Source organism: Amphiura filiformis, chromosome 13 (assembly GCF_039555335.1).
Source record: "Amphiura filiformis chromosome 13, Afil_fr2py, whole genome shotgun sequence".
NCBI lineage: Eukaryota > Metazoa > Echinodermata > Ophiuroidea > Amphilepidida > Amphiuridae > Amphiura > Amphiura filiformis.
In genome coordinates, this window is record NC_092640.1 from 60784566 (window position 1) to 60928744 (window position 144179).

Sequence of the window (144179 nt, forward strand, 5' to 3'; positions counted from 1 at the left end):
CCATGGTTAAAGTCTTCGGCCCCAGAGTCTGTGTTATGACGTCTGGCCTCATTGCTAGTATTGGTCTCGTTGCGTGTTCTTTAGCTACAAGTATTCCTACTCTTCTGCTAGGCCTATTCTTCACAGGTATGAATTTTAAATTGTATTTATGGCTATCTATTTAAAAAGGAAGTTGCCCAACTTGATGTAAATCTTAGGTTTGCAGGAAATCGCAGAAGCATAGAAAATCACACTAATTCAGCTACACATAAGTATGATAATACAATAAGATAGTGCTTAATTGTGGTAAATAGCAGATATTTCACTACTTCTGATCAATCGCAATAAAATTAATTACGATAAATTTTAGTACTACACAGACAATTTGAATGAATTCAGCTTATTAAATCAGGGAAATTTGTTTAGCAACTGTTGTAAGTGTAATAAAGGGGTGCAGCAATTACCAGGTATTTTTTTGTTAGAAGCTGCACCTCCCCCATCCATGCCATCTATTTCTACTGTGTTTATAATGTCATACTGACTCGATTGATATAAACGAATTGAAGCAAATAAAATAAACGTTTCCATAGAGTTATGATACCTTATTTATGTGCTTATGTCGACTTGTCTAGTCGGACTCCGCTGATGGCTCTCCACACAACTCTGTTCTGCATGCAGTTCCTAATGTCTTGTCTCTCTAGTCCTGTATCCTCTGTTAGTTGCTTGATGTAGTCCTTCCGTGGTTGCCCTCTTGATCTTTTACCATGCGTAGGCTGCCACAGCAAAACTCTGGAAGCTGCCTCTGTTTCACTTCTGGCACAGTGTCCAGCAAATCTCAGCCTTTTATTTTCAGCCTTTCGGAGATTGGGGAAAGATTGCCGTACAGCTCCTTATTGGTGGTGTGCGACTGCCAGGTAACATTAAGTGCTTTTCTCAGAAGTCTTGTGTAACAGCCATCAAGCGCCTTCCTAAACTTTGATGTAATTGTCCAGGTTTCTGCGCCATCAGCACCGATTCGACTGTGGTGGTGAAAAGCTTGGTTTTAAGATTTCTAGGCAGGCTGCCTAGGCTGCCGATCGTGGTGTAGAATTCAAAAGCGTGATCCAGTTGAGTTGACATGGTGATAATCGGATTACACGTAACACTTCGCTGGCGAATAATAAAGTTATTTCTGTTGAGGGGTTAGCCTACGATCAGGCGGTGTGTGCCACGAACAACAACGAACATCCTGGCCATTCCCCTAATTTTTTGCTTGGGAACAAGTAACTTTGGTATACATTCTGTATAAACAGTTTCAGGACACAAGGTGAAGTTCAAGGTTTTTACTGCAACACGACAACTCTTCTCCTGTGGCTGGGATTCCTTTATTTTAAAGACTGCGGAGATAGAATTTGATTCACGAGCCACAAAGCAATTATATATGTGTAATCTGAAGCTTAAAGGAGTATTTCGTGAGCCTAGCATCCTCTTTTTATGACATTTTTCAGTACATATCCACGAAAAAGCATATTCCCAAAATTTCAGTTGATTCCGATTTTGCGTTTGCGAGTTATGCATGATTATGTGTATTACACTGCTCCATAGACAATACGTTGTAATTTCGCGATATCTTTGCTAAACGAATTAATCTGCAAGAAATATTTTGTACATAAACATTATGTAGCCAGAGGTTTCCAGTGATATAAAAATCTCAACTTTTTTTGAGAAAAGTGGGGGATGAGGCTGTGGATAACGAAATGCCCTTTTAAAAATTCAAATGCAGTCTTTTTCATTTGATCAACTTTTCAGAACTACATGTATATAAAAAGAGGGCGCAATGAGGGTTCTGTTATCATGGACACCCTACACTAGACATGATCAACATTTGCAAGGAAATGCTGTGTATATTGTGTACGCTACATTTTACAATGGCACTTTAATCAGGGCCGTGACACTCGTATTCAATCCCTGTATAAAAAGTGAAGTCCCTTTACGGCAGTTTGATTGACACATTACATCGGTAGTTTGTGTGACGGTTGGTAGGGAGTTTGGTACCAAACTCGGTACCAAAGTAATTGATTGACAGTTTTGGTAGTTTGGTACCCTAAATTTTTCCAAGATGGCGCACATCGACTGCCAATTATTGGGACCCTTTCCAGCAAAAATGCAGCTTATTTAGCCAGTCTCGTCATGGGGTCATCGAAGAAAATATTTTCCTAGCTATTCCTCAGCTATTTGGTTTTTCACGATATGATAGTAATGGAAAGATTCGACCAAATGTTTGCCGTTTTTCGCCATTTAATTTTTTTTGAAACGATGACGTAAACATGCATCATCTCTTCCACAGGCGATATACTCGTACACAGCTATGCCATCACATGCATGAAGGTGCATAGGCTGAATGACTGACTTCATTTGCGCAAACGAGTAGCTTATCCTATAGTATATTAGTACTCGAGAATCCTTGCTTTAATGTTCTGCCTGCTAGCCATGCGCTTCAACGGAAAAAGTTTTAAATTTTGTCTCAAAATATCAAGAGCTATCTTAAGAACTACTCAACCAATACTAGGCTTGTTTGTACTCATTTTAATGCAATTTTCATGCTGATTCCAAATATGGTCACAAAAATTTACATTTCTGAAATTTTTGAATTAAAAAAAATGTCGTCTGCCGTGAAACATGCAGTCGACACCCGCGTGAAAAGAGTTACTTATCAATTTGTTATTCAGTATTTGACCTGAATGTGCATTTGTTTAAATTCGTTTTTACAGGTATGATTTATGACGTAACATACTAGCCGCAGTATCATTGATGACAGTAGTGTCGCTTGGATGTGGAGATATTTTTGGTGTCAAAAAGATCTGATTTGGAAACATGCTGTAACCAGGGGGTTGACAGTGAAACGCGGATTCCCCAAATTTACAAAAACTGCCGCGAACCACAAAATTTGACACACGTATGGGGGCCGCCATGGGGTGCTAACAAGCGCGCCGGGGTGCTAACGAGCGCGTTCGTTAATAATGTTATCATTAACAATATTTTTAATAATTAATTTATGAAACAATTATGTTTTTTAACAATGCCGATTTCAGTTCGGCCGCTGTGAATTCACAGACTCCTCTGAATTCACAGACCCATCTGTGAAATTACATACCTGGGTCTATGGGCATTCTACCGTATTTTTACTAAGGCAATATACCGTATATCGTCAGCCTGCTACGCTAATTGTCATTTTTTTGTGATTTTGAGAACAAAGAACAAAATGTGGTTAAAGCATGCATCAGTTACGTAATCACCCTAATTATTTCGAATTATTCCCTTTCATTTGTATCATTATCATTTGTTCTTGTGCAAAGATTTGTGAATAAATATGTTTAAATGCATGCTTCAACCATATTTTGTACTTTGTTCTCAAAATGTGACATGATCAAGGGGAATGAGTCGCATGTTGACCCTGGTCGAAAATGAGTTTTACTTTCTAAAGAGGACATTTAGAGCTTTCAGAAACTGAAAATCCCAACGACTTTTTCTTTGCAAAGTTACGTCACTTTATCAATTACTGAAAACAATAGAAAACACTCAAAAGAATTTTGACACTTTCTTTGCCAGTATCTCAAAATCAATATTAGCGGTATCCGACTCATTCCCCTTGATCATGTCACAAATTACAAGAAAATGACTTAGGCAATTAGCGTAGCAGGCTGACGATATAGGTATTCTATGGGGGGGAAGGTCAATGTCAAAATTTGGATTCTACAGGGGACAAAAATTTAAAAATGCTCTGGTTTTGATTTTAAAAAAATGGTTTCATATTGCTCCGCTTGAAACATTTAAAAAAAGAATAGTTTGCCATATCTCAGGTGGTTTGTTACCTTGGTAACATGGCAAAGAAGATCGAATTCAATTGAGCCCTGTTAACCTTGACCTATTTTGTGTTGCTACCAATGTAACAAAACATCCAAAACAATGTAGCATATTTCCAATGTAAACGACTGTGGACCCCAAAATTTGACCTTTGACCTTTTTGCCTATAATCGAGAACTGTATTTCAGAGACTGGTCAGACTATACTTTTTCTGAATCCTTATGATGCGAGCAAGACATTGGTATGGTTTTAAACATGATTTGGCCAACTTTCACCCCTGTATAAGCGGCCATTTTGAATTTATGCACAATAGGCACTGTTCCACTACTTGGACTTTTGAGGACTTTTGATATTTTCTTTAATATATATACTCTTCTAAAACCAATGGTGATTAAATGGTTTCTGTTGCAATTTGTGGTGGGTTAAGCCCTGATTTTCCTTAATTTGAATGGCCTATAAAAACATCTAAGAGACAACCATCTAATTATTTTAAAATAAGACACGTTGTTTGGGTGGGTGGGTGGGTGTGTGGGTGGGCGTTGGTGTTATTGACGGTGTAAGTGTACATGTATTTTTTGCTGACCCATGAAATAGTATCTGCCTCACTAGCTTTGGACATATCTCCAAATGCAAATAAGGTATATCCACCTGGGTGGTGTCAAATGAAAGAGAAAAAAGTAAAAAAATAAAATAAAAGATATTTCCACACCCGGGTTAACACTCATCATAATACCAAGGTTAATATTCATATGGGTCCTATCACTATGTCTTTAATACTTGAGATGCAAATGAAAACAACAATAACACGGGATCACATGTCTGTACTAATGTATCACAGGCGAGGCAAACTGCTCACAAGCTTTTGAAGCTGTTCAAAGTCTGCATCAGATGTACATGCACCATTTTCATCAGTATGTGCAATTTGCACTTCCGATAAGGCAGCGGTGATTAAATAATATCGTCGTGAGTCGAGAACCTAGTAAAATGAAACAGAGTGAGATATCATAAAAACAAATTAGGTACAATTCTGGTTTACCCTGTGCATCATGTGTAAAAATGGTGAATTCTACGTTTTGACAACGCAATCTATTTTGAAAATCTGTAACATTACTAACCGTTCAGCAAGTTATTTGGAAAAAGTTATGCAGGTATTTTAGTTGTGCCCTGTTCATATTTCCACTAAATAGCCGATCTCTATCTATTATTTATGACGTTACGAAGCAATCATTATATGGAATTAAGGATTTGTGGCCTAATCCCATTCTCTCTTTGGCGGTAGTTTTAAATATAGTTATTGTGGTGTGAGGTCCATGTCATTTGAAATGCTTGCAGAGATCGAACTGGTTGTGGTACAGAAAAGACGGCTCCTCAATTTACTGTACAGCAGCGTGGATTTCTTTCACAAGCTTACTGGCAAACCGGCAGCTATGTTGAGACGCAAAGAAGATTTATTAGACGATAGTGTATAACGTAAAGAAGTTTGACAAGCACGGAACTATCAGGAATCGGCAGAGTAAGGCTTCAGGTGCTCGTAAGACTGTAAGAACTAGAGCGAACATCGCAGTTGTCCGGCAAGCTTTAAGGCGCAACCCCGACAGTAGTTGTCGTCGAAATGCTGTGCCAAACATCCCACGTTCTTCATTTAATCGTATCGTGCCATTTTCAAAGGTATGCGAGTCGTTTTTCATCGATTTTACATTATTGCATGCCACGCCAAAACAAATAAAGGTAGCGTGCTGAAATTAACAGAATAAGTAGGAGACATGTCCAACATTATAATGCTGGTATCAAAAATAGATACACTGCCCGTCTTCTATTTTTAGTTATTTTTGCAAACACGGTACAAATCATTCTGGGACACTCTGTATGTACGTAATTTGCGGAAACTGCAGTATTTTTAGGTATTTGGTTACATGCAGGAAATGACCCCTAAATGACCTTTGAACCCAATTCTTTATACGACTGTTAGATACTGGCTATAAGCGATGCAATGTAATTTTGAAGGTATTGGTTATATACCGGAAATAACTTTAAATGACCTTTGATCTTAATTCTTTGTACACCGTTTAGACCCTAGCTTCAGACGATGCATGTTGTGGCAAGTGCTGAGTAGGATTTAAGTGTTAAATGACCTTTGGATAACCTTTATGCCGCCTGATCATACTGACCAACCTAGTGAAACCTTAATAAAGCATATTATATGGCTCTGGTGGCTCTGGTAGAACTGAACAGAAACAGACCATCAACAAATTCTGTGCATGACTAAGGGACGAATGGTTTATGGCCTACCCACCTTCTCAACAAGAATGTTGTCTTCATTCACTGCTCCATGCATGATATCCTGCTTGTGCAAACATATAATCGCTGCTGTTATGTCTTGCTTAATAGCATCAACATCTCTCTTCGTAAATCCTTGCCAATCTTCCGTTTTCTCCATAAATCTGCTTAACAGATAACCTTTATATCGTTCTTTGTTCGTAGTATACAGTAGACGACTCTCAGTATGATCTCTCATTACTATCTTCAGAAGACCCGAAGCTTTGAAATGTAAAGAAAATAGTACAAGTCTTATCTAGTACAAGTCGTAAATAGCTTCTCTGCACACAATATTGCGTAACGGCTCTATTTCTAATTTCATCAGCAAGCTTGATTAGCTTTTATTACACACAAGACAAGTATACACATACAATAACACAATAGTTTAAAACATTAAAAATAAGCACTTGCAGTATATAACCTAGACACAAGGATACTCAACCAGCGAGTCCTTGGCAAGGGGAAATAATAAGTACATGGAGCACAAAGACAGCAGGACTCAGAGGATAGAGCACGGAAGACTTGAAAGCAGAAAAGATGATCAAACGCACTCAACCCCTCCTTGTCGCAACCACAAACGCACCTGGTGTCCATGGGCTCCAGGCACTCGGTTAAATAAAAATGTGAAGCTGTGGAAAAGCATCTAAAAGGCAAAAACATGATTACAATTTAAAAACATATGGTTCCTGCTAGGTGGGTTCGAATTTAGAACAGAAAATGCTAAAAGAAGTACAAAGACCAATTTTGCTGAGTTGGTCACGGATGTTTTTAAAGCAGACCTTTACATGAGACATTTTAGTCAGCTGCTTCAACGCCTTCAAATTCTCAAGTGAAACATATCCTCTACTTCCTACTTCCAGAGCAAAGAGAAGTCAACAGTGAGCTCTTTCAAATCGGACACAAGCCGACATACTTGTTTACCTTCCTCATGTGGGCGCTAACAATGTTGGGCTCTAAAGGAACTGTAAGCTCAAAAAGAAAGATTTTCTTAAGATTTGGCCAAACATCACCAGGTCTGGTGACAAGCATACAAGTTACATGTTAATTTTTATAATAATACAAGCAATTCGTGCTTTATTCATCACATATTCTAGAAGGAAATAGTAATGGTATTTTGGCTCGCCTGCAACACCCAAACCCGAATGGAGGATCAAATAGCACTCAGTGAAATTAGTGGTCGCTATACAAAAAAGAGTAGTATAGATACCTTGTCTTGTTTGAATTCTTTTTTTTTTCCCTGATCTTTTCCAAATTTCCCTTGGCACCATTTTTAACACCCACATGACGATGACGTTCATTCTGAACACACTTACTTGTCTCTCCCACTGCTCTAATAGAGCCCATGCTTGTCAGTTCTTGGGTAACCATAGTTTTCGCCTTTTTTCTTGCCATTTCTCGTGTGAGTATCGTATAAAGGTATGGGTTAAGCGATGAATTAAGTGGTAATATGAACACTGCTGCCCACACGTAGATATCTTGCGGGATAGCCCACCGTCCTGTCACCGCCAAAAGACCGCAGATAATAATAGGCATCCAACATGCAAAATCAGTTCCCATTAAGAAAGCCATTCTTGTCGCTATTTGAATCTGATCCGTCTGCGATTTGCCAGAAGCCTGTACACTCTGAGAAGATGTTTTGACTACTATGAAAATTCCACAGTAGCAGATGAGCATAACAAAGAATGCGCTGAAGTTGAAAGCGAGGAATACAGCAATTGAGTAGTGCCAACCTGGTGGACGTTGTTTGGACAATGGTAACGCTAAGCAAACACTGGATCGTCCATAGTAACTATCGCCAAAGTAAGATGGCACCACTGCTGGCATGAGGCTTATCAGAAACCCTAAGCTCCATACTAGAAGAACAGCAACTCTTGCGGTTTTTTTAGTAAACTTTCTTGCGCTGAACGGAAAAGTGATACAAACAAAGCGATCAAGACTGATAACGGTTAGAAACAGTACTGATGTCTCACTGGATAATACGGACAAGAACCCAGCAATTTTGCACGTAATACTTGACTTCCACTGTTCTGCATATGCTATGTATCTATCACGATAGAACATATCTGCTGATGCAATGGTTAGCATATAAACACCCATGATTAAGTCTGCAATTGCAAGATTCGATACTAGCATTGACTGCACCGTTGCTCGTGACGTGCGTCCTGTTACTCTTTTGGCGCATGTTCTCCAAAATATGACAAACACGTTCCCGATAATAGCGCTGAAGCCAAGTATCCACATGAAGACACGTAATACAACGTTTCGCATCAAGTCTTTACAAGAAGAGAATTCATCCGGTTTTGGTAAGCACTCTTTCAGCGTTGGTATATTACGTACGAAGCAGCAGTACAGAAAATCGTCAGACCACCTGAAGATTGTTGGCAAGCAAAAGAAACATTGAGTGTTAGAGTTAGTCTGAGTTAGTCTGAACCGCACCCTAGAAAGTACTTGACGTTAACTTCATCTTAGATATGAATTGATTTGTGGGGTATTTTTTTTGGGGGGGTATTAGGGGTGGATCCCCAGAAATGGGCAAGGAGTAAAATGTCCTTCAAATGACTAAAAATGGGACAAGACAAATGGGGACGGAAATTGGACTTTCCCCTTCACAATACATTCCTGGCTACGCTATGTCGACGAACCAGGAAGGTATATTCCACATTCGATAGATCGCATGTACTTGATAAATGTGCATACCTTGGCTGATCTTGTGGATTCCCTGGTCCACAAAATTGAACGTCAGATGTACATAGTGAACGTCAAAGACCTCGTAGGACTAGTTCCGATCGGGGAGGGGGGGCTTTATTATACTTACAGTTTTTCCAGGCTTGTAAGCATCCAAAAGACATCTTCTGTTGGCTCCATAACATCACTCCGTCTTATATCTCTGTGTAAAAGAAGGAATATAAGTTATGAGAGAGAAATCGTAAACACGCGGCCGCCACCTCTACCACTAGGTGTACTTTACTGAAACAATAGTGTACTATAAATCACATAAAGTTAGCAAAATATCCACCATGATTGATTATTCACTTACAAGAAGAGTAACTGTCTAGTATGGAGGAATACAAGGCTGTCAAGTTTGTGCAGAGGATTCCCAGAAACATCTCTGTATATAATGAACAAAGTATCATGCAAATAAGTAACGTTATATTAATATTAATGTTCATACTCTGTAATTTCGTGAATATCGCCACGCGATATTGGTAGTATCACCGTCTATTATGGAGTACTGGATCCCATTTTAACTATGTTGCTTATTCTATAGATAATACGGGAGGAATTTCTATATTGTAAGATAATACAATACCGCTCTTTTCAAAGATACTAATCTTACAGGTGCGAGTGATCAACATGATATGGTTCATTGCAGAGGTACCGCGTGAACGTACTAGTGAAGTGCGATATATTCAAAAATTGTTTTACCAATCGCTATGGTAGTTAATCCGATTATTACATCACTTCTACCGCGAGTAGGAGGATATTATTAGGCAATACGCATGTTCCATATTTGTCGCTCTCCTGTACTGATAATACAGATATTGACTGCTAAAGTATTACCGCTAGCTTATCTTCTTCCTTCTCTCTCTTCATTCGTTCATTATTCTTACTTTGTTCTCTACTCTGCCGTCTTTTTCCAACATCTTCTTCTTCTTGCACTTCTTTTAGCATTCAGCAATTAGTAGGTTTAATTGTTGCCAGAGATTTGAATTTTAAGAAATTAATAGACCGATTAAGAAAATGAGTACAATGCATGATATATTCTCCTTAGAGTAGAGACAGCCCGGGGGAGCACATCCTCAAATTTTGGCAAGTATGCTCACCCGGTGATCATTTGTTTAATGTTTGTAACAAAACATTACATCATTTTTAATTTTAGACCTTCAAAAATACCAACAGCTATCACACTAATATACACATATATTTTTCTAGCTATTTTAACTTAGATTTTCTTTTTTTTATCAAATTGTTCATCTTTTTCTGCCTTTTTTGGTCATTTTATTCTATAAACTGTATATTTGTGTGCAAATTGAGGCGCTACTTATATAAATATATATATATTTATTTTAATTTAGCTCAATAATTATGAGTTATTCCTTTCATTTTTATGATGAAAAGTAGTTTGAAAATTCCCTTGCTATATGTTACTAACTTAAATGATGTTTTAATGTCATTATACAAGTGTCTTGTAAAGATGCAAACAAGATCTAGGAAACTAGCGCCATCAGTGTTCAACTTTGTTTAAAAATGAATACAGTTCTACATGCCATCACACAACCGTGAATCAGAGATGAGGGAAACTTAAAGTTTAATTTACATATTGGCTATTTATTCCGAGTAACCATTTATGGCAACTGTAAGTAGATCAGAAGAAGACAATTACAATATTGATTGAATACTTACAGATGAATGAGCGAGTTCAATCCACGAAATATTTCATTTTGAAGATTGCTAATCGTGTTATCTCGCAATATCCTACAAAATAGAGAACACGCGCTATTACTACCTGAAAATAATGGTTGGGGCATATTAACGTTGCATTGAAACTATTTCTTTTTGCTTAAGCAATTCGGTCGATTCACAATATGATGAACCTCCAGCGGTAGCTGAGGAAAGGCCAAAATGTGCAGTGTATCCTGGGAAAATGTCGACATCCAAAGCCCGCGTAATACGAATACAACACAAGAACATGTTATAGTGTTTTTAAATGTCAATATTATATTGTTACACGCGAATGTTCGCTAAATAGCACTTTACAATAATGTAGTAGATCCATTTTTGATCTATTGATCACACGGAATCCTTCGTGGAGCTGTTTTCAGCATTATTATTATCACACTCGCATACAAATCCCATTGTGCCTAGGAAGGCAATGTCGACTCTGGAGGTCAACAATTGGACTAGCAAGAGCAACCGTTGGCGGCGCATTGTATTGTGAATCGCGAGAATTGAATATATGAATACAAAACCCACCCAAGTCCATACTTTGGCCAAATTGAGTTAAGCATGGGAAATAGTTGCTATACATAGGCCTGTCATATGTATGAAAGAACAACTCAAATTCATCCTCTGTGTCTATTGAGCATGTGAAAAATAGCATGTATGAAAGAACCACCCAATTCCATGATTTGAGTCTTGTAACACATTGATTGAAATCCAGTATGTATAAAAGTCCACTTGTAACACATTCATTGCTGGAGAGTGACTTAAAGAGTGATTCAAAAACCACCCAAGTCCAGCATTTAAAATGAACCCCACGAAGTCTCTGAAATGCTAATCGTCATACCTAATACAGTTTAACCCACTCATTTGCATGTAAAACTTACCATATTGACCAGGTAAATCTAACTGAAGGAATTAAAATGATACACAGGTTTTTCTCTCAAAATCACTTCCCATGGACTTGGGTGGGTTTTGTATTCATGTATTCAATTGTTGGTTGCATTGCATATCTAATAATGTAATTTGTGTTACCTGGTCAAAGTATTCTATCGTCGATATTAACGTTCTGTTTATGTTGGCGATTCCAAGAAATATTTTAATGTTGAACGCATGGTTCATGAAACATCTTAATCAGCGTCTGACCAGTTTGTTTTAACACCTCGTTGTGTTCAGTATCCGCTGAAGAAGTCCAGAAATACAAAGAATCAAATGGCTTAGACAAATCATTTTAATAATTGTGATCGTTCTTTATCGAAGTTCAACTTACAGTGTTCTAAGGTTCGAGTTCTTTTCGAATTGTCTTGGTCTTAGTTCAGATAATGCATTCCGGCTGATGTCGCTATGTAAGAGAACGTTACAAAAATTGGAAACAGTGATGGTAGTCAATGTGTCTGGTTATCCTTATATTTTGCATTTACCCTCGCATCTCTCTTCCCTTTTTACTATGTCTTTCTACATCTATAACCGTATCTCTCCTCTCTTTCTGACTTTCCCTACTTTTTGTATACTTTCGTTGTTCGTCTCTCCTTGACCCTGTTACCAAATATTAATTTACCATCAGACAATAGGTTTTTAACAGACAATGAACTTACAGAACAAAAAGTAATTTGAAATCCTTTAAATCCATCAGAATGACATTATCTATCGTCCTCGCCTGCCGAGTTAAGATGGTCACATTGATAGCACTTAAGTACCTGTAAATAATAAGTAAGACTTGTTGACTTAGCAGTTAGGAGAACCGACGTTATAATGTATTATTGTAAATTTATGGGACTTTCTTGTTAAACGTGAATATGTCCCTCTTTTACTCTCTGTGTCTTGCTTTGTTGTCCATAAGAACAAAAGTATACTCTGTCTTTTAGTTTACGTGAATATGTCCCTCTTTTACTCTCTGTGTCTTGCTTTGTTGTCCATAAGAACAAAAGTATACTCTGTCTTTTAGTTTACGTGAATATGTCCCTCTTTACTCTCTGTGTCTTGCTTTGTTGTCCATAAGAACAAAAGTATACTCTGTCTTTTAGTTTACGTGAATATGTCCCTCTTTTACTCTCTATGTCTTGCTTTGTTGTCCATAAGAACAAAAGTATACTCTGTCTTTTAGTTTCTCCGTATATCTCTATTTTGTGTCGCTTTTGCATTCTTTAACCCACAACTTCTCTCATCCACTCAACGACCATGCCGACTCTCTTTCCCCTCTCACTCTTCCTCTCCCCTCTCTTGCACTCTCTAGCTCTCTCAATCTCTGTCACTTACAATTGTCGCAGTGATCTGGGCACTCGTTCAGCTTTCATGGAATCCCATGTGATACTCCGACAAGAGTAGAAGAGTCCAATGCAGGTACAGCCATCCGGGCAGAACATTCCTATAATCAAGCATAATGGTGATGTTATGTATGTATAATTATTTTGGCATATGGAAATAAAATATGTAAATATTAACTCTCTATGGTGGAATATAATCACGAAGCGAAAGATGGATTCTTCCATGGGACAATCCATCTTATTTCTATCAATATTATTACATCAATATATTTACTGTTTTGTTTTATTTCACACACATACATAAATTTTATTACATTTCCAGAATATCTGAAACTTTTCTACATTTAAGTTTTACCATGACATTATTCATATTTCTATTATAAAATAATAATAATAACAAATTTTGGATTTATAAAGCGCCTTTCTCAAGATCTTAGAGGACTCAAAGCGCTGTAATTTCGCTGCAATGGTGAATCATCACAATCAGATCGCATCAACTAGGTTGCTGCCGAACGGCGCACACCTATCCGCATTTAGATTGTAACATCCACCAATTATCTGTGCAGCTCCCCAAATTCCATTGGGTGAAGGAAGTTTTGATAACCAAACAACTAATCACCGATTTTTGCGATACAGGAGGAAACCGGAGATCCCGGAGAAAACCTGCGAGAGAGAGCATGGAATCGGGATAAACCAAGTGCACATGAGTCCTTGGGCCGCGCCGGGGCTTGAACCCGGGACCTCAGTGGTGCAAAGCGAGGGAATTACCGCTGCGCTAACTCGCCCTCCCATTACCAATAAACCAATCGGCGAGTCTGTCAAGCAGACCTTGCCTATCTGCAAATGTAAACGTTTTGGTGGCTCTCAAAAGAGCCGTTCACCGAAAAGGCCCTTTGGCAACCAAGTTTGTTTTTCCAGATTCTTACCACAAAACCATTCATCGTCCCCTTCAGGACACTGTGCCATTCCATCGCAGATATGATCGTCCGTTAAACATTGCCGATTGCCTTGACAACGATACAAACCTGGGCATGTGTAATTATCTGCATTGAAAGGCAAACAAAGTAATGAGCGTCTATAGCTTTAAGGCGTAATATTCATTTGGGTTACATAATATGGTAAAAAATCATGGACAACTGGTTATTCTGTTCTTCAGAAATTAGAGTGCAGCATTTCAACATTTCACCACACGTTCTACTTTTATGGATTCGTTGAAAAAGGACAATAATTCAAAAATCAAGCTGAAACAAAGCAGTTATTGAAACAAAGCAGTTAACATGATTGTCGCGGGGAAACGACACAATATTAACCTCAGATTGCCATAATTTGAATTGAAACAAACCATACATTTTTTATGTAATGTTGCAAAAATTACAAAACTGGTATAGTTAATAAAATAAAACAAAAGCAATACAAATTTGCACGTGACGCACATTGTAAACCAACTGTTTAGTAGACTTGTTAAGGGGTGAAATGGGGCGAACGCTGCATTTTTTAGTACAAAGGTCCCACTTGGCATGAATGTTCCTTGGGGCAAAAGGAAAAGATTCATCCAAAGAGACACTCTGTATCTATGCATAAAACCCCCTAATTTGCATAAATTATGCTAATTAGCACCCAAAATATGGTATTTTCTAACTTTTAGCCCATTTCACTTTAAAACATATGTAAACAGTTGAATTTGGATTAATTTAGGATAAAGAATTAATTTTAGGGATAATTTTGGGAATATGTGTCCATTCTGACCCCCAAATCCAAGATGGCCGCTGGCCGCCATCTTTAAAATATGCGTTTTTACAACTTTTGAACCAATCGAGCTACAGACTTGTGTGGCATATCAATTAATACTAACATGGGGGTGGGAAACTCATTTCTGGCACTGTTTATAAGATACGAAGTCATTTGAAAAGGGCACAGTGGTTTTTTAAATGTAAATTCCAATGTACCAGTCTTTGACAATATTGTAGATGGTTGAACATCAAACTTATATTTCAATATATAGTTTGGTTCAGTGCGTCACCAACATTTTGGTCGTTGGCAATTGTGGGGATTTTCTATATTTTGCTTTTTTGAAGTCTAGGATTCACTTGTAATGAAAATCAATGTTTACCATTTTTTAAATACCAATATGGCGGCCATTTTGACAATCCAAAATGGCCGGTTAATCTGCACACACGCAGTCATGTTCAGTTCCTAAAAGTGGACCTTTGAACCTGAAATAGTTACTTTTTATTGGACTGTGCAGTCATACTTCTTCTTAGCGTGTCCAAGCGCAGGGTCAAATGCGCCCAAGCCAATAGCTGACGCAGTGACGAGCAGAATCGTTGAATTCAGCTAGGTCCTCATGTGTGCAATGTTTCCCCATCTGTGGACAGACCAACAGGTGTTCCATAGTCTGTGGAACCGTTCCACACTCACAGGTAGTGTTTTGTCCTTCTGGTAGGTATCCCCATTTCTGCAAAGTGACCTTGCACCTTCCGACCCCTGATCTTAGTCTGTTGAGACACCGCCACTCAGGCCATGTGGAATCAGCTCCAGGTGGTAGCTGCTCACTGGGTTGTAGTCCCATAGCTGGTGAATTGGGAGATCTCTCTTTCCATAGGGTGAGTCTTTCCGCTTCCTTGGAGACTGTCCCAAGAGGATGAACTTTGCTTAGGAAGCTTCCTCTGGATCTAAGGCGTTTGGGTGCAGCAGTCTGGTTGAACATGGGGTGTTCATATCAGTGGTCTGACGCTCACGCTCTTGCATGCTGGTCACTTGTCTGCGTACATCTGGAGGGGCTATAGCAGCTAAGGTGTAGAGACTCTCCGTTGGTGTTGATCGGAGGTATCCAGTGATAAGTCGACAGCATGGGTTGAGTGCTGGGTCCACCTTCTTGACATGAGTTGATCTTCCCCGCACTGGGCAGGCATATTCAGCACTAGAGTAGCATAAAGCCAAGGCTGCTGATCTGAGAGTGTCTGACCGGGCTCCTCATCTGGATCCAGTGAGCTTGTTCAAAATTTTGTTTCGTGAACAAACTTTGCTCCTTGTCTTCTCAATGTGGCTCTTGTATGAGAGTGTACGGTCGAGAGTGACTCCCAGATATACGGGTGTTTCACAGTGCTCTACAGTGTGGGCCAAAAACAACTTTACCCAATTTAAAAGTTTCATATCTCAAAATTGAAAAGTCTGCTGCAAATTGTTTTTACATATTCGTAAAGAACATCTTCTTTAGAGTATTTGGTGAAAAAACTATCCAAAAATGTATCAAATTAAAAACGTGACGCTAGTTTTAAATCAAAAAGTCAAAATTAACTTTGTCCACGCGAAGACCTACTAGCTTTCGCGTCGCAGCACTTGCAATGGCGAGTTCGATCAAGAATGAGATTGAGAACCACTCAGTATACGCACAAATTGTTCAGCAATTTTATATAACACAATCAAATAAATCAAACATTTAATTTAAATGTCAAGCTGTGATATTTCGTCATGATATGCAGCTTTGATGTTGCAAAGATAAACACAATTCTCTTCAAATAATTATGCGCAAAGCAATACCTCAGACCTGATTTTTTTGTCATTATGAAATGTTATCTACAAGAAAGTTTGAAGTTTGAAGTTATTGAACTTATTGCGTCCGTGGTATGTTCGGCAAATTGTTGCGTCGACAACTGACTCTGGGGTTGGCTGCAAGTTCCCTTTGAACCGCTGCAATATTTGCAGCTGAACGACCAGTTCTTGGGCGTCCGCTCCGTGCTTTGCATATCTATTCATCACACTTCCAAGGTTGTAAAAGTTGTTCGTATGTAGAGTTATGGTATGTTTCGGTGGGATCTTACGTTCGGGAAAGAATCCGAAATTGACGCTGCACTACCAAAAAGCTTTCTGTTCTTAATTAAGTATACCTCTGCCATAAAAGTCATCTCTTGAGGTGTGAATTGTCTTATCTTGACACCTTGCAAACCTTTTTAGAAATAAGCCACGCTGTCACAGAATGCACGAAGGCATATTTAAATTCAAAAATTGCGCCAGATAAAACCTTTGTAATTGTGTAGTTTTTATGCTAATTGTTGGTCAATGACAGGAGTGAAGTTCGAGTACATGACAAGTAAATGGGGGTTAAAATCGATTGTATTTCTTTCATGCATGTAAAACAATCATCACTTTTCAAATACAAGCCAAACGTGTTTACCAATTACATGTATGCCTAACGCATATATATGTATGCCGTACTCTTAGCAATTGGACACATACCATTGAATTACGTGTGGACAAAGTGATTTTTGACCCTCGGACGTAAAACTAGCACCATTTTGTTAATTTAGCTTATTTTGCTTTCATTTCTTCATCACATACTTTTAGAAATATATACATTTAGAATATATAACAATATTATGAATAGCTCTTCTACAATTCGAGCAACCACCCTCTGAAATTGGGTAAAGTTGTTTTTGGCCCACACTGTAGTGTGGTTCCAGACCAGGTCACCTTCAGTTGACGTTTAGCTTCACGGTTGCGGAGGTGGAAAGCACACACCTGTGTCTTGGATGGGTTGGCACGGAAGTAGTTTTCCTCATAGTGTGGCGTGAGCTCATCCAGGGCTTTGGAGAGTCGCTGTTCCACAACAGTGAAGTCGGTGTGTTGTGCACTGATGCCAAGATCGTCTGCATATATGAAGCGTTTGGTGTCTTCACTTCTCGGTTGATCATTGGTGTATATATAGAACAGGAGAGGTGCGAGAACACTGCCTTGGGGTAGTCCGTTCCTGGGTCTTCGCCACCGGCTCTTCTTGTCTCCAAGCTGAACAAAGAACATCCTGTCAAGCATGCATTCGATGAGCTCCGTCAGATGGATATCTTTGGTTAGATCCAGGATTTTGCTGAGGAGACATTTATGATTGACGGTATCGTAAGCTGCTGAGAGGTCGACGAAAACAACTCCGGTTACCAATCCATCCTCAAATCCATCCTCAATGTGCTGGGTAAGGTTGAGAACTTGGCTTGTTGTTGATTTGTTCTGGGATGAGTTGCTCGTCTACCACGGGTGCCAGTCTGTTGAGCAGGAGGCGTTCGAATAGCTTGTAGGTATGGCTGAGAAGCGATATTGGTCGATAACTCTTTGGGATGGATGGATCTTTCCCTGGCTTCAGCAGACCGATGATGTGAGACTTCTTCCAGATCTTAGGGAGCCTGTGGCTGCGACGACAGGTGTTGTAGAGCTGTAAGAGCCATTTCTTTGCCTCTGGACCAAAGTTCTTCAGCTGCTCAGTTGCGATGTTGTCAAGGCCAATTGCTTTCCCTGGTTGGAGTTTGGCGATTCCTGCTTCCAGCTCCTGCATAGTAAAGGGCTTGGTGAAGCCGGGGTCTCCGCTGTATTTCTTGCGGTCTAATTTGGTCTTATGTTTCTTGCCACTTCTTCCATTCAGGAGCAGTTGGTGGGCAACCTGGTTGGGTGTGACTTTGGGCTGCAGTGGGGCTGTTGTAGGGTCACCTTGAATTTTTCGGATGGTGGACCATGCCTTCTTGCTGTTGAGGTTCATGTCTGCTGACTCTATGAGGGTATGCCAGGTCTTATTACGCTCTTTGGAGGTGGATTCCATAACTGTCGCACCCTTTGCTGTTGTTTCCTCGGCGAAAGGGTCAGCTTCAAACATGGTTACATACTCTTGGTATTCTTCTGCACATTCCTTGGAAAGGCCTGGTATGTATTCCACCCTGCAGCCTCTTGGTATATGTCTACGAGCAGTCTTGGAAACTAGTTGGGCAAAGGTGTCATAGTTGTCTGGAGATGGAGTAATTCTCTTCACCTTCTGGTCTAGCTCTTTTGTGAATCCGTTCCAGTCTGCTTTCTTGTAATTGAAGCGTCGCTGAAAAGGCACTATGTTTGGTGAGATTATCAATTGGCCGGTGGCCGGTGTTGTGTTTGGGGAACTGGATCCAATACAATCTTCTTACACATGTCAGAGATGTTGTTAGTGACAATAGCTAGATCAGGGTTGTATCTTCTCTTCCAACGGGTACTATGGAACGAAGGAGGAAGTTTGGAATCATGAATAAGGCTCAGCTGGTGTTTGTCTATCCATTCCTCAACTGCAGCTCCATCGTTGTTGGTTTCTTTGTAACCCCATTGAGTGCTGTGGCTGTTGAAATCGCCGATGAAGATACATGGCTTGGTGTCAGTGTTAGAAGTGAAGAGAGGGAGCTTGAAGTCTTCTGCTGGTGGCTTGTAGACTGATGTTATTGTTACATTACTGAGCTCAACAGTGAGGACTTCAATGTTGTTGTCATCAGACATCATAGTGGCTTCAATCACAATAACTTCATTCACAAATATCGCACTCCCGTATTGACGATGTGGTCTCTCAACGGCAAGGACCATACCTGGTATGGTTGTGCGGTGGTTAGTCGCTCCTCTATGGGTTTTCTGTAGGCACAGGACATCACAGTGGAGATTGTTGCACAATCCGCTGATGATATTTTGCTTGGAGGTAGAGAATCCTTCGACATTCAGTGATGTAACTGTCAAAGCAGGCCTTAGAAAATGTCTGCTTGGACTTCCTTTGGCGATTCTGGGCATGATGGAAAGCTTCTAGATGATAAGTTGCCCTTGGTGGTGGCAGGATTGGTTGGTTATCCAGGGCCGCGTAAACTATTGGTTCGGATGCTCCTACCATGACCCCAAAGTCATACTGATATGGTACTAGTTCAATCTGTTTAATGTAATACCATAAACCAGTGTGTCATTTACCACGCATGTTTTGAAGGTACAAAAGCAGGAATGATTGAGAGCAGATTTTTTTTCTGACTCACCCTGTATAGCAAATAAATACACCTTTAAATTAACTCCTTTAATCAAATTAATGCCGGAAATGAGCTCTACAGCCCCAAATTAGTATAAATTGATATATCACACAAGTTGGTAGCCAGTATGATTCAAAAGTTGTAAAAACGTTGTAAAATTCTGACCCCCAAATCCAAGATGGCGGCCAGCGGCCATCTTGGATTCCCAAAATTATCCCTAAAATTAATTCCTTATCCTAAATTAATCCAAATTCAACTGTTTTCACCTGCTTTTAAGTGAAATGGGCTAAAAATTAGAAAATACCATATTTTGGGTGCTAATTAGCATAATTTATGCTAATTAGGGGTTTTATGCATAGAGACAGAGTGTCTCTTTGGATGAATCTTTTTTTTTTTTTTCAAGGAACATCCATGCCAAGTGGGACCTTTGTACTAAAAATGCAGCGTTCAACCTCTTAACAAGTCTACTAGTTTGTTAGCTACAGTTGAACTGTACGTGTTTCTTTGTTGTTCTTGGTTCTATGACCCTTACCTAGCTTCAACACATTTGAAGTAACACGTGCTCGACAATCTTAGAAGACGTCAAAAAGTTAGATAGGTAACATCCCTTGGTTGAAACCCTAACCTGAGGCTTAAAAAGCCTTTGATACAACTCACGACAATTGTGCTCATCTTCACCATTTGGACAATCCCACACGCCATTACATCGCCGTTCGATGCCAATGCAGTATGAATTGGGACACTTCAGGCTAACCAAGTCAGTACACTCAACATCTTCTGTACAGGGCATAGATGAAGATAAGAACACAAACATTCTTGAAACTGTCATCGTTTATGTAATTTTACAATAAAGCATAATGTTTCAAATTATTAAACATTCCACAAGTATAAGCATTTAGGAGTAAACATTAAGCAAGTGCAAGATATAAACAGATTGATGTATTCTGAACCAAACCTTTACATTAACATATGCTTGACCTGGCCTTACAATCGTTAATCAGGCTGTTTCTTATACGAACACAATTGTAAAGCCTTGGCCAAATTGCATTTTGTGTCATGCGTTGCGTACCAGTTTATTACATTAATCTGATGATCGATCTAATGCTTTACTAATTAATTGATCGACTAATCGATCGACTGATTACATTACTAACCACAATCAAGCAAATGTGTCATGTCCCGGCACCCAATAGGAAATCCACGGCTCTCAATGGCATAATGACAAACATGTCTCCGATCCGTCACAGCGCCATTTTTACATTTCAGGACATCACGCATAGCTTCGTCGTCTAATGTGTTATTTTCTAAATATTTAAAAATCATAATTCTGTTAGAAGCGGCAAGACGCATACATTTCTATGAACAGAGAGAAATTGGTCAGAGAGGGTACAAGTCAAGAGACAGACGCAGATGATAATATTAAGACACTTTCGCTGTGTTTTTAAAAGCTTCTTTGTAATCACATAATTGAGTGATATTTTCGGCCTTCTACTCCTGTTATCAACATGCAAAATATACTACATGATTGAAATAATATGTTACCTAGTTTGGACCGTAGAGGGATTGACTTCCTCGGTATAAAGTCTGGAAATTTGATCCCTCCCCTAACACAACAATTACGGCATAACGTCTGATATGACGCTGTGTTCATCATACATAATCTTAAGGAGTGATTTGTGATTTGTGATTTTTTTCTTGCACAAATTTACAAACCCGTGTTTATTTAAAAGGCAACAGAGATACAAGCTTGACGTTTGAACAGGCTTAACACTTAATATGACTCTTAGGCATTGCGGCATAGTGTGCCGTGGTGGCAGCATACAGGGTTACGATCACACATACGTACCACACTCTATTGGTTCATCCTCCCAGTTCTTTCCCGAGCAGTCTCTTTCACCATCGCATGTGGCCGATGCTGGCAACCATGTTCCATCATAACACTGAAATCCCACCGAAGATTCAACTTGGTAAATGGAAAAAGGAAAAGCGTAAGAAAAAAAGTCTCACTGAGTTCAAGGCATATTTTACCACTAACATGTTGTAATATATAACAATGCAATTAAGAAAATCAGGTGAAAACAACACATTTCGTTTAACTTTTAATCTGGTATTTTGGCAGATGTCAACAAGACATGGGTGAACATATGGTTTCTGCAACAAAATTCAATGGATTTCCATTATCAAACATGCACAATGCAATTAGCTTTTTAAAATAAGGACCTCAAATGTCATGCAAGGCTCTTCCCAAGTCTGAATTGGATTCCACGCCCTAAAATAGCACTTTATATGGCATGTTTTGGAAATTAGAAAGAGTAATGGCAAAGAACAGGTATTGTGTCTGTTCAAAACTGCATGCTCAGTATTTTTTATGCATATTAAACACAGCTTTGGTCTCCTTCTCTTTTCATGGGTTTGGTTACAAATTAATTCCAAGATGAGGTCATACAACTCTCATGTGCGTGTTGAACATGCTACTTCAAACATTTCCTACCTCAACAACTCGTTTTCACTCAAAGAAAATGCATGTAATCAGCTTTTTGCACAAGAGCAACTTGGTTATCCAGTCTATTTGTAACTGTGTTGCTTAAAAAGGAGACTCACGCTAACATCACTTCTACATTGTACACATTTTCAGGTTCAAATAAGTATATATATTTTATTAACTTGTCATATATGATATCAGAGCTTAATTTCAACTTGCATATAAATATTCATTACAAGATATGGTTAACTATTTGCTTCTAATACCATGGTTAGAGATAAAATAGAATTTATATTATTTTCATAATATTATGAAGGTATTGTGCATCTCATTCATACTCATTTATAAAAAGAAAATACATATGGACATAAATTTCTGCCCCTATCATCCAAACATTAACTGGGTGTTTATCAAACTCATTTATAAAAAATTACACAAGGGCATAAATTTCTGCCTCAATGATCCAAACATTAACTGGGTGTTTATCAAACTCATTTGTAAAAAAAACTACATATGGACATAAATTTTTGCCCGTATCATCCAAACATTAACTGGGTGTGTATTCAAACTCATTTATAAAAAACTACATATGGACATAAATTTTTGCCCGTATCATCCAAACATTAACCTGATTGTGTATTCAAACTCATTTATAAAAAACTACATGTGGACATAAATTTTTGCCCGTATCATCCAAACATTAACCTGATTGTGTATTCAAACTCATTTATAAAAAACTACATATGGACATAAATTTCTGCCCCTATCATCCAAACATTAACTGGATATGTATTCAAACTCATTTATTAAAAAAAAATACATATGGACATAAATTTTTGCCCGTATGATCCAAACATTAACCTGGTGTGTATTCAAACTCATTTATAAAAAAATACATATGGACATCAATTTCTGCCCCTATCATCCAAACATTAACTGGGTGTTTATCAAACTCATTTATAAAAAAAATCACACATGGGCATAAATTTCTGCCCCAATGATCCAAACATTAACTGGGTGTTTATCAAACTCATTTGTAAAAAAACTACATATGGACATAAATTTTTGCCCGTATCATCCAAACATTAACCTGATTGTGTATTCAAACTCATTTATAAAAAACTACATATGGACATAAATTTCTGCCCCTATCATCCAAACATTAACTGGGTGTTTATCAAACTCATTTATAAAAAAAACTACATATGGACATCAATTTCTGCCCATATCATCCAAACATTAACTGGGTGTTTATCCAACTCATTTATAAAAAACTACATATGGACATACATTTTTGCCCCTATCATCCAAACATTAACTGGATATGTATTCAAACTCATTTATTAAAAAAACTACATATGGACATAAATTTCTGCCCCTATCATCCAAACATTAACTGGGTGTGTATTCAAACTCATTTATAAAAAACTACATATGGACATCAATTTCTGCCCATATCATCCAAACATTAACTGGATATGTATTCAAACTCATTTATAAAAAACTACATATTATGGACATCAATTTCTGCCCCAATGATCCAAACATTAGCTGGGTGTGTATGAAATATTTGATTTGTAAACATAACTTTTGAGCATACACTTCCAGTTAATATTTCATTGAGGCACAAATTTATGTAGCCTCTGCTAGTGCAGTGCTGCAACGCACCTCATCGCAAAGTAATTGCGGCATAGTATGAACGGACCTTTAGAATACGAGTATGACCGTTGCTAGGTCAACTGGTTCACACTTTCTTTGTTATGAACCATTAATCAAAATGATCACAACACAAAGCCTATGATACATCATAATTCGGAGTGTCAAGTTACACTATTGCTCTATTTAAGGTTGCACCACAGAATAAGAGAAGGATAACCGGGACTCCCTATACCACCACGTAAATTGCGCCATCAGCTATGGGGAGAAAATTAGGGGTATTCGGGTCCTCACCGATGGTGCGCGGAGATGAACGAAAACAATTCTGCTTTTGATATTTAGCGTGTCTTTGGTACTGCATGCAGTTCGCATCAAGTTAGTCTCTCAAATGACGACAACTGCCTCAAGTGCATTCCGATGGAAACCGAATACCCCAATTGTTGCTCCATGCCTGTACCAAGATGACAGTCTAGTCCTGGGTTTCCTTCTCTAATTCTGTGGGATGCACATTATATATTAAAATCAGCGTTATACCTGCATGAAGCCCCAAAATACAAGATAATCAATATATATAGTTATATACTACTGTCTGTTCAATTAGCTTAGATTCTTGAATTTTTAAGATATTTGAAAAAATAGAAAATTGTGGTCAAAGTCATTAAAGAAAAGTGTTAGCACAGCCTTAGACCTAACATGATTTATACTTTTCAAATTCTAAAGTTCAGTTTAGAACCTCATTTCTTTTCAATTTTGGTCTTTTCCGCGATATTTTTATAAAAAAGCCGTAGAACGTCGGGTACCATAAACTTTTTGAATCAATCCATTTGGAGCAATGGGGACGAATGTCATAATGCGCTGAGATAGTATTTATTCGACCATCCGTATCAGGAAGTATTGTCCATCAAAATAGCTATATTAGCCAGTATGCCTACTATAAAATTACACATTTATTTTCAATTTGTTATTCCGGGTTGTTTTTTTTGTATGAGAAGGACATTTGGAAACAAAAGAATTTTGCATCAGAAAATATTATTTAAAACAATCAGGTTACAGAAAACACTTCTTGTAAAGTCACTGTATCTGAAAATGTCAAGTTTAAAGCTGATATTCTTGGGAAGGAATGATGGTATTAAACAAAACTCAAGTTACATTGTAAACCAGTTGAAATAAGAACGAAATCCATAATTTTAATGTCATAATAAAAAAAAAAATAATGCTCAGAATAATGTTATGCATAAAACGTAATCGGCGCCATAATTATAGTTTCGTGTAACAAAAACCGTGGACCATCATCACCTATAGAACCTATCCAATAACCGAACGATATAACAATTGGAATGGCGGGACAGATTGTTTTGCCAAATTGGATAGGGTCTATGCCCTAAGTTGAGAATGGACCGTCCCACTCGATTTGTAAAAAGGTCGCGAACCCTTATGGTGGACCCAAGTAACTGCCTAAAATGAGGCAAAATTTAAAAGAAATGGGGTTTTAAATTGAACTTTGGAATTTGAAAAGTATAAACCACATTAGGTCTAAGGCTGTGCTAACACTTTTCTTTGATGACTTTGGCCACAATCATTTATTTTTTCAAATATCTTAAAAATTCAAGAATCTAAGCTAATTGAACAGACAGTAGTAGTGTATGCAATAAACTGGAACGGTGTTACCAACAATTGGGATAGCAGCCAGTCTAAGGTGACAGAGAGACAGGTCTCTAGTTCGATTCCACCAATCATTCATACATATCATCTGTTTTATTGTATTATCATGTCAATTTGCCATGTGGTACCATACAGAGGCCAGAATTATATTTAAATGATGACAACTCTCTCATGAGTGATATAGTATTGCATAGTCCATATTTATAGCATAATTAACCTTGTAACTTATAAAATTGTGCTTCTGGTCTTCTGGTTGCCCAAGAGATTATTTAATTGCCCCGGGCTATAGAACAGGCGTTTTGTCGAAGCCTGTTACAATACCTCTGTATGCAGACTTCAGTTTTTGTACGGTTGCTGATGACAATGCTTCTTTCTTACTGGTCAATTTGAATTGCCACAAAAGACAGCAGCGGATGTCTAATTTCTCCGTTTTGGGTCTTCTATGCCCTCCGCCACCATCATACAGAGGGGAGCACTTTCCTGACCAAGATGCCGAGTACCAATGGATTACAAAGCTCTCTTCCTCCAAGATGACATCATGGACCAATCCTATCAGTGGACTAGATCTCCAGTGATGCGCCACATACACTGCCACTAGATCACCCTTTTGTATAGCAGAATATTGCTGCATGTCTCCCGTCACATCGGTATCTGTCAATGAAGTATTTTATTCAAGATTATTTTCATGAATATGTGGATATATATATTATGACAGAAACATATCTTGCATGTGTTTTATGTTCAAAAAACAGGAGACAAATTTAACCATAGAATCCATGCAGTAAAGTAGTACAGAGGCTCAGAGTACCGACCCATGACCTTCTACATTTCAGTTGAGTTTCAAACTGTTTTATCAACTTTAAATATTGAGTACCGTATCAGAACATTATTATAAAAACACCCTTGTACACATCAGATACATCTGTAACAAGTCCACGTATGTGCAGGAATTAATGGCCTTATTGGCTTTCTCTTAAAACTTCCCTCCCCCATTTCAATCATTTGAATGTGAAGTTGACTTGTCACATCACAAAATTATATTTTGGGCTGATGTAGTACTGGTCTTATGGCTTTCACATCAATTATGTTTTCATGTTGTGGTTTGGCAAAATGTTAAGATTTAATTTAGTTTGCCAAATTGTGTAACCAATTTGACCACATCTCAAATAAATCTTTAGCCCTATCGATCAAAGTGGCTTTGCCCATCAGTAAGGAAAGGAACTGGCCAACGGAACTGTCATTATCACGATTTGGGGTGATAGTGTCATAGAATCATGTTGATTGCATGCGTAGTAGTTTTGCTTTGTAAGATTTTATTGGGATTAAAGAGAGTAAAATTGTGTACCTTGATCAGCAATACTGCTTTTCTCCTGTATGTCGTCATCATTTTCTGTAAGAATTGCAATTGAACCAGAAAGGATATACATTGGTAAAATTAATAATGCTTGAAACCTGTAGCATACTAATCAGGAGTATAATATATTCATCATCCAACTGAAAAATACTGGTAGCTTTACTTTGTTCAAACTGTTAATGGCAAGACTCATAACATGGTGAATAGATACAATGTAGAATGAACAGCATGCAGTTGGGCACAGCACTTATGCTAAGTGTGCTTTCTATAATATGTGTGTCCTCATTTGCACTTGTTTATAAACCCACACCGGTAACCAGTTATGGTGATCCAACTGTTTTAATAATCCATAGTGGCATAGAGTTATTACAGTCTGTCCACTTTGAAGTACAGTAAGGCACGCACATTTTGCGTAAAGCGTATCGCGTCGGCGTATTAAGACGCTCATGCATTTGTGTGCGCCTAGAAGTGCATTAATTCCTTTTTGACATTACGGCGCGCAGAAACTGTGTACTTTGGACAACCTGTAGTTTCATTTTTGTCCTATTTAAAAAAAACATGTACCTTCTTCACTGTCACTGCGCTCTCCTGCCCTCTCAGCAACATCCTCTCCATCTGCCTCTGAGATTTCTTGTTCATTGATATCTGTATATAAATGAACAAGTATTGGTTATTGGAAGATAAGTGTTACTAACAGAGATCAATCTGTATACATATTCTCCTTTTCATTATCCTAAGAGTCAAAATAAACACCTTGAGGCATATACGGATGTGCATGTGATTATCATGACCAGTTGTAATATTCACCTGGTGTTAGTATGTGGATCTGTTGCTACTTGCTACCATTGCCACTCATACATCCATATCCCCTAAAAGAGATTTTCTTTACTAAGTGTAAAAGTTCAAATGTTGAGTTTTGAACATTTCAATTGTTTATCATTTAAAGATCAACTGTATTACCTTGGATACGTCTAGGCTTGGGCCGGATGGTTTTCCCCTGTTGTCCAATGGTCACCTATAATATTAAATAGTGCCAGAAATTGGTATTAATAGACATTAGGCTAAACAAAAAATTGTTTCCTGTAGGTCGAGTGCATCTTTTTATTTAAGTAGGTTGAGTGCATTTTTTAAGAAATGCAGAAAAAAATTGTATTTTCAAGCAAATTTATTTTTGAAAAAACAATTGTATAATTTCAATATCTATGGCCTACAAAACAAAAGTTTAATAATAATAATAATAATAATAATAGAATTCTAAAAAGGTTTTGCATGTTATTGTTTGTAATTCCTACTACCATGACTACACAACTGATATATTAGAACTAGAGCAGTTACCGCACCACAGCTGAACAATGGGGCTTCAGCAGTATTGTGGTATTCCACTAGTATTGTGGTATACTTGGGGGTCATACCTTCTTGGGATTTCGAGATATGAAAAGGACCCAAAATATGAATATTGACCCAGGTATTACCAGATTATTATTTTTATATTCTTTACTTTGTTCTCTTTCATTTGACACCAAATGGAGGGGGGAGGAATACCTACTTGGCATTGAGATGTGAAGAGGACCCAAAATAAGAAAATTGACCCAGGTCTTATGAGGAGTGTCACCCCCTTTGGCAGGGGTGTGATTTAAAGCCTGTGAAATATCCTGAAAGTAGTAGGAAAAGCTTGAAAACAGTGTAAAATTGGGCTAAAATACCACAAAATGGACTGAAAATCAAAATTAAAAATCTAGCCATTTAACAAACTAAACTTACCGGCTGCATCGGCCTATTCAGTTTTTCCCAGATTGGTCCTAAATTGACAGGCAAGGCATCAACATCATCTAAATTCTCTATAGCACGTGTTCCTGCTACTGCAGCTATGGTCATCATTGGCCAGTGTGTTCTTGAGGCTGGGGCTGATAAAATAGATAAGCATCAGAGTCACTTAATTGTTTAAAATGCTATTTCAAGGCTAAAAAATACCACTACATGTTGCGCACAAAGAGAACATGGTGTGTAATACGAAATACAGTGAGAGCTTTCATGAATGATGTCACCACCAATAATCTATTGTGAAAATCTTATTCAGAGATTATAAGCTTCAGTCTGTCCCCAATTAAGTCTTTACCTGCCTTATACTCTGTTCAGCTCATAATAGGGATTGTTATAGAATGTCATACACACAGATGGTCTATGTGAATTGCGCTTTACATGACTTGATGCACGCTTTTGTGAATTTCCGCAGGTGTAAGTTTGGACTTTATTGACCCTCGCAGCAACAAAAACCGAATAATTCTCGCCTAACATCTAGTATATAGTCTAACTCTGCATGTCTTACATGAAAGAAACACCTGTCATTGGCATCTCATCATGACAAATGGTGTCTTTATTATTAAAGCACCTACCTCTTTTAAAGTCATGAAATTGTCCAAATATCTATTCCACCATGTCTGATCCTCACTTTCCATTCTGTGAAAATACTTTGGAATGTCCCTTTTCAAGGTGTTGAGACATACTCTGTCCAGGTTGGGAGTTATCCAAAGAGGCACCTCTGTTAGGTCTGGTAAAGTCTGTAAAAAAGAAATTCTCACCAATTTTTTTAATTGCTTCATCTTTTTTCTACATTTTGCATCCTAAAACATGTTAATCTGTCAAGTACAAATTCAAAGTGAAAGGTGACTCTATGTTAATTTGTCTTACGTTAAAAATGTGACCCTATTGGTTTAGATTTTTTAAAGTTACGTAGTATACGGTGAGGTCAAATATTGTCCCTTTTATGCATCCATGTAAAAAAAACATTTTCAACGTAAGCGTGATTAATGACCACAATTGCAAAGCTAATGTGTGGGTATATGTGATTTGCATTGTTGTCCCATTCATTGCAAGCAGTGAAACAAGCAAAGACATGCCATGCTAAACCTTATTTTACTGTTTCTTTTGACATCATGCAAGTAGCAGGAATGGTGCCAAATTTCACCATAAGGCAGTATCAGTAAATTTTTACTAATAAGTAACATGCCCCAATTTCATTGTCCAAAGTAAAATTCACTGGACCAGGGGGTAGCGCTAGAATAAAACATTCTAGAGTCCGCAGGGACCCCGGAACTTGCAGAAAATTTTAAAATAGGGGTCCAAACTGTATTTTGGCGAGTCCGGGGTCCCAAAATGCAGCCTAGCGCTACCCACAATATAAAATCAATCTTACCTTCAAACAGACAAGACCCTCGCTTGGTTCCCACTTATCACCAGTGTACATCCTATAATGAAGAACAGTCTTTCCGTTGATCTTTTTTTATACGGAATTGTGGGGACGGCTGTGGTTTTTAAACTTCCCTGCAAAGTGTGGGGTTAACCATTCCCTAAAATCATACAGATGGTTTAGAATGGTAACTTCGGGAACTGGCTTCTCATACGACCTCTTGATGACATCGGTCAGTTCTGAAAGATGTAAAACAAGTACTAATACTTATTATTACTGTTCTACATCAAAGGTCTGTGTACTGTTTTTATTAATAGATGTGCTCAGTAAGAGTTTGTGGGAATACAATCAGCTAATCTATATGTATTTCTTGAGTAACTGCTCCAATAGACCTTTTCATACTGAGTAATTCCGATAAATCCTGAAGCATGAAATAATTTCCCGTCTCGCGCGTCTAAAAGTACCTCTTCATCATCATGTACAGTGCGAAGTTCCAATGTGTAACAGGCCTCATAACTACGATGAACTCTCGATGGTCAATTTAGGGACGAGATAGGTACTTTTGCCAAGGATACTCAACGTGCAATTAAGCGTGTGGCAGTAGCGTTGTGTAAGAGACCAAGTAGCTGAGGTGTTAGCTCAATATGCTAGGAAAATATTTCTCGCGATGACCACATGTTCACAGTGGCTTAATAAGCTGTATTTTCCCGCAAAAGGGTGTCGTAATTCATGACATTTCTTGTCTGCCAGTTTGGGTACAATTTGGCCCCCTAGCTTACTAAATAAATATCGCGGTTTCCGAACTTTTCCTATCTTGATATGAAAAGGTCTATAGGATACACACGGGTCAACTTCACATTAACACAGATCATGTTTATGATTTCTCATCAGATCCAAGATACTCCTCGTCTTGAAAAACAATATGCTCTAATTGCTTATCTTATGTTAAATGGCAGATTTTATCACTCACACAATTGCCATTTGCACAGACTTTTAGCATATATATGCATTCATTCATAATAAATAATTTTAGTCTACAGTTCTGTTTGAATGGAATTTATGTGTTTTGATGTATGAGTTGCATTTCAGAAGCAATTTACAATCACCCCTGCATTTGTTTAATGTGTTCAATGATTGTATTTAACTTGTTGATAAATGTAAAATAAAGTAAAACTTTTCCCAACACCAGTCTTAATAACATGCTTACCACACTACAATGCAGAACACCCAAAAAATCTAAGGTAACATTGGATACTGTGCGTCCAATAGTATGTACAACATACAAACATTGCTTCTTAAATTCCACTTACTGTCCAATGTGAGGGCAACCCATTTCCTAAGTGCCTCTGCTATTCTGCTGAAGGCCTGGTCCACATCGTTGTGGGTGTGTCCTACAATAAGGAAATTGATCCGGACCTGTGGTTCAAATTAGAACAAAATTTGCAATATCAACAACAATATCAATATGTTTGTTCACAGGCTGCATTTACCTTATTCCAAATGTATCCTAGGGTCACCAAATAATGTACACCATACACCTAATTTTCCAAAAAACAATTTACATAGCATCAAATAGTACAGGGAAGCTATTTTTGATGTCCAAATAAATACAAAACCATTCCCTAAAATTTTGTGAGTCAGTGACATCAAAACATTGAGGCAGAGGTTTTGCACCCACATATATGCACCATCTATGAACATGTGTGGGGGTGTGTGTGCCAGCTGTGCCCAAATGAAATACACACAGATGATACCGACTTGCTAAGAGTAAACGCACTATAGATGACCTTGCATAACCTCTGCTTGATTTATAACATGTTGCCCTCCTGTTTATGGCCACAAACTAAATAGATACCAACCAATCACCAACAGGCAAAATCCAAGCATCACCTGTTCATGAGGGCCAATTGTTCTATTAAGTGCAAAAGACAAAACTGCTCCTCACATACTGCATATTTTTATGGTCTTTCAGATAATATGCCAAGACGCACAATGTGCTATCGCATAACAAACGCATGGGGGCATTGCTTGTTGGTGAATGATTTGTATATTTCTAACACCAACTTGAGCAATCGGATTCAGAAAAAGTTTAAAATTTGACCCCCTGTGGATTTACAGTGAGCCTGCATTTTGAAAGAGAAATTTCCACTTCACTTGAAACTCAACAATGACCTCATTTTACCCAAAGAATATTATCACCAGGTTTGGTTGGCCAAGTATGTCCATTGACACTTAGGGTTATAAACACATACATACACATCCCACACAATTGCTATGTGGTCCTGTCAGCCAGCTATGCTAATAAACAGACAGACTACATGCACAGGGTAGGAAAAATGAAAATTTCCTGAAGATGATCAAAATTTCCTTCAAAAGACAAATTTCCTCCAAATTCTTTTTTGTATTTCTTTGTTTAAGGACCTTAATTTCCCTCCAAACTTCCAAATTTCCCGGGAAGGAGCTTCCCACTTTCCACATTTTTTCCAGGCCTGTACATGCACACTTACCTTTTGTACTATTCCCAGCGCCACTAGCAGATAACAAAAACCAAGAACGTATATGTTCTTGTTTTCTCGCCAACAGTTGTCAAACTGCAGATATAGCACTTCTGGCAGCTTGTTATGTTTCTTAACATAACCTTCTAATGCTAGCATTAGAATATTTAATGTGAGATTGCTGTCAGAAGGTATATCTGCAGTGTTGACAAATATCCTAACATCTTTGCCATAATCCATGGTTCCGTGGATAATGGCACCCGTCAAGTGTGTCTGGAGACGCCATGAATGCTGGCTCCCTTTGTCCAGTCTTGTGAGATGTGGGATGGTAGTCTTGCTTTGATCCATTCCATCAATAGACACACAAAGGTATTTATTGTCTCCTCTTGATTTTTCCTTGTGTCTTTCATAAGCTCTCCTTTCATTCCTAAAATTGAAACAAGCAAAATACAAATATGTATTAAAAGGACTATTTACTAGTACACAGCCTTCCTTAGCCAAGATGCCGCCACAATGTTTAATCTGGCAATTATATAAAGGGCCCTTATGGGTTTGTGCGCTATCTGTTCCTCTTTAACCCTAACCCAACTAGGTCTCACTGAAGCTCACTATTAAAACCACTCATGCATTCCACATGACTTGATGACGCAATCAGCCCAAGTCATTTATAGTATATACCCAGGGAATCGTTGGCAATCCGATAGCAAAAAAACCACGGGTAGGGTTAGGGATAAGAGGCATGTTTTTCTTAGACTTAGGCCTCCTTTAACCCTAACCCAACTAGGTCTCACTAAAGCTCACTATTAAAACCATTCTGCATGCATGCATTTCACGTGACTTGATGACGCAATCAGCCCAAGTCATATATACCCAGGGAATCGTTGGCTGGGCCAACGTCACCTGTGTGGCTACATGCTGTGGAACTTCTGTGTGAATTTTGCTGGGCGCAGTATCGATTTGTGAATATTAAGTTAATCATTCTGAGCGCACACATACAAGAGCAGTTGTGTCATGCTTGTGGGGCAACCACAAGAACAATTTACATCACAACATAACTTTAGTTTTAAAATGTCCTATAAACGAGAGTTCCTTTGTTAGGAGAATGACCCTGACCCCTCCCCTGAAATGTAACTGAGAAATGTTGAAAATTCCCACCTGAAAGATCAACTCAGACCAATATTTCAACTAGTTTGTTTACAAATGCCCACAGACTTTTTCATCCCTCTCCTGGCCTTATAAAAGGAATTTTGTTTATAGGACATCATCAAACTTTTTGTCTGTTCCCTAAGGTAAAGTAAGATAAAATAACAGGTATACTTACCCTGCCACATTGAGATGCTTAGTTAAGACACCTTCTATTGCCTTCCTCTTTTCTTTATTCAGTGTTTTACTCCTCTCCTCTCCTGTAACAGTACACACAGTGCACTTGGTGAAATTGGATTCCTGTTAAAGACGAAAAAAACTGAATCATCCTCTGGGTATGGTCCAATAAATACCCCAGCCCCCACCCCAAAAAGCTGCTTTGACACTTAATTTACCGAATAACACATACTGCACGACGTGCAGGGGTAGCGTTAACCCCCGATCGGGGGTGAATGACCCCTAACTTTAAAAAATATTAATTTTTCACCCTCCATATATTGGGAATGTGCAAGCTCGGGGTGAACTCTGACCCTCTACTTTTGGACCTTACTCCTACCCCTGACTACACTGCAAAATATTTTTCCCCCAATTTAATTTTCTCCCCATGTATTTGGAATTTCTGCAAGCTCGGGAGTGAAAAAAGACGATGTGTAGTGCACATATTTATGCCCCATAGGTTTGTGTTGCAAATTATTTCTGCCTGTAGTCCTGTCAACAGCCAGATTATACTAATTGGACGACAGATGTCAAACAACCAAATCTGCAAGATATACAGCACAGGGCAAAAAAGTGTTTCCTCCACTTTTTATGAAATTAGTTTTAATTGTTGTCTTGCTATATCAGCAATCCATAAAAAGAATAGTTTGCACTACATGTATGTGGGATATTTAAGGAAATGCAGCATACTGGGTCACAATCAATAGAACTGAATAGGTATTAACAGTTTGCTGTGTTATCCAGATAAAATAATACTAATATAAATTGTTAGTTTACATGTTTACATTTTTTAGGGCAAGTTGGTAATTGCCTTGGATTTTCACTGAAAAGGCAAGGCAGCACGACATTTTATATGGCTCAAAATATGCTAAGGTGTCATATTATAGCCATATATTTTGACATCTTTTTTTAAAAATAATAATTATAGAAATGGAATATTTGCTAGTTTAGTGGCAAGTTTAGGTAGTAAAGACATAGCATACACAATATAAGTAAAATCCTTTCACTCTAAATAATAAAAAATATAAAAAATAGCTGTAAAAATGCCCTTTTTACACTTTTATTTGTAACATGCCAAGAGACGCCTTTTTTCAACAGCTTTTAATTTTTTTATGGATCCTTATAGAAATTCATGTGACCTGTTTCCCAAAATGGTGCAGTAAACCAATAAAAAACCAGAAAGAGGCATTATGAATTATAAGTTAACAGATCAAAAAAGGATTTAAAAGTTTGCCTTATGTATGTTACTATTGTCTGTCAAACTTTTGATTGATTTTGAAGTCCCTCAGTTTTTTATAAACAAAGACTTGAAGCATAAACTAAAGGGTAAATCTATTGTAAATAACTTAATTTCTCCATATTATAATCAATTTGTAAGTGGCTGCCATCTTTTTTGAACATATAACAATTTAAAATTTTTTCTTGAAATGTCTGTCAAAATATAACATACGCAAGACGGTGCTGTAATTCCTGCTAAACTAGGGTGATACAGCTAATTATGCTACATGACATAGCATTTAGCTCCACCTAGCTTTGTGGCACTATCACTTTGTGAGGAGAAGCTGTTTTGATGACACAATCCATTGTTAAGTGTTGTCTGTCAAACATTTGTACGCAAGTAACATACGCAAGATTTGTATGAAACAGTAAAAAATAACATACGCAATTTGTTTTAAAAATTAAAAATCACTTGATGTTCACATTATGATGATAGTTTAGAGTTTATAAAAGTGTTTTAAAACATGTGATTTATAAACTGCATGTGATCTTTATTCAATTTCCCATCTTGAACTACTGTTTTTGCCAAATTATTATTCTGTATGTTACATTTGACAGACATCTTATGTATGTTATGGCTTGACGGACACACATATTTTATTTATAACAATTTATCCTCCTTATTGTAATATTTGGACACATTTTTTCCACAATCAGTTGCTGTAGGTCCTACACCTAAATAACCACAAAATACCTTATGTAATACTTTATAAATTTTTATTTGATTGCAGAAAATCATCAAAATTGTGTCTGTCAAATATAACGCATTTAAGGGCTAGAAAATTAAATTTGTGAAGTAAATGGTCTATAACTTATCTTTCTTTTAGTGTATTATGAGCGATATATGTGCATACTATAATTTAAACCTGGTTGGAGACCAAAAGAAAAGAGCTGGAAAAATAATTGTGTGTTACACTTTTATGACACCTTAGCTTATTTTGAGCCATATGGCAACTGTTGACAATTTGAGAAGGGCACCAAGGCAATTTCTCAAAAGTGAAGAAAACACACACAAACATAGATACATGATTTTATGATGAAGGGGCACGGGCAGGGCTGGGGCACCGACGGCAACTTCATTAGAGGGCACGGCAAGTAACTGCCTTGGGTAAAGGACATATTTTGAGGGCATTACGGCAGTGGAGATGGGCACCCACGGCAAACTGCCATGGGTGCCGTGGGTTAATTCGAGGGCTGGCCATGGTGTTGTTTCATATTTTAGTAAAAAATTACTTATTTGTATTAAGCAAGCACCTTTAATCATTTCAAATGCCATCAAATTTGCATTCATTTTAAAGCCTATAGTGTACTCCTTAAGGGATCTAGAATGAGCGTTTATTGCGTTTCGACAGTATTTTTTGAGGGACATGAGAGCACCTCAGACCTATCGAATTGCATTCTGAATACGAAGCATGTCTTTCTGATATCAAATAATTTTCATTTTTTGAAAATGACAATATAATACAAATTTTATGACAAATTATAAAAATTTAATATTTTTCAAATTTTTGATATAACAGTCCTCGAAGTAAATTATAAATCTAATGATATATTCTTAAAGTGTATGTAGCTGGGAGGAAAAGCCAACGGTCAATTGAAAATTTTGACCTTTCATATTGAAGATATGGATTTTTTTCCCAAAAAGACCTATTTTTTTTGGTGTTTTGGGAAAAAAATCCATATCTCCAATCTAAAGGTCAAAATGTTCAATTGATCGTCGGCTTTTCATCCCACCTACATACTGTACACTTTAAGTATAAATCATCAGATTTGTAAAGTTTACTTCGAGTACTGTTAAATATCAAAAATATCAATTTTTAATGATTTGCCATAAAATGTGTATTAAATTGCGAATTTCAAAAAATCAAAATTATTTCATATCAGAAGAGAAGGACATTCTTCGTATTCAGAATGCAATTCGATATGTCTGATGTGCTCTAATGTCCCAAAATAAATACTGTGCAAACGTTCATACCCCAGCCCTTAATTTGATACCAAACTTAATATTCTGAGGTTTTAAATTAAAAAGTTGTGAGTAAGTAATTAAGTAAACGAAGACGCAGGGTGGTGCAATTGCCCAATTGGGATACGGAATTGGGATACGGCACCATGTAAAGTCTATGGGAGAAATGAGCACTCCGCTCATCAAGGTTTTTCTAATTACAACAATGAATAAAGTATAAGATACTGCCTAAAGGCCTAGAATGATTGAAATTAAATCACGGAATTTAGTATTTAAAACCACACACGGAAAATCACAGAATTTGGTGTTTTAAATCACGGAAGACTTGCCACTCTACCCTAGACTCCAATTTGTAGCCCTGTAGCTTACACCTTGGGAAAGATATGGATGTCTAAACTCAGAAGAAAATGAATGTCGCGCCGCGTCGCGCGCGTGAGCACAAAGGGGGGTCTGACCCAATTTTTAATAGGCTGGTTCTCGGAACGACAAGGAGTAGAGACCTGCCATTTGAAATTTGTTCATTTGGCACATAGGGCTATGATAATTGATATACGTGATTTTAAACCAAATCTGAGAGTCCTGTGATGTAGGACTAGAAAAATATCAACATCTTAAGTGCGATTTTTTTTCTTGCATGTCACAAAACCACCATATTTAGGGTCCCAACATAAAAACCGTGACCCTATCGCCATGAGACTAAGATCTAGAAACACCCCTAAATGCCGTTTTGGGGAATTTTGCTAGCAGAATCTTTTGATGAAAGTCAATCTTTAAGTAACAAGATGTAACTTTGTTACGGAAAGTGCTATGACAAAAATGTTTTCAGTTTTGGCTTTCTACTAAGGGCTTTAGGCCGTGTAAAATTAATATTTTGGTTCTCGTCCCCTCCCTCCTCAATTTCTGGGATTTGTCAGATTTTTTATTTTTTATAGATTTTTCAATTTTTTAGACTTTGGAATGATTTATGAAATCTTCATACATATAAATAAGTTTATTAGAGAACAAGCATCACTTCCAAGTCTTTTTGTGGTACTCTAGGGGTTTATCCTCAGAATCTCACATTTGAAAAAAAAAAAAGGGCCTCATTGTTTCCTCGAGCACTGTTGGAGAAGACCGAAAACTACTGACAATGCTAATTTTACATTGAAAAAAAAAAAAAAAAAAAACACCTCCCTCCCTCATCAATTCATGAAAATCTCTGGACGAGAACCAAAACATTAATTTTATACTGGCCTTATGTAAAATGATGCAGTTTGATGGCAAATTTGAATTCATCTAGCATACCTACATGTAGACCATGTCACTTGCTTGAGAAGTCTAGCCAAGAATTTGCTCACCGATAGCTTCACATTCCAGGCTAGAGACCATTGCATTCAAAATCTAGTCGGATTCACTGAAGCATGACACCATGTAAAGCAATGGAAGTTCAGAAGTAAACACAGCCGATCACGACTAGCGATTGCATCCAAAATTTTAGACTGTCCAAAATAGGCAAATCTTGCTGAAAAGGTAGGCCTACAGTTGACTCATCAAAATAACTTTCATCCAAATTTCAACATTAAGAGAATAAAAATAACCTCCGGTGTAAAAAATTGCACCCCTGTCCGACCGAATATTGATAGCAATGCACTCTAGCATCGAATGCGTAAGTATCGTGTGCAATTCGAAGCTAGAGTTCTCGAGTAACATGTCAAAAGAATGTCAAACTAGACACCAATTTGGTGTACTTCCGCACCTCGGAAAATGATGTTAGGACTAAAGTAATATTCAGATTTCCTTTGACAGCATAACCATCGCGTATACGTGCGCAACATCAAGCGCGTGCATTGGACCTTTTCTTTGTGCAAAATAATACGCGCTGGATAGCTAGCAGTACGCTTAAAACCATAAGCCCATATTATAATATAACATTTCTTTAAAAATAGATTAGTATTAATTTTCAATAAAATATTAGCATTTACTGTCAGATATCCCCTTTTAATTTTGAGCCGAACAAGTGAGAAAGCAAAGAAAATCGGAATTTACAACTAGCGCCAATGCATGTCACGCCGGCAGTTGTAATGGTACGACCCTCTGGCGTGTGTGTGTGTCCCGCACGCCGTGTGCGTACTTACTGTGTTGACATCGCTTATATACGCGCTTCGACTAATATTTCTATCGTAATAATAAAACACTGATTCAGGCGGTTTATAAATCATGAAATTCAAAATCTCGGATTTTGACAAAACTACAGCACCTATTAGTCTTGATTTTTGCAGAGAATCTTTGTTTACTAAAGTACATTACAATCGTGTAAAAACCTGAATTTATAATTTTTTTGAGGGCGTTCTCCTCAACAAATGTTAATATGGCTTTAATTTGTAATTTAGGAAATCTGAATATTTACCGGTACTCATAACTGCTAAATTGTTGGTCTAAAGTATACGGTACGGTACATGTATATAAAAGCATACGGTACATAAATTTAGAATGGCGAAGACCTGATAAGTTCATCTGTGAGGTCAAATTTGGGCCAAATCGGGTTTAGTCAGTGTGAGTTAGTTTCATGATCACAGATCACGTTGACTTGTGTTGACATGACCGGCGATAACCGTGCATGACAAAACAGGAAAAAAAATCAGTAAACATGACAAAATGGTATTATATGGACATGATGGAGTGCTGTATTATTTATATTTACCTCCGCCGTCACGTCCGTGTTTTCCACCTCATCCATGTCATCATGTAGTAATGCAAAGCTGGCTTGCCGCCGATCATCGAAATCAAAATGGTCATGATCACCATTGTCACGCGACTGTTTAACGGGGCTCGATGTTACTTTGGGTTTAAAAACGAGTTCAGACGTACTTGATATCCTGTGATCTACTATTTCTCGTGAAATATTTGAATCTTTGTCGTAAAGAGCAGACATTTTTAACTCATTCTGGTCACTCGACCATCGCTACCTCGACCATCGCTACCAACTGCCAGTTGGGTTCGCGCGGTTGCAGCTGAGCATCCGCATTTGAAATAAGCCCAATCGCCATTCTAACTTCCGGTTTTTGAGAGCAGTTTTGGGACACTTTGACCTCTAACATATCGGGAAAATTGACGTAATTATTATTAATTTTCTTATTATTGTCATAGTGTTGATCATTAAAAATACTCAATAACTCATTTATAGAATACAAATATTTTTTATATTTGTTTTAATTATTGTAAAATATTTTAAATTATATTTTGTACGTACAAAAACCCAATATTTCTGAATTTTCTGAAAGGTCAAAGGACAAAGTGTCCCAAAACTGCAAAAACTGTCCTACAATGCATTGCAAACTTCAATGCCGATTTGTTGGGCGATTACCGATATTAGCCTCTTTCTCCAGCCGTTTAAAATACTTCACGGTCTTTCCGTGAATACAAGTGAGTTGATGCAAATTTTTTTACAAGTCATCCAAATTCGATTTTTTTTTTTAAAATTGAAGACAAATAATGAAAAACGGGGTCATTCATGAGAGATAGTCAGAAATTTGTTCAAAATTCTAGAAAAAGGGCGTTAAAAGGGTCGAACCTGGAAACTTAAACAAAACAAGATGATTTTACCCCAATGGTCATAATATTTTGTCTCCTGGTTCACACCAAAATCCTGTGAGCAGATCCTGATGATTTTGAAAGGGTAAACTTTTTACCAGGGGGATTGTGAAAAGTGGACTTTTTTCCAAAATGTTTGACCTTTTTTTTTGACCAAAAAAATCATAAAAACTTGGATTTTTTTGCTTGCTACGCTCGCAATTTGTGATATTTTGGGATTTTCTTGTTATACTTTTACAAATTTGCCCCCCTCCCCCTGCGTACGGGCCTGCCTGTAAACCAGGCTCTACATGTGATAACCTCGTTGTTAAGGGGTGTGGTTTTGATCGTTTTTGGAAATTCGTAATATAGGCCCCTAATACACATTTTATGGCAAATGATTAAAAATTGATATGTTTGATATTAGGCCTAACAGTCCTCGAAGTAAACTTTCTAAATATAATAAAAGAAAAGTGTTAGGTAATTTCAAAAAATATTCAAAATATTCAAACATATTATTGTAAAAACTATATAGATATCTAGCGTATTAAAGCATTGTATGAAGGGGTCCGGTGATCATTTTGTAATTGTGTTTGCTTTTCTCCTCCCACCGGACCAGTCGGCGTACCCGTGTGGCGTAGCGTCATAGGCACGGGGGCACGTGCCCCCCCCCATCGATTTGAAAATGTTTTTAATCCCATAGGAAAAGTGCCGAAAAACGGCTTGTCCCTCCGCAATCAGACCCGTTGTCCCCCCAATCATGGTTTTTATATTTAACAGTCCTCGAAGTAAACTTTCTAAATCTAATGAAAAGAAAAGCGTTAATTATTCAAAAAAATATTATTGTAAAAACTAGATTATAGGGGAGAGCGGGGAGTGTTCACAAAAAAGGTTTAAACATTGCATAACAATAACATATTAAATGCAAACATTTAGAATACAGGGCATTCATTCTCTTCTGGGGAGTCACTAAATTTGTTGCATGGGTCGGGTCAGGGTTATGTAGTGATCCCAAGTGAGCTTTAATAAACGTATCATGTTTACAACTTCGGGGAGATTACCGTATGTATTAGGACATAAAGGGTGGTATGAGTTATACCACATAACTTGAAAAACATGCTTTTTAGTAGTTTTACCTTGTTTAATGGTAGGCCTATAATTATAGATATTTTGTATAACAGGCTGATGGGGCAGGTCCGCCCTCCAGTTTGGGGTGGCCGCCTGGGGAAGATTTTGGACGAACATGCCCCATCCTCAAAAGGGCGAACGTGCCCCTTGTGCACATTTTGTGTATTTTCTTCAGGGTATGCAAAATACAAATCGAATAAGGAGTTTATAGCATTAAATCATTGACAAATCCCATATATTCCCAATATAGATTTCCATTAAAACCATCTGTTTTTATGTATCAATGATAATACAACCCCGGGGGCACTTCAACTTTGAAGGTGACGCGTATGTAGGGCTGTTAAGACCCCCTTTTTCAGCATCGCTGTCACCCAAAGACCCCATATTTTTTTACGAACACATGCTGTGTCCCGGATCTGTCACCCGAAGACCCCCGTATTTTTCCATTTGATCTGTCACCCAAAGACCCTTACAAGTTCAATTTGAGTAGCAACATTCATTTATCACTGATTTTGTTACTTATTTTGAAAAAACAATGAAATTTGAAGCCATTTAGAACTAAAAATTCAATTTTTGAGGTTTCTCTCAGTGGTGCTTTTTCGGTTCACACCCAAAGATTTCGTTTCAAAAAAAGGTCATGTTCTCACCCAATGACCCCATATTTTTTACATTTTGCTCTCACCGAATGCCCCTTAGTGCGAAAGTGCCAGCCCTACACCTATATCCATTTCAAATTGAAGTGCCCCCCGGAATACAACATTATTAATGCAAGAACAAATTACATTTTGGTGTAATATAATTTTGTGTTTTGGCTGCGGTTCGATGAACACGTCCCTATATCGCGTATATATATGAGAAGTTTATAATGACCTATACCCCTACTTTTGCCATCACAAAATTACCCGATAGCCGTAGTGCTGAGAAACAAGGGGTTGGCGAACCTGCCCCTAGGGCGAGCACTCCCCGCTCTCCCCTAATAGCATAAACATATTGTACGAAGATGGGGTTCAGTGGTCGGTTTTTCTCCTCCATCCGACTCAAGTAGCCTACAGGAAGTTGTTCTTTTTGACTAGAATAGAAATGGATGTGACTCATGCAGCTGGTCGGGCAGCTGGTCCAGACCCCGGATCCAGACCTGCTTATATCTAGGGGGAGAGGGGGGTTGAAAAATGGGGATCAATGTTCTTTGCCGCACATCCCTGTACTCACATTCTGTGAGTGCAGTTTACCCCCACCCACTCCTCCTAGCTCTTCTTCATTCTTTCAATAATGCTGTTTTATGATGAACCGGGCACCACGGGGGGGCACTCCCTATCTGAAATGGCAGGGATGTGCCTCAGCCATGTTAAAAGTAGGGGGCATTCAGGTAAAATGTACAATTACAAAAATATGGGGTCATTCAGTACACAACCTGAATAAAAATGGGGTCATTCGGTATGAAACTTTGAAAAAAGGATGGTCATTGGGGTAACAAAAAGTAAAATGGGAGTCATTGAGTACAGGATTGCCAAAAGAGTATCATTTAAGTACACATAAATAAGTGCCAAACTGCGTAAAAACAACTTGACCACCTTGGAAATGTGAAAAATCTCATTATTTCTGGAGGAGAAAACAAATACCACCTGACCCATTCCATGTCAACTCCAGGGATGTGCACCGCAGCACCTCTTCAATTTTTTCTTTTTCTGTGTGGTGGTAGATATTGATGAGAAAGTAAAATTCCGAAAATTTGACTTCATACTCCATTTCGTTTTCCCGTGGCATCAATTTGAAATTTAGGGGGTCAGCGTAAAAATGTGTTGCATTCTCAGAGACAACGTTTGGAGGTCCATAAATGTATAATGACCATTTACAACTTATGAGAATGCAAACCTTCTGATGTGTTACTTATTTGAGTCCCAAAGCCAATATCTCTCAGAAATGTTGTCCAAGGACATGTTTTCAACATACCTAAAAGTTGATGGTGGATCAAAATGCCTTGACATTGGTTTTCAGGGGGGGTCAAAATGTACAAAATGTACAATTGGGGTTTTGTCCATTTTTGCCAGTCATATCTCAGCTAAAAACATTACTCTAATAGGTTCAATATTGGCCTTAAGAGTAATGTCCTACCAAAGGGCTCTGACTGGCAAAAAATGGACAATATAATTATTTTTTACTTTTGGAGTTTTGACCCCCAAAGTTGGTCCTGGATGGACGAAGTTGCATTTTGAGGGCCCTATATCTTTTAAAGTAAAGGAGTTACAAGATTTTTGATGCCAGATTTGAAGTCTACACAAATAAGTACCCCAGGATACATACTTTTCAAAGTTGTAAATGGTTCCCTTTATACATTTATGGATCTCCAAACATCGTCTTTCGCGTTGCGACACATTTTTTATGCTTACCCCTCTAAATTTCAAATTGATGCCACGGGAAAACGAAATGGAGTATGAAGCTCAAATTTTCGGGATTTTACTTTCTCGTCAATATCTACCACCACACAGAAAAAGAAAAAAAAAATTGAAGAGGTGCTGCGGTGCACATCCCTGGAGTTGACATGGAATGGGCCACCTAAATTTGGGAATTAAAAGGGGGGTCATTGGGTATAGCAGGAAATAGAAAAAGGGGGTCATTGAGTACATGGATTTTTTAAAAGGGGGTCATTGGGTAATAGGTAGGACCATAACACAAAAAGGGGGTCATTGGGTACAAGCCGGTTTGAAAAAGGGGTCATTCCCGAGGCACATGATGCGTATCCACTATGGAAGTGCCCCACCCCCCCGGGCCGGGCACAGAATTTACGTGTAGAATTTCTTTTCACCCCCACACTGCTTAGCACGTGCAGATATTATTAATAGGTAGTGTATGTGCGACGTCCGTGATTCGTAAGTCACGCGTCACGTAAAGCCGTTGTCCCGTGATTCGACCTTGAGAAGGGGCCATCCCGGTTCTGACATCTGCAAGCACGTGCACCGTCTCTAGGTTCCAGGGTGTGGTTCCAGAGTCCTTCTCGCTTGGCCCTAATAAGGTGTTGCGAAGTATTTTTAAAAAAAAAAAGGGGGGGTACGGTGAAGTGTGCGTCAGTGTACGTATGCGACTATCTATGCGGTGCTCCTTTGTTAAAAGGGAAATCCCTCTAGCATCGTGGTTACATTCCGAGTTATAATTTTAGGAAAAACAGGGACAATGTGGCTTCAAGTAGTATTTAAAGGAAATACTTGCTTAGGGTGTTCAAAATAAATGTGTTACTTGCTTTATAGGGGTAAAACAATCGCCATACTTGTTTAGGGTAGTAAATTACACTTGTTTTACTTGTTTAGGGGTGTATTTTCAGTCCAGTGGTCCCCGGGAGTATACAGGACATTAATTCTCTTCTGGGGAGTCACTAAATTTATTGCAGGGGTCGGGGCAGGGTTAAATGTAGGCTAGAGGTTCAAAGTGAGCTTAAACATAATTATTTGTTTACAACTTCGAGAGGGGGGGGGGGTTATGGATTAGGACATAAACGGTGGTATGAGTAATACTGATACCACATAACTCTAAAACTCTGATCGTCGTAAATATCGTATCTGTCTCAATGTTTTTAAATGTCTTGGGGGTAGGCCTACCAGCCCTGTGCAATATTTTCACCAAGTGTATTGATGCTTATAGCAATTATACTCTCAGATCCGCCGACCTCTGGGAATCTGGTTATAAATAAGATGCGCACTGAGACTGGCAAGAGAACTTTCCTGTTCAGGGGGGCTAAGGCCTGGAATGATCTTCCCCGAAACATTAAAAATCCCCTTCCTGTCAATGCAAATGTCTTCAAGAACATATTATACTAACTTGCAATAATATCTCTTTTATGCAGGACATTGTAAATGTAAAAATCACATGTTATTTAAATTTCTTGTATAGTATGTGTATAATTTATATGATATTATTTTTATGACTTTTATGTATATTTTTAAATACATGTTTGTTTGATTGTATGGACCAAACCCCTGGCAAAATAGGGGAGATTTACCCCCCACCCATGCCGGGATATATATGCCAATGCCAATAGATCTACTTTTGATGAGAAAATTTATAGGTGTGCGCTTTGGAGGTGGGGTGGACATGTACTTATATGTGGTGAGGAGTGAGAGGTTTGTGTGTGTAGCATGTGGCAGTGGCGTTGATTTCTTTTTTTTTTGACATTGGGGGGGGGGGGTAGGAAAAAGAACAACACAACTGGTACCTTAATTCTTTTGCTTACTGTATTTACTGCAAATCAAAATATTATACTAGACTAGCTGTGCATTAGCCTTTGAAAGGTTTAACAATTGCTCAGGGGACAAGTGCTGTTGTAATTAGTCAGTTCTGTATAAGGCCAAGTAAAAATAAAACATATTTCACGTCCGGGTTTTCAAAAAAAAAAAAAAGGAGGAAGATTGATGTAAATACCCATACTTATAGAGCTGTTTCAGCGTACATACAATAATGCCTGGAAAAAGAAGTCCCTTTTTTTATTTGTTGTTCTGAGAGTTACGCCCCTCTAATGATCACAAACCTTCCTAAAATGTTTCTTGTATCTTAACAAGGCTAGAAAGCATCCCAACTTCCTAGACATATTTTTTGAAAAGTTATAACTGAATTTCAAAAAATAAAAATATATTTCAGGAAACCTCAAAAAAGGTAGCGGGAGGGGACGTGAAAGTGAAACATTATTTTTTTTATTTGGCCTATATAGCCAAGATACCAAGTAATAAATAGCCTAATTGTCCAAAACAACTTTCTATTTGCAGGCCCTGCAATACACTGAGCCTCACACGAACTTCTCTGTAATATTGGTTTGTCAAGTTAATATTGTATGGTATGCGCATAGTGTACAATCACCAGATTCAACTTCATAGGACCAATCAATAATCCTTGTATGAATTGTGAAATGTGAATTGGGTTCAATAACAATAGACTCTCAAGTGCATGTCCTGTCTCCTTCTCCAATTTGGCCCGAAACAGACATGCTGCATGGTTATACCAGAGAGTACGGTATAATGAGAAAATTATCTTCTCTGGTCTCTGGGTCTCTGGTCTGGGTCTCTGTATTCACCAAGCCGGCCATGCCGGGTGGTCATGCAGAAAGTAGAGAATTGCAAAATATTTAATTAATTTATTAATATTTTGGATTTTCTCTTTTAAAATAACTTTTAATGACTTACATTTGCTACTTTCTGACTTTGATCATATCAACTATAATGATGAATGAACAACGAACATGCAGTACCATTTATACTTATGAATAAAATCAAACATAGTTGTAAAATAATTAAATGCATGTTCCTTTTCAAAACAGGTTGATGTAGGTTAATTGCGACCACTTGTTTTAGAATTAAGAAAATAATAGATAATTAATAATATATCTATTTTGCCAGGGGGGATGGTCCATACAATCATCCCCCAATGTTGACGCCTGATAGTGGTTTTCTGACCAAATTAACGTCATATTTGCCCATTTTATTCCCCAAAGTGCAAATTTTCGTTAATCTACTTTTACACCATATTTCATCAGTTTAGCTTCAAAATAGCAAAAATTTTCGCACGCTTCGAAGAGCGCATTTATATCATAAACTAATTCTGTCGCCAAAGGGTGCTGGATTGACTATACTTCAAGATTTTTTTCCAACTTCATCCCCCCAATTTCAAAAAGAAATCTACGCCACTGATCATTTATTTTTTGTAATTTTACCATTTCTTTTGAATAAATAAATTAATGCTTTATGAAAGCGTGTGTTCAAATAAATAAATCTAAAATCTACTGTATTAAAAGTTATCATCCTGCATCCATGTTTGCAATAAACTTTACGTGTATTTAGTCACCATAATTGAGTATATGGGTATTGACGCTCTGAAATATTGATTTATGACCATGACAATAGGATGCTAGTACCGAAGAACAACAGCTCTTGTTTATTTATTCTCTCAAGTGTGTGGTTTCCAATACCGCGATTTGGTAGCCCAATTGGGATGACATTTGATAATTTATCTCGTGAATTTACCTCATGTTCCCTCATTCTAAAGCCAAGTTGGATGATCGGATGATCTGATGATTTGATTTTGGTCCAGCAACTTTTGCTATTAATTTCCTAGTCCAATAAACAATTATTGCATTGGTTGAAGTGAAAAAGTGTGCGACTTTCGACATGTGATTTGAGCCGTGATATCCAAGCTTGAAAAGGATTGGCAACACTGTATTATAATGCGTCGGGATTTGTTAGGCCTAATAAGCTGCATGAATCATAGAATAGCTCACTTGAAACTTGGTTCGCATTAACGGTTATACGGACTTGGAAGACTTCTTAGACTTCACATTTTGACTTGACTTCTACATTCGCCTGCACCATGACGAAGAAAGCCAAATGGTGGTTTGAAATTGGGGAAGAGCAACCTCCGAAGGCCTATTTATTTAACCCTGAGGGACGGATGAGAGTAGTCGGGGACAAGAGTAAAAGCATCTATCCGGCTGTTGCAGCGATTAAACTACCAGATGTAAACGAATTGGAAGAGTTGAAGAAAGGCAAGAGAGACTACCCGAATCCTTTAAAGGTAAAGAAGCTTAAAGATACTATTTGGGGTTTGAATACTTTTAAAAAGCAACATAGACATACTGAGTGTTAGAGCTAATTTAGTACAGGGTGATTTAAAATGAACTGTACCCAAATTCAAAAATTAAAATAAAATACTTACCGACATTTAAATAATTTGAGTTATTATTTCCTATTATTGGTGAAAAAAAGCATGTCTTTACCTCAAATGGTTTTGAAGAAAAGTACATTTTTATAAAACACATCAATGTTGTTACTGCGGTAGAGAACACAGGTAAACTTAGTTCCATGTGTTGGTCTAAAAATGGATGATAAGTTGAAAATGCGATATCTTCTGACTATAACCACTTATTATCAAAATTCAAAATTTATACTACACTGCTTTCTATGATAGTTGTACAATCTCCGCGAATATATATTTAAAAAAATGGGTTAAGTTGGGTACAGTTCATTTTAAATCATCCTGTACATATATACATCATGGATTGATTTTTTTTATATGGGTGGATCAACTAAAGGATAAAATTGAGAAAAACAATCTAGGTTTGACTTAGTTAGAGCTCTGCTAGGCCATACTGAATTTTTGTTTTTGTTTTTCCATTTTTATTCACCTGTACTGAATTTTACTTGATATGTACACTGTTGAATTATGCGTGTTCAATTACAATAAAGTCTGCACAAAAAGTAACGCAGCTGTTAAGGTGGTTATGGAGTCATTTTCTAGAAATTAGGAAATGCTTTGAGTATGTTTTAAGCAGATTAATTGAGTAGGGTGAAATACACTGATCAATATGCCTTTTGTTTTATGCAAATCGGACATACGGTTTCCATTATACATCACATTATATTTTCTTTGTATCTTATTGTTTTTATCAATAATCAATGCAGTTAATGAGCTCAAAGGACTGTAAAGGCTCATTAATATGTAATTTTTGCCAATATTTTGCTAAAAACCAATGCATAAAGCCATAAATGTTCATGGTACTTTTGCCCTGAAAATTGGTCAAAGTGTTTCTAAAATGTTCTAATGTATTATATAGTGAACACGCCCACTAATTTGCATATTTGCATAAATAATGAGCTAATTTGCATAAATATTAATTAATTATGCAAATTAGGGCGGCTTGCTCATTAATTGGGAACACTTTGACCAAGTTTGAAACCAATATTCTATTAAATAAAAATGTTATGAACATTTATGCAAAATATTGGCAAAAATTACATATTAATGAGCACTTTCAAGTCATATTAGCTCATTAACTGTATTGATTATTGATAAAAACAATACAATAGAGTGTATGCAATAAACCAACCGGAACGGTATAACAATTGAGATGGCAGCCATGTTGGAGGACAGTTCTAAAATAGCTTAAGATGACAGAGGGACAGGTCTCTAGATCGATTCCACATCCATTCATACCTATCACCTGTTTTAATGTATTATCATGCGATTTGCCCCGTGGCACCTTATGGAGGACAGAATTTTATTTAAATGAGGATGGCTCTGTCATGAGTGACGTCGTATTGCATACCCTCTATACAAAGAAATTTAAAATGTATATATTATAAAAAAAACTAATAATAGGTATGTCCACTGTCAATGCTACTAGAACGGTTTTCCATTTTACTGTTGTGTGAATTCACCCATGTATTGTCAATGCAGACAAAAATCGATGCAGGAAGTCCCATGGTATGCACTATGCATTACTTGCATTGGCCCGATTTATATCTAAAACAGATTGTTTCAAGAAATTCCTGATTCCACCAGAAAACATTAACCAAACTCTTTCCTGATTGGTCAGTAAATTAAGACATTCCTTTATCAAGAGATCAACTTGTTGGGCCGTGCCGCACCTAGACTGAATCCTCCAGTCCTATCAACATCTACGCACGGTCATCGGGTTAGCAACGTGAAGGATTGTGGGTAATATAAAGACGCCGCAATTCTGGGCCTGGAAGGATTCAGGCTATGCCGCACCCGCCCTGTATTCTCTGACTATTGACCTACTTTTAGTACTTTCTCACATGCCGCAGTGTTGAGAAAATATTCGTGCCGGTTATATCCCAAACACCCACAGAGGTGATAGTTTACGACGAGTTTTGTAATTATTACTTGATTTTGATATGTAAGTAATACGATAAAGTCGTCATAGGCAGTAATGTGTTTGTATTAAAAGAAATAACAAAAATAATTATTTAAGTAATAGAAATACTATTTGGAAATTGCAGCAAGATTTGCAGATGTTTTTATTTGAACAGTACCAGTTCACCAGTTTTGCTAGTTTCCCTAATCTTTGGGCTAAATTAATAGCATCGTGAAGGTCATATATATCATTTTATACTAATAGCTATTGAGGAAATTGATATGACAGATTTTTAAACTTTGATATGGAAAGATACCCCAGCCCTGTTGTCTCACCAGAGAAGATGAGCAGAAGTCTTTCTATCTGATGATAAAAAAAATGATTACGAAAATATTTTAAATAACTATTATCTACAAAAGTTTTATAACAATGTTTTATATAAAATGTTAACATAAAACGTCTTTTGTTATGATGTGAAGGGTTAATATAAAAACAGGGAAAATCTGTTCCAACTGACCAGCAGAGATCAAAGGATAAGCAATAGATAAGATTAAAATCAAGGAAAATATGACACAACCTCCAATGAATGAATAACAAACGTATAAAGTTAAAAACTCTTTTAACTTTGTTTATACGTTTTGTGTTATTCCCCCATTGGAATTCGATGTTGTGTCATATTTTCCCTGTTTTTAATTGTGAACTTGACTTACTCATTCTTTCATTTCTCTTGGCAATTTTTCATTTGCCCGCCCTATTCCTTTTAAAGGAATTTTTATTTATAGAACGATTTAATGAGATGAGAACTGCAACAGGTTTAATTATTAAGCAGGGATGTGAGAGTAGAAGCACACCATTAAATATGTGCATTGTGATTGTCTTGAAACCCAATTTGTCCAACCCAATCCCCGCAAATTTTAACGTATTGTAAATTGACCGATCGTATGCGATCAAGAGCGAACACAAACGCACTCTATATGAGACTATCCATTCATGAACTCGATTTTGTTTATTTTGCTGTCAAACCGGGAGAATTTGATTTTCTACGGATGCGGAAAGACGAAAGAGATGTTTAATTTCATGATTCTAGGCTTGAAAATCAACGTTGTGGTGTACTAAATGCATGTTTCAGCTGGTAAGAAATGAACAAATTTATGTGGTTTGGTGAAATATCCGTACGGTGCTAAATCACTATACGTAAAAGATGCAGAATTCGGCAATCTCACATCATGCTCGAACATCAAAAATTATCAAATTTTCTGACCAAACCAGAGGATTTATACCTGCCAAATGTCACTTTTCGAACTAATTTAAGACGGCAAGGTGTGAATAATGTTAGCACAGACACGGTAGGGTTTTTGATAAGCTTATGAAATATTCAAATAGTCCACCCACACATACACAACTGCACTAGCCCGGGGGCCGGGTGCAGATAAACTAGCCAATGCTAGCATGTAGTACTAGTAGTCTAAGTAGACTGCGGAACTCAGTCTTCAATGATAGTCGGTAATTTATCTTTTGGTCGTTACATGACTATCATTTGAAGACTTGAGTTCTTATGATACATCTTCCGAGGAGCAGTTTCCATGGTTTCAGACAATAGCTCGGGATTTATTAGGGCAGAGGTTATCTTTTGAATTCTTTCATGACCAATGTCAGAAGCATAGTCACGCCTGCCTGTCAAGGACACTCGGCGTGAATTGAAAGACCATGCCATGTCACTCGCCACAAAAGAATGTCAAAGGTCATACGACACCAATTTGGTGTCCATGTCTTTCCACACCTCGAAATATGTAGACTGTCCCACAGTCTGGGTTCCATCTGTGGGTAAATAATTAGAGCTAAAATCACCTTCTCCTTCACTCCAAAGATTAAAACAACACACCACTAAGCCCTAATTATAAATGACAACAAAGTTGTAGTGCTCCTGGAGCACTGTGTATCGATTTAAAACTCCATTAAAGGAGTATTTCGTGATCCTAGCATCCTCTTTTTATGACATTTTTCAGTAGATATCCACGAAAAAAGCTTATTTCCAAAATTTCAGTTGATTCCGATTTTGCGTTTTGAAGTTACCCGGCACGCATGATTATGTGTATTACATTGCTCCATAGACAATGTGTTGTAATTTCGTTCTGGTGCACCAGAACGAAATTCAAATTTAGCGTTATTTTTGCTAAACGAATTAATCTGCAAGAAATATTTGGTACATAAACAATTAAACATTTATGTAGCCAGAGGTATCCAGTGGTGTAAAAATCTCAACTTTTTTTGGGAAAAGTGGGGGGATGAGGCTGTGGATCACGAAATGCCCCTTTAATCTACAGACCAACTTGTTTATTTTTTTATATTTAGCTCTCCTAAACCCAGACTGTTCCCCTTTGATACGGTAGTAAACTGCCTTCCAAATAATTATCAAGCTATGTAACGTGACTGTGGCGTCAATTATGATAGCCCCGCCTCATTGTCACTTCAAATATGGTAGGCACATACCATGCATGACCCAGTTCTATTGTCATTTTGCGCGCGCGTTGGTTATGATCAATAGACTATCAATGAAAACCTATTTCAAATATCGCCTTGCTTGCTGAGATCTACATTGATTGGTCAGGCTAAGTAGCCGCTTACACAAACGCCGCACAAACGGGAAGACAGTGAGACCACGGACGTGATATAGAAAACTCGGGCCTCAGGATCGGTAAATTTGAACTCCCACGAAATGCTGGGAGCTGGAAGGCAAATTACCTACACATTGGAAGGGTCCATGTATCGGGTTTATTTAATGTTGTATAATCTACATTACCAGTCGTTCTCCATGGACCCGAGGGAGGGTCTACAAAATATGAATCATGATGCTTAAAGGTCCGTAACCCGATCGACAGCATCATCCCCCCGATTTTTTTCATTGTTGATGAGGTTTTGGTATCACATAATAGATACTATTTTTCTCATTACTATCCTGAAATTTAACGCTCCAAGTCGATAAGGCTAATGAAATGAAATTATTAGTTTGATTGATTATACATGTGTACAAACAGGTGATAATTGTGGTGGGGTGGGGGGGGGGGGGGCTATGTGACACGATCTGGATATTGTATACATCCAGTCTGCTCTTTGGAGGGGCTCCTATTTGAAAGGAGCTCAATTTCGCGAAAGAAACAATGTCTAGAGTACACAGCCGCGTTAATGAGGTTATGAATGATATTTAGGACATCTTTTGCTGAAATTATGCTGAGACGGCAGAGCTATGCCCAAATTTTCAGGACTTTCTCAATGCTCACCTTGACACAATCAAGAAATGGTACCCGGTAGATTTAGAACTTGCCTTCTATATTAAAATTACTTGATACATTGTATGTGGTGGCCAAGAATGGAAGTCAAAGATAAACTGGTACGTTTAGGTCAGAACTTCATATTTGAAATTTATTTTACACATATCATATGTACAGTATTATTGCATTTTATTTTTAAAGGTAGTATGCGAAGGGGGACAGCGAAAGATGTATTTGGACAGGCTACAGTTTGACTTCACCAAGTCCCCATTTTCAAAAAAGTTCGCAAGACTTAGTACTAGCGAGGAGTTTGTTAGGAAGGCGACAGAGGAACTGAAAAAGTTAACATGTCAGACAGCATCCAGCTCTTCACCCAACTCATCACCCAACTCATCATCCAGCTCATCACCCAGCTCATCACCCAGCTCATCACCAACCAGCTCGTCAACATCAGGTGAAGGCTCAACTGGATCAGATAATTTTGGTTTTTCTGATGCAAGTTCAAATAATCCTGAGCAACAGGCAAAGGACACACAGAACAAGGCAACAAACGTGACAAATGACACACAGGACAACAGGTAATATTGTAGGCATATATTCTCTAATGCCATGGGGGTAGTAATATTTTCAATGAGGGGTGCTTATTAAAAGTGAATTTTCAATATAATATGATACACATTTTTTGAATAGCCAGTGGGAGAAATGTTATTGTTCTTGTTTTGCTGCTTATTTTCACTAGTTTCTTGAAAAGTGTTCTGCCACAAAGCTCCCCTTTTCGACATGCAACATCACATCAATAACATGAACAATAAACAAAGAATCAACAATGAATAATTGAAAAGTAATGATGCATATACTTGCAGAATTAAGCGCAATTTAAGATTGTAAACGTAAAATTAAGTATTGCTTCTCTGAAATGGTGGCCATTTTGAATTTAGCTGCAATTTTGGATTCTTTTTGAGTTGAATAATTAATAACCATCCAGACATGGGCTATTTACCCGTTTTCAGCTACAGACATGCAGAAAAATACCACTACAGGTTGTTAACATGAACTTATTTCTACGGTTGTAGCGGCCATTTTGAATTTTGGCGGCCATCTTGGATTCTAAGCCGAAATAATTTTGGCCCTCTATCAAGATATGTTTAGTATATGATCACTGACATCTATGTCAATTTTTACACTTTTCACACTTTTCACAAACATTTAACAATTTTTTTGTATTGGGCACCATTCTGCAGCACTAGTGAGGTTTCCGAATTTTGCATCCAAGGCCCAAAAATTATCCAAGTCCAAAAAAGTTCAAAATTCAGAAACCTTGCATTAAAATTCGTCACTACAGATTAACTTCATTACATGTTTTTTACTTTTAAAAATAACAAGTTGTCAAAATTTGGTGATAGGCCTACCTTTTTTACACATGAGACTCATCCATGCGCTCAGTTTCTCATGGAGTGTTAGACATATGAACTATGTGACTGTTAATGACCGCGTGAAATCTACAGTATATCTGCATCAAAATTTTTGATTTTCTGTTGGTCCGACAATATGATCATTGAATAATTGAACAATATTGCCAATATTTATGTTTTCATTCAATTGATACATTTCAGCTCAAATGGGAAATCTGGGACGTCTACTCGACCACCACGTTCACTACGCAGCAAGAAAACACCACCCAGCCCTGACATGACTGAAGAGAATAAAATAAGAGAAGTTATTACAGGATCAGAAATAGGTATGGTGCATCATTAAATTTTTAGTGTGCTATGAGGTGGGGTTATATTTATCAGATCTGGTGAGTGGTGACGACAGGGGTATAAACTAAAGCACTTTGAATATATGTGTAAGGCGCTGTAAATAACAATATTTATTTGTTTATTTTCCCAATAATTTTTGAAATACCAACATATATTTTTTTATTTTACCACTTTTTATGTTGTATTACTAGATGGCAGAATTACACAAGGCAACTGACATGACATTTTTTCTGCTCATCAGGTTTCACTTTGTGATATGTGAAAGTTAAAGAATCAAGAATGGTCCAATGGTTTCAATGTGGTTAGCCCACTGATAAGTCACACCGTATTGCACTTTATATGATGGTATGAAACTTCATATTTCAGGTGTGGTGCTGACTGCTGAGGTCACAAAAATATTCAATCATGTGGCAAATAGCATACAATGTACTCCTTTTTAAAGATAATTGGCCTATTTGGCAACAAAAATATGTTTACTGACAGGAATCGGCTAAAATAACTTTAGACAGATGCACCAAATAAAGTCTGCAGTTCCAAGACTGAAACAGGACAACCCTGATTGATCAGTAATGTGGAAAATAGCCAAGAAAACATGCTTAAGGTTATTGATTATTTTAAACTGTTGTGATTTGGTAGTTCACACCATCTTACGAATGGTAGTGAGGTTTGGCAAAAACTGCATTGCTCAATTCATAGCAAGTGTGTAGAAGAAAATAAAATATCACAGATATACTTTTATAGGTGCTACGGTTCTTGAGCATGTTGAGTTACATTGTAAAGTGGGCTGAAAAAACAACACTTTTGTAAAACGTACATAACTCATTAACAACAATAAATTGAAGCAAGTTTGCAAAGTATACGATTTGTAGAATGAACTTTTGCAAAACATCAAAGTGTTATTTTTCAATAATATATTGATCTAGATAATGAAAATCGATTTTTAGGTTGCTTCAACCAACAATACCTTGTCTACCCTTAACCTTGATAAACGGGGAACCGTCATCAATCATCAATGGCGCTTCTGCTTCAGGCTTTGTATTTTGTTGTGAACCAGACTGATAAACGTATACAAACTGACTTGATGTTACATGCATGTAATGCCATTCCAAACCCAATTTTAATTTATTGCTTTCACTACCTACAGATGGCATATTTACAGTGAACATATGTCAACTGCGTGCTGGGGAGGATTACTTACGTGAAACATCCGATCATTGGAAGGAAGTGATCATGGCATCCATTAAGGCAAATCCCTTCATGAAAGGAGCACCACTTGTGGCAATAGTTAATGTTGAAAAAGAGGAATTTGACGCAAGCAGGGTAAGGAGATTGAATGAAGCATTGTACAATCTTTAAAAACAATCAGCTGCTGTTCTTAGACCAATTGATAGACTATGCCATATTCGATTTTCGATAAATAAAAATATGTTGTTTGATCATTATGAACGCCTTCAGTTGAACTCGAAATGATACTGATATTTTTTTATTACATCAAAATGCTAGTAAATACTTATGAAAAAGTTTAAAATTCTATTTGCAATTTTTTGAGCAGAGCAAAATCAGGCAATAAAATAAAGCAGGAACATCTGAAAAACTTGCATGACTTTGTTCAGTTTTTTTTAAAAACATCTTGAAACAAAACTAGCTAAAAATGCAGTACGAGTTAGCCAGAGTATTTGAATTCACAGACGGTCTGTAAATTCAGAGGAGTCTTTGAATTCATAGTTGCCCTGAACTGAGTTATGACCACTGTGATAATATCAATTTTCTAGATAATCTTACAGCAGTTGTTGTTAAATATGAACATATTGAATTTTGTTTAACGAAACTATGCCCCATGTACCGGATACAAGATTCATAAAACAGTATTTGTAATTGAAACTTTGTTATTATCTTAATATTTGAATGCTATATTTCTACAGCCAAATGCACATACATACACAGTTGTTGGTGGGTGCCACCAGTTAGCAGCGGTTAAAGGGCTTAACCAGGAATCGCCAGACAATCCACGATTCAAGACCCGGGATCTTCACGTGTATGGTAGTGAGCTACTGACAAATCCCACAGCAGTAAGCTGGCTTGCCAATGAGCATAACAACATTCAAGGGATCCACTCAAAAATGACCACTGCAGACAAGGTAATTGATATAAAGATGTACAAATCCAGTAATTTTGTTTTTGTTTATATTTAATATGTTTATATTTGTATTATATTATATTTGTATTATATTATATTATATTATATTATATTATATTATATTATATTATATTATATTATATTATATTATATTATATTATATTTTTATTGTAAACCTTTGGACAGGGGTTATGGTGAAAATGGCAGGCACTTGTCATCAGATCATTCATAGCTAAGACTGATCCCTTCCAATAAATACATATTCCTTAAAAATATCCAGAAATGTAACAGCACCCAGTCTGTACTTATCATGCTGCTGATAGCAATTAGTCATCTTCTTTGACCTGTTGATACGGAAAACAAGTACAGTAGTTAAAATGTATTACTTACAAAGTGTTTTTATACTAAGAAACTTTGATTTTCAACTGATCTATGTTTAGCATGGGTACCATTTTGATACAGCCTCTTTGTCAGGTTTAATTCAACCATAAAAATCTTTTGAATTTGTAGGTCCAAACTCATTTATTGTCTTTTTATTCAATAGGTAAAATACTGCAGGAAGCAGTTTCTTAAAGACAGTTCTGATGAAGCGTGGAAGGAGACTTGTAAAGTGGTTTTGAGACTGAAGGTAAGCCTTTCAATGAAAAAATTAACCAACAGGCAAAGTCCATCATCATTTGTTACTGTGGGCCAATTGTTCCATGAAGCACATGAATAAAATCATGACACCCATTCTGTGCTTGTTACAGCGTATTTCAAAGCAGTCATGACATACTTTGTGTAAATAGTGTGTGTGTGATTTGTTCAATGATTGACCATCATGAATATTTGATAACTCTCAGTTTTGGAAAGGAAATTAGTCAAGGAATCCCATGGTGACGTCAGATTTTTTCAAAAATCTTGAGTTTTGAATACGCCTTTTTTTTTGTGACAACATAAAAAAATCAATAAAAAAAAAAAAAAAATCATTTACCTTTTCATGAAGAAGAGACATGGAATTAGGAAGTTTTTTTTTATTTTGATGAAATATACCTCTTTATTTGAAGATATTGAAAAAAAACATGTGAAAAAAGCAATTTTTTTTGTCACTCTATTAAGCTAAAAATTGCACATAATGAGGTTTATTTTTGTTAAAAACAAATATTTTAAAAAAAATGAGAAAACCTTCCCTAGACTTTGATGTGCTCTAAACGATAGTGCAAAAACTTTACCTTTTGTTTGCATACAGGATGTGCAATAGAGAAAAGAATCCATTTTTATTTAAGAACTGGGTTGAACTTTTTAGGTTTTAAAACATTTTGAAAATAACATATCCATTAGTAATCTTGTGTGAAAAAATCAAGGAATTAGCATTTAGTGTTTTGTTTTTATGACACATTTTATAGTGATACCCAATTTTAATGTTTGTCCAAGAGACAACTAAAATTTGAATGTCAGCCCACTCTGTATACAGTAGATTTAACTGCCATTTGCTTAACCTCATTGTCATTGAAATAAAATGGAGCACCCAAATTGTTATTGCCTTAGTCTTGTTTAAAAAGAAACATTATTTGTTAAGTCAGTTTCAGAGCTGGTGCCTTAATCGTGCATTGTGTGCTCTCATTCAAAATACATGGTACCTCGTGGACAAATAATGAAATTGGGTATCGCAGCAAAAGGACTCATAAAAATGAAACGGTAGCAGTAAGTCACTTCATTTTTTCACAGAATGTCACTATTGAATGTGGCATTTATAGAAACTTTCAATAATGGGAAAGTTTAACTCGGTTCTTACATAAATATTGATTCTTTGCTCTATTTGACTCGCCCTGTATATAATGGTGTCCTAATGGCATAATTTTCTCAATTTACTTTTATAGACTGATGCACCTAGCAAGACCATTTTGAGTCTTGCTAGTCTGGAAGAGGAAGCATATACAGCATTAGAAAATGTATATGATGCTTATGACGATGGGGAAATTAAAGGCTCCAAACTTTCTATAGAAGAGTTGCAGTGTGGAGGGGATTTGAAGGCCTACCACTTTAATGAATTCACCTTGATTCGAGACCCCGACTGCCAGGTTCAGTTATTAAATGAACTGGTAGATGGGGAGCTGGGTTTGAAGGCGTTTACACAGGAGTGTAAAGTGATCAATAAACGTCGGCTTGCCCAGCAGTGCTTCTTAAAGGCAGTTGGGGAAACGGATTGGGAGAAAGCTCTATCTACATATCCCCTCCACACCACAGCAGAGGCTCTGGATAGATTCATCTCACTAAACTTCAAAAGGCAGTTGCCTGCAGTGTGGGATGCATTTACCTCTTCGGCGAAGAGGTACAAAGAAGGAACTGGTATGTGGTTAAACATAAAATATGACGTGTTCAGGTGATACTTTGCTAACAATTGCGCACCCATATTTTTATTATTTTGTTTCTACACAAAGACACATGATTTGTGATAAAATGAAAAATGTGGCTAGTTGATAATTTTGAGGAACAGTTGGTTAAAATTCAGCAATTCTAGGATATAATGCAATGGTAATGGAAATGGACAGAATCCAAAAGGCATGAGATATACTGTAATGTAATTCTTATCATTTTCTGTTCCTGAGATACCCTGTAACAGTCAAGAGAAATGATTCAAATAATATCATGGATTTAAAGAAAATTTGTGTGCAACATGTTTGATGTATAATTATGTACTTGGATTCTTAATTTGCAGAGACAGAATTATCACCACAGTGCTATGTGGAAGGAGATGTCTGTGCTTACATAGGTACAATCGATGTGGCCCTCATGACGAAGGAGAGGGTGAAGGACCAGTTTCAAAAATTTCATGGTGCAGATGTTATCCTTATGGAGGCAAAACAGGAGGTAAGACCGCAAGAGGAGGTTCTATGGAATAGTATATTTTTTTATGCTTTGTCAATTGTCAACACAAACTACCTCTTTGGATAATGTTAAATGATGCATTTGCCCAATTTATCAGATTGTGGTCAGCCTACCAATAGCCCACCCCCATAAAAATGTTGAGTTTTGTATAAAGATGAAGAATTACAAGTCTGGTTACATACAGTACAAGTCATGTTATAATTTTGCGAAATACTTCGATATTGCGGAGGAATTAATATTTACATCAAATTACTTGATTAAAGCCTTGTTGTAACAGTTCCATAAAAAATAGATTATTTTGTTTACATACAATGTTAGCTTTACTGTCGCATATATCCCCTTTTAATTTTGAGCTGAATAACTGAGGTTTAAGCAAAGAAAATTGGAATTTACTACCAGCGCAGATGTCGCTAATATTATAATGTCACTCCGTCGGTTGTTCTACAGTATTATTCTTTGATGTGTGTATGACCATCCCGCACGCCATGTACGTACTGTGTTATGAACATCGTGTACGTGTTCAAGTAATATTTCCATCATGTATAAAAATTATAATGAAACAACGGTTCCTGCGTTTTATTCAAAATCCTGGATTTTGACAAAACTACAGCACCTAAATAAAGTCTTGATTTTTGCAGGGTATGTTTGTTTGATAAAGTACATTACAATCATGTAAAAAACAGAATTTTGAAAAATACTGAGGGCATCCTCCTTAGCAAATGTTACAATATAGCTTTAAGAATACGTTTAAGTGACCACTTATGGGTTCGAATTTCAACCAGCCTAATCGTGAAGCTCCCGTGGCCGAGTGGTTAAGGCGTAGGTCTCGTAAACCTGAGGTCCTGGGTTCGATTCCCAGGCGGGATCACTTTTTCTACGTGTCAACTTTATTATTTGCGATGGCGAACCTGATGAAAAATAATGTTTATATATATGTGTATTCTTATTTGGATAAAGTGAACTGGTATTTTGTTTTCATCTGCTCTAGGATATTGATTCTTTCCATATCAGAGATGTCATTTCTCTGAACTTGGATATGGACAAGAACAGCTTTATGGTGTTAATATGGGTGGATGTAATGGATGTGGGGAAATTGGCCACCAAGATGGCAGAGGAATGCATACACGTGGAGGTTGTGTATACCAATGTTCTTCCAGGCAGAGTTATAGGAGGTAGGTTATATTTGTTTAGCTTATTTTCGGTTTCACCTCGTTTGGTATTGATATCCGAGAGCTTACGAGTGTTTGTGTGGCAAGTGCCGACAAATCACTATAATTGTACCTATGTGTATAATTGGGTTGTAATATTATATAGGTAGCACACACAATTTAGTACTGTGGCAGCACACCTAAATTATAATCAGCTCCCGTAATAGGCAGGAATTATTTGGTTTATGTGATTTCACATCACGCAATACTCAGTGCACTTTGTGTTGGTGCTGTGTGTACACCATTCTATTCTTTATCAATCCAAAAGTAAAAATAAAGGTGAAAACAATATAGTATACCAAATTGTAAGGCAAAACAAATAAATATTTCTTAGCATGGCCGGATGAAATTGCACTGCACCATAATTCAAAACGATGCCATTAAATTTCGCCTTTTAATGTAAATAATATATCTATTTAATTTAATTTGCCATTTTATTATAATCTCCATCACTTTGGTAGGACTTGTCACTTAACATGGTATTGGAAACATTGTGGTTGTGAAATCAGTAGCTTCAGTAAATGAATAGTTATATTTTACTGTGCTTCTTGTCCCTGAAGAAAACTAGGGCATGATGAAGATATGATTCACACACTTGTCACAGATTGCTGTGCATCACTGCATCATGTGGTTGCTTGCTCTACAGCCTAAGAATGATGATTTGCCTCTGAAACAACTGTTTTGGGTAATTCCAAGCACATCATTCTGCAACGTGAAGTTAGCATATGAATTTCTTTTAATGCAGCAGCTAAACATGTAGTTAAATAGCATAATGGAACTGTTAGTGGTAAATGAATGATTAAAGGTAGGAGAAACTTTTCCAAACCACCCCAATTTCCTAATTGCATATGCAAACTTTGTGTTGCGGAATGATGCACTTGAAATTGCCCAGTTAGCTGTTAGGCAATTGCTAGGACTATTGTGAATGTTACCTTTGTCTCGTGTGTTATTTCAATGATCATTTGATGATATTTCTTTCTACTTAGGAAAGGGATTACTACATTCAAGTGTGAAGACAGTAGTCGTTGGATACTGGTCAACAGGGAACGTAATGCCCTCACCAACTACAAGCCTTGTAACCAGGAGATCAGACAATTCAAATCTGTTTACTTCAGAAGATGACACTGATCTGATGAAGCAACTAATCCACACATTTTCTTCCCAGAACCAGTGGATACTATCCATCAATTTGCAGAATGGTAGGTTTATAACATATGTGGTGTGATCAAGCAAAATCAGTCTGAAGTTGGACATTCAATTTTCAGTTTCTTATAAGATTGTAGACATCATTAATTTTGCAAAGATACATTTAGCAGAATATCCAATTCAATTTGGACAACCAGTTTAAAAGATTTGGACAACCAGTTTAAAAGATATGCACAGCTAAAGAGTTTTCAAAACGATGGGAAAGAAAAAAGAACAAAAATCCTTTGTTTGGTATATCTCAACATCAGTATTTCTGTGTGCCGACTGAATTTGCTTGATCACATCACATAATTATGGGAAGTAGTATTCAAATTGAATTGTAAACAGTATTTATAGGTTAATAAATGCTTATCACGTTATGCCCAATATTTATTGATCTCGCTATATTGGACTCTATATTTAAAAACTCTTAGCTCGACTAATAAATATAGGCTCAATTAATCCAATCTTATATCGAACTTGTGAATAGCTGCAGTACTATATGGGGTGCTCACTCTCTGTATAGTCAGACAACTTATTTTGGACAGCCGTCCCAATTTTTTAATCCATCAACAATGAGTTTTTTTTCTTTTCTTCAGATCTTGCAGCTGTTATTGCCTGCCTGGATTCAAAGAGGAATTGCATTCAGTTGGTAAGGACAGAGGAGAGGGCAAATTTTGCCCTTGGGGTACTCAACAAGAGGCAGATGAGCTTAATTGAAGCTGTTGCTATAGAAAAAGCTCGCAGGTAATTATTGAATTTGATGGGATCTGTAATGTATGAATGGTATAGCATGTTTCTAGAAGGATGACATTAACAAGTTAAAAAACAAATACCCATATGTTTCAAAAACATACCCATATGTGACATCATCTGATCTACTCAACCCAAAGTGCAAAATCAAGTTATCACCATCACTAACTTATTCAGTATCTAAACGTATTGATGTTGAAATCCCTAGTCCTTGCTTTACTTGGTTGGAAATTTAGGAACTTTTTGTTTGTCATATTTTCCTGTTTTGTATTATTTTTGTCTTTTTTTGTGTCTATATCTCAATTCCATTATTGCTGACATTGTTCTGAGTGGATCAGATTGTGTCACATAATGTTCTATGAATAACATTTTGCCTATTTGGACATTTATTTTTTGGTTGTACGTCAAGTACAATACATGTATTTGTGCAAAAGTATTTTGCAATATAGGAGTACAACAATGCATTTTTTAAAACCTTGTCTGGTTGACAATTTACCTACCATGCACTGCAAGGAATCTAAATCCTGATGATCTCATCATGCAGTGGGACACAAGATCACCTTAATCCATTTGCATTGTGTGATATGTTGCAGTCAATCCCATGTATGGCCACTAATCTGACTAATCTTAATCTGTTTTTTTTTTATTACAGTAAGCCCTCTGAGAGCACTGTACTTCCCAACACTAATGGGACCAGAGGTTCTGGAACATCTGCCATCCTCAATGAAGTTGAAATGGGAAATGGAGAAAGGTAAATTAAAAGATGTCTGTTGACCCAGTTTAACATGAAAAAGTAGTCATGTTTGTTAATTTGGGCCTTGTAATAAGTTGTAGGATATTGTCATGCTTTCTATCTGTTTACTTTGATATCATACACACTGGTCTATGTCTTGGTCATGCTATTTATCTATTTACCTTTGATAAACGCCCTGGTTGTGGGGCTGCTGTTGACAATGCATGTCTACATCTGTTTACTAAAGTTTGATAAATGCGCGCCATCCCGCTCATGAAATGGGACTGTGCCTCGTGGATCAATAATATTGTACTCATTAACATTTTGCCATGTTCAGATTTCAAGAACAGGAAATATACGATATCCTCGGAACGGAAGGTGGTATGAAGGTCAAACAACAAACCAAAATCTGTATTTTTACCCACATTATAATGTCATGACAATATCCAATTTCAGCAAGAGGGCTTTTGCATGTAAGGGCTTTTGCAACTGAGCTTTTCATATATTTGTTCGGCTTATAAATATTGAGACTGATCATAGTATGGTCAACCCCCTGAAAGCAGTCTGAAATGATATATTAACCTATGGTGTGTTCATGGGATTTAGGCAAATGGTTGTCTGCTTGCTGATATCAGCTGAGATTAATACCCGAGATGTATGCCTATGCCACTGCAAATAATATTGACATTTTCAAATACTGGTTCTTTAATCTTGATCTTTCAGCAATGATAACAGCTCTGATGAGATGGATGATTCCATGAGCCAATATGGACAGCGTATGAATACACAAGAGATACAGCAGATTGAAAGGTAAATGGGTTATTCTTTTGAAGATTTGTTGGTTCAGCTTCACCGCTTGCACTTCCCTGATTTTGATATTCCAGACTTTTTGATCTTTTACAAGTTAAATATCGTTTGTTCACACTTCTTGCACATATTTAGTAAATAGGACACCTCGTACATGGTCTCAAGTTAAATATGGGCAATTTATATATAGTATATTGAGGGCTTAGAGCCAGAAGTACCTATGTCCGCAATTACATGTTACTCATTTCGGCAACAAATGGATTGTTAATTCTGCCCTCCATAATAAATGCAAGTGACTTTGGAGCTCTTTTCTGGGGTATTCATGGCCTTGCTAGCAGTATGTGGAAACAAACCAATAACTTCTGCATCAAATCATTTAACAAAATTAGATGATGCAAACTATTCCTTGTGTTATACATTTGTAGCTGCGTTCAAGGAAGGTGACCTGATATAATTGCAAAATGAAATTCTTTAAAATTAACGTATAACATAAAATGTCGTCCCTTTCAAGCATTCAAGCAAAAAGAACACGTAAATGTTTCTTGTAAATGTTTTTTGTAAATGGGACTAATTCCTTAAGGAATTACTGACATTTATATAGGGTGATAATCATGGTAATATAGTCTACAATGTTTTTATTAATGATATCCATGTAATAAATTGATATCAATTGAGAGATGCTATTTTTCGTGTTAACATCAATATTAGGAGTTGTGAAATCTTTCTTCATCTTCTCTCCTTTTTTGTTCCTTCTCTGCCTTCCGATAGCAAAAAAGCATGTTCCTTGTTAAGGTTAATGAGAAAAATATGAGCTTTTACCTGATACCAAAATCTGCATTTTGGTGGGGTAAAGTGGGGGGGGGGGGAGGCTGTCAATCGGGTTACCCACCTTTAAAATGCACTTCGCACCTTTAAAATGCACTTCGCAACAGCGCATTAAGATCAGATCCAGATGTGCTACTAATCATCTACAAAGTCATCTACATTTTAAATCCCTGTATCTTTGCAAAACAATCATGTAGCTCATGATGATTAATCTTCAGGGCCATAACTGTTTTCTGTCCACCAAAGCATTAATAGGATTTCATGGTCTTCAACCCTTCAGAGGAACACATTCACAAAACAACATTTAAAATCCATATATTATGGTGCTTAAATAAAAGATATTACAAGCATGCAATTGAAATGATGCATACATTTGTGTATTCAATTTAGACCATCGGCATTAGTTAAGTTACATTCATTCACGTTCACCTTTGTTCTTTACAGCGGAGAGGATTCGCAAACACAAATGGATGGAGTGGAATGATAATGGCATTCAATATGTTGCTGTGAACAAGGCCCTGACTGTGAAATGTGGACCAACCAAGTTGCTAAGGAGCATGAAAAAAAATGCTAGAAGATATTACATCATGTCGACAGATACACCCTTGCAAGGGTCTTGATTCACCCTGACTGCTCAAAATTTTTCAGCTAGCTTTCCTAGATCCTCTCTAAAATTGCTAGCCATAATTTCCCACCTGGGTGAATTTCCCCTGACTGACAAACAGGAAGATTGCCCATCGCCCTTTGAGCATACCTCTGCTAATACCTAAATTACCAATTTCTGATGATTCCTTCCGTACTTGTCTCAGCTGATATCTTCCCTTTTTGTCACAAAGCATTGCGAAATTGTCTTGATCAGAGGGGAGCTTCAATTTTGCAGTATGCTATGTTTACTGGCCATTCATATCATGTCTGGCTACTCATGTTGCTGGTCGATAAACTAATGTTATGTAGTTTGTTTACACCATTTGCATGGGACCATTTATTGGTTAATAAATACACACTACGTAAGAATTAACTAGGACTATAGAACTAGGAGGTTACATTACATTGAGAATGTGATCATGCCAGATAAAATAATGAGATGAAATTACCAGATGTTGTGAGTCAAAGATATAAAATGCAATGAATATGATCAAGGGACAGATACTGCATGCAGAAACGTATGTGTTGCACTGTACCCTTACTGTAACAAACATTTTGTTTGATTTGCTCCATAACATGTCATTAAGGGCCAAAATGTTGGCATGTACAGTACGCGGTGAAGAATTTGTGACATAAGACCAATTTCAAAGAAATTGCTGCTCACGGCTACCTCTCATTAACCACATTCTTCACATTTTTCATTTGCATTACTTTACATCAAACTTTGGTAATGTGGCCCTGAATTTGATCACGTTTTGGTGCGTTCTAATTCATTCATAAACTTGAGATGACAGATTCATGAATAATTTGTGAGCAAAACCCATTATGAAAGTTCTGAATATGAAACAGGATTATCAAAATGTAAATAAAATTGATTTCAATTTGCTGCTGCTGTAAAGCATCATCCCTGAAGACAGAAAATGGCTTGCTCAAACTTCGGTAGTCCCGCAAAGTTTACAAAGCACAGTATTGTTATGCACTGCTTACTCATAGTCATAAGGAATTTCTTATTATAAATATTTGTTTTCCAGACATATTAAGGAAATTGAGGAAACATTGTGCCAGGCATTGTGCAAGTGCTGTCAACAGATAATGTTTTGATAAAAAGCAACTGCACAATTGAAATCAAAGTGCAAAACCAGACTTGAATGTAGTGTGTTAAAAGCCCTATGTACTTGATTGTGACCAGATAATTAGTCTGATGAATGTAAAAAAATGAACATAGTAAGAGATAGCACTTACTATAGAAAAATTATTAAATTTGTGTACAATGTGGAACATACTCTTTGCATGGCTGTGCGTAGTAAGCTGTTGTACACAAATAACCTTGCATATATGGACGCGTAGAGTAGCGTTGTACCCTCGCGTATTAGCATGATTAGTCGCGGAGTAAGAAACGTAGTTGAATGTTCCACAATGTACACAAATTAAACACTTTTTTAAAAGGTCATGTATCTTATACTCGCCACCCAAAAAATGTGGTAATGTTACGTTTTAACAAATTCGACTAGAATTAATTGATGATATCTCTGCCAAGCAAGAAGGTATTACCATGCTTTTGGTCTCATTTTATTGCTAAATGTACTTTCAACCCTGTAAAAATAAATTCTTTAACCTTTTTAATACTGACACTGTACTTCATAGAATTCAGAGAATGGGCAGGGTAGCGGAGGTGGAGGATGTGGTACACACTAACACTATGGGATTAATTTTCTTTTGGTGTAAAATCTGCATAAAACTGCTTCTGTAAAGGCAGTAAATAGAATTTTTTAGCATGTAAAAGATGCATGACCTTACAGCTATACAAATTTTCTAATTGTTTTTAATCATTTATGATTGGTTTAGTCTAGAAAACTTTTATGTACAAAACTACCCGTTTTCATATTAAACACTACTGTCTGTTCAATTAGCTTAGATTCTTGAATTTTTAAGATATTTGAAAAAATTGAAAATTGTGGTCAAAGTCATCAAAGAAAAGTGTTAGCACAGCCTTAGACCTAACATGATTTATACTTTTCAAATTCTAAAGTTCAGTTTAGAACCTCATTTCTTTTCAATTTTGGTCTTTTCCGCGATATTTTTATAAAAAGCCAGAACGTCGGGTACCATAAACTTTTTGAATCAATCCATTTAGAGCAATGGGGACGAATGTCATAATGCGCTGAGATAGTATTTATTCGACCATCCGTATCAGGAAGTATTGTCCATCAAAATAGCTATATATTTGCCAGTATGCATAATTTGTGTTGAAACCCTACTGTTGAAACATTACGTTATTATTTATGAACTAAGCTGTTCTAAAATATGCCCAGCTTATATATATAAATACATTCCTTGTGTATTTATTTATTTATTTATTTATTTATTTATTTATTTATTTATTTATTTATTTATTTATTTATTTATTTTACGAATTGGTCTGAGAAGGTATAGGCCTATAGGCCTACTATAAAATGACACATTTATTTTCTATTTGTTATTCCGGGTTTTTTTTGTATGAGAAGGACATTTGGAAACAAAAGAATTTTTGCATCAGAAAATATTATTTAAAACAATCAGGTTACAGAAAACAATTCCTGTAAAGTCACTGTATCTGAAAATGTCAAGCGAAAGCTGATATTCTTGGGAAGGAATGATGGTATTAAACAAAACTCAAGTTACATTGTAAACCAGTTGAAATAAGAACGAAATCCATAATTTTAATGTCATTGTTTAGGAAAAAATAATGCTCAGAATAATGTTATGCATAAAACGTAATCGCGCCATAATTATAGTTTTGTGTAACAAAAACTGGTGGACCATCATCACCTATAGAACCTATCCAATAACCGGAACGATATAACAATTGGAATGGCAGGACAGATTGGTGGACAGATTGTTTTGCCAAATTGGATAGGGTCTATGCCCTAAAGTTGAGAATGGACCGTCCCACTCGATTTGTAAAAAGGTCGCGAACCCTTATGGTGGACCCAAGTAACTGCCTAAAATGAGGCAAAATTGAAAAGAAATGGGGTTTTAAATTGAACTTTGGAATTTGAAAAGTATAAACCACGTTAGGTCTAAGGCTGTGCTAACACTTTTCTTTGATGACTTTGGCCACAATTATTTATTTTTTCAAATATCTTACAAATTCAAGAATCTAAGCTAATTGAACAGACAGTAGTAAGTAATGCGGAAGTATTCAAAATCTAAAATTTGCTGTAAAATATTAATTACTTATCATAGTCAACGTATGTATTCTGAAGGGAAATTTGATGAGGAATCTATGTACGGGCTTATTTTTCCTGCAAGGGTTAGGAGCAAAATGTTTCAGTTCAAAATATGTTGAATTGTAAAAAAAATTCTAACATACTTGGGGACACCCTGCACTGTATTCCAAGATTATTAAACAGCTGTGATTTCAGTTTCTTACAAATTCAGAAGGTTACCCTCTAACCAAATAAATGTTAAAAACAGGGAAATATGACACAACATACAATGAGGGAGTAACACAAGACATATAAACAAAGTTAAAGGGTTTTTAACTTTGTTTTTGTTTATATGTCTTGTGTTACTCCACGATTGATGTTGTGTCATATTTTCCCTGAATTTAATTTGATCCATTGCTAGTGTGACACTGTATCCTTTTGGATCCATCCTTTGGTTTCCCGCTGGTCAGTTGGAACAGATTTTCCCTGTTCAAATAAATGTTGTTTACATTCAGTTTATTACTGCAAGTTAGTAATAAGCAATGCAATAAGTAAGCAATTTTTTATCTGGATCTTTTTATTCCACCCTGTATAACTTAATATTATATAAACAAAGTTAAAGGGTTTTTAACTTTGTTTTTGTTTATATGTCTTGTGTTACTCCCCGATTGGATGTTGTGTCATATTTTCCCTGTTTTTGAATTTGATCCATTGCTAGTGTGACACTGTATCCTTTTGGATCCATCCTTTGGTTTCCCGCTGGTCAGTTGGAACAGATTTTCCCTGTTCAAATAAATGTTGTTTACATTCAGTTTATTACTGCAAGTTAGTAATAAGCAATGCAATATAAGTAAGCAATTTTTTATCTGGATCTTTTTATTCCACCCTGTATAACTTAATATTATCACCCTGTACAATGAGATGAAATGTGTATATTTGAATTGCTTATGCCTTCAGCTTTCCAAAAATGTACTTTTGCTGGTAATTGTGGAGATATTCTAGTTTGAAACTCGATTAGCACATGGCCATATAACTCATTTTTGAGGTATGTCAACATGGTTAACATTTTCTAATCTGACTCTAGTATAACATGTACATTGTAAACCTGCATCCTGAGAATAGCCACATAGTAAGAAAACATACTATTCCACATAAGGGCACACAATTTTTGTCCATATTAAAAATAATTCAAGATTTAAACAATGCAATCTTACAGGGCTTTCAATCAACATGAGGGCAAAATTTATTGACCTTATGAGTAAAATATGCATGAGGATAAAGGTGCTAGTAAAATCTTTTCTACATAGGTCAGAAATTTTTGCCTTAATGTAGAAATAATTAAAGACGTTGCAGTACATTTTAGGGCAATGTTTAGGACACTATCTACATCAGGATTAATAAGATGAGTACAAATATATTCTAGATAAGGACAAAAATTGTTGCCCATATGTACAAATACTTTCAAGATTTAAACTGCAATCTTACAGGGCTTTCAGTCAACATGAGGGCAAAAATTATTGACCATATGAGTAAAATATACAGGAGGTCAGAAATTTTTGCCTAAAGACGTTGCAGTACATTTTAGGGCAATGTTTAGGATACCATCTACATAAGGATTAATAAGATGAGTACAAATATATTCTAGATAAGGACAAAAATTGTTGCCCATATGTACAAATACTTCCAAGATTTAAACTGCAATCTTACAGGGCTTTCAGTCAACATGAGGGCAAAAATTATTGACCATATGAGTAAAATATACACGAGGATAAAGGTGCTAGTAAAATCTTTTCTACATAAGGTCAGAAATTTTTGCCATAATGTATTTTGGTCACCTTTTGAGAATATCCATGTAAGGAAAGATGTTGAGTAGAAATCGATTTCACATAAGGACAGAAATTTTTGCCCATATGTGTACAAATACTTCCAAGATTTAAACAGTGTAATCTTACAGGGCAATCAACATGAGGGCAGAAATTGGTGACCATATGAGTAAAATATACATGAGGATAAAGATGTTGATTAAAACTATATTCTACATAAGGACAGAATTTTTGGACAGAAAAGGACAATTTTATGCCCATTATGTACAAATAATTGCTCATTTAAACAGTGAAATCTTACAGAACATTTAAGTCAAATGGAGAATGCGTAATTGCGTATAGACTTGTTGAATGTTAAATTGTGAACCCATATAAGCAGTAAGTAATTATAAGTAGATAAGCATGTGTGTGTTATCAGGTTTGTGAATTTCTCTGTATGATTGATAAATGAATAAAAACATGCAGTTGTTTAACAGAAAAAACATTAATTGAATATTGAGTTTTATTAGACTAAAAAATGGCTAATTCTTCCTTTGTCTTCCAGTTAGTAAGTTGTTAAGATTTAAATCATGCAATCTTGACCGACTTCATTACTTTGCTCTGGAGAAAATGTGGCGATTCTCCACGCAAACGTAAAATCTTGGAGCGATTAGATCTGTTCAAGTGATTTGTTCTTGTTTAAGCTCAATTAATCGGGAGTAGTACAAAATATTTGTCATTGGGTTTACACGGACCTGAAAATAATGGATTTGTTTTGGAAATAATCCCTGATGATGATAAAATTGTTTCTGTGACATAAAAGTAGCACATTTCATTTTAAGTTCTCAAACAATAATTGTAATTTCCCTGTTTTCAATTCAAATACGTGTAGCTAGAATAGAATTATACGTTTAATTTTCAAACTGCTTGAATATAACCTCATTTTAGTTCACTCAAAATGTTGATTGCTCTGCAAAGGCATGAAACGTGAACAAAATGTTAATTGCAATAAATGAAAATATTTTACAACATGTTCACTTCTTAAAACAAGAAACTTTTGATGACCCGTCTCAATATTTCTCAAAATTAAGTCCCGTGTCATTTAGCATGCAAAGTTTCAGATATATATCAATATCTTCTTTATAAGCAACGATGATTATGAATTAAAGTGAATGCAGATCATTACAAAAGTGCACTATAGTCCTAATTGTAGCTCAAACAAAGAATAAGATGTTCAGTTACGGGTGAATACCATAACATGAGTGCAGTCGTAATAGTTAGAGCGCGGTTGACTTCAAATATTCTATACATTAACATCTTAACTAAACTTCGTAAATTGGTGTATTAAAGATAAGGCTATTTTAAGCTTACCGCAATTTGTTTCATCCGTTTGGTCAAAACAGTCAACAAGTAAGTCACACCGCTTACTGTAATTCACACACTGACCATTTTTACATCGAAATTGTGATGCTCCGCATGTAGGATAATCTGAAACACAATTACAGTAATCTCACTAAAATATCCGATTGTCTTTTGAATATTATCTACACATTCTGATATTTATTGGCAAGAAATGTCTTGAACTACCGTAAAACCTCGTTTACAAGCATATAGGGTGTTTTTGATGAAAGCTAAATTAATACGAAACAGCCGTAAGTATGCCAATACAATAGATTGTCTTACAATAATACTTGGTTGTATATGCTTGTATCGGTACATTGTTTGCAGAAACTCCATAATGCTTTAATGTTGTTTATGGAGGGCGTCTGGATTAATTTAGCTTTCATCAAAAGCACTCTATATGCTTGTAGACGAGGTTTTACGGTATGGTCTGATCATACATCCCATACCAAGATCAGCACAAAGAACCTCACCCAGAATGATTTAATGCCGATGCCGATACATACCGCATCCAAGCTCATCTGACTTGTCATCACATTGTGGTATAAAATCACACAGATATGATACCGAGATACAATGATCGTTACTCCTACATCTAACTTTGCCCGGCTCACATCCAGATCGAATATCACTTGGATTGTCAATTAATCCCAGAGCTGTAAGAAAGTGGTATAACACATGTCACGTTAAAATGTGATAGCATTTGTGACTTATTTTAGAACAGATAAAGCTTAAGAGATGGTCTTTGGAGAGTATGCGAAATGCCGTTCCAAAGTTATTTCGACTCCTGCTCTCAAACAATACAGTAGGCCAGGTCATGTGACCCCCAACTCCCAAACTGCGTTTTTCCCCAAGTGGAAGGAAAGAAAGAAAGAAAGAAAGGAAGGAAGGAAGGAAGGAAGGAAGGAAGGAAGGAAGGAAGGAAGGAAGGAAGGAAGGAAGGAAGGAAGGAAGGAAGGAAGGAAGGAAGGAAGGAAGGAAGGAAGGAAGGAAGGAAGGAAGGAAGGAAGGAAGGAAGGAAGGAAGGAAGGAAGGAAGGAAGGTGAAGAGAAAAGTTGTTTTCCCTGCCAGGGATCCGACCCACCGACCCCATGGGTGCCAACCAGCAGAATGGTTATATAGCAAGCCACACGTGTGATCGTTGCCCGGCCAACGGTTTTGTGCGTATGTAGTTTGGCCGGATTGTGCAATTGGATCACGCGGGATAAATGGTTTTGCAATCGCTTCGTGCTGTATGGTTTTACATATAGGAGCATAGGGTTAGTAGAGGCCATGTTATTGTTTTGTAATCTTAATTAGGGGAAGTTGATTCCTATGGACCCAGGTGCGACCTTTAGAACAGGTTTAACATAATGAACCATTGTGACCGAACGCAATAAGGTGTGACTATAAATTGGTCAAGATGTAAAAGCAAATAAGGCTACACATACATTGTTACATTTTTTAAAAATCGTTTATTTCAAAAAGCGTTAGGGGTAAACTTATAAGTTGTGGAACTTATATTATGTGGCTTAACAACACCAACTTACACGTTGGACACCGTGTCTCGTCACTGCCGTCTATACAATCACGTAACTGGTCACAGACAAATATCTTATGAATGCATTCCCCGGATGAACAAGTGAAGTATTTAGGTGGACAGATGGGGCGATCTGCGATATTAAAAATATTAAAACAAAGTCAGGAATGGCTGAATGAACTTAGTGATTTCAGATGAGTATTATATTGAAAACTATTGAAAAGCAGTAGCATGGTATGGTGGATCTTATTTAAGCAAATAAAACGTTTCAAAGGCAATTTAAGTAAAATCTTAATCTTACCTACGTTTCCATTACCCGTTACTAGTTTGAGTTTTTCTATCATGATAAAAGAGGAAGCAAAGATACGAAATCATGTGAGAATAAAGAAGACAAGGTACTTTTTAAGAATATTTTCGGACTTGTCATTATAAAGTATGATAAGTTTGGTTGATTGTATTTCGATCTATAGCGCTGTGATATTGGTGCACCATTGGGTATCGATTGTTTTTTCCATCATACCCTGCACAGTGTCATCGCCCCGATATCTTCATGGCAGAAATCGCCATGGTAGGTTGAATCCACCGCCACGCATGGCCATTTTGTTCCGACCTGTTTAATAGTTTTAAGACGCATAATGGGCCGAAGGACATCTGAATAAGGCTACTGACAATTGCCCGGTGACTGACCTCGCTGTGTGTGAGTCGAGCATGGTATGCCATAGGTCATATGCTTTTGACTACCCACAATTGGCCTATACACTGCGCTATATAATTCGGCACATATAAAATCAGAATTATTGTCAGTTTTTGAGTTCAAGACGCAAGCTTTTTTCTCAAGACGCAAGCTAACGACTATCATATCTGTTCAACACATATATTCAAGTGCAAGGAACCACATCTGGTTTCTTTAGACGAAATCATTTACGGGAGATATTCATAATTTTCTACCCCTGTATCCAAAGATTTTCGTCTGAATATCAAAATCGTGCATAGTACATTCACGTGTATCGATCCCGGGTATTGATTTTAGTATCTCTGGTGTACCAAGTAATTATTAGCCAGGCGATGTCGGTGTGCCCTGAACAGTTGCATAGTGCTATCGTACGGTTTTTTACTTGAATAAAAGCAAGAGAATTATGCAAATGTTCATTTTATGCTCGGTATAATGTCTTACATTCTCCAGGGCATGATAGTATACAAATATTAACTGTCTATGAGTGTGATGGTCGAAATATAATCACGAGGTGAAAGGTGGATTGTTCCATTCCACGAGCCGGAACGGCGAGTGGAATGGAACAATACATATTTCAACTCGTGATTATATTTCGACCATTACACGAATTAAGACAGTTGATATTTGTTTTATATCACTCATACATAAATTCTATTACTAAAATACTATTTAAGGTAAGAAATACATTTTTTCATCAACATACCACCCTGTTTTGCCGTGATATACTTCACATTTTGGGGTCCACCCCATAAATAAATCGGCGAGTCTAAGAGTCAGCGCACCGCTTGCCGCAAGCGCACTACGGCGCAGCACTATGATAGTAAAAAGTATTACAGGGAGAGGCTGATGGTAAAAATGATAAATGGTAATCAACCAATGAACTGTCTAGAATTTATGTATAAGTGATATAAAAAGAGCTATCGGTACTTATCGGGACACCGATAGCACTAGAGGACCGAACTAAACATGGTGCCTTGAAAAGGGCATAAATATAGAATTGCTTACGTCCTTTTGATTCTTCATGTTCTTTGACACAAATAAATTGTTGAGCTTCCCTCGATGCACATGGTATATCATGCCAGTGGTTGGTCGAATGAATATTGGCAAGACGAATCATAGTACAGGCTTCTAGTTTACCACCATCGGGTTGACGCTCAGACCATTGAGACATACTGTAATGGGAAAATAATTGCTGAAACTTGAACTTTTCTGTAAAAAATCGTTCTATTTTCTTTATCCAATACAGGGATATCACCCCGGGGGGGTGCACTCGAATATGGAAGTGACGTACCTGTGCCCACCAGCGTGGTCTATCTAGTGGTCTATCGGTGTAGAAATGTTCAGAAAAGGGGGATCATTCAGTGTTGGCAACGTCAAAAATCGATTGATTTTGTATGTGAGCGCCCAACATTTCACACCATTGACCAATGTTGACAATCAAAAATATCTTTTTACCCATTTCAATTTTGAGGACTAATTGTTCAAAAAAGGAGTTATACAGTGTAAGCTACTGCAATAAACGGGGTCATTGGGTGTAGGGTTTGCCAAAAATACCTTGGTCTTTTCATGGGCACATGACGTATGTCAATATATGGGAGTGTCCCCCCAGGGACATCACAGAAACAGACGTAGCCGGTAAAACTACTGTTGCTATTCATATTGTCATGATTGTGAGGATTTTTCCCCTGTGGGATTACTCCTCCCCCGATTATTCCACCAAACTGAAGCGCTTACAAATGTTTTTAAATGGCCATGTTAGGTTTTGAGTATCATAAGGTTATTGGTCTTTTGGCAAAATACCCAGAAAGTTTTACTTGGTTTGCTTGGGTACCGGTATATCCCCACAATGAGCTTTTGTGTGCGTAGTATGTAGGGGGGTGTGTTTGTATGTGTATTAATGACTATGGGGGTGTGTAGGTGTGTTTCCACAAATGCCTACCTTGAAGGACTAAACCAATCGGTATATGTAAGAGGTCTACCATCGGTCCATCTGCGACCACCAGTAATGATATTAAGTTCCAGTCCTTTAAATATCAAACAAATTTTATCAAATATTACGCTCGTATATATCAACATGTGTTTTTACGTTATACGTTGATAAATACGAGTATATCGAAGATTTACCTATGTATGTTGGCGCCATCATATTGTTATTTATCAGCATCTGATGAATAAAATGCATATCTTGCTGATCCCGGATGCTAGCTAGATGTCCATTTGCTGCACTACATTCCTCTTCAGCGGAGGTCCACCGTACCATTTCATCCAATTTGAATAATTTGAAACAGTTGCCTTTATGATGTGACCATAATATATCGCAAATATGCCCTGTCACAGAAAATAAAGTCATTATATTAACATTAATAAAATGATACATTTAAAATAGCCTAAAACTATTTTGCGTGGTTTTATTTTTAAGCCACTAATTACTCCACTTAAAGCCTTAATGTACGAACTTTTTAAATTTTTAGATTTTTCTTTTTTTCTTCTAAAATGATAATATGCAATCATTATGAAAGTTCCCAATACATTTGGACGCGAAAAACATTGGGAATTTGCAAAGAAACAACATCATAAACTTCACCTCTATCACTCGAAACATCTCGCACTATTTGGATTAGGACAGCGAGTGCGGCCTCAGAGTTAGTCTCCTACGTGGCCAGTTTGGTTACGCTCCCTCCACATGTGGAGGGAGCGTAACCAAGCTAGTTTTGTACGAGACTACGGTTTGCGATCGTGGCCGACATAAAGTCATAATCTAAAAAAATTATGACTTTATGTCGGAAAATCGTCCCGTTTTACTACAAATAGGACGAATTTGACAGTTTGCTCATAGATTTAAGTTAGAACATGTGTAAGTATTACAAATATTCCAAAAAATCGGTTTTGAAAAAAATAAAGGTAAAAAGATCGTACATTATGACTTTAATTAAGGGGACGATATGTTTGCTTTATGTATGATCTATTTGTACAAACTAACGTATTCTTACTTCCAATGTATAACTTTATACTACATCTAGAATTTTATTAATACTTCTGAGAAGTTTGAATCAAATACACAAAAAATGGAAGACTATCTGTACCATTTCAATAAAGCTTTCCTCATTTCCATAGGGCCTAATATCCTCTGGAGTTATTTTTCAAAGATCAAGCTGTACATGTGTCTATTTCATCCGGAAGGTATCGTACCCAATTCGTATCGATAACGCTATCAGCAGCACGGTACTCCCGATAACTTTCAAATCGCAAATACGGTCCCTATGAGAAGTAACATACCAACCTGTTTCATTCGTACTAAACTCGCCCAAAAAATCGCTAGCCTCATAATAAGCCAAAAACCCGCGTCCTGGTTCCTCTGTCCCGGAAAGCAACCGTAAATACATGGTATTGAAACTACTGTGCAAAACCTCCGATGGCTGATTCCTATTGCAGAAGTAACCCAGGACATCAGCATTGATCGATGACGATGACCCATCAAATACGGCCAACTGGGTTAAACTTTGAGAACAGGGTTCCCGAGATATGATATCGAAATCTAGGAAGGTTAGCTCGATGAACTTGTTGGCCTCTGTTTGTATTTTCCATGTGCATGTTGATTTTCTGTAGTATGGGCTTGGGTAGTTAACAGAAGCGATCCGTGCATTGGGAAGTGTGCAGTTTTTAACAGAGCCACAAGAAGGATGGCCAATGCCGCATACGGGATAGGCTGGGAAAAGAAGAAAAAAAGTATTTTATTCCGGATAAAGTATGCTTATATAACATACACTCGCAGATTGAAATACAAAATAAACAAAAAGCTTTTGTTAAGAAAAAAAATAGGGGTGTATCTCACAGCACAGATATAACTGAATGCACCTCAGCAAATAATAACACCCATGGGTTTTGGCCGTAGCCATATAAGCCGTCATACGACAAAAACTTTAATTCTAACAATATCTATAGCAAGATGACGTGTTTTGCTTTATTAACCATATAACACTGTACATGGTTTTTCCTAGCGGAAGGTAGAGAGGGAACAAAAAAGGAGAGAAGGTGAACACTTGGTACTCCCAGGAATTGACCCTGGGACCCCTTGCGTGCGACGCGCAAGATCACCGACTTCATGCCATGGGGGTTTCGCTGGCCCGGCCACTAATTAAAAGATTTTATGCGGTTAGGGTTAATGCCAACAAGACGGCAATTACTTACGGTAGATATAGCATCCCAGAAGTTCAAATCGGATACAAGGTCTGCGGTGCCAAGACTTTGGTCGTATTTCTACACTGTCTGTGAATATAGACTCATGCAGATAGTTCGTTACAATTCCATTTCTATTCCTGTTACCTTCGAATTCCTAATGAAAAGAAAAATGGCACGTATCCTTATGGATTTCGCATAGGGACGAATATGTTTTTCTTTGTTTAATGTTTGATGATCTATGTGAACTCAATGACCCCTGTGATCGAAATATAGAGACTATACAGATATACAGGGCTTTCAACTATAGTTAATGTCCATCGTGGTTACTTGGTAGGTCAAAGGGTGACAATTTACACACACACTCGATTCGTATGTTGCACCCAAAGACAAATAATCAGCAATAAAATGCACAGCAAAATAATCACCAAAATAAGTGATGCACCCATGCTGAAAATTCTCATTTCCAATGAAAATCTAGAACCTTTGTTAAGGGCTCGTATGTATACAATGTGCATATAACTACAATGGCTATGTTGGCTTTAATTTGTAACACCTGTTCAGGGGTTTTGCATCAAACTTTATTAATTGGCAGAAGTATCTTTTTAGAAAAATATGGTGTTCACGACCGGATTAATGATGGCAAAATACATATGTTCAGTTTTGAAACCAAAAGTAACTTACCATTAGAAAATCAGAGCTACCATCTTCATCCGAACTTTCTTTTAAATTTCCCACATATACCTCATAACCTGTCACCCAAAAATTATCATTTCCACATCCCTGAGTAGACACAGATTTTAAGTGAAATACGCTTCCTAAGTTCACTTTAATCCATGGATTTGGATCTTGAGTAGCCGGAATCCAACCAGTATTATAAGGGTTCCATATTTTCATTCTTGAAGTCAAACGAGAATGTCTTGAGTTAATATAACTTGAGCTTGTTATGTTAGAGTCGGGAATCTTGTCCGTAGACACACCAGAAACGTAATCACACTCTGTCAATTAATACATAGATTACATATTTTAAAAAGAGAAAATGATATGCGTGAATGGACATTTGTTTCAAAGTATTAAAACTGATTAAGTGAGTCTATTGGAGACATGCGCTGAGCCCAGTGCTTGGTGCTCATCCCGCACAAGGAATCGAACTTTATATCTTCATTCAGAATGGCTTTAAAGATGTAGAATTGGCCTATTCCACTTGAAATTCACGCTACCCCTGTGGAAGATTTTGAAAATATCTTCCACAGGGGGAGTATGTTTCTCAAATGTAATTGGTCAGGGATAATCATTTTGAAACCCATACTCCCCATGTATCATGGCTTTACCTATATCTTCCACACCTGGGGTGAGTATTTCAAATGGAAATTGCCCAATTATTTATTCTATTCAAAACTCATACTCCCTCTGTGGAAGACTTAAGCTAAATCTTCCACAGGGGTAGTGTGGATTGTAAATGGAATAGCCCATTTCACTCATCACAGGTTGTGGTTGTCGGTACGTCTGTTTTATACATCTAATGTTCCGTTTACCGAAAACCGAGCTGAGCTATGGTCATCTTCAACAGGTCTCTCTCCCCCTGCATTAGCGTCTTTCTTTGCTCGCCATTTCTTTCACTAGAGCGGTTTTCTTGCAGATATAATTAAGTTGCTATTGCTCCAGTCCAATTAGTTCATATTATGTGTGTTAATGGTTTAGCATTTTGTAACGTCTAGGTGTTACAGTTATTTGACAGTGTAGTATTTTTAGTTTTTAGTTAAGCTTGTAAGTTTGTAAATTTCTCACCATTATCGTCACAACCAAGTAGCTCAATCCTCATTGACAAAAACTTTTCCCAGGTAATAGGGTGAATCTTAATATACCGGCATTGAACAGGTGGTTCCAATACAACAGGATGAAAACAATAGGTATTCTGGTTGCCCTCAAGTACCTGTTAGAGAGATGTTACCAGACTTAATAGAGAGACATTAAGGGATGGGGTATGAACGTTTGGACAGTATTTATTGTGGGACATAAGAGCACATCAGACATATCGAATTGCATTCTGAATACGAAGAATGCCCTTCTGATATCACATAATTTTGATTTTTTAAATTTGCAATGTAATACACATTTTATGGCAAATGATTAAAAATTGATATTTTTGATATTTAACAGTACTCGAAGTAAACTTTAAAGATCTGATGATTTATATTTAAAGTGTATGTAGGTGAGATGAAAAGCCGACGATGAATTGAAAATTTTGACCTTTCGTATTTTTCCCAAAACACCAAAAAAAAAATTAGGTCTTTTGTGGAAAAAAATCCATATCTTCAATATAAAAGGTCAAATTTTAATAAGTTGTCATAAAATTTGTATTATATCGTGAATTTCAAAAAAATTAAATTATTTGATATCAGAAAGACATTCTTCGTACACAGAATGCAATTCGATATGTCTGATGTGCTCTCATGTCCCACAAAAAATAATGTCGAAACGCTCAAAACCCTCATTCTAGATCCCATAATGCATCCACCAAATATGACACTATATGGATGTACCAAACGTTATAACGTTTACTTGTGAATACATGTAACACACTTTTCTTTCGGTTAAACGTGTAAACGGTTATTATATTACAGGACTAACCCGACCCTTTGTGTTCGTATTCTTCAAGGGAGTGCTGAGTGACATCGTTACCAATTCGATTGGGTAATGTAGATTCTCGCTGCCAAGAAATTAGTCTAATTGTTTATCATAATTTCATTTCATTTATTGCTATATAAAAACCGTTTTACAGTCATGTACATAATTATATAGTTCTCATAAGTAATAGTTATACGGCCCAAACAGAGACTGTTTATCATCCACTTCTAGGGTTTCTTAAAGCTAAACATAAACAAACCTCATCTTCCCCAGGTCGCGACGACGTGTACCTATTCCATCTGACGCCGTCATTGGAGTAAGATAATTTGAAGGAAGACACCCATCCGCCTCCCCATCCACCGCTTCCTTGAATGAAAATTGCACTGATAATCATCTGGTGCTCAAAATCCACCTGTATATAATATGATTGTGACACGATATGACATGTTTAATTTAGTATTGCTGTTATTATGGTAATTAAACGACTTGAATTTCGGAAAGAAATCCCATAATTTCGTGCGCTATTTGCGAACATCTTCCCAATAAACAGATAAAGTCCATTTTGGAAGACCGAAGACTTCATCTTTGTCTCTAAATATACCACTAAAAAACGGAAAGAAACTATGTTATTTCTGCTACGTCCATGTTGAGCTATTGGGTGTTTGTTTGATTGTTTTAAATGATCTAGTAACTCGACAATGATCGACCCAAAATAGGAAAGAGTTACGGCTCGCACTATCCCTATCCTACAACAACCCAGGCCCACTGGTCTACGCCAAACTGGCATCTCAGGCCAATTTCTACAAAATTTTACGTCTTTTGTTGAATGGAGGTTAACTGAACTTTGCCATCTGAGAAGACATCATTTTAGCTCATAATGGCGTCTGACGTCAGGGCAAAGGCGCGGCTGACATGCGCAGTACGACATTTTCGGTATGGTTGACAGGACGTCATTCAGTCTCAAATTATAGTGTACTGCAGCCACTTGCCTGCCACCATTGGTCCCAATTCTCATGCGACGGTTGCCAGAAGGAACCGTTATTAAGTCTACCGTACTTTGGATTATTGGCATCGAAGAGAAAACTGGATGCTGATATTTGGTGATCCGCTACAATACCGTATTCCAAACCAAGTACTGAGAAACAGTCACCTGTATTTCACATAAAAGCTCCATCGTTTATCAATAGATTAACAGTTATTCTACAATTTACAAATGTCAAGAAAAGATATGCAGAAATTTCACTAAAACAAATTTCTGGTGACTTTACAGAAGAGCTTGTGGGCGTAATGTCACACGTACATCATCGAGTGAGTGTACTGTGATGAAATATTGCATCTACAAGTATTTTTAACGGATATTGTATGAGCTAGAGAGTTTATAATGTAGAAAATGTTATTACGTAATAGAATCAAAATTAGTTAAGTTACTTTACCATTGAAATGGAAGTTCGTCACGGAATGGCAATCTGTTCCAGGAAACAAACAAAATAAAATGAGTAACTATATAACTATCTTTGTATAAAATAAATTAAATGTTAGATGAATATCAGCGCCAGCAGCTTAGCACCACCACCGCCACCAATCCATCATCAGACCACCAACACCACAACCAATAACATCAGCAACAGTATTATCAACTTACCACACAGATATTCATCGCCATTTTCCCAATCATTACAATCTTGTATATCGTCACAAATGCCGTCATAATCCATACAAAAACCATCGGGACAGGCAAATCCAAATGATGAACAATCGACATCGACAGCTAAACAAAAATATATATGACATGTTATTCTATCGGTGCAATATTGGATCATGTTGATATGTACAGCCTTTTCCATATTGTAGGGTTTCCACATGTTAATTGTTGTGACTCACATTGACAGGATGCGCGGGTAGGTGTGTGGTGGGGAGGCGTGCGTGGGGTGGGTGTGTTGTGTGTTGACAGGTGTGTGGGTGTATGTGTGAAGGTTTGAGAGGGGGTGTCGTCAATTGTGTGGGTGGTGGGCGGTACGTTGCCCGGGGTGGGATGAGTGCGTATGTAAGTGGTTTATCGCGCGTTTATTTACTCTCAAATTCTGCATAAATTTTATATTACAATGTTAAGGGATCTGGAATGAGCGTTTTGACAGTATTTTTTGTGGGACATGATAATTTTCAATTGATCGTCGGCTTTTCATCCCACCTACATATACTTTAAGTATAAATTATCAGATTTATAATGTTTACTTCGAGTACTGTTAAATATCAAAAATATCAATTTTTAATCATTTGCCATAAAATGTGTATTACATTGTGAATTTCAAAAAATCAAAATTATTTGATATCAGAATGACATTCTTCGTATTCAGAATGCGATTCGAGATGATTCATGTGCTCTAATGTCCCACAATAAATAATGTCCAAACGTTCATACCCCACCCCTTAATGGTAGAAATTATAAACATACTAATGTGTCACCTACTTGGATCATTTAAATGTTGAAGATGGACTTCAAACCCCCAATGTCTATATTCATGATCACTCATAAATGTGACCCAAACTTCATTCGTCTGTGAATATAACCTCCTTAATTTGGTTGTCCCCGTCCGCAATAATATCGTGTTGACACCAGGCTGGTCACCATCACCGAAACCGAAATTGTCGCGGTAAAACTGCGTCTTGAATTTAACTAGTGTCAGCATAATTTGGTTTGTGTTGACTGCGTTGATGAGCCACACGCAATTTAAACCGTGTGGGTATGCATGTGGAAAATTGGGCGAGACGAGGATGTAGGTGACCGATGAATTTGTCAAGGCAAATGCAATATGAGGTTTCCAGAGAGCGCAGGTTGGCATTAACTCGTACCCGGTTTGACCTGATGAAAAAACAACAAATCGAAGGCATGAGTAATTTTTTTACACATATCCACATACAATACTACAGTAAGCAAAAAAATTAAGGTACCAGTTATGTTCATCCCAAATACAAATATGTCAAAATTAAAACAAGCAGCCAATACCTGTACTCTTTAGCTCTTATTTTAATTGTTAAAATTGATTGAGAATTAAAGAAACGGTGACCTAAGAAACGACACCCATAGTGGGTAGGAGAACATGAAAACTAATATGAGATACTGTATTAAGATCACATATTAAGTATCATGTGAGAGTATACTCTTGTACTCCAGAAGACAGGATCACATATTAATGTGCGACACTATGGAATATAAAAAGCAGGATATGGGTATGTTAAAAATTGAAATGAGGTATGGGGCTGGCTGGGGGTGGCTACGGGGCGTTATCTCAAGTACAATATTGTTCAAGGTTGCGCCGCAGGCTTACAAAGAAACAATAGCAATCAAGCTTAAACTTTAAATTAGCACCCGATAAGAGGGCAGGGCCTGAAGAATGAGGGAAATTATGGGGTAAATTGACAGTTTAAACTATTGACAGTTTAAATGATTGCCAATTGCTCCAGAATGATCTCAATGCTTATCTCAAGTACAATATTGTTCAAGGTTGCGCCGCAGGCTTACAAAGAAACAATAGCAATCAAGCTTAAACTTTAAATTAGCACCCGATAAGAGGGCAGGGCCTGAAGAATGAGGGAAATTATGGGGTAAATTGACAGTTTAAACTATTGACAGTTTAAATGATTGCCAATTGCTCCAGAATGATCTCAATGCACTTGTTGATTGGAGCAGCACCTGGGAGTTAAATTTTCATCCCTCCAAGTGTCAAGTTATTTCGGTCACCAGAAAACGAAAACCATTTCATTTTGACTATTTCATGAACAACATTAAACTTAGTTCTGTTAAATCCATTAAAGATCTTGGTATTGAAATATCTTCAAAACTAGACTGGAATACTCATATCAACAATGTAGTCAAAAGTGCAATAGAAAATTGGGTCTGATTAAGCGCACTGTAGGTTTTAACGCACCCGTGAAAGTCACCAAAGCCCTGTATCTAGCCCTGATCAGGAGTGATCTTGAGTTTGGTAGCTGCCTCTGGAGTGGTACCTCCAGACACAATGTTGAGTGCCTGGAAGGTGTCCAGAGGCGAGCTACCAAATTCATTATGCACTATCCTGATCTGGACTATCAGGAGCGCTTGTGCCAATTGAACTTGCTCCCTCTTACAATGCGTAGGGAACAGCTTGACCTTTCATTGTTTTTTAAGTGTATTACGGGTGTGTATGACCTGGACATTGACAAATATGTCAAATTTTGCAACTCTGGGTCTGGACAAGGGCATCCCACCACTAGATCATCTACTGCTCCTCTTCTTCTTAAGGTTCCTTTTGTAGGACTGAGGCATTCAAGTCATCTTTTTCAACCGCATTGTATCTTTGTGGAATCGGCTTCCTCCTAGTACTAGGTCTTCTTTATCTTTTCTATTTTTAAAACTAATGCGGTTCTTTTTTTTTTTTCAAAATTTGATTCAAATTTCGAAGCCAACAGTACGTGCACGTGGTTTTCTTCATGTAGCTGCACTATGTGCAGGTCTACTTAAAGGGGGAGGGGACTGGGCATGGGCGGCTTATTTTTGGTCTTGAGGTGGGATGGTCTTAGAGGTGATACGCACCTGTTCGTCCCATTCTCTGCACTGGTATTAATTCGTATTTTAAACATGTATATTATTGTAATCTTTTCAGAATGTATTTTGCTATTTTATATTTAACTGTTATTATGATATTGTGCAATCTCCAGTGTATAGAGTCTAATAAATAAATAAATAAATAAATAAAAGTAAATATTTAACGGAATAAACTGCATAATCATATTATTTAGATTTATTCCGTTAAAAATCTTATTTTAACTTATCAAATTACTAGTTTTTATATTCTATGGTGTCAAATATTTATTAAATACGCATTAAATACGATTAATAACAACAGAGGGCGCTTTTTAATATGTGATCCTGTCTTCTGGAGTACAAGAGTATACTCTCACATGATACTTAATATGTGATCCTAATACAGTATCTCATATTAGTTTTCATGTTCTCCTACCCACTATGGGTGGAAACGAAATCAAAAGTTGCACTTTTGTGTTCTAATCAATGAAGGCATAACGCTGATACCGTGCTAATCAATGGAAATACGGCGCTAGTTCTCTTGTTCGACAACGCTTTGTGTGCAAATCAATAGGGCATGCAATGGAGCCAACTGTAACTTTTGAATTTGCACCTTTCTTGGGTTTTTGGATCGTCGTGTCTTTATTTCTTGAACGATTTCAACGAATGAGGTCTTAAATTCGAGCTAATATATGCAAGTATTGGCTGCTGGTTCGAAATATGATATATCTGTCTTTGTTTAGGATATACAGAGGATGAACATAACTGGTATCTAATTCTTTTGCTTACTGTGAATAATATTCTCAAAATTAAGCCTAACTGTACTATGTATACCGTCTATATACTGTTAATTTGTTGGAGGTAAGCGGTGCCGACTCGGTTTTGTCTTATCTAATGAAATGATCTGGAATGATCAGAGAGTCTCAAAGAACTAATTGAATGATCCCGAATATACATACCGCAAATAATTTCATCGCTGCTGTCCATACAATCATTGATGCCATTGCACAAGGCCGATTGCTCCACGCATGCTCCGTTTTGGCATTGAAAACTTCCAAGATCGTCACAATTAAGTTCAATATCTGCAATATCAACATGGCTAATTTATGGGAAAAATACTAAAAGTTAGAGTAGTTAGCTGCTGTGAATTGGTCAAACCGTGATATGCTGTGAATAGTAATGACCGCTATCGAAAATGGTTGCGGTTATTTTGAAGCGAGCTGGACGAAGAATTCAAATATCACATACTGTGATATACTGTACCCATTCAAATCTTCAAGGTGTAACATTTCACTAATCCTCAAATCTACACAATGAAAATTGATTTTATTTTTTCAAAGGTGAACAACTTAGGGTTTCAAGAAAACCACGTGTGTGATATCTTTATATTGCGTAGTTTCCAGATCATTCGTAATTTTTTCCATAACGCCGAATAACAGTTTTCTATAAACCGTCCCAAGGCATTTCACTGTTAATCAATCAGTAACGTCGCCCTCTAATGACAGAATAATACAATACTGACGGTTTATAGTTAAGCGCTATTCGGCAATTTGCGTTGATATCACAACGAATATTTTATTATCATCGCTTTCGTTTACCATTACCTTCGTCGTCATCATACTGCTCTAAGGTCATGTGAATTCCCATCGGCAATCCATTGCAATCAAAATCAATCGAAACATTTCGATTATCAATTGATTTATTAGTAATGACGTCATCGCCAAATGGTCCTATGTAATCGATAGACTGTGCGGCATCTGAAGGTCCTTGGGAGTAGTCCCAATTATCCCATGGGCGCGAATCGTACGCACAGTTGTGGACGGTCAGTTGGATCCAAATTCTTTGGTGAGGTAATATTACCGCGATCAGCTTAAAATCGCCTGCAAGAAAAATATTACATTTAAGCCAGTTGAGAGGGGCACTGAAAACTCAGGTTTCAAATTTGTGAAAGATAGAATGATATCTGAAAAGTCACTTTCTTCACAACGTCAAATTACCTCCGTTTGCATAACGTAACATACAAACTGACAATTCTCGCTATTCGCAATAAGGGCGCCGCCAGCGGTTTGCGATGTAATCGTGATGTATCATGGGAATATCGTGATGTATCATGGGAAAAGGTCGACATCAAGTCCGCGCAATACGAATATTACCATGCTATTACATAGGAACACGTGACAATATTTTTAGTTTGTCAATATAACGGTATTACACGCAAATCGATAGAGAAAAATTAATTGTGCACATTTCAAATCACATTATTAAGTATTATTGAGTATCGATTCGCGTGTAACACCTTTATTTTGACAAACTAAAAAATATTGTCACGTGTTCCTATGTAATAGCATGGTAATATCGTATTGCGGGCGCGGACTTGGATGTCGACCTTTTCCCATGATACATCACGATTACATCGCAAACCGCTGGCGGCGCCCTTATTGCGAATAGCGAGAATTTAATGAAACATTGAGCATTCACGATAATGCACACCTGACTGAACCTCATTTTCCAATTTTCCAAGAATAATGAGTTTTTCTTTGACTGTTGGTCCTGGAGATCCTGGTTCGAAATCTCTTCTAGAAACCTCTTTCGTCACGAAATAAATGGGTCGTAATAACAAGGTCATCTGCAGCATTCGGCCATCAGTTGCACGAAATTATATACAACTAGATTTCGCGGTTCTCGGTTCGAGCGCTTCTCGTGATAGGCCTATTTCTAATTACCTAAACCCGTTACCCATATACCTGCCCTGACTTTTAAACTACTATGAAATACGTCTCTCAATGATCAAGACCCAACTTGACACAGCTTAATCAACTCTGTTTGTTTTATAAATGTGATGCTTACTTCGGTAGTTCGGTAGGCCTACCCATAATCTGGAAACCCATCATTCGCCTCTTCCAAGCCCTGCCCTGTTACCACATTTAGAGAAACCGAAATTAGTATCTGGACGTGGATAGGCCGTTACTAAAGTAATGAAATCAATCGCGAGAAACGTGAACGCAAAAACGGTTATAGGCCTTACCACAACGGATAATTTTTATGTTAACCATTCTGGAGGATTCCGGAAATAGTAATGTTCTGCTGAAATAGGCCTATATATATGCACGTGTTTGGTGTGTGCACGTGTTCGGTATTGAAATATGTGTTGAAAATAAGGCCTATAGTTATTGGTCCGATGAGATGAATGCACCTGTTAGTCACACTGTAATGTTTTTCCGATCCGCGCACTGTACTCCGCGCACACTCCCGTTGATACAACGCGATAGCGCACCGCGAGCACGCGATAGTGCACCGCGCGGACGCGAAACGCGCGGACGCTACGCCCAAGGTGACGTCAACAGGCGAATTTATAAAATCGACTTTATCATCTTATGTACAGGACTGTTTTGAAGAACGACTTACCACCATAGGGTTTCATGATTGTACTAGACTTAATACTTGGATCATGTCCCCATCCTAATGACATCGTATCCAGATAACACAGAAAAGCTACGTAATTGAATGTAACCTGGATATGCGAACTGTTTTCCCCTTGTATAAGCCAAAGGCATGGATCGGTATACATGTAGGGAAAATTTGGCGAAACCAGCTTCAGAACGGGGTGATTTATTAGCACATTAACAGCCGATTGGTTGAACATGCAGTATGGTTCTTTCAATTGTGAGGTACCTGGATAAAAGATATAAGATAATGATCTCTGCAACAAACGCAAGAACAACCCCAAATAAATCATAATTCCGAAAAGCTCGTGAACCAATTAAAATGATCAAAATGGTTACGATAACTCAACATTTTCATGCTTACACGTATTTCCGAACAGATCTAGATTTTCATACTAATTGGAACTTATTACTGTCCTTCAAATGCAGATGATAATCCTGTTGTCTCTGACCAATAGGCTGGCAAAGGATCCGTATCAAATACTATAGAATTTATACCCAGGATCGTCTAATTATGAGCAAGTGATCTACCGTACTGACGAGAGTACTAATAGTATCGTTCCACCTTCGAGTAAAGTCCCGCGGACTCACGCCCCCAAATTTTTCGAGAAATTCCAGAAATAATATTCTTGTTTTATTTTTTGGTCAAAATACTTAAGTTGATAGCTGAATCAATATCTTGTCCTCCCACAACTGTAACATCACTGGACTCAGTGGCTATTTTTGTTAACCGAGTAAAAGTGCAGTTGCGCAAAGTCAATTAAAATGAAAGCAAAATGAAAATCACATGTTTGACAACTTTTTTTACAATAATTGACAGTATTGACTCACTTTTGGGTCTCTTACAAATCCAATCCTTTTCATCCTGACACATGACGTCATTCCACATCAATGTCCAGCTGCTGATTTCGGCACAATCTTCAACCCCTAAATTGTTTGGCTCTCCTTGCGACCATCGTGTAAAAATAACAGGTGTGCCGTCTGACCACTCGAAATCTGCTTGAAGAAAATAAAACTATATGGTTTGAGTGTTCCTATCTAAATCTAAATCTCAATGCTGCACAGTGTCATCGCCCCAATATCTTCATGGCAGAAATTGCCATGGTAGGTTAAATCCACAGCCACGCATGACCATTTTGTTCCGACCTGTTTAATAGTTTTGAGACGCATAATGGGTCGAGGGACATCCGTCTAAGGCTATTGACAATAGCCTGGTGACTGACCTCTCTGTGTGAGAGTGAGCATGGTATACGCCATGAGGTCATCTGCTTTTAGACTGCCTCCACGAGTGGCCTACGCTGCGCTTTAGATCGGCACATATAAAATCAGAATTTTTGTCAGTTTTTGAGCTTAATACGCACGGTTCTTTCTCAATACGCAAGCTAACGACTATCATATCCTTTCAATACATATATTCAAGTGCAAGGGATTCACTCTATCATTAAAACAATTATTTGAAGAAGTCAAAGAGCCCTAGGAATAAAAACTGTAGTGTGATTCACGCCAGATACAATTTCTTTATACGACAAAAATTAATGTTTGTAATCGATCAAAAAACAAACGTTTTATATCAATTTTAAATTTAGCCTGAATCCGTAAATATGGTACCTCTCGCCCTTTTTTAGGTCAAGGCTATTTTTACCATTATGCAGCGAACCATTGTTGAAGCTATTTCACATACATGTACAAAACATTCTAGAGAAAGAATGAGGACATATAGTGTTGAAATATCTTTTGTTGATTTCGACTGATAATGTCATGAAGTCGTAAATTTTAAGGTAAAATTCCTAAAACCAAAACAAAACATTGCGACGCAGATAATTCCCGACTTACGCAATTTCATCATCACATCAGTGTCTTTATTATTTGTTTGAAACCTTTCCCAAACGTTCGTGCTATTTATGCATAAAACGGCTAATCTATCTTTACAAAACGCGTCTTTTTTAGTAAACAAAAGGCTAAAGATGGCATTATGAGATTTATCTTTTATCATTACACTCATCCGCTCAACTGCCACGGTGGCCGAGCGGTAAAGCGCTAGACGCGTAATCGAAGAAAGTTTAGAATCGCTGGTTCGAGTCCCAACGAAGCCTGTGGAAACTTCTTTTTCTTCAAAATTCATGATCGCATTCCGAAATAAGTCACTTGTCGGTAAATCATGTATCGTATCCTTAAGGGTATTTGATATTGATCAAAAACATTCATGGGCCGCATTAGTGTCGTTATTAGGTTTAGTAGATCTAAAAATTAATAATACAAATTAGCCAACCTACCCGATTCAGATAACATGTCGGTAAATCCAAGCCAGTACGATACACTGGAATCGCTATATAAACAAGATAATAATCATTAAAATAAATTAAGTTAACGTGTTATGCACTTAGGAGCTCTTAGGCAAAGCTCGTCACCCATGTTACATCTCCCTACTATATTCAATGACGGGACGGTAACAGACTCGTTATGAAGCGACCCCTCAGCAACATATGTGATGCGATCAAGCAAAATCAGTCGGAACTCGGCAATAATAAATTTTCAGTTTCTTATAGGATAGTAAAAAGGATTTACAAAGCTGGATTTTCCAGAAACTCCCATTGAAATTGAACAACCAGTTCCAAAGATATGAGCAATTAAAGCACCTCAAAAACAATAGGAAACAAAAGGAAATATTGCCTTTGTTTGGCTATATCTCAAAATCAATATTTCCGAGTTCCGACTGATTTTGCTTGATCGCGTCACATATTGAGAAGCTGTCCCAATCGCTTGAACAATCGCTTGGAAAGTGAGATGGGCTCTCTAGTCTGTGAACACAGTTTCTCACCCCCTTTACTTTTACCTTTTACTGATACATTATTGTATTCTGTAAAAATTATTACAATTTCTGTATAACATGAATCATTGTGAATGGGGACCTTAAATTCAATAAGAGATACACACATTTCAAAAGGTAGTGGTACCACAGATCAAATAAAAGTCATTTTGCTATATTTTAATGTAATTTTAGTTACCGTATATACTACACTGACCACATACATGATAAGGTTGAATACAATGAGATTCACATCATTTCAATTTGTTCTTGACAACAAATGACCAATTCAATAATTAAATTATCAATATTAAAACTTACGGTCTTTTGATGAAAGTATCGATGACAAAATTGGCTTCGTTTTCATCAGCCAAACTGACGAGGTCACCTCCTACTTGTAAACATCGCATACGGGCGTGAATCCAACTTTGTAATGGGCTACCTGGTGGACTTCGCTTTGTATATATGAGTGAGAATATTCATTAAATTAAAGCAGAGGTAATGACTTTTTTTAATATTACATGTAGTTCATGAAAATACGACAAAGAAATGCAAAAGGCTGGCTCGGACTATGAAATGTAATATGATTCCAAATAACAAAGCATTGATATTATCAAAAACAACTAATTTCTTTATAACATGATAACGTAAATGACATGTCTTTTCATTTTCTTGTTATGTATTAACCATGTTTGCACGTTGATACAAATGGTTATACAACAATTTACAAAGATAATTTACGGGTCATTTTAAGATGCGTTTACGGCATGTGTCACGATTGTTCCTTGTCACAACAGCAGTGGCGTAGATTTCTTTTTTACATTGGGAGGGGGGATGGGGTTGTTAACTTTTCAAAACCAGTAATTGATGTTTTAAAAATTTGCGTTTAACTTACAGAATAGCAGTGGTCCCCGTACTCAGCCCAGCCTTCAGTACACTCGGTTATGTTACCATCTTGAGGTGAACTAAAATTACCTGTGTACAAAATACAACACACAATAAAAAAACCCTTGTGTGCAATGATCATGATGATGGATATGGGATTTCGTAAATCGTGATATGAATGTAAAATGAAAATTTGCTGCTATTGACAAAATTAAATAATTTGTGGAAGATGAGGCGATATATGGATATTCCTGAACCTCGCTGAGAGGATATTCTTGAACCTCGATGAGAGGATATTCCTGAACCTCGCTGACTTGGGGATGATTTGAAATGATCGCCAATTATGACTGTTTGATATTTATTACAAGCAATGTAGAAAAAGAGACACATGCAGAAACGAAAAAAACTACCATGTTGTTGAAGGAGCTAATATAAGTTTAACAAACCATAACCCCGCTTCTGGATATCGTTTGAAGTCAAATGATATACCATTTTAAAGCTTACGATATATATTTTCTAAACACAAAATAAAACAAAATTGACCGGGGGAGGAATTTACATAAATATTTTAATATATATTATCAAAGAACAGGGACAAAGACCTTGCTCATTGTGCTGAGTCCATTTATGTGTTACTCGCATGTAAGATAATTGTCTTTGAAAAGAGCGGGATTGTATTCAATCTATGATTACACAGTGCAGCCTGCTTTAGTATAATGTACAATTAGGTAACTTCCATTTGAAATACTCACTCTATTTGTGGAAGATATATGTAAAAACATATTACAGGGGGAGAGTGAGTTTCAAAATAATAACCCTAAGCAATTCCATTTGAAAAACATACTCCCTCTGTGGAAGACTTTTCTTTAATATTCCACAGGGGTGTGGCAGTCTTTAAATGGAATAGCCAGTTGGTTTGCGAATGGGACATTCTTAGGGATATCTTAGGGATAGCAACCACTCTTAAAATAAGTCTCGTCTTGTTTTGAGTAAGTCAGGTTTTTGTTAGTTGTGTTTAAATTCACCTCAACAAATAACAACCTTGTTTCAAACCCTTTAAACAGATAATCCGTGATACCCATGTGCAAAATTGTAACAAATCAAGTTGAAGAATACAACAATCTCTCAATAATACAAAAAAGCATTGTGTAAGCTTAATATCATCATGTTTACGTCAGGGCTGGTATTAAAATGTGGCTCAATTATGATATCAAAAGACTCAATGGACCAAACAAGAAATTTTCAGTATAGAGACATGTGATTGGTGACCGCAAATATATATAATATTGTCCTATTCAACATTTTTGAAATAAATTGGAAAATAAATTTGGTGATAATAAACATGATAAATTACCATGATAACGAGCCCTGTATACTCACGCAATGGTGACTCAATTATCAGATTATTATCAATTGTTGTTTAATTACCATGCATATAAATAGCAAAAAGATATGATATTCGTGATTGTTGCGTTCATACGGTGACCATAAGATAATCAAACTGACTAGCCTGTGACACATCATACCAAATTTACAATAATTCGAATCCAGTTTAGCCGCGTCATCCATAATTCCTGTAATCATGGCAATTAGTCCAAAGAAGCATAATGTTGGTGGGTTGCTCTCTTGTAAAAAAATCCTTAGACATGGGTCCCTAATTTTGCTTGAAAATCCTTAGACATGGGTCCATTTTTGACATAAAACCCTTTTCCACAGGCATGACGAGTAAATCTCTTCGGGGAAATGGTTCTATAATAAAAATCCTTAGATGGCCCTTGGAAATGGGTAATGGTTTCAAGTCTGGAGCCTCACACCCCGTCCAAAAAATATCGAAGTACCCCCCCCCTCGGACTGGGAACGTCGACCGATTCAAATGTGGTGATACGTTTGTGCGATGCGTATCGGGAAACAAAATTACACGGCATCACGCACTAATCTGGATTTAATCCGGATCTCATGTAGTCGCTATCGAAATACACCACACACCTAGTGAGATTTGGTAGTCAAGTTATAGACTTTGACCGATTCGAAAGCAACACATAGTCTACTCGAGTTACTGTTTTGTGTACATGTAAGTAGAGACAGGAGACACAGGCTCGGGACATAGACAACCAAAATGGCCGATTCAAGGTTATTAAACCCCGAAGGAACTGTTAATAACGCCGATCTTATTCAGTGCGCCATTTGCCATGCCGCTATTGACAAACCTAAGGCACTACCATGTCTTCATACCTTTTGCTTGAAATGTCTTACAAGTTGGGCTCAAAGCTCGGCAAAGAAACACCCGGATAAGTATAAGGACGCAGTATCGTGCCCCACTTGTCGCGAGGACTTTCCGTTACCAAAAGGTGGAGTGAAAGAACTCCGGACTAACTTTTTCGTCAGCAAATTAAAAGAGCGTAATGAGATTATGAGAAAACTGTACGAGAAAGATGTTAAGATTCCATGTACCTCGTGCATTAATTCCGACAATCAGGCTGTTGGTCGTTGTGTAGAGTGCAACGATTTCTTGTGTAAGAAATGTGTGGATAGCCACAAGTCGTTGCGCGTACTGATTCATCACCACGTGCTTACACTGGAAGAGCTGCGCACGGGACAGTTGAATATGCACAATCTGCCAGAACAAGAGATGTGCCCTAAGCACTCGGGTGAAGTTTTGCGGTTTTACTGCGAGACATGCGAGGAGCCAATGTGCCGAGATTGTACCGTCGTCGATCACCCGCGTCCCGATCATAAACAGATAGACCTGAAGAGTGCAGCTCAAGAGAGGAATGACAAACTCCAAGAGTTATTCAAGCAAGTTGAACTCATTCCCAGAGCTATCGATACCGCCACTACACAAGATGAGAAAACCGCTAAAGAACTGGGAGACAACGTGAAAAAAGCTATCAGTCTCTACAAGAAGACAGCTAAGAAAGCAGAATCAGAAATCATACTGAAAATGAAACAAGCTGAAATGGAATTCACACAGAAAATAAAGGAGTTGGAGGCAAAACGAAGAAAGGAGATAGAAGCACACAGAGATAATCTACAATTTCAGAAATTGCGTCTTTGTACATCATTGGAGATGACACAAGAGCTTACACAGAATGGTTCTGAGCATGATATAGCCACAATGTATCCATCACTTTCCAATACCATGCAACAGATGTCCAAGTTGAATCCAAAAGCTGTCAGGAAGTCTATGAATAAAGTTGAATTCATACCCAGCAAGAATCTTTACAACGGCATGAGTTCTCTCGGTTCACTGAAAACTTACGAAAAATGGGTTCGAGGAAAGACAACTGCATCGGGACAGTTCAGTTCTGGAAGATCCATCATTCTGGACGCAAATAATGAAATTGCGGTGGCTACATGCAGCAGTACCTATTACGTTCGAGTTTTTGATGAAAATGGTACAAACAGGCGGCAAATCCAAACTAATGGTGTAGGGGGCAGGGACCTAAAAACTTCGTACCCATGGGGCCTGGCAATCGCGCAAAATGGCGATTATTTCATTACGGATATGAATCCCTACGTTAAAGTGTTCAATGCGCAAGGAAATTTCAAGCAAAGGTTCAGTGCTCAGAATCCTAACGGCGTCACTTCACAAAGTGATAATTCCCGGTTGTACGGTCTAGCCATTGACATCAAGGATCGCGTGTATGTCGGAAGCGTAAATCCGTACAAGTACATTAGTATCCATAGTCAAGACACTGTTCCCGTATCTGGCTTCCGCGTTAAACTGTCACCATACTTTATTGCCATCACCGCAGATGACCATGTTATTGTCAGCGATTATAACAGCTACGCAGTTCACGTGTACGACACCAAAGGTACTCAACTCACCACCTTCGCCACTCCACCAGGAGATAACTTCTACCCTACAGGATTATGTGTGGTCAAGGATGAAGTCTTCGTTGCCAGCTACTCAGGACCTCCAGCAGTCTACCGTTACTCTCTAACAGGTAACTGTATTGAAATTGTTACTAAGGAAGTCACATCTCCCTACGGAATAGCACTCAAAGACGACGGAGAACAGCTTCTTGTCTGCGATGACAATTCCATCAAGGTATTTCACCTAAAATAGGACATTCCTTTACATTAGCTATAATCGAGAGACCACAATTATACTCGATATTTTTCTTATTTGATTAAGAACATTAACCAACTACCCTGCTTCGTTATAGCCACCACCGCAGATGATCATTAATTTTTTATAATTTCACCGATCATAGTAAAATTACTGTCAACAAGCCGTCCACGTGTTGCTGATCAAACAGGAGTTAATTTATTCCCTACGCGATTTTGTATTGTCCAAGATGAAGTCTTCGTCGCCAGTAGGTTCAGCAGTTCCATCAGTATACCGTTACTCTCTCACGGGTGACTTTATTTCAATCCTGACTAAGGAAGTCACATCTCCCTGTGGAATATCAATTAAAGACGAAGGAGAATAGCTTCTTGTCTGCGACAACAATGCCATCAAAGTATTCCATTCGTGATTTAGGAAACGTCGTGCTTCAAGGCTTCACCAGACACACATTTCGGCTAGTGGCTTTGACTCAAGATCGGTTTCACCAGACATAGTTTTGGCTCTCGGCTAGCCGGGTCGCCGGTCGCCTATTGGCTTTGACTTGCAAATTCCGAGATCGGCTTCACCAGATATAGCTTTGACTCTCGGCTAGCGGCTTTCACTTGCGGGTTCCAAGATCTTTGCAAACCATATTGCATTGGCGCAGTATATATATTATGCATGGGTGGTGAAAATTATGCATTTTCAAGGACCGGTTACACATTTATTAAAGTAAGAAATAACGATTAAACGAAAACTCAATAAAATTCCAGATGAAATCCATGCCCCCTATATGGAAGACATGACCTCAATCTATCATAACGGGAGTGTGAATTAAAATGGGGTTACTTAAATGCGTGGCTCTATTTGAAATCTACACCCACTGTGTAGGAGATTAAGGTCATGTCTTCCATAAGGTGTATGTTTTTTCATGTTCTATTTTCTTATCTTATGTTGGCGCATACCATTAAAACGTGTTTCCAAACTTTGAGTTGTATTGCTACACCGGTTTTGTTATCGGAAATAAACACGTGTATAACAATACTCCATAGGATAGTTCATACACTTCCGGTGAGGTTATCACAATAAGCCAAATCGGCATTAAAATTCACAATGCATTTTGGTACAGTTTTTGTAGTCTTGGGCCACTTTGCACTCTTAATTATCGGGAAAATTGGGGTTTTTTTGTGGGTACAAAATATTGTATAAAATGTATTATTTGATTAAAATGGTTATTTGATTAATTAATTATCTAAATTGATATATCGTACTGCGCACAATTAAAAATCTATAGTGGTTGATGCAGAATGTTGTTCTCCGTATTATGATGCCTCATTCGGCACGATGTAACTTTATTTCCCCAACTTATATTAATTTGAATGAAAAAGAGAGCATCGCAAATTGACAGAATTTACATAGACTTTTCCCTTGAAACACGCAGATCATGAACAAAGCGCGCCAATCTATCACGCTATAATGAGCCCGTTACAAAAGTAGGCTTGAACATGACGGAGGAGGAAATATCCAAATTTGTGACTTTTGAAACTCTACCTTGGGGAATAAAGTCGAATCGTGTCGAATGATATGCACAGAACAATATTATCCATTCTCTTGATTACTTTACTTTGTAATTTAGTTTTAGTTCCTTTCAGAAACCACTTTTGAGTGAAATTTAAAGATACCTTATGTGCCTATATAGTATATAAAGTGTATTAAAAAAAAAAACGTCTTGATTTTAATGTGGTATCCTCATTTTGTATATTTAATGAACACACATTCCATTCTTTTAACTTACGATCAAAATATATGCACAATCTTTAGTTATATAATTCAAAATTTGTGCGCCCTCCGCGCGTCTTCATTAAACTTACAATCAGAATTATAATGTGCTCCGCGCACTTTCTTTGCATTAAAGTTTTGCGCGCTTTTCCTCAGCAAATATTACAATATGGCTTTAATTATCAGATGGATTTGCAATAGTGAAATCATAGAAACTGCGTTTAGTTTGTATCTTACCTTGTGATGACGATCCTTTTAAAACACTCCAAATAATCAACAAGCGAAAACAAAACAAGTCCATTGTAGTTGATTGGTTTATAGGATTTTTAACCTGGCTTGAGTATTTTTTAGCCCATCAGGGCCCAAGCTTGTCTTCGCACGGAGCGACCGTTTAAACAAACACACTCTGAGAAAATCGACGGAAAGTATCGCGATAGTTCTGCAATTATTGCAATGGTTCGAGCCGTTGTACGTTTGCAAATCCAATGCAAAATCTATAGTCTAAAATGATAATATTTAATAAATAATACAAAAAAACTACAAATTCAAAGAGTAGGTAGGCATGGTAGGTGTAAGTCCAGTATCAGTGGTTGTAACACATATCCAAGATTATGAAGTATTCGAACATTTTCAAAAGAGGAAGTCCTGTTCGTTCTTCTAAAAAGTCCATTGCTTTGTAAGAAAGACAGTCCGAACGGGCATTCAGTGAGCAAACGGATACATCTCAAATATCAAATCCAACAAGTCCAATATCTACATGCATATAATCAACTTGATTGCTTGACCGATGTCACAGCAACTCATTTCCTATAAGACTTTGTAACCAAACTATACCTCTTTCTTTACTCTTATTCGCTATTGATTTGGTAATTTAATTTTGATACTGCGCACGTAATGTTACTTGGCATTTCTTTTTGGTTTTCATTAGACTGTCTCGCAGCCTGACTTTTTTCTTTTTCCTCTAAATCCAAATTCGCCGCAATTACGACGCGGCGTCCACTACGAATGAGAAAAAAGAAAAAATATTGATGGTGGAGCTATAACCATTCATCCAGCGACCGCTGCCTTCCGAGTGACTCTTTTCATTTCTGTACTTTTCACTCGGGTATCGGGGTTCTTAGAAGGCAGTGGTCGCTGAATGAATAGTTACAGCTCCATCATCATTTTATTTCTTTTTAGTCATTCGGAGGGGACGCGTCCTAAGACTGTTGCGAATTTAAAAAATACAAAGTCAGGCTGCGAGGCAGTCTAGGTTTCCATCAAAGAGATCCGTAATACACATTCACTTCAGTCCGAGAGCAGCCGCGATCTTGAAAAAATATAAAACGTAGGAGTTACTACAATATCTGCTTGAAGATGAGCGCTGGTCTCGCTATGTTTTTTTATCAAATTCTTGCTATTAAGGGCTGGGGTGTGAACATTTGGACAGTATTTATTTTGGGACATCAGAGCACATCAGACATATCGAATTGCATTCTGAATACGAAGAATGTCATTCTGATATCAAATAATTTTGATTTTTGAAATTCGCAATTTAATACACATTTTATGGCAAATCATTAAAATTTATATTTTTGATATTTAACAGTACTTGAAGTAAACTTTATAAATCTGATGATTTATACTTAAAGTGTATGTAGGTGGGATGAAAAGCCGACGATCAATTGAAAATTTTGACCTTTCGTATTGAAGATATGGATTTTTTTTCCCAAAACACCACAAAAAAAAAAAGGTCTTTTGGGAAAAAAATCCATATCTTCAATATGAAAGGTCAAAATTTTCAATTGACCGTCGGCTTTTCCTCCTGCTACATACACTTTAAGAATATATCATTAGATTTATATAATTTACTTCGAGGACTGTTATATATCAAAAATGTGAAAAATATCAAATTTTAATAATTTGTCATAAAATTTGTATTCTATTGTGATTTTCAAAAATGAAAATTATTTGATATCAGAAAGACATGCTTCGTATTCAGAATGCAATTCGATAGGTCTGAGGTGCTCTCATGTCCCACAAAAATACTGTCGACACGCAATAAACGCTCATTTTAGATCCCTTAATGATGTTTTTTCATATCACGTTAGGCCCACCTGTCTTACGTTGTTATTACCCTAGCGATTGATCCAATTTGAGCAAATGGGCATGCGATAAAAAGGGTTAACACTTTTAGCTCTGTTTGGTGATAACTAAATATATTTCAATGCGTTGACAACAATGATAATCCATTTCTGAGGGTCGGAGTTTACATTTGCCACAGCCGGACAATTGTGTTTACCATCTTTACTATGCGATTGAACCTCGCTGGTATTGATCAAAATTTATAGGACTTTGTTGATGAAGAATAGAAAATATCAGAGGTGTGTGCGGCCTTTGAATAATTATAAACAGCTTTCTTTCTCATTTTCGTCAGACATTTCGTGTAATTGAAGCACGCTTTCAATTTCAAATTATATTATATTGCTCACATTCGCGGAATATATGACTTGTCTTCGACACGACAACATGCATGTTATTAATGTTCTCAGACACATAACGCACAATGCTATTGTTTGCATTGGTTGATATGAAAATCTAATGAGCGTTTTGAGCGTTTCGACAGTATTTTTTGTGGGACATGAGAGCACATCAGACACATCGAATTGCATTCTGAATTTTTTTTGAAATTCACGATATAATACAAATTTTATGACAAATTATAAAAAATTGATATTTTTCACATTTTTGATATTATAACAGTCCTCGAAGTAAATTTTATAAATCTAATGACATATTCTTAAAGTGTATGTAGCTGGGAGGAAAAGGCGACGATCAATTGAAAATTTTGACCTTTCATATTGAAGATATGGATTTTTTTCCAAAAAGACCTAATTTTTTTTTTGGTGTTTTGGGAAAAAAAATCCATATCTTCCATACGAAAGGTCAAAATTTTCAATTGATCGTCGGCTTAAAGTTTACTTTGAGTACTGTTAAATATCAAAATATCAATTTTAATCATTTGCCATAAAATGTGTATTACATTGCGAATTTCAAAAATCAAAATTATTTGATATCAGAAGGACATTCTTCGTATTCAGAATGCAATTCGATATGTCTGATGTGCTCTAATATCCCACAATAAATACTGTCCAAACGTTCATACCCCACCCCTTAATACACATGAATTAAATTCCCCATTACAGAAATATGAAATTAGTCCACATGAATAAACAAATTACATTCCCAGTATTATATAGAAATATGAAAGTCACCTCTTTTTTTCCATTTATTCCAAATCTTCAGACAATATTAGACAAGCTTTATTTAATTAAACATTGCGACCTGTTTTATACTGAATTACTGTCTCAATCACACCCCCCACTATTTACGAAACTTAGCGTACGCAGTGTATGCATGCACTGTTCTTTTTATAGAGAGAAATTGGAATGAGGAGAGTAACGCACAGTTCTATATCACAAAGTTATGTTATTTATTTTTCAAAGCTTTTCGGCATCAAGGCTGAAACATAAAAAAAGAACTAATGAAATGCTACATAATACGTTACAAGCAAAATGCCAATATATTAGCTAAATACGCCTATAATACAAGAATACATAATGATGTCCAGCAAATTACTGACAAGAACCCAAATAAGCTGGGATACAAACATTTGAATACAACTAAACTCACCCCTAAACGTGCGGAGAATACACGATAAGACAAGATGATGATGTTAATAGGTGGATGTTGGTATGCTTAGTGCGGAAAAAAGGTGATTGAACCCGGGGATCGATTACACAAGTTATTTTTCCAAAGAGAGAATTCCAAAATTTCATAGCAGTCGGACGTGTAATTTCAATGGCAATTATTGTGCTCAACAGCTGACTTGTGATAGCTCCAAATTCGGAGGGGCACCGTCTATGGCAAGCCAAGGAGTCCAAAAGCGTGGAACTGCTACGCGTAGCTTCTTTCTCGTTACGAGCAGCTTATTAACCAATCAGATTCGCGGTTTTAAACACGTGGAGCTGATGTAAACATCCTCTCTCACAAATATTACGTTGTTAATTTTTGTAAATGAAAATATCTGTAGTATATCAGCAAAAAAGTGGTATAGGTGCTATTAAAGTAATATCTGAACAGAATGATGATTGTTCTATATTTAGGGGCAATCATTTTCTTCGGAAGGGGGTCCCAAATATAGGGGGTCATACTTTTTTGGAAAGATAAATAAGGGGGAGGTGGTCATAAATTGATAATGACAAAATATAGGGAGTCACAAGATCACTACAGATAGTGTGTTTATTGTATTCAAAAGACTGATTTCAATACAATTTTAGCCTGTTAGGGGTAAGGTGTATCGGTGGTGGGAGCCGGGGGTCATAACATTTTGATGCCGAAATAGTGAGGGCCGCAATTTTATTGACGCCGACTTTTTGTAAATTTAGGACCCCCTACCCCCCGTTCCGAAGAAAATGATGACCCATTACTCTCTCCATATTTACACAGTGGCATGTGATAATGATATCGCTTTCCCTGCAATATCTTTACACAGCGCTTTACATCAGAAGTAGTTGTTGTTTGACCTTCATATCCCCTGCACGGCTAATACAGCCCGAGTATTGCTATTAAACACGGTGTAAACTTGGAAACACTAAATAAATATGCTTTGTGTCATTTTAGCCAGGCATTAGCAACATGTTCTCTTGACACGTGCTGTGATTTGGCCTCCTTACCCGCTCGTTATCTATGCTAATTCCGTAAATTAATTACACGATATAATAATTGTGAAAGAGGATACCAGATTCAGATTCAGATTCTTTATTGACATTCACCTCACAAAAGGTATAATCAAAAAACAAACAAAAAACTAGAAACACTATATACATAAATACAAACATGAAACACCTTAAAATAACTTATACAAAATAATAGTTTAATAATAATACCTAGCACTATACCACGCGCAGCTAACGACCTAACCACGTGATTAAATTGACTATTTTGATTGGTCAAACAGCTGCACGTAGCTTTAAATAAGCTGCGCGTAGCCATCTCCACGTAATGAGCCGCTTAGCTTGCCATAACCGTCTGTAAACCGTCGGGTGATCGGTTTGATCAATTTTCGCCATAGAAGCTGTAAATAAACTTCAATTCTTTCCCTCTATGGTCATCTAAATATTTTTAAAATTCGATTTTGGGAAGATTGTTGTCGACCCCTCCCAAATATGGAGTTCTGGCTGCCCGATAGGGAGCTAAAAATGAAAAACTTATTTCCAAACAGTGATAAGTCTAAAACCACATGTTTCTCATTTACTTGTGTGATACAATCACAATTACTCTGACAAGTTTGACATGAGTTGTACCATCAACAAGCCTGGTTAACAATATGCAGACTAATGTTCTCATTTGGGAAACATAGGCCACGCACAGTATTGTTACTGTGCGTTTGCTTTGTAATGGTGCATCCAACTGAAATCATGATACCTATTTCACCACAGCCCATTGCAATATAGCACAGGTAAATCAGGTGAATTCTGTAGACATGACTGCATAATGGTGAATTTCGTTGACTCAATGATGAAAGGGCAAACCGAGCACTTTTTTGCGATGCCTTTGGTACTACCGGGGTTTTCATTGTTGCTTAAGGGGCGTAATCAGGCTGTGATTGTGATGTCCGAAGGTTGCGAGCAACGCACTGAAGGGTCTATTGTTCTATTGTGTCCGATTTGAGTGCTGACATATTGGAAAATGTTGCCAATCAATATTCATGAGAGTGTACATTCAACGTCCAGTTATTGAAATTGGGTGACTTGTGTTTGACAGGTGTGAAATACATCTGACTGGGTGTTTTAATTACATAACACATAAAGGTTTTGGCATCATTGAATGGCTGCCTAGTGCTGTTATATGCTTAGTTTCTATAATAATAATTATTATTTTCTTTATTCATCCCTTTCTTTTCCTTTCTCTGCACTTATTCTTTCTTATGCCTACACTTTAGCAGTGGCGTAGATTTTTTTGACATGGGGGTGGGATTTGTTTTGTAGGCCTACCCGGTCCAGTACCTGTACCTTATGGTACAAATGCGCGCGATATATGGAATAAATTGGCATTTTTGTGGCTAACATGGCCAAATATGAGGTTGATTTCGACAGAAACCCATACGCAGGCGTCAACATGGGGGTTGATTGTATGGACCACACCCCTCGCAAAATATTGGGGGATTTACCCCCCGGATCTATACGCCTATGCACTTTAGGGACCTGTCACTCCATCGCTCTCCATCTCCCTATCTCACCTCAACTCCCCCCCTTCCTTTCTTTTTCTTTTTGTCTTCCTCCCCTCCCTACAATCTCGATCACCCATCCTCTACTCCTCTTTTCATCCCTCGACCTTCCTTCACTACCTCAAGTGCCCCTACTGGCTTTTAAAATGGATATTCGAATTTGAATTTATTGAACAGGCCTATAACCATGATAACAACATATAGGCCTACTGCGAATGTGCCCAGCAAACACAAAAACGTTTTTAAAACGTTTTAAATAAGTTATATTTTGGGTTTTGGTTTAGGTAAAAACGTTTTAATAACATTAAAATGTCGGGTTATATAAAGGTCATCAAATCGTTTTAAAACGTTTTGTATGAAAACACAGTACAACAATATTTTTAAAATGTTTTCGAAATGTCATTGTAAACTATTTTTGCAAACATTTTTATCCAAAAATTTTGTCAACACTTAAATAACATTATGTTAAAATATTTGCACCCAACAAACACAGATATGTTTTTAAAATGTTTTTTACAAAACGTTTTAATAACATTTAAATGTCGGGTTATATAAAGGTCGTGAAAACATTTTAAAAACCTTATTGTAAATATTTTGGGCAAACATTTTTTGCAAAATATTTTTTCAACCCCAAAATAACATTCTGTTTAGAATGATTTGTACCAAGTTTTCAAAAATGTTTTTGGAATGTGATTAAAACGTTTTATACCCTTTATATAACCCGACAGTTAAATGTTTTCTGTAAAACATTTGTGTTTGCTGTGCAGTAGATTACCAACAAATGTTATTTAATGTTATGAATACGTTTTATACCATTAATGTACCCTTTATATAACCCGGCATTTAAACGTTTTCCGACAACCTTTTATAACCTTTTGCGAATGATGTCGAAAACGTTTTGTGTTTGCTGGGCCCAGCAAACACAAAAACGTTTTAAAAACGTTTTAAATAAGTTATATTTTGGCTTTTGGTTTAGGTAAAAACGTTTTAATAACATTAAAATGTCGGGTTATATCAAGGTCATGAAAACGTTTTAAAACGTTTTGTATGAAAACACACTGCAACAATATTTTTAAATGTTTTCAAATGTATTAAGCAACTCATTTCCTATAACACTTTGTAACCAAGCTATACCTCTTTCTTTACTCTTATTCGCTATTGATTTGGTAATTTAATTTTGATACTGCGCACGTAATGTAACTTGGCATTTCTTTTTGGTTTTCATTAGACTGTCTCGCAGCCTGACTTTTTTCTTTTTTCCTCTCAAACTAAATTCGCCGCAGTCTTGCGACGCGGCGCCCCTTCCGAATGAGGAAAAAGTATAACCATTATCCAGTGATATTTGCACTTACACTTTTCAATCGGGTTGCGCGGTACTCGGAAGACAGATGAACAGTTATAGCTCCATCATCATTATATTCTTTTTCCTCATTCGGAGGGAACGCCGTGTCGCTAGACTGTTGCGAATTTAGATTAAAAGAACCAAATTCAGGCTGCAAAGAGATGCGTAGTACCCATTCACTTCAGTCTGAAGCAGCCGAGATCGTAAAAAATATGCAATGTAGGAGTTACTGCAATATTTTCTTGACAATTTTATCTAATTATTCTGTAGGCTACATCTTACTCTTAATGATATTTTTCATATCATGTAAAGCTCATCTGCCTTACGTTGTTATTATCCTAGCAACTTGTCCAATTTGACCAGTCGGGCAAGTGACTAAAAAGGGTTAACGCCTTTAGCTCTGCTTTTAAGACACCTGTTTGGTGATAACTAAATATATTTCAATGCGTTATCAACAATCACAATCCATTTCTACTGGTCGGAGTTTACATTTGCCACAGCCGGACAATTGTGTTTACCATCTTTACTATGCGATTGAACCTCGCTGGTATTGATCAAATTTTATAGGACTTTGTTGATGAAGAATAGAAAATATCAGAGGTGTGTGCGGCCTTTGAATAATTATAAACAGCGTTCTTTCTCATTTTCGTCAGACATTTCGTGTAATTGAAGCACGCTTTCAATTTCAAATTATATTATATTGCTCACATTCGCGGAATATATGACTTGTCTTCGACACGACAACATGCATGTTATTAATGTTCTCAGACACATAACGCACAATGCTATTGTTTGCATTGGTTGATATGAAAATCTAATTTATCGTTTAAGGGATCTTGAATGAGCGTTTTGAGCGTTTCGACAGTATTTTTTGTGGGACATGAGAGCACATCAGACACATCGAATTGCATTCTGAATACGAAGAATGTCTTTCTGATATCAAATAATTTTCATTTTTGAAATTCACGATATAATACAAATTTTATGACAAATTATAAAAATTGATATTTTCACATTTTTGATATTATAACAGTCCTCGAAGTAAATTTTATAAATCTAATGACTTATTCTTAAAGTGTATGTAGCTGGGAGGAAAAGCCGATGATCAATTGAAAATTTTGACCTTTCATATTGAAGATTATGGATTTTTTTCCCAAAAAGACCTAATTTTTTTTGGTGTTTTGTGTAAAAAAATCCATATCTTCCATACGAAAGGTCAAAATTTTCAATTGATCGTCGGCTTAAAGTTTACTTCGAGTACTGTTAAATATCAAAATATCAATTTTTAATCATTTGCCATAAAATGTGTATTACATTGCGAATTCCAAAAATCAAAATTATTTGATATCAGAAGGACATTCTTCGTATTCAGAATGCAATTCGATATATCTGATGTGCTCTAATATCCCACAATAAATACTGTCCAAACGTTCATACCCCACCCCTTAATACACATGAATTAAATTCCCCATTACAGAAATATGAAATTAGTCCACATGAATAAACAAATTACATTCCCAGTATATATATAGAAATATGAAAGTCACCTCTTTTTTTCCAATATTCCAAATCTTCAGACAATATTAGACAAGCTTTATTTAATTAAACATTGCGACCTGTTTTATACTGAATTACTGTCTCAATCAAACCCAACTATTTACGAAACTTAGCGTACGCAGTGCATGCACTGTTCTTTTTATAGAGAGAAGTTGGAATGAGGAGAGAAACGCACAGTTCTATATCACAAAGTTATGTTATTTATTCTTCAAAGCTTTTCGGCATCAAGGTTGAAACATAAAAAAAGAACTAATGAAATGCTACATAATACGTTACAAGCAAAATGCCAATATATGTGACCATACACCACGAATGAGCCGTAAATGTCCTCAATTGTATTCTGAGTTACAGTGTAAAATGGGCATGAAGGTCATATTCATAGGTATTTCAATTTGGTGCTACGTGTATCTTATTAAATGAGGTACACGTAGCACCAAATTGAGGTACCTATGAATACGACCTTCATGCCCATTTTACACTGTAACTCAGAATACAATTGAGGACATTTACGGCTCATTCGTGGTGTACGGTCACATATTAGCTAAATACGCCTATAATACAAGAATACATAATGATGTCTCGCAAATTACTGACAAGAACCCAAATAAGCTGGGATACAAACATTTGAATACAACTAAACTCACCCCTAAACGTGCAGAGAATACACGATAAGACAAGATGATGATGTTAATAGGTGGATGTTGGTATGCTTAGTGCGGAAAAAGGTGATTGAACCCGGGGATCGATTACACAAGTTATTTTTCCAAAGAGAGAATTCCAAAATGTCATAGCAGTCGGACGTGTAATTTCAATGGCAAATTGTGCTCAACAGCTGACTTGTGATAGCTCCAAATTCGGAGGGGCACCGTCTGTAAACCGTCGGGTGATCGGTTTAATCAATTTTTGCCATAGAAGCTGTAAATAAACTTCAATTCTTTCCCTCTATGGTCATCTAAATATTTTTTAAATTCGATTTTGGGAAGATTGTTGTCGACCCCTCCCAAATATGGAGTTCTGACTGCCTGATAGGGAGCTAAAAATGAAAAACTTATTTCCAAACAGTGATAAGTCTAAAACCACATGTTTCTCATTTACTTGTGTGATACAATCACAATTACTCTGACAAGTTTGACATGAGTTGTACCATCAACAAGCCTGGTTAACAATATGCAGACTATTGTTCTCATTTGGGAAACAAAGGCCACGCACAGTATTGTTACTGTGCGTTTGCTTTGTAATGGTGCATCCAACTGAAATCATGATACCTATTTCACCACAGCCCATTGCAATATAGCACAGGTAAATCAGGTGAATTCTGTAGACATGACTGCATAATGGTGAATTTCGTTGACTCAATGATGAAAGGGCAAACCGAGCACTTTTTTGCGATGCCTTTGGTACTACCGGGGTTTTCATTGTTGCGTAAGGGGCGTAATCAGGCTGTGATTGTGATGTCCGAAGGTTGCGAGCAACGCACTGAAGGGTCTATTGTTCTATTGTGTCCGATTTGAGTGCTGACATATTGGAAAATGTTGCCAATCAATATTCATGAGAGTGTACATTCAACGTCCAGTTATTGAAATTGGGTGACTTGTGTTTGACAGGTGTGAAATACATCTGACTGGGTGTTTTAATTACATAACACATAAAGGTTTTGGCATCATTGAATGGCTGCTTAGTGCTGTTATATGCTTAGTTTCTATAATAATAATTATTATTTTCTTTATTCATCCCTTTCTTTTCCTTTCTCTGCACTTATTCTTTCTTATGCCTACACTTTAGCAGTGGCGTAGATTTTTTTGACATGGGGGGTGGGATTTGTTTTGTAGGCCTACCCGGTCCAGTATCTGTACCTTATGGTACAAATGCGCGCGATATATGGAATAAATTGGCATTTTTGTGGCTAACATGGCCAAATATGAGGTTGATTTCGACAGAAACCCATACGCAGGCGTCAACATGGGGGTTGATTGTATGGACCACACCCCTCGCAAAATATTGGGGGGATTTCCCCCCCCCCCCCCATCTATACGCCTATGCACTTTAGGGACCTGTCACTCCATCGCTCTCCTTCTCCCTCTCTCTCCCCTTCTCCCCCTCTTCCTTTCTTTTTCTTTTTGTCTTCCTCCCCTCCCTACAATCTCGATCACCCATCCTCTACTCCTCTTTTCATCCCTCGACCTTCCTTCACTACCTCAAGTGCCCCTACTGGCTTTTAAAATGGATATTCGTGATATTAAGAAACCCATTTGAATTTATTGAACAGGCCTATAACCATGATAACAACATATAGGCCTACTGCGAATGTGCCCAGCAAACCATGATGCAGTCATGGTCCATGGCAAAGGCGATTCGACCTTTGTGGCATTAAACCCAGTTAACAGGAAATTAATCCAGTAAATCGATTCAGTAAAGCAAATAAGCTCATGCATTCGATCACTACATGTAACGGCAACCAGCTTCGGTCGATTACCCCAGCTGCAGCGTGTGTAAACTCTAATTTGCATAGAGGCTGTACGTGAAATTATTGATTGGCTCCAAACAAAGGATTTGAACCGGTGCACGTAATCATGGCGCAGTGCAGTCCATTCAATCAAATGTTGTCATCAACCTATTTGATCGCAGTGCATTGTTATGTGTGTGAGACGAACTGTCGCGGTTGATTGCAATCAAACAAACGATGTCTTATGTATTACTTTGTTCCGTGATGAAAATCGTGATGTTTTATTTAATCACTCTCGAAAATGTATTTCTTTTGTAGGCCTATTACTTTGTTTTGTGATGAAAATCGTGATGTTTTATTTCATCACGCTTTAAAACAAACGATTTCTCATGCATTACTTTGTTTCGTGATGACAATTTTGATGTTTTATTTCATCACTCACGAAAAATTGATTTCTTATGTATTACTTTGTTTCGGGATGAAAATCGTGATGTTTTATTTCATCATCACGCTCTAAAACAAACGATTTCTTATGCATTATATTTGTTTTGTGATGAAAATCGTGATGTTTTATTTCATCACGCTCTAAACAATAATTATAGTTACATGCATTTCAAGAAAAAATCTTATTAAAACGGTAGGCCCTATGTTGTTTAGAAAAAATGTAGAAAGTGATGATGATGATGATGTCGATGATGATGATGATGTCTCCAAAAGTGTCCCGGTTTGTTTTTCTTGCCCTAAATCGTGCGTTCTATTAATAAGGCACTTCAATAATCAATAATCAGTCCCGTGACGGCCTCCACTAACTAGCTACTAACTTGGGTTTATGGGCGCTGATATTTCATGTTCACTGTCACTTATTTATCAGAAAAGTGCGACCCTTTGTCAATCACCTACAGTACCCAATTTCGGCATACTATATAAGAAACTCATCATGATGATTGCCAGAGAATAGTTAAGATGTAGCTTGTACCGTTTTTTTGTGGCATCCTTCAGAAGTGAGCGGTCCGATACCAATATTTTCGGTCAAATCTCCATTCAATTAACACGGGGAGTTGGCTAGCTATGCCTTGCCCTCACTCATATTTTACAAAAGTGCGACTATTTCTGAACATCTAACCTAGCTGTAATTTTAGGTCATGTTAGAGAAATATATTTGCTAGAAGTTTGGAGAATAGCTAACATATTGGCTGGTTATTTTTCACACAGTGATGTTAACTAGGCAAGTGCCCATTCTTGCAACGTACATCATTTGTAGGGGTCACGCGTCAATGGTGAGAGCACTGTGTATTGTGTATAGGAAAACGGACAGTAACTGCAGTATGCACAAAACGTTTTAAAAACGTTTTAAATAAGTTATATTTTGGCTTTTGGTTTAGGTAAAAACGTTTTAATAACATTAAAATGTCGGGTTATATCAAGGTCATGAAAACGTTTTAAAACGTTTTGTATGTAAACACACTGCAACAATATTTTTAAATGTTTTCAAATGTATTAAGGGATCTAAAATGAGCGTTTATTGTGTTTCGACAGTATTTTTTGTGGGACATGAGAACACCTCAGACCTATCGAATTGCATTCTGAATACGAAGCATGTCTTTCTGATATCAAATAATTTTCATTTTTTGAAAATTACAATATAATACAAATTTTATGACAAATTATAAAAATTTGATATTTTTCAAATTTTTGATATATAACAGTCCTCGAAGTAAATTATATAAATCTAATGATATATTCTTAAAGTGTATGTAGCAGGAAGGAAAAGCCGACGGTCAATTGAAAATTTTGACCTTTCATATTGAAGATATGGATTTTTTCCCAAAAAGACCTAATTTTTTTTTGGTGTTTTGGGAAAAAAATCCATATCTTCAATACGAAAGGTCAAAATTTTCAATTGATCGTCGGCTTTTCATCCCACCTACATACACTTTAAGTATAAATCATCAGATTTATAAAGTTTACTTCAAGTACTGTTAAATATCAAAAATATCAATTTTTAATGATTTGCCATAAAATGTGTATTAAATTGCGAATTTCAAAAATCAAAATTATTTGATATCAGAATGACATTCTTCGTATTCAGAATGCAATTCGATATGTCTGATGTGCTCTAATGTCCCAAAATAAATACTGTCCAAACGTTCATACCCCAGCCCTTAAGCAACTCATTTCCTATAACACTTTGTAACCAAGCTATACCTCTTTCTTTACTCTTATTCGCTATTGATTTGGTAATTTAATTTTGATACTGCGCACGAAATGTTACTTGGCATTTCTTTTTGGTTTTCATTAGACTGTCTCGCAGCCTGACTTTTTCTTTTTCCTCTCAAACTAAATTCGCCGCAGTCTTGCGACGCGGCGCCCCTTCCGAATGAGGAAAAAGTATAACCATTATCCAGTGATATTTGCACTTACACTTTTCAATCGGGTTGCGCGGTACTCGGAAGACAGATGAACAGTTATAGCTCCATAGAAACGAATTCAGGCTGCAAAGAGATGCGTAGTACCCATTCACTTTAGTCTGAAGCAGCCGAGATCGTAAAAAATATGCAACGTAGGAGTTACTGCAATATTTTCTTGAAAATTTTATCTAATTATTCTGTAGGCTACATCTTACTCTTAATGATGTTTTTCATATCATGTAAAGCTCATCTGCCTTACGTTGTTATTATCCTAGCAACTTGTCCAATTTGACCAGTCGGGCAAGTGACTAATAAAAATTCCTTTAAAAGGAATAGGGTGGGCAAATGAAAAATTGTCAAGAGAAATGAAAGAATGAGTAAGTCAAGTTCACAATTAAAAACAGGGAAAATATGACACAACATCGATTTCCAATAGGGGAATAACACAAAACGTATACACCAATCCGAGAAGCGTTTACTGTATTTGGCCCTCTATTGACGGCAACACAGATGTACCAGAGCGGGAGATTTAATTCGTAATTCAATACTCATGATTGTGTATTGAATATCACTGTTGTGTACAATTCCCGGGTACAATTCTGTATAGCACACAATAAATAATGGATGGAACCCCCGACCTCGGGACACCGCAGTTTAACATCGGGGACACCGCAGTAATGGCGAAGTCGGATAGGTGTATAAACAAAGTTAATAGAGTTTTTAACTTTATACGTTTGTTATTCCCCCATTGGAGGTTGTGTCATATTTTCCCTGATTTTAATCTGATCTATTGCTTATTCTTTGTTCTCTGCTGGTCAGTTGGAACAGATTTTCCCTGTTTTTATATTAACCCTTCACATCATAACACAAGACGTTTTATGTTAACATTTTATATAAAACATGGTTATAAAACTTTTGTAGATAATAGTTATTTAAAACATTTTCGTAATCATACCTAGAGGTTTTTTTATCATCAGATAGAAAGACTTCTGCTCATCTTCTCTGGTGAGACAACAGGGCTGGGGTATCTTTCCATATCAAAGTTTAAAAATCTGTCATATCAATTTCCTCAATATGTTGTTTTGATACAACTTACGAGGGGAAAAGTTTGATTTTACAATATTTCGATATTATTTTTTAACTTTATTATGATTAACATAACTGTATTTCAAAGCGTCAAACTATATCATTATTTTGTCCCAACAAAAATAATCCAGGGAATAAAATATTCATTCATATGTTTATTTATTTTATTCAACCTGGGCCATTTCTACTGGTGCATATGTATTCTAATAATTTGTCTATAATACCTTATACAAGCACTATTTGTCACAAGATTTGAAAAGTAAATAGCCTATGTACACACTGAACACAATGCACATACAAGCTGTATTTTAAGTACATGCCAAAGCTGTCAGTATAAAATGATATATATGACCTTCACGATGCTATTAATTTAGCCCAAAGATTAGGAAAACTAGCAAAACTGGTGAACTGGTACTGTTCAAATAAAAACATCTGCAAATCTTGCTGCAATTTCCAAATAGTATTTCTATTACTTAAATAATTATTTTTGTTATTTCTTTTAATACAAACACATTACTGCCTATGACGACTTTATCGTATTACTTACATATCAAAATCAAGTAATAATTACAAAACTCGCCGTAAACTATCACCTCTGTGGGTGTTTGGGATATAACCGGCACGAATATTTTCTCAACACTGCGGCATGTGAAAAAGTAGGTCAATAGTCAGAGAATACAGGGTGGGTGCGGCACGCCGCACCCACCCAAAAAGGGTTAACGCCTTTAGCTCTGCTTTTAAGACACCTGTTTGGTGATAACTAAATATATTTCAATGCGTTGACAACAATCACAATCCATTTCTGAGGGTCGGAGTTAACATTTGCCACAGCCGGACAATTGTGTTTACCATCTTTACTATGTGATTGAACCTCGCTGGTATTGATCAAAATTTATAGGGCTTTGTTGATGAAAAGTAGAAAATGTGAGAGGTGTGGGCGGCCTTTGAATTATAAACTGCTTTCTTTCACATTTTCGTCATAACGTTTGTGCAACTGAAGCACGCTTTCAATTTCAAATTATATTGTATTACTCACACTCGCGGAATATATGGCTTGTCTTTGACACGACAACATACATGTAATTAATGTTCTCAGACGCATAACGCACAATATTGTTTGCATTGGTTGACATGAAAATCTAATTTATCGTTTAATACACATAATTAAATTAGCCATTGTAGCAATATGAAATTAGTCCACATGAATAAAGAAATTACATTCCCAATTATAGAAATTGTAGAAATATGAAATTAATTTTTTTTATTTATCATTTATCGCTTATATACTCGAGTTTTGATACGTCTGAATCAAACCCTACTCTTTACGTACTTACTGTACGTAGTGTATGCATGAAAATCTTCAGACATGTCAGACAAGCTTTGTTTTAACATTGCGACCTGTTTTATAATGAATTACTATGAACCCTACTCTTTACGAAACATACTGTACACAGTGTGTACACAGTGTGTACATGCAACTCTTCAGACATGTCAGACAAGCTTTGTTTATACATTGCGACCTGTTTTATAATGAATTACTCTCTCAATCAAACTCTATTTTTTTACGAAATTTACTGTACGCAGTGTATACATGAACATCTTCAGACACCTAAAACAAGCTTTGTTTAAATAATGCGACCTGTTTGTTATAATGAATTATTCTCTCAGTGAAACCCTACTCTTTGCGACTCTTACTGTAGGCCTACGCAATGTATACATGAAATTCTTCAGACATGTCAAAAAAGCTTTGTTATAACTGTGCTTCCTATTTGTTTTTATTATAATGAAGTACTCTCTCAATCAAACCCTACGAATTATAAAATCTACCTCTTGCAGCTCAAAAGATACGGAATAGTACTAGGAATAGTTTTACTCATTATGTTTATGATATGATTTTTATTGGCACAAAATCGCGGCCCGGAGGCCGAATTACATTATACACGAAGAATACCTCATAATTTGCGTATTCGAAGGGCACTTAAAACTACGTCAAATCCATTATCCATACGTAGACTATCTATATGAATAATATGGTAGCTTATGGTCTTAAGAAGAATTATGGTCTCGCGTTTCAAAAAATTGCGAGTGCATTTTTAGGTCAAAAACCTTAATGATTAATCAATCAATCTTTATTGCATTCAAATGAAAATGATTCTGTACAAACGAATCAAGAATAAAATGGGATAATTCCAAGTATTTAAAGCATAAAAAAAATTATGAATTGCGTGGATCAAAGCTGCCAAAGCATTATTATTTTCCTGACTATGAGCATGATATTTAGTTTTTTGCGCGGCATTATTTCATGCCAAAATTTCAGTCCATCGAAAAGAGCGTCACCCCTTAACATGAAGATGAAGATACGTTGAGGACGATGATGATATTGATTTAGGGATAAGGATTCCATCATGTTTCACCGTTGTCCATCACCGATTAACAACGATGCGTCCGCGTGGTTTACTTCGCGAAAGCTGCCCAAGCGAAGTATACCACGCAAACAAAACAGCAACGAAAACAAGCAAAAGATCGTCTAATTCACGTGATTCTTTCATCCGAAATGTCCGTTTGCTACTCAGTCTTACAAGAAGATCGGTTATTTCTCTGTTGATATCAGCAATAAAACTCCCCTCCCCGGTAAAGGCTCAATGACCCAAACAGGACAATGATTGGTTGCCAATTGCCATTTTATACGAAATGTACGAAATTACTTGGCATTATTTTAATGATTGGAAATAATAAGCCAACTAATTCGTATTATATAAGCTATAATAAACATGACATTAACAGGAACCTACTCATTGTCACTTCCCTGTATTCACTCAGTTACCGGATATGATATTCAATTATTCATGATTGCTGTGCACGGAGTTTATAAGGTGACTGTTGCAAGATCAAAGTGGCTATCCCGGGACACATTAATTCCGAATCTACAATAATTCCAATCCAATTTAGTTGCGTCACTGCATAATATAATTCTTCATGTACTTGGTCCGTCGACCGATTCAAATGTGGTGATACGATGCATATCGGGAGTATACGCGGCATTAAAAGATGATCTAGATTTATCCTGGATCCATATCTCATCAGTACTGATACTCGAGCTGTTACAGTTGTTGTTTCGTGTACATGTATACCAGAGACATAGACCGAGGACATTGAAGAACAAAATGGCTGATTCAAAGCTATTAAACCTCGAAGGAACTGTTAGTAACGCCGATCTTGTTCAATGCGGCATTTGTCATGACGCTATTGACAAACCTAAGGCACTACCGTGTCTTCATACCTTTTGCTTGAAATGTCTCGCAAGTTGGGCTCAAAGCTCAGCAAAGAAACACTCGGATAAGTACAAGAACGCGGTATCGTGCCCCACCTGTCGCGAAGACTTTCCGTTACCAAAAGGTGGAGTGAAGGAACTCATGACTAACTTTTTTGTCAGCAAATTGAAAGAACGCAATGAGATTATGAGAAAACTTTGGGAGAAGGATGCTAAGATTCCATGTACCTCGTGCGTAAGTTCCGACAATCAGGCTGTTGGTCGTTGTGTAGAGTGCAACGATTTCTTGTGTAAGAAATGTGTGCATGTCCACAAATCTGTGCGCGTTCTGATACATCACCATGTGCTTACACTGGAAGAGCTGCGCACGGAAAAGTTTATTATGCACAATCTGCCAGAACAAGAGATGTGTCCCAAGCACAAGGGTGAAGTTTTGCGGTTCTACTGCGAGACATGCGACGAACTAATGTGCCGAGATTGTACCGTCGTAGGCCACCCGCGTCCCGATCATAAACAGATAGAGCTGATAAATGCGGCTGAAGAGAGAAATAACACAATCCTAGATCTAATAAAGCAAGTTGAACGCATTCCCAGAGCTATCGATATTGCCACAGCCGAGGTGGAGGAAACGTTGAAAGAATTGAAAGTCAACGAGGAGAAAGCCATCAGTCTCTACAAGAAAACAGCTAAGAAAGCAGAATCGGAATTCATACAGAATATACAACAATTGGTGGTAAAGAGAAGCAAGGAAATCGAAGCACAACGAGATGGTTTACAATTTCAGAAAGCCCGTCTTTCTACTTCATTGGAGATGGCACAACAGATTACGCAAAACGGTTCCGAGCATGATGTAGTCACAATGTATTCATCGCTCTCCAATACCATGCAACAAATGTCCAAGTTGAGTCCAAAACCTGTCAGAAAGTCTATGAGTAAAGTTGAATTCATACCTAGCAAGAATCTTGACAACGGGATGAGTTCTCTTGGTTCACTGAAAACCTACGGGCAATGGGCTCTAGGAAAGACTATTGCATCGGGACAGTTCAGTTCTGGAAGATACATCGTTCTCGGCACAAATAATGAAATTGCGGTGACTACATACACCAGTGGCAATTACGTTCGAGTTTTTGATGAAAATGGTACAAACAAGCACCAAATCCAAACTAGCGGTGCAGGTGGCCGCGATGCAAGAACTTCGTACCCATTTGGTCTGGTAACTGCGCAAAATGGTGACTATTTCATTACGGACACTAATCCATATGTAAAAGTTTTCAACGCGCAAGGAGAGTTCAAGCAAAGGTTCGGTGCTCACAATCCTAACGGCACATGGTCACAAAGTGATAATTCCTGTTTGTACGGTTTAGCCATTGACACCAAGGGTCACGTGTATATCGGAAGCACAAGTCCGCACAAGTACATTAGTATACATAGTCAAGACACTGCTCGCGTATCTGGATTCAGCGTTGATCTATCTCCATACTTCATTGCTATGACTGCAGATGATCACATTATCGTCAGCGATTATGGCAGCTGTGTAATTCACGTTTATGGCACCAATGGTACTCAACTCCACACCTTTGCCTCCCCACCAGGAGGTAAGTTCTACCCTACAGGATTATGCGTTGTCCAAGATGAAGTCTTCGTCTCCAGCTACCAAGGACCCCCAGCAGTCTACCACTACTCTCCCAATGGTGATTATATTGGAATCATTAAGGAAGTCACGTCTCCCTGGGGAATAGCAGTCAAAGGCGACGAACAGCTTCTTGTCTGCGACGACAATTCCATCAAAGTTTTTCATCCGTGATTAGCAAACGTCGTGCTTCAAAGGCTTCACCATCTTTGACCCTCGGCTAGTGGCTTTAACTTCGTCCTTGCAACGATAAGAGTTATCCATTGCATTAGCGTAGCAATATTGGTGGGTGAAAATGATACAATTTCAAATTGAGGACCGGCGACACATTTATTAAATAAGAAATAACGATTAAATAAACCCAATGGGCTATTCCAGATGAAATCCATACCCCCTATGAAATACAAGAACTGAAGGACCTAAATTGGTGACTCGATTTGAAATTTACACCCCCTCCCTCCCCCGTGTGGGAGATTAAGGTCATGTCTTCCCAACGCGGTGTATGGATTTTAACTGGAATAGCTCATTGTGTTTACGTTAAAACTCACTATATAGAGAGGCCCTGCATGTTTTTATCGATTGGCTCCAAACAAAGGATTTGAACCGGTGTTCTTCACCGTAATCATGGCGCAGTGCAGTCCATTCAATCAAATGTTGTCATCAACCTATTTGATCGTAGTGCATTTGTTATGTGTGTGAGACGAACTGTCGCGGTAGATTGCAATCATGCTTTTGTTGAATGAATGCATTTGAGAAGTCCGCCATATTTACGGTATGATACGTCATATGCACAACCTCTATAAACTATGTAATGGTTTATTTTGATTGGTACAGTGGAGGAGGAGATGACGCTGTCTATCGGGTCACCCACCTTTAATGCTTCTAATCACATTTACTTTCATGTTATTTTTATTAAAGAACTCACTTTGAATTCACCTTTTCGGTAAATCCCATAAGCCCTTGCGTTTTAAACCCTACATACGTCACGCCGATGCGCAGATCGTAACTGCGCATTCACCGTGACGTATGTTTTTTAACGGTTTTAGACAATTTTGGACAATTTACTATCAGATAAAATGGATTTGTAAAGCTAAAAGTGAAATCATAGAAACTGTGTACAGTTTGTATCTTACCTTGTGAAGACGATCCTTTTAAAACACTCCAAATAATCAACAAGCGAAAACAAAACAAATCCATGCTAGTTGATTGGTGATATGAATTTTTTCTTGGCTTGAGTGTTTAGTTTGAGCCTGGTCCCATCAGGAGCCATGTATCTATCCGCACTGAGCAACTGTTTAAACAAACAAAACAAACCCACTCTCAGAAAAGTATCGCTATAGATTTACAATTATTGCAATGGTTCAAGCCGTTGTATATATGTTTGCAAATATATTAAATCCAATGCAAAATCTATATAAGTCTAGTCTAAATTGGTAATGTTGAATAATTATACATAAGAGTACGTAGGTGTACGTCCAGTATCAGTGATTGTAACACATATCCAAGATTGTGAAGTATTGGGACATTTTCAAAAGAGGAAGTCCTGTTCGTTCTTCTAAAAAGTCCATTACTTTGCAAAGACAGTCCAAAAACGAATGGGCATTCAGTGAGCAAACGGATACATCTCAGATACCAAAGCCAACAAGTCCAATATCTACATGCACATATCAACGTGATTGCCTGACCGATGTCACAGCAACTCATTTCCTATAAAAAATTGTAACCAAACTATACCTCTTTCTTTACTCTTATTCGCTATTGATTTGGTAATTTAATTTTGATACTGCGCAAATGTAACTTGGCATTTCTTCTCGGTTTTCATTAGACTGCCTTGCAGTCGGACTTTTTCCTCCTAATATAAATTCGTCACAGTCAATATGAAACGGTGTCTCCTCCGAATGAGAAAGAAAGCGACCGTTGGCTTTTGAGTGATTCTTTTCACCTGTGTACTTTGAGGCAGCTGTCGCTGGATGAATGGCTATAGACGAATCCAACGAGCCAAGTGATTGTCAGAATTCAGTTGGCCATTACTGGGTCCCGTCTGCACCCAACTGGTGTTGTTACTGCCCAATTGGGTGGATTAAATCAGCTTAAAAATCGATGTTGAATTGTATTTTGTTGTAAACTTTCATCATTCTTTTTTGTCTACGTGTAACACGGGTGATGGAATACAGTTTAATATCCCCGCCAAGGCCACATCAATTCACATTTAGGTGGGAGAGACCTTAGGGGGGGATCCAGCTATGGCTGCCATTGAGGTGTAGGAATGCGTGAAATTGGATTCGTCTATAGCTCCAAAAGATAAGAAATAAGCCAGTCTGACGTTTAGGGTTTCAAAGATATTAGAGAGATTGCGATTTCCAAACGTAGGTATCGGACGTACGTTGATGTATTCAAAACCCCTCTCCTGTGTCGAAGCGAGGTCACGTATTTAGCCAGTTTTGAAGATTTTCCACGTGCGAATTTGCGAAATCAACGTAGATACATCTTTGAAAATGCACACAATTTGTCCATTTCACAATATGTTAAAGACAGTCAAGGATAATGAACATACGAAGGAAAGTCTAATAATTATAATGATCCTTTTTTTTTGTAACAAATCATTATAATAAAGGTGCAGCGATGTGTTAAAAATTGACTAAATTTATACGCGATGTCCATACGCAGAGATTCCCCATATAAATGTGCGTGATACTTTGCGTATAAAAATGACATTGCGATTTCACATTTTTGATTCCACCGTGGAATAAAACGCAGGTGCTATGTTGAAATATGCTGATTTTACCTCATGTTGAAGTTCATGTAACGCGTCCAATTTTCAGGACGAAAAAGTCTCATTTTGAAAGTAAAGTCATGATATATGGATGTAGTGATCCTTAATCTACCAAAATATATGTTTTTGGGCAACTATAATATTTGGGGAGCACAAAAATACAATTAAGTTTAAGCAGTTTGTAGTCAAAATCAAAAGCGTGCTGTTTGAATTAGGCAGAGACTCGGTAGCCTGCGCTACCATTATTTTTTCAATCACTATGCCCTCTATTGACCTAGATCAGCTAGCTTATAGTCTTTGTTCCAGGCCCCTTGTTCTCCTTCGCGACAAATGAGCACAATCCAGTTTGCAACCAAGACTAGCAATATTTAAAACCGTATTAACGTACGTAAAAACGTACGGTCCACGTGCTGCGTATGGAACATCGCAATCTCTCTTTTTTAGCGAGAGATGCGTACTAGTATACACATGTTTAGATTGAGAGCAGCCGACAACGTGATAAACTCCCTCATTTCAATTTATAAGTTTTGGTTTATCTTTTGTTCAGAAACCAAAAATCAAGAGATTAAAAAGTGTAAATGAACTGGTCTGCAATCATAACACTATTGTGCTAGGGGGCCACAGTAGGGTATTATAACCATAAGTATTATAATGGCCTATTGTCCGAAACATAATTATAATTGAATATCTTCTCCGTGGGCGGTACTTGATGCTCTTCAGAGAAGTCTGTCGTAGGTGGCATACTTTCATATCACCGTATAATTACAGCCCAAATTTCTACGGCCCTGTGGCCTAGAAATCATGCGCGTATATTTGGGGGGGGGGGGTGTTTGCTTTATATGAAACATAAACGATGCATGATGATATGGAGATGTTATGATTATGAATTAGTTTATTATCCCCGGTAAGCACAACCCATACCACTTACCCAATCTCCCCACCTATAGAACCTCCTCTTCCCTAATCCAAGTCTTCTCCCCCCTCTTTGCCTCCCGCTACATGCGAGCGATATATCCTCTACCCTAAACACTATTCTACTCCACTCTCGAGCTCTCCTCCCCACTATAGGATAATCCACACTTTTGCCTCAAAAATTGCTTGCCCCTCCCCCTCTCGGCCTGCCAAAATTCGCTTGTCCCCTCCCCCTCCCTCGGCCTACCAAACAATCTTTCCCCCCACCATGCCAAATTATTGGGATTCCAATTTGAAAACCTTGATTGGTCCAGATATATAAGCAGGACAATTTGCTAAAGCGTTTCCGTACTATTTTCCTAAGCCTTTTTAGAGTGTTTTTTTAACAGGTGTCTCATAAATGTGCCAAAAATCCCCCGGCTTGCTAAAAATTGCTTTCACCTCGCCCCCTTATTGGTTTCATGTTTATATATATATATATATTTATTTATTTATCTATAATTTTTTTGTTAAAACTCACCTCTCGCATCTTAAACAGTCACCTATAGGCGTACTTGTGGGGGGGGGGGGTAATATCTTGATCAAGGGGGATGGTTCATACAATCATCCTCCATGAGGTCTGTATTAACCTCATATGCCTATTTGGTCATTACTTTGAAAAGCGGAGTCAATTTTCAAAAGACCTCACCTCATGAATATTCATCATCGATGACGTCACCTCATGAATATTCATAATCGATGACGTCACCTCATGAATATTCATAATCGATGACGTCACCTCATGAATATTCATAATCGATGACGTCACCTCATAAATATTCATACTCGATGACGTCACCTCATAAATATTCATAATCAACGACGTCACCTCGTGAATATTCATAATCAATGACGTCAACTCATCAATATTCATAACCAATGACGTCACATCATGTGGGGGGGGGGGGTAATATTTTGATAAGGGGGATGGTTCATACAATCATCCTCCATGAGGTCTGTATTAACCTCATATGCCTATTTGGTCATTACTTTGAAAGGCGGAGTCAATTTTCTTAATTATAAATATTCATGATTAATGATGTCATCTCATGAAAATCCATAAACCTCATGAGTATTCAAAATCAATGACATCACCTCATGAATATTCATAACCGATGACATCACCTCATGAATATTCATAACCGATAATATCACCTCATGAATATTCATAATCGATGACGTCACCTCATGAATATTCATAATCGATGACGTCACCTCATGAATATTCATAATCGATGACGTCACCTCATGAATATTCATAATCGATGACGTCACCTCATAAATATTTATAATCAACGACGTCACCTCATGAATATTCATAATCAATGACGTCAACTCATGAATATTCATAACCAATGACGTCACATCATAAAAAATGATTTGAAAGAAGACAGACTTCAATTACGCACACGGACTCAATAAACACGCACACACCTTTACATAGTTGGTTCAAAATATCGCTTCAGTATCTAATTTGTTTGTTTTTTGTTTGTTTATTAAAGAAAAAGTAACAAACTAGAAGGAATATTTAAAACACTATATTTAAAATAAATTGAACTGATTTAATTTTTTTCTTAAATTTTGATTCCAATATTTTCAACAAGTACCAACATTCGGTTCAAGACAAGGCTACTTTTTGACCATTGAAAAAACAAATACATTGACTGAGAATTTGAACCCTAACACGACTACTCTCTTAGAAAAACGGTTCTAAGAAGAACCTAAATTGGTTCTTGAGCTGTCTTGTATGTAGAACCTTAAATAGTTCTACCAAGAACAGAAAAGGGGTTTGGAAAGGGGTTTGAAAAGGGCAGAAAGGACCATTTTTGGGTTCTTTAAATTTTAAAGACGCTTTTCTTTTAAGGGTTCTACATATAGAACATATAGAACAGCCCTTTTTCTAAGAGTGTGTGCTCATTTTGAATTAAGAATCATCCATTTTAAAATGGATCATTGAATCATTGAAATTCCAATAATCGGGCCTATAATATACTTTTGTTACCAGTGTGTTGTTATTTTTTGAGAAAAATGCACAAAAATAGTCACAAATGTTTCAAGGGGTGTAGTACCACCTTAAAGATTCATGCAAAGGTTACGGCACTATTCCATTAATTTGACCGTATAAAATCCTTACAGTGTATACCAATAAGTTTTATTAAGGGAGGACAGCTTTTATGGTCTACTTAGCTCAGCAATGCTTTGCTGTCTTCGATAATGGTGCATGTGCGCTAGACCGTTCGATAGGAACAAGCGAACAGTCTACGAGTTTGCTGATATCTATCGGAGCGTTCAGCAGAGCAGCAGGATTATAAACACGGTCGATGGTAAAACCATAATCAATTTCCTTTGTGTTCAGTAAGTACATAACGACCCACTCATCAACTACTCAAGTGGTCATTAAATAAGCATGTCTGGGGTCGTTTCTGCGGTCAATAGAAAGTCAATAATATGTGAAAGTTTATGTTTACATAAAGTGGTGTAATTAGGTTTCAAGGGGTTGTTAATTCAAGCATGATCGTAAAATTGATTCGATCGATATTTTGGTCAACGCGTGGTATCGGAGCGGAGTGTACAATTGAGCGGAGCATGACAGAGTTTGCTACAGGCTTTTATGGGTTTGGGCTTTGATAAAAGCCAGTTACCACCTCCGATACAATGCACTATCGAAGACAGCAAAGCATTGCTGAGCTCAGTAGACCATAAAAGCTGTCCTCCCTAACATATAGAGCAGTTTGGTTTGGTTTGAACAGCCGTCGTCCTTAATTTTTTACTTCTTGCGTTCATGCATGACTGTTAAATGTGACTTCTCTTCTGAGTATCCAGTTTACCGGGCAAGCTTAGCTCGCAGAGCTGCAAAAAGGAAAGACTGTCACTTTAAAAAAATAGGAACAAAATTGATTAGATAATTAACTGATATTGGTAGAAAACTGGCTAACTGTTTAATAGTAATTTTCAGGTGACGTCATTAGTTATGATAATGACCATTTAATGTCAAGTGTGAATAGTTTAGGCTTTTTTTCTCTTTCATAGCCAGCATCTCTATTATTATGTGCATGTTTCATCCCGAAACTTGTTTTAGATTTTAAAACGTTTAAATCATGATAAAATGATTGAAAACTACCCAAACTGTATTTTGGCGGCACCCCATTTCGAGTGACATGCAAGAGACTTGACAGCTATCAGCTTCTGACCAACAATCTGGATCAAATTTTTTTATATAAGAGCTAAATCAAGCTTAAGGGCTACGTTTCCACAGTATTTTTTGTGGGACATGAGAGCACATCAGACATTGTCGAATTGCATTCTGAATACGAAGAATGTCCTTCTGATACCAAATGTCCTTCTGATATCATAATAATTTTCCCCCAAAGACTTAAAATTTTAAGGTGTTTTTGGGAAAAAAAATTCCTCCCTGCTACATACACTTTCTATACTAATCATTTCGTATTAGGGGCCTAAACATATACATATTTTCCCTAAAAGATCTAGACAATTCTTTGGGGGAGACATATGTATCTTCAGTACGAAAGGTCAAAATTTTCAAATGATCGTCGGCTTTTCCTCCCACCTACATACACTTTAAATACATATCAGTACATTTATAAATTTTACTTCAATTTTTAATAATTTGCAACAAAATGTGTTTTATATCACCAATTTAAAATCAAATTTACTTGATATCAGAAGGACATTCCTCGTATTCAGAATGCAATTCGATATGTCTGATGTGCTCTCATGTGCCACAAAAAAAACTGTGCAAACGTTGATATCCGATCCCTTAATATTTTACCACATATTGGTATTAAAAGAAGACCAGTTTTGAACATTCATATTCATATTCATATTCAATTTATTTCCATCAAAAAGCACAAACATAATAACACCAACAACTTTATATAAAAACAAGATGGAGGAGGTGCAACTAAAAGCAAAAGCCTGAGAAAATGTTGCACCACCTGACAATTAAATTAAACACTCAAAAAACCAAACAAACATACAAACAAGACATGACAAGAGCGGTGGCCGAGAACACACACACACAAAGCAAAAAAAAAAAATATGAGAAAAGAATCATTTACATTACAGACATTTGATCAATTAACTCATTCAAATCCGAACTCAATGAACGCCAGTGGAATCGGACAGGTAGGGCATGTACCACACAAGAATGCAAATGGCCCCAGAGCCACCAGCGTCAAAGAGCCCAAATTGGAAGAGGAAAAATATATAAAAGCCTGCAAATATTGAAGTGACATTAATAAAAAATAAATGAATTACTAATACTTTTAATTAGATTACATTTAATTAGATTACATTTTGAGTGAGTTTTTCATATGAAGCCAACTTCTTGGCTTCATTCATAAACTTAATTTAAAATTTAGTTATTTTGAATAGACTGAATTGCTACATTTTTAAACAACGGTATAAAATCACGACTTACAGACCCAAATGACTCAATGTATAGGCCCGCTCCTACCCCGGGGGGCTGAAGAAAATTCAATTTTGCCGCCCCTTCCTCAACAGCCCGAAAAGGTTGACCCAATATTTTTCTCGGTCGTTTGCCGCCACTGTTTTTGCCGCCCCTTCTTCTTCCGCCGCCCCTATATTTTGGCCGCCCCCTGCTTTTTACACCAGGGGCTGGCCAAATCCCCAAAAAAAAAAAAATACGCGCATGAGGCCTATACACAAAATCAAATTAGTATTTTCTTCAACACAAATTTCGTTTATGCATCAAGTGCATGTGATATGCAGTGTGGTCCATTATCCTATTAGAACCATTTTGAACGGGTTTTGTCTATTTCTCGAATGTAACCAATGTTGCCATTCGAAATCATATTTTTTTTGACAAAACTACCACAAACTGCTCAAATTCACTATTATTAAATATTACAAACATGATTTAAAACTAATCAGACGTAGGTCTATTGCTATTTTTAGTTAGTAAACTAATACCGTAAAACTCGATAGTTAGCATGAGCTTACTATCGAGCACTTTTTTAAAGCATGCAAACTTGAAGAGCCCCATCCACAAAAGTGTAAAGGGTTTTGAGCAAATCATCGCCACACATAGCTGCAAATTTGTGTCTCAACCCCGTTAGCTCAGTTAGTAAAGCGCCGGACTATGGTACAATTTCATGTTTTTAAAAGCGCTTGATAGTAAGCACATATGCCAACTATCAAGTTTTTACGGTATGACAATTTGGAAAACCAAATGCTTAAAATCAAAACTTTCAGACAAATACTGAGCGAAACAATACCCAAATTGTATTTTAGGCAGCACCCAAATCATTATTACATCAGACATATTTACGTGGAACGTTTTGAACATGGTTGCAACCTTGTATAACAAAGATTTGTACAAAAACGGCAACATTTTATCTTTAAAATCTTTAAAGCTAGGCCATATTTGTCTCAATAAATGACTCAACATCCTATCTTTACACAAGTAGGCCTATACATTTTTGAAGGGAAATTTCATGGAGTGTTCGAATATGTTGAGGAATCAAAGGTACCGGTATGGGTAGAGGTTAAAATATGGTTTGAAAGAAGAAAAAAAGCTGACATTTTTAGTTTGGGTATTAAACTTCACACTACTCCCTATTATAAATTGCGTTAAGCTAATTTGAAGCTCGCAAGTGACAATTTGGGTACATAACATGACAACACACATGGATACCACGATTACTTGTTGCATTAAATATTCGACGTCGAATAAAAATTATGCCCTACGAATAAAAAGTCAGTGGCGTATGCAGGTTTTCGACTTTATTGTGACTTTGTTTTTCATTTTTACCCAAAATGTCAAATCTAAAAGTATATCTTCAAACGAAAATTGACTGCAACCTTAATTTTTGCTCTGAGTAATAGAGGGCATATGAATATTTTATATCTGTGAACAAAAATATTCCATCATACCATATTAAGGCGAAATTTGGGTTAAAACATGCTTTTTCCTGCTTTTTATCATTTTTATTTACCCACAATGCCCATTTTACGCTATTTTTTTGGAGTGAAAATGTATTTATTTGACAAGCTGGAGTTTTGAATTGAAAAAGTTCAGCGACTTGTTTCTGTGATCCATAGTTATGCCTTCCAGAATACCATAGGCCATTTCAGGATGAAATATATATTATTTTGATTTTTTTTTCACTTTTATACATTCATATAGGCCTATAGCAGGAAGGCCGCAATAACAATGATTTAGAGAGGCATAGTGATTTTGAAGTTTTCGTCCAACTTTTTTGGACAAATCTTCTTACGGTGTATCTACACACTCTGATCATTTATAAAAAAAAGTGACGTGGGCTAGAGATATTGGGTTGAAAAATGTAGTTTTTGTGATTTTATGATGTTATGAGCTATAACTTTGAAAGTAAATAAAGAATAAACTTCATATTTACTGTGGAGAATACATGTCACATGTATACTCAATATTCGTTAACAAAAAAATGCATCTTTATATTTTGCAAAGTATTTTTTCGGTGATTTTATATAATTTTGACCAAAAAAGGCGAATTTTATATGGTAAAGCATGGACAAGAAATTAAAATTTAACATTATTTGAAATAATAATAAAAAATATACCAATGTATTGATATGAAAGTGTACATCAAAATGTGAGTCACAGCAACTTCCTAAAAACAAAGGTTGTTAACCTATGACCTCAAAGGTCAGCATAAAATGCTTGTTTTTGGTTAAAAATTGGCAATTTTCAGCTAAAAATTGTCATTTTCCCAGTTTTATTGTTTACTTGCTATACACCCATTTTTATTGCAACTAATATTATTTATATGAACTATTTCAGGATAGTCACGGGCTGGTCAGTTACCATAGCAACCACATTTCCCGACATTTTCAGTCGATTTTCATAACAAAACTGCCAAAAATATTTTATATTGACCTTCGATTTTCAAGAGGTCATAGGTCAAAAGGTCATAGGTCAGGAAGATGTCATGATGTACACAAAAGCATTCATATCAATACATTGGTATACTTTTTATTTCAGATATTTTAATTTTGTTTTTTTAATTCCATTTTTTTACCATGTAAAATTAACTTTTTTTGGGTCAAAAGTGAACAAAATCATCAAAATAGTGCATTTCACCCAAAATATTGCATCAAGATATGAAGATGATTTTTTTTGGGTTAACAAATATTGAATACACATGTGACATGTATTATCCACAGCAAATAATGATGTTAATACTTAGGCTACTATATTTACTCTCAAAGTTATCTGTTTTAATAATTGTCATTTTTGGTTTTAAAAAAGCATAAAAAACACAAAAACTGCATTTTCAACCCAAATATCTCAGCTCACGTCTCTTTTCAGAAATGCCAGCCGGGAAAATCAGAAAGATGAGACTCTTATGGTTAATTGTAACAAATATGATGCACGAAAGCCTTAACTAAAAAAAGCAGATAGACCGATGTGTCCTCTCTGCTAGTCACTGCGTGGAGCTCCGTTCAAGAACGATCGGCTAACTAATAGGCCTACACACATTGACGATAATAATTTACACTGCGCTGGAATGAAATAGCAATTTTCTTTGATTTACCTCTTTTGTTCGGTTCGGGTACCTTTGTGTTACATAGTAAAAAAGTGAAATGTCTGCATGTCTCATTTGAAGTGGTTCATCCTCCTGAGCACTTTGACACTTGTTATGAAAATCGGTTAAAAAATGAGAGATCGGTGCGGGCAATCACAAAATCCCCTCTGTATTTATTGTCTGGGAGCTCATTTAGACATTTTCTTACTAATTCAAATTTTTTTTATGGGGGGTGGGGTGATCAAATTTACGATATGAGTCCCTTCCCCTAATCCACAACCACCCTTGGCACATTTCATGTCAACCGTCATACAAAATAATTTTTTAATTATTTTTTTAACAATTATTTTAAAACAGGATATTACATGAGTAATATAGAATAAATTAGCCTCCAAATTATGACCTAATTGAATCTTTTAAGTGAAAGAATACTCAAGAGACAGTGTTTTGAAATCCATGCTGTACATCAAAATGTAACAAAACCACTTATTTGGGTACCCCAGTATATGACACATGACCTAATTTTAGTTATTCACACTAAATATTTGTTGATTTAAAATATTAGGTCATGTGTCATATACTGGTGTTTTATCATGTTTATGGGGGACTTTAAAAAGGTATATAATTATGAGTTTACTTCAAACTTGCTGTTGTCATTTAAGGGTATACGAGGTATTGTTGGTCGAAGCAGCCAAAAAGCAAAATCGATTTTCATTATCTGAATCAATAATATATTATATTATAACTTAAATTCCAGTAAAATAATGTTTCAAGGCTTAAACCTTTTGATTTATAATAAAAAAAAGTTGACATTTCCATAACATTTTGGTTGAAATCTAAGGAAAAATGTATTTTACATAAGCTCAGAAAATTATGAAATGAAAGCTGGAATACATGTGAAATTCCATTCCAAAGTAAGTCAACAGATATTTTTACATTTTATACCATGTTTTGTAATTGCAGTTTTGAAAATCTTTAACATCAAGTGTCAGTTACAATGGAAATTTCCCAACCTTAAACACATTTTTTAAGTTTTAATTGGGTTCCTAAAATAATTTGAATGTACAAATACTACTTGATAAAAATCTAAGGAAAAATGTATTTTACATAAGCTCAGAAAATTATGAAATGAAAGCTGGAATACATGTGAAATTCCATTCCAAAGTAAGTCAACAGATATTTTTACATTTTATACCATGTTTTGTAATTGCAGTTTTGAAAATCTTTAACATCAAGTGTCAGTTACAATGGAAATTTCCCAACCTTAAACATATTTTTTAAGTTTTAATTGGGTTCCTAAAATAATTTGAATGTACAAATACTACTTGATAAAAGCAATCACCCAGCCAAGTTTGATATAAAATTGGATCGGTTGAGCCCATACTTATTGGTCGAGCTATGAGTTTTAAAATATTGGACGAGACGTAGTCGAGTCCAATATTTTAAAACTCATAGCGAGACCAATAAATATTAAGCGTAAAGCATCAATTTTATCATTATTATGTTTTGGATCCAATATTATCACAACTTGGATCCATCAAAACATAATAATCACAGAAATTGGAGTTATTTTGTAGAATTGGCAATTCAAGCGATTTGTGTTTCGGAGGCTTCAGTTAACAACATTATTATGTTCTCAGAATCTTCCTTCCTATACTTTGTACAGAGTTGAAGAGTCCAATATAATCAACACTTGGACTCAAAACTTGGACTGTGTTGGATAGGCTCACTTTTCACCCCCAAAATTTTGTTTTCTACAATTTTTTGACCAAAACTCATTTTTGACTTGCTCATTTTGGCCAAAATTACATTTTACCAAAAATCGTGTTTTTGACCAAAAATCACATTAAAAAAATCACATTTTTGACCCAAAATCACATTTTTGACCAAAAATCATTTTACCAAAAGTCATGTTTTGACCAAGAAAAGATTCTGAAATCATAATAATGATCAAATTGGATGGTTTTTTTCACCCAATACAAAATTTATTGTCTCGTTCAAACCATCCAATTTTATATCATAAGTGATCATAAACGTAAAATATTTGGCTAACTACTACAAGTTGACATGAAAAAATAGGTAAAAAATATCACAATTTCCAATTTTCATGCTTTGCTTCTAAGTATTAAATTTCAGTTGTGACAAAAAGTAAATTATCACAGCAAGTCATGAAATGAGGCTTGCTGTTGTTTCGGAGGCTTCATGTTAACAATGGTTAAACATTGCAGAAGCAGTTTTTTTGAAAAGAACAGTGTTGGGATCATCTAAGCTGTTATTTTCTTGTGTGTATTGAATCAATAATTCATGCGGCAGGTATTCTAGATTTATCACACTTTAATTTTCACCCAATTGTTAAGTATTGTGTTAACTTGCATTGGGTATCAGTAGATTTTTCAAACATTAACCATAATATCAACACTTTTTGAAATTTATGACATTCTGCACAATTACAATCGACAATACAAGTAACAATTACAATGCAGATATCAGTATGAAACACACCAATTTAGATGTGCAAAGATGATAATTAATCTTATTGTTGTTTCGCAGACTTCATTTGTTTCGGAGGCTTCAAGTGTTAACGGAAAGTTTGTATTGGGTCCCATTTTCAAACGGTGATGTATATCTCCACTGTTTAAAAACAAGTGACTTGAGGATCTACTTTGCTACATTTTGATAAATAGATTGGATGTGCTCTTTTATTTATATTTGCACAAGCTAGCTGAACAGTTTGTTTTGGAGGCTTCAAAAGAGTTAACGGAAAATCGCCTCTATGAAGTCAAGATTTTATAAAAAATTTAAAAGCTTGCAAGTCGGCTAATTTTTGTTACCTATTTCAAGTTAAGTAATCAATTGTTATGAATCAAGAAGAAATAAAGAAATAACAAAGAATTATGAACCAAAGCTATACCCACAAAGTTTGTTAACAATTGTTAACGGAAAATGAAGCCTCCGAAACGACAAATATCGAAGTCTGGTTCTCAAAAATACAGGGCTGTTCACAATTAAAACTAATGTGGCAGTTTTTACTGAGCAAATAACTACACTTTCAGCATAAGAAAAATTATCCATGAACTAACTGAAGAAAACACAGGGCTTTACAAAAATGTTACTATTTTTGTAGTACATCAAAAAGGCCATATTTATGGACATTTTAGCCTGCCAAAACTGAACGCAGTAACTCCCAAAGATGATTATGCTACCCAAGGTAGCTGCTATTAAACTAGGTGACTTATGTGGCCAAAAATCGTGGAAATCTGTTGCTTTATTAGACCACTATGGATCAAAGTGTTAAAAATCCACAAGTTACACCCTTTACCGTGAAAATGACCATAAAAAAATTATTTGAATTCTTCTACACGCTCGCTATGAATTGAGCAATGCAATTTTTGCTGCAGCTTCGACCAACAATACATCGTATAACCTTAAAACTCAATGGATTTGGCTGAATCATCCAACTAGGTTGAGACATGTGTAAACATTACAAATATGCCAAAAAATCAGGCTTGAATAAACTTGACCAAACTCGTTTTAAAAGTTGGTATATTATGGGTTGAAAGTATTTTTTTATTTGAATTCTCACATAAACTATAGATTAAAATGTTGAAACAAAATGAACTACCCAAAATCAAACGACACCACCCATAGTACACACATCAAGCTTGTGGTTCATTTTTACAATAGAAAACAATTTTCTTTTAAAAGCAAATTAGATTTTGATTTAACTCGATTTTTTTTAAAATTCTAATTAGGCATTAACAAATCATTATTTTCATTAAATGGAAGTGATTTCAAATCAGTAAATTTTATTGTGCAAAAAATACATGGGAACTTACGGGATGGGATAGCAACGTTTGCACAGTAATTTTTTATGGGGGGGGCATGAGAGCACATCAGACACATCAAATTGCATTCTGAATACGAGGAATGTCATTCTGATATCAAATAAATTTGATTTTTTTTTTAAATGCGCGATACAAATTTTATGGCTAATTTTTAAAAATTGATATTTTTGACATTTAGCAGTCCTCGAATAAAACTAATGATATAAACTTTTGGGTCTTTGAGGGAAAAATGTATATCTTCAATATGAAAGGTCTACATTTTCAAATGATGGACGGCTTTTCCTCCCAGCTACATACACTTTATCATTAAATTATACAATTTACTTCGAGGACTATTAAATATCAAAATATCAATACTTAATGATTTGCCATAAAATTTGCATTATATCGAGAATTTAAAAAAATCAAAATTACTTGATATCAGAAGGACATTCCTCGTATTCAGAATTTGGTGTGTATGATGAGCTCTCAGGTCCCACAAAAATACTGTGCAAACGTTGCTATCCGATTCCTTAAAGTTATTTAGAATCATATAAAACGAACTTGAAAAATAAGCTAAAGCAAATGATTGCTGAACCAAAATAGCTTTGAATTGTCCAAGATTAATCAAATTAATCAAATAGATATCCTTTAATTTAATCACCAAAAATCAAGAACATGATTTGGTAATAGTAGAGAGGCCACTTTGTGGCTACATAAGGATCCCGTGCCTCAGTTTTGGACAAAGGTACCAGCCGGGTTAGAATTAATCGTCAGACTCTCCTCTATCTGTTTAACCTGGCTGAAATCTTAAACGTGACGTGGACTGAGCTATTTTGATTGAAAAATGTGTTTTTCGTGACTTTTTTTTTCAATTTTTTACCCAAAAATGTCATAAGTAGCCATAACTTCAAGAGAAAATTGACTGCAACATTAATTTTAGCTCTGAATAATAGAGCGCGTGTGAATATTTTAAATCTGAACAAAATTAATGTTCCATGAACTTACATGAAGTGCCACACCATTCCTCCCTTTTCTCACTTGGTCGCAAGATCCTTTTCAGGGGAGGGGAAGGTCATAATGTGGCTTGGGTGAGTGGGCTTTTCGCCCTTAGTAACCCAAAAAGGTTTGGAGTTTGTTTTTGAAGTCGTTGATGATTGGTATGATGGTCCATCATACCATATTGAGGCAAAATTAGGGTCAAAACATGCTTTTTTCACTATTTTTATCATTTTTATTTTGCCATTGTGCACACTCTATATATAGCCTAATACTTGCAAATTATATTACAAATAATTATATATATATAGGACTATTATAATAGCTATTAATTTGTATATTTGTTGAGGCCCATTTAGGAAACTTTAGTGTATAATGCGCTACAAACATACACAAACTGAGCTTCAAATATTCTAGTCGAGGCAACTTGATAATAGGGGAGTGATGTATTTTTGTTTGGTTTTTCACACCCTGGTAATGTGGTATATGCCCTGACAATGCAAATTGATAATTATGACCACAAATAAGTGAAATTGATCCACGAGTTAGATAAACGGAAATTACTCGAAATGTAGTTGCATGAAGATGGTGATGATGATAATGATCAAGATGAAGATGTGGATGATGATGATGATGATGATGAAGATGATGGTGATGATGATGGTGGTGATGATGATGATGATGATGATGATGATGATGATGATGATGATGATGATGATGATGATGATGATGATGATGATGATGATGATGATGTTGATGGTGATGGTGATGGTGATGATGATGATGATGATGGTGATGATGATGGTGATGATGATGATGATGATGAATGATGATGATGATGATGATGATGATGATGATGATGATGATGATGATGATGATGATGAAGATGATGATGATGATGATGATGATGATGATGATGATGATGATGATGACGATGACGACGACGACGAAAGTGGGTGGGGGATCAAAATTGTCCTCAACATTTTTTTCATTATAGGAACTACTTAAATACATTAACAATACGCCTATTGTATAACAACAACAGCACAAGTTGGTAACAACACATTTAATTTTTATATGATTTTTGTATATGCCGATTATCCTATGGTTTTGCCGACAACAGTCACTTTTTGCCGACAAAATTAAGAAGTGGGAGGCGTCTCACCCCATAGCCCCCCTCTAGCGGCGGTCCTGGATCGACCATGAAAGTATGGATAGACTTACCTATTTTTCTTCTGCATCGCCCTAAGTTCGTAATCCTGTATGAAATCGAAGACTTACAATGTTCCGAAGCACGGTAGGCCAGACGCGGGGCCAGACGCCGTGTATAAAAACGACTGAAATGAATCATATTTAAAAGCAAAATGTTGGTTCATATTGGGTAGTTATTGAACATAACAGTACGACAGCAACCTAGCTCACTTCCGGTAATTTTTACCGGCGTGACCTCTGCTGTTACGTAACGTAATGTTGAAATTCAGGTGGCAAATACAGTTTTTCAGAAAACATCAAAAAATGGAATACACGAGTCGTTTCTCCCTTCATTTCCATATTGAACCCATAGATAAGATATGAAACATGAGTATAAGGCAAACAGTAACGTGTAAAAGTCCAATTATTGTGGAGAAAATGTATGTTTATTGTGCGCGAAGTAGCCTAAAAATGAGAAAAAATGCATGTCACGATCACCAAAATGGTTATATCTGCAACTATGAGCCAACGCCGGTCGTATGCTTTTCTGTAATGATAGATATTAGCTAACTTGAGCTTGTATTAAATTTTCAGCGAAAATGGTTGGAAAGTTGCTTTCAAAACGGCTTCCCCTCGCAATCGTGCGTGACCATTAGTGAAAAGGAAAACAGCCGGCCTTGTCATTATATCGAATAATAATCGTCATTATTATACGCCCACGGTTTTGGGGTACTTTTTTCAGCAATTTTGGTATATCGATGGGTGGATTTTCAGTGGAGACCAATTAAGTTGGGCAAAATTGGTCACAGTGGTCACAGAAAAATGTTGTGATTGACTTTTTTGATCCAAACATCCATCTTGATAAATTGATATACTCATTTCTTAAATTTCCCATGTAAAAATTACATTTTTGGTCAAAACTGCACAAAAATCGCCTTTTCACACATAAATTAAATGTATTGAAAAGTAATGATTTCGTATAATGACAATATCCATGTGTCACGTGCTCTGCACACCAAATATGAAATTTCTACTTCATTTAGCATGATTTTTGCCATCATCATTAGACCATTAATTTATTGATAGCGTCGAATTGAAAATAAATTCATAATCATAATTGCTGTCTTTAGTATAGATAACATTATCATAATTGCTGTCTTCAGTAGATAGCATTATCATAATTCATGTCTTCAGTAGATATTATTATCATAATCATAATTGCTGTCTTCAGTAGATAGCATTTATCATATCATAATTGCTGTCTTCAGTAGATAACATTATGAAATCATAATTGCTGTCTTCAGTAGATAGCATTATATCATAATTCCTGTCTTCAGTAGATATTATTATCATAATCATAATTGCTGTCTTCAGTAGATAGCATTTATCATATCATAATTGCTGTCTTCAGTAGATAACATTATGAAATCATAATTGCTGTCTTCAGTAGATAGCATTATATCATAATTCATGTCTTCAGTAGATATTATTATCATAATCATAATTGCTGTCTTCAGTAGACAGCATTTATGATATCATAATTGCTGTCTTCAGTAGATAGCATTATATCATAATTCATGTCTTCAGTAGATATTATTATCATAATCATAATTGCTGTCTTCAGTAGATAGCATTTATGATATCATAATTGCTGTCTTCAGTAGATAGCATTTATGATATCATAATTGCTGTCTTCAGTAGATAGCATTATCATATCATAATTGCTGTCTTCAGTAGATAGCATTATATCATAATTCATGTCTTCAGTAGATATTATTATCATAATCATAATTGCTGTCTTCAGTAGATAGCATTTATGATATCATAATTGCTGTCTTCAGTAGATAACATTATGAAATCATAATTGCTGTCTTCAGTAGATAGCATTATATCATAATTCATGTCTTCAGTAGATATTATTATCATAATCATAATTGCTGTCTTCAGTAGATAGCATTTATGATATCATAATTGCTGTCTTCAGTAGATAGCATTATGATATCATAATTGCTGTCTTCAGTAGATAGTATTATCATAATCATAATTGCTGTCTTCAGTAGATAACATTATGAAATCATAATTGCTGTCTTCAGTAGATAGCATTATATCATAATTCATGTCTTCAGTAGATATTATTATCATAATCATAATTGCTGTCTTCAGTAGACAGCATTTATGATATCATAATTGCTGTCTTCAGTAGATAGCATTATATCATAATTCATGTCTTCAGTAGATATTATTATCATAATCATAATTGCTGTCTTCAGTAGATAGCATTTATGATATCATAATTGCTGTCTTCAGTAGATAGCATTTATGATATCATAATTGCTGTCTTCAGTAGATAGCATTATCATATCATAATTGCTGTCTTCAGTAGATAGCATTATATCATAATTCATGTCTTCAGTAGATATTATTATCATAATCATAATTGCTGTCTTCAGTAGATAGCATTTATGATATCATAATTGCTGTCTTCAGTAGATAGCATTATGATATCATAATTGCTGTCTTCAGTAGATAGTATTATCATAATCATAATTGCTGTCTTCAGTAGATAGCATTATTATATCATATAAATTGATGTCTTCAGTAGATCTATCATATCATAATTGCTGTGTTCAGTAGATAGCATTATTATATCATAATTGCTGTCTTCAGTAGATAGCATTATCATATCATAATTGCTGTCTTCAGTAGATAGTATTATTATATCATAATTGCTGTCTTCAGTAGATAGCATTATCATATCATAATTGCTGTCTTCAGTAGATAGTATTATTATATCATAATTGCTGTCTTCAGTAGATAGCATTATCATATCATAATTGCTGTCTTCAGTAGATAAGATAGCATTATCAGAATTGCTGTCATCATCATCATTAGAAGATCAAATTATATTTTTGCTACAACCTGTACATATGCTATCTACTGAAGACAGCAAGAAAGATTATAGCAGGCCTAATACTGTATCTTTGGGTTCATACCACTAAATCCGCCTGTAAAGCAGTGTGCGGTAAAAGTTTATCACGCCTATAGTACCAACTTTGCATCAAAATTGTGCAAAATCGGTACAATATTAACAATTTTAGTGTTGAAAATCGTGGTTTAGTAGACCACGATTTTCAACTCTAAAATTGCTAATATTGTACCGATTTTGCACAATTTTGATGCAAAGTTGGGACTATATAAATAGGCGTGATAAACTTTTGCCGGAAACCGCTTCAGCGGCGGATTTAGTGGTATGAACCCGTAATCCGGTATGTACATAGGTTCTCGTTTGTCTGGGGGTATGTACATGTAGGCCCTACCCCAGACAAACAAGTATGGCCCTACTGCGATAGCGAGGTACGAGGTACGAGCGACGTGCGTAGTACTAGTGACGCACGCGATTACGCAGGCAACACTCCGCGGCATACGAATAGTGTTATGTTTGGAATTCTTGAATATCAGTAGGAAAATATTGATCAATCCTGCAGTGATTTCATCATGAATCATGTTCATAGGAACCGTAAAGATCGATCATTTAATCAAGACATTGTGCTTCTTGGAAACATAATTTTGCTTCAACCCACTTGGATGAAACTTCAACTGATTTTTCAATATCTGCTGTTTCTTTTTCAACGTCGGCATCTTCATACACAAGTGATGTCTCTTGCTACTTGCAGCCTGAGCCTCCAGCGTGCTGGGTGTCTGTTTACGCGTCATTTCGCACAGCGTTTGGACACGCGCATTTATGCGCATTACGTCACAAAAGACAGGTCGCGTGTCTCACTGTTAAGCGCACGACGCGCAGCGCGTGTCTTACCTAGCGACAAGTACACAAACCTACCAATTCAGAGAGAGATTTACGATTGAGAATTTTGTGCTACTTTACAACTCATTTTTAGTACATTCAGACGATATTATGGCTCAACAAACGAAATATGAGGTAAGCAAAGGATTGATACTTATAATTATATTGAAAGATTGTTTCCAAAATATTGAAAAAACGTGAAAATTGGCAGGATTGTCGTACGTTTACTGTCCGCTCTATAACTTGTGAAATCGGCGGGATTGTCGTACACGGGTCGTACACCCGGGTCATACATTTAATCGGGGGCCACAGAATTGGAGAATTCTGTGTTATGGGCTATGATCACAACCAAACGTACGCAAGGTTTAGCAGGTCCAAGCACTGGCAATAAATTTACCTAAACCTGTGCCCCAGCGCCTCTCGAGATCGCTGGGCGAGGCGAGGATAAACATAGACCCAACAGTTTCCATTGCAAAATATGTATAAAGTTTTTGATAATGAAGAAACCAAAACCAATACTTTTTTAGTAGGCCTAATGTTTCAATTTTTGATAGTAAAAGAGCCCGTTCTTCCTCGTAACCTTCCGCATCTCCTGTAAGTTTCCCTGTGGTGGACATCCCCCAGTATTAAAGGCCTACCGTAGATCTAAACTTGTAATTGGTAACAGAAAGTGTATTCAAAAACACTTTAGAAATTCACATCATTTCTTCACAAATTTTTCGAGAGAGTGATTTTAAAATGTTTGAAGTCATTACCACAGTATTTACAGACCAAGTTCATTAACAATTGCTTTCTTCTTTTTTCCCGTTGCCGAATTACAGCGAATGTGCAAACGCATCAGGTAAGCTACCACTTATAAATGCAAACAGCTAAATCAAAACTTGAAAGCTTCTTTCTTAACAATTATTCAAATAGGCCTAACATTTTCATGCTGAGTTTGAAAAGTATTTCAAATGTAAATATTCATTCAAAGATTCAAATGAGGGGATAATGCGCTTTCCATGTACGTTTTCCATAACCGGGATCGCCATTTTCAATAATCCATAATGGTCTTTATCAAAATTGCATGCAGCTGGCACGTATCTTTACGATAGTATAGACCCTGCGAAATTCCTGCTCATTTATTATACACGCATGCACGCCATCTTCATATAATTCCTTTTTATTTATAATGTTTTAATATTCCCCGCAACATTTAAAAGTCATGAAATCTACCTGATTGTGCAACAGTGTGATTTCAGCCTGAAAATGTCGCTAAAAGTTGAAGAAATCATACGCAGGCCCAAGTAACGAAAGTAGGCGTCTTTTTAAGCTTTTCTCCGACCGATAGCCTACACGTACTCATAGTCAGCCGCCATGATTTCAATGTATCAAAACTTACCTCGTTTGCTGACTGGCTGCAAAGTTTTGATCAAATAATAGGCCTACTCAGTCACGTCATACCTATACTATAACTAAATTATTTCACCAAAGTACTTCCGACAAACACAGCAAATCACACAGAAAACAAACAAATTAATTACCGGTCAAAATGAATAAAAGAAACACGGTTAAAATGAACACTGTACTGGCCAAAAATAGTTTCGGGCAAGAATGATTTGGTACCCATATGCCTCACGGCATCCAATTTGCCTTTATAATACGTTGAGAGAAAAAGATAACGGACATCAGCATGTACGTGGCTTTACAAGGGGACACTGAACAGTAAGCGTCACCATTGAAAATACATGCGCCGAGGCCTTAAAAGAACGAGCTATCGTGCAATTCATGGGTTATTTGAACTATTTGGCGATGGAGCAACACTCTTTAAATTTAATATTTTTTGTGTTTTGTGTAGGCCCTATAGATCGACAGTGTAGGTTTTTCACAAATTTCACTTTTTTAACTCAGTCCGTATTTTTTAAGCTTTTTCACCTCTCAAAATCTGGTTCTCGACGCATTGCTTTGTGGGATAGCTTAAATATCACGGAACAAAATTCAAGTGAATTTTTTCGCATCCATTGGCAGCAAGAACATCTCAGCTTTTACATAACATCCTACAATGACGTCATACACACATTTTGGTGGAAATACGCACATATTTGGCCTCAATTTTGTATTTTCTAAGGTACTATACACACGTTGCACTTCCGCTCGCGGAAGCTTACTCTTCAGTGCCCCCATAAACTGAAAGGTTTAAGAATTTGGGGCATTCGTCAAATATCGGGAAGCTTTTAAGTTGAGATATGCACCATTTTATAACGTTTTATCTTGCATGTCGTGAATGAAAAAACTTAAAGAACGTTCTTTTTCTTTGATTCCAACAGGAGTTTTTTCAAGAGGTGCGTCTGCTGCTGCTCTGCATCATCAACTGAGGATGATAATGACATCTATCAAGGCCACACCTATAGTTTCAATAATGATGAATATCATCAGCTATACTGGCCAACAGCAGCAGTCCACCAGGAAGATGAATCGCAATTTAAACAGGTCAGATTTTTTCCAGTAAATGTTCAAACTAATTAGTGAGAACTATAATCCAACCTCCGTGAGAAACGCAGTGGACCAGATCACTACAATCACATTTGATCAAGCCATCGGCCAAGATGGCGAAAGCTCAAGCCCTGAGTAGGCCTACTAATTCTGGGTTTGTCAAACAAAAGTATAGGACATTTTATGATCTACAAAACCCTACTGATGCATCTGTTTACGGGTAATTAGTGAGAGGATTTCAAAATCGCTGTGACAATCCCAGGATTTGGTCTCCCACAGAAGATCATTTTGAATGCCTTAACAGCGTATGTAACTTCAATTAGGCTTTACGGAACTTCATGCGGGAGGATAATGATAGCTCTTTTGGCGCCAACCCGTCGTCGTTACCTAAATAGATTACTAATGATGATTATAATGTCTAGATTAGATTAGAAAAAGGAGTAATTCAAATGAGTACTGTAATGAAACGCAACTGGCACCTCTTTAATAGGCCTGGCAAGTGAAGTACGACCTAAACAGGAAATAGAATAAAATAAACTAATAAATCTTAAGGCTACATTTCGATGGCTCAAACTTATATACAGGGTAGCGTTTCTTGGTAGCGGCCATAAAGGACCCAGTGCAAAAGATAACCAAATATGGAATTGACCTGGCCTAAATTTGGGGGTAGAAATAAAGAAATCATACAAACCGTCGAGCGTCAGGCGAATCAGCAATCTCCAAGTTCTGGAACAGGTACGAACGAATGGACGAGCGAATCGAAGATCTACTCTGCACGGCACTTCGAATGGTTCGAATTGAACTGTTCGTTTAAATAACCTAGTTTGACTGTTTAAAACCTTGTTATGAAACCTTTAACCTGGTTACATAACCTTTAACCTTTGTTGAACCTTATTTCGGTTCATAACACCTCATTGTTTTGTAACACCATTAATTTGTTGGTTTATAACACTTATTGTTTTATTACCTGACACTAACACGAAGTAACTGACAACTGAGATTAGGTAATACGGTTGTCGTATATATAATGTGAAAGATAAATATGTGAAATATACGCTTTTATTCGCCTTTTCAATTTCTA

At 36.7% G+C, this 144179-nt stretch overlaps 5 protein-coding genes, 2 long non-coding RNA genes and 1 other non-coding gene across 9 annotated transcripts; 4 read left to right on the forward strand and 4 right to left on the reverse strand.

Moving 5' to 3' along the window:
* Positions 1–20804: 20804 nt before the first annotated feature.
* LOC140167351 (uncharacterized) lies at positions 20805–73035 on the reverse strand. Its single transcript, XR_011861045.1, has 3 exons — positions 72921–73035; positions 21471–21587; positions 20805–20928 (listed from the first exon to the last, which is right to left on the reverse strand). It is a non-coding gene; the product is annotated as an uncharacterized lncRNA (long non-coding RNA).
* Positions 25108–28676, reverse strand: LOC140167349 (uncharacterized). Its single transcript, XM_072190665.1, has 5 exons — positions 28540–28676; positions 27739–27793; positions 27343–27423; positions 26770–26814; positions 25108–26075 (listed from the first exon to the last, which is right to left on the reverse strand). The coding sequence occupies exons 1-5, from the start codon at positions 28654–28656 to the stop codon at positions 25708–25710; spliced, it is 666 nt and encodes a 221-aa protein (XP_072046766.1). The 5' UTR covers positions 28657–28676; the 3' UTR covers positions 25108–25707.
* On the reverse strand, positions 29178–39971 carry LOC140168746 (uncharacterized). The gene is made up of 6 exons (XM_072192155.1): positions 39741–39971; positions 33782–33903; positions 32473–32887; positions 31276–31381; positions 29972–30204; positions 29178–29336 (listed from the first exon to the last, which is right to left on the reverse strand). Exons 1-5 carry the CDS (start codon positions 39969–39971, stop codon positions 30059–30061), a joined length of 1020 nt encoding a protein of 339 aa, XP_072048256.1. The 3' UTR covers positions 29178–29336; positions 29972–30058.
* On the forward strand, positions 47959–68447 carry LOC140168611 (uncharacterized). Of its 2 annotated transcripts, none has more exons than XM_072192012.1 (14): positions 47959–48286; positions 53840–54216; positions 55252–55376; positions 56543–56718; positions 57321–57536; positions 58080–58163; positions 59395–59863; positions 60234–60385; positions 61392–61575; positions 62598–62810; positions 63396–63543; positions 64202–64300; positions 65006–65092; positions 66359–68447. In XM_072192012.1, the coding sequence occupies exons 1-14, from the start codon at positions 48083–48085 to the stop codon at positions 66396–66398; spliced, it is 2574 nt and encodes an 857-aa protein (XP_072048113.1). In that variant the 5' UTR covers positions 47959–48082; the 3' UTR covers positions 66399–68447. The 2 variants fall into 2 exon arrangements, with proteins under 2 accessions (XP_072048113.1, XP_072048114.1); XM_072192013.1 differs by lacking the exon at positions 47959–48286 and adding an exon at positions 51430–51501.
* On the forward strand, positions 61198–61271 carry Trnat-cgu (transfer RNA threonine (anticodon CGU)). The gene has a single exon. It is a non-coding gene; the product is annotated as a tRNA-Thr (tRNA).
* Positions 73036–83003: 9968 nt separating the features above from the next.
* On the reverse strand, positions 83004–83751 carry LOC140167352 (uncharacterized). Its single transcript, XR_011861046.1, has 3 exons — positions 83649–83751; positions 83440–83472; positions 83004–83156 (listed from the first exon to the last, which is right to left on the reverse strand). It is a non-coding gene; the product is annotated as an uncharacterized lncRNA (long non-coding RNA).
* Positions 83752–95817: 12066 nt separating this feature from the next.
* LOC140168747 (E3 ubiquitin-protein ligase TRIM45-like) lies at positions 95818–97770 on the forward strand. The gene has a single exon (XM_072192156.1). It carries the CDS (start codon positions 95818–95820, stop codon positions 97768–97770), a length of 1953 nt encoding a protein of 650 aa, XP_072048257.1.
* Positions 97771–117723: 19953 nt separating this feature from the next.
* Positions 117724–120504, forward strand: LOC140167353 (tripartite motif-containing protein 2-like). The gene has a single exon (XM_072190666.1). The coding sequence runs from the start codon at positions 117800–117802 to the stop codon at positions 119708–119710; it is 1911 nt and encodes a 636-aa protein (XP_072046767.1). The 5' UTR covers positions 117724–117799; the 3' UTR covers positions 119711–120504.
* Positions 120505–144179: the final 23675 nt, after the last annotated feature.

Coding starts and splice junctions, on each gene's coding strand:
- LOC140167349 (XM_072190665.1), bottom strand. CDS start 28,656: ATGATGACCATAGCTGCAGTAGCAGGAACACGTGCTATAGAGAATTTA. Junction 27,424..27,738: donor CAAGCCTAGACGTATCCAAG/GTAATACAGTTG, acceptor ATTTATATACAG/ATATCAATGAACAAGAAATC. Junction 26,076..26,769: donor AAGCAGTATTGCTGATCAAG/GTACACAATTTT, acceptor CTTCATTGACAG/ATACCGATGTGACGGGAGAC.
- LOC140168746 (XM_072192155.1), bottom strand. CDS start 39,971: ATGTCTGCTCTTTACGACAAAGATTCAAATATTTCACGAGAAATAGTA. Junction 33,904..39,740: donor ACACGGACGTGACGGCGGAG/GTAAATATAAAT, acceptor CGTCTTTAACAG/GAATCCAATTTCACCAAGTG. Junction 30,205..31,275: donor GGTTGCCCTCACATTGGACA/GTAAGTGGAATT, acceptor TACATCTTTCAG/AACTGACCGATGTCATCAAG.
- LOC140168611 (XM_072192012.1), top strand. CDS start 48,083: ATGACGAAGAAAGCCAAATGGTGGTTTGAAATTGGGGAAGAGCAACCT. Junction 57,537..58,079: donor AAATGACCACTGCAGACAAG/GTAATTGATATA, acceptor TTTATTCAATAG/GTAAAATACTGCAGGAAGCA. Junction 61,576..62,597: donor TCCAGGCAGAGTTATAGGAG/GTAGGTTATATT, acceptor CTTTCTACTTAG/GAAAGGGATTACTACATTCA.
- LOC140168747 (XM_072192156.1), top strand. CDS start 95,818: ATGGCCGATTCAAGGTTATTAAACCCCGAAGGAACTGTTAATAACGCC.
- LOC140167353 (XM_072190666.1), top strand. CDS start 117,800: ATGGCTGATTCAAAGCTATTAAACCTCGAAGGAACTGTTAGTAACGCC.